This window comes from Biomphalaria glabrata, chromosome 16 (assembly GCF_947242115.1).
Source record: "Biomphalaria glabrata chromosome 16, xgBioGlab47.1, whole genome shotgun sequence".
NCBI classification, from domain to species: domain Eukaryota; kingdom Metazoa; phylum Mollusca; class Gastropoda; family Planorbidae; genus Biomphalaria; species Biomphalaria glabrata.
Window position 1 is genome coordinate 26,377,120 of NC_074726.1, and position 121,896 is coordinate 26,499,015.

Genomic DNA, 121,896 nt, shown 5'->3' on the forward strand with positions numbered 1-121,896 from the left:
TTAAGTCAATATCGACTTCCAGATAATCGAGTATCGTGCGCTGACGTTTCCGGACTCGTTTGCCGTATCGGTAGATAGAAAAGATAAGAATCGCCATTGTCAGTAGAAAAAACAGGACGGCGAGGTATGGGACCCAGAGGGCACCTTGAGGTCTCGAGGTCACGGACGATGCTGTGGTAGTCTCATTTTCGTAGGATTCCGTGACATTGTTGGCAGTCGTCAGTATCTGCTGCATGAGTATGAGGGAGCAGACGATGAGGTTCTCCGATACGATATATATATGTATTCGATTACCGGTCTCAATTTCATGCTTGAATCTTCCATGCAACCTTGAAAAGAAATTATTGACAAAAGTTAACTTTGAGTAATTGTAAGTAATTATAAGTATCGTATTGTCACACTTGACTGCAGATTCAGTCAAGCACAAAAAAAAAAAAGATTATTCGAACGGCGACAGATGTATGCTACTATAACTACACCAATATTACTAACAATAATTTCCCTAATTCATAATAATAATAATAATGATACAAATAGAAACGACACATAATCTGCCGGTCCCAAGCCCGGGTGATAAAGGAGGAGGGTTTGGCGTGGGGCTAGCGACCACCCTCCCCCCTCCCCCCGTAAAACCTAATATGCTACAGAAACGAGAAATTTGAAACATAAAGAAACCCAGTAACAGATCTTTGTGGAGCCAGCTTGCCGCCCAATGCGCCGAACGGCGCGGGAGGATCTAAGTCTAAGTTATAGTAAGTAATTAGAATAATAATTAGATTTGCATATTATATACACATAATATTTCAAAGTGTCTGATTTGCGCCATGCAAATAATGAGCACTAGAGCAGTCTAAAATCTTTTTCACAAAAAATTCAGGAATAAAATCTAGATCGAACAGTTCAAAGAGATATTGAAACCTCAGCCATATTTCTTGAAGCTTAAGCTGGAAATCATACAAACCAAAAATAGAATGGTGGTAAAGCTACTTTTATGTACAGGGTACAAAGGAAAATAGGTGGAATTTTAGTATTTATCACAAACACAAATAAAACAAAAGATTAAAAGGCGATCTTCTTTGGCGAGCCTTAAGGAGGAAGTCGTAACAGAGGCGCCCCCAGTAAGCGCTATAAAGATCAACTCAGGCTCCGCTTAGCCCTCGCGGGCATAGAAGGAAGAGACAGTGGGATAGCTCTCACAGAAAAAAAATAATAATAAAAACACGGGACACACATTTGAGGCCCTAAGAAAAGTTCTTGTTGAAGACAGGCGCAGAAGATGAAAACTTAAATAGAGTGTCGATGGACAATGCTTTGTATGTTTCATTTGCCGGAAAATATGTAGGTCGCAACTGGGTTTGCGAAGTCATGTGAAACACTGCACTCATCCTTAATCTTTGGAATCGAAGACATTGCCATTATTAATTTATTTTTCCACTTTTTTTAGCGCTGCAATTTACTGAGCTCTTCTATTTCTATTGTATACAAATGTCACTATACAGGAAACAGTAGACTGACTGTGACGGTTTAACTGAATGAAAACTTATTTAAAAACAAATGGGGAAGTAACTCGAAGTACGGGCCTAATTAAGAAGATCAGTTGCCTCGCTTTGAGATTATGTTAACATTGTAGCTCAGTTCTTTTCATTTATTTGTGAGAAACAAAAAAAGTTTTATTTAATGTTCTTGAAATTGTTTCGCTTATCGTGAAAAACTGCAACAAGCAGATTTGTCACCAAAAAATAAAGTTGTCCGAATCTATTACAAAGCCCATATAATCTTTCTCAATCTTTGATGGAGCATATTTTATTCTCTTTATAGCAGTCAAACTCAATAAGGTGTATGGGCCGCATAAAAACTTAGTATGACCTGAAGGGCCGCAGCCAAAAATCAGTTGCAAAACAGCCTACCAGTTTTATGTAAATTAGAAACAATACAACAGAATACAATAATTAATGGCATATCTGTCCCTTAGTTAGCTAAATTTTTGGTACATTTTGATAATTAAAAATGACTATGTTTATGCGTTATTTTCGTTGTCCTGATGCTTGACATCTTTTCTGGAATACAAGTTATTAATGTCAGGTTGAAGTTTGTTTGCCACTCACACTCTCATCAATGATGACAAATTTTGATGAGATATTCTCGAACGGTGTGATGTTTCTGTAGGTTTCATTAGGGAAAATAACAGCTTACAGAAATCAGTGCTGGAAAACATAGAATTCTGGCTGCAAATTTCCGCAATTCAACGTATCGTTCAGGTAAAAAACTGTAAAATTTTGGCACAGCCACTTCTATATACTTCGATTTTAACGTAGAATCTGACTCAATTCTATAATCTTTAGTTGCACATTACCAGCAGCATTTTCAGAAGCAAATGAAAAGGAGATACAAAAAACGAAAATTCTTGCTCGTTTGAAACGAAGTCACGAAAACGGTCATTGAAAGCATCTACTAACGTTTTCAGGTGTAGGAAATATTTACCAAATGTTGCAGCCGTATTTAATCTTTTTAGTTCCTGACACGTTGAAAAGTGAAGATTTTCTCTTCATATTTGGTTTATACACATTCGTAATTTTGCTTGAAAGCACTTCACATTATCACACGCAGTTGGGACAACTTTGTCTTTACTTTGAAGTTTCAAATTCAAGTCTTGCAGGTGACCAGTGAGACAACTGCAAATGCCGAATCCTGAACCCATTCGTCAATTTGGAAATGTTCAACAGATTCACTTTTCATATTCAGAAACAATACAATTTCTTCACGATGTGCAAAAAATCTCTTCAATACTTTATGAAAGGAGAGCCAGCGGAGTTCTGTGTAGTAGGGAACACAATCAAATTTGTGTCCAAAGTCATCCAGAAACATTGAAAATTGTCGAGGATTTAAAACACGGGGACGAATAAAATTGTGAACGACTGAAACCGGTCTTGCTTTGCGCAGAATGTTTCTTGGTGAATGATGCACTGAAAAATGAGCAAATTTAAAATTAGCATCAGTCGCTCTTATTCATGCAAGTAGCTTTGCATCAAAACATTTCATTTCATGGTTGGTGCGCGATCCGTTGTTAGACTAGCTAGCTTTACCAAAGATAAATTGTACTGCAATATCACCTCCTGTAATATCTCAAAAACATCCTCGCTTGTTGTGGTGTTATGCATAGAACAAGTAGCTAATCATGTATCTCAAAATTCCTGTCACAAGCCCTTATGAATATAGCCAACTGTGATACACCCGTCACATCAGTTGACTCATCGAGAGCCAATGAAAAGAATTCAAAATCAACTGTTTGGTTCTTTAATTGTTCACGCGAGCTGACTGACATTTCATTTATTCTGTCTACCACAGTGTTCATAGTTAACGCTATTTCTTTGAATGCTTTCACCTTTTATGGACAAAATTACTTCGGCAGCTTTAACGACACACTCCTTCATAAAATCACACTCACTACTTGATTTGCTGCGGCTTCCAATTAAGTTTGACAGAATGTAGCTTGCTTTCACTGCAGGCTCAATCTCGTTGTTCAGTTTAACAAATACTATTTTTCAATTCAAGTAGATTGTCATCTCTTTTTTCCAGCGTAATAGTTCAACATTATTTTGATAATTTTTGAGGTGGCCAAGCGGGCCGCATGCAAAGTGGTCGCGGGTCGCACGCGGCCCCCGAACGCCGTGTTTGACATGCCTGCTTTATAGTTACCATTGTTTTTTATAAAATGTAAAGTTCCAATTTCACCATGTTATAACGGATATGATGACTTTTAAATATATCCGGTGTTTGTATTATCCGAAATACAAAGAAGAAGCTACACTACTGACTTGACAGCTTTGTGAGTTGCAATTATCAGAACTTAGTAGGCATATAACTTTTTAAAAAACCTTAATTAACGTAACAAAGTTTGATATATATATATATATATATAATATGCAGTATATGAATACCAATTCAATGTCTGGAAACTAGTGCTATACTTTGCCAGAAATTTTCAACAAGATATATCACGGATCTAATAACTACTAAACGCCAAATTGAGGCTTAATGCTAAAAAAACGCAATTCTGAATATTCATCATAGGATATGCTTAGATTTAAGCTCTAGTTACTCTATCACTTGGTTATACGTCTTAACGCCCTAGCTAAACTGTAAGACCAATTCCACAGTGTCGCTGCACATTTCTATAATTCTCATTGAAAAACTTTTAAGGTAATGAATCTATATCTTAGAAACTATTTTAGAAACAAAAGCCAAAAACAAAATAATCCACAACCAATAGAAGATAAACATTCCATCAGATAATGTATACAAACTTAGCGATATACATGGCTTATTTCCTCGTCAGCACACGGCAACATCGCGCTGGCTTTCTCCACAGGGCAAGATGATACTATTAAAACGATGCGGTCAATAAATATCCCCACTCATTACCTGTCATCGCCAACCCCCCCCCCCCCACCCCATCTCTTCTTAACAAACTCACCTGTCTCTACGTCTGTCTTTGACTGGCATCATTTCCACTTTACCGGACGGACGCTTCCTGACAAGACATGTCGCTGCTGTATCTCTCTTCTACAAGAATATGCGGTGCTTAATGTCCGGTCCGGGAGCTCACTCCGGCCTTCTCAGATAATTGTCACGAATCTCTTCAAATAGAAATTCTATTAAAAATTTTAATTGAGTCGCAGGTATTAAGTGTCTGGTCGTGTATGAAGGAAACAGGAGTCTTGAGAGGGAAGCAAATTAAATAGTGAATAGATAGTGAATAGATAGATAGTAAATAGATCGAATTGATTTTTAACAAACAAATTAAAACATACTTTTTATAAATTGAATATATAGAGCTAAAAATAAAACCCGGAACGGACTACTACGTTTGTATCGCTGTTAGAAATACTTTTTAAATATGAGCTAACATTGAAACTCCTTTTTTTTCTCTATTGAGACTCTAAGATGTTTTTTAACGGTCCCCGTAAGAAAAAAAAATTGTTCTTATGCATTCCACTTGTATCTACATTCGTCTATCACGTTAAGATCCGAAAACTATCCGATTTTATCAAAAATCCGATTTTACCATTTATCGTTCTAAAAATAGGTCCAAAAGCTATTTTTAATCATCTCAAATAAAACCATTTTGTAATTATATTTGATATTTTGGGTTTTAGGCACATCGGTAGAATTTAGGCCATGTCGTGCCCATATGTAATTATATACAATTAAAATTTTGATTTAAAAGTCATAGAGATATAGAATTGTTTAGATGCCCCAGGCTCTTTAAAGAGAGAAGGAAAGAGATAACCAACTTGTATTGTAGACAAGTATAGGTCCTCTTTCAGAGGGCTGATGATGTAAGGGTCAACTGTTTCTATGACCTACGGTTAACGAAGGTGTCATGTGGCCAGCACAACGACCTATCACCTTTACTTTTCACCAACCAATGCCATTAGAGCTGGGTGGACTCAGAGGCACCCGAAGATCCCGAAATTTTAAATCCCAGTCTTCACCAGGATTCGAACCACGGACCCCATGTTCCGTCAGAGCTGAAAATAATCTACTTCCTAGTCCAAAGCTCCCTCAGGACGAGGGGGAAATAAGAGCGGGCAGGGTTTGAAAAAGTCTACTGAAAAAGTCGATTGGCCAACTCTAGTGATGTCTAAAGCGGCACTCAATATAACATCTACCATAGTTTGAGACCAGGGGTGGACTGGGTGTCAAAATCGGCCCGGGCAATTCAATAAAACTCGGCCCACAAATTCTCTATCATGTGATGGGCATCCATGTCTAGGTGTATCGGTCCTTAAAAATCATTGTTAAGTTTGATAATGTATCGATATGCATGCATACAGTGAACTCTATATCTTAATAAGCAATATAGTGTCTTTTTAAATCAGCAATTATGTAGGCCCTAAAAAGATGAAGCCTACTAGTAGCACTGTCTACATTCTACATTTTATTTTCGGAAAATGTGTTCGATTAAAAGAGTATTACACTGCAATGTCTGTGAAAGATTTTTTTTTAAAAACACGACGCTCAGAGGGCCTTTTATAAAAATAATAATAATAATATAATAAGAATATTATAAAACCCTTAACAACTTGATATGTGCCATAGTGACTTCTTCGATCAGGCCATTTCGGTGGCCCTACCGGCCCATTTGGGTACCGGCCCACCGGGCATTTGCACAAATGCCCATATAGCCAGTCCGCCCCTGTTTGAGACAACATTACCATAAACTTATTTAAAACTCCTGTAATGACCCTCTATCCTAATGACCCAACTCATGATAATTGAAGACGAGTTTAAGTTTATCGATTATCGACGCCTTACTACTCAAGCCAGGATGTCAGAGAATTTCAAACAACATGAATCTGTTTGTATAGGTCAGTATTTTGAACCTGGTCTATTTGTTTAGCCTTTATTATCAGATTGACACAAATCAAGATCTAGATGGCCGTTAGGCAAGCTGAAATGGTGTGTATTGATTGGCCACCTTGCGTCACGTGACCTCCATTCACTAATTAGGTAGTTGGACATGTTGGCATCGATCTCTCAGAGTTTCCTGAAGCTCAAGAAAGTATTAATCTTAAAGTTGAATGATTTCACAAGAAAAAAAAATGTGTCTGTGTTCTGGTACTTATAATTGTTAGAGATATTGAATTAACATTAGGGTGGGCAAATGATGCACTTGGGCAGCTTTCGATCTGTCTAGGCGTCTTATGCAGCCCACTAAGGTATTGGGCTTATAAGTTAATAAATAGGTTTGTAAAATGTTTGACATGTTCCTCCAGAGTTGAAGATATTTTACTTCCTAGTCCAAATCTCCCGCAGGACGACGGGGGATGGAAGCAGGCAGGGTTTGAACTAGAGACGGGAAACGAACCAAACCCGAACCGAACTCAAATCTCACTTACAACCAAACCCGAACTTTAAAACTGATCAGATTCAGTACGAACCGAACCGAACGGACCGTCCTTACCTTAACCGAACTGAATCAACATTTTGCAATAATCTAGTTAGAAAAAAATAATAGTTTTCAGCGACATAATTTGACAGTTATTTTAATGCTTGGAGTACGGTGGATTTAACATTAGTGCGTTAATGAAATGGGAGATACGAAAAAACGAAAATAACTCCGAATGTAAATTTACCAGATCTGAACCATTTTGTGGAGCATGAAAATAAGCCAACAATACAGAGCTGTTTGAAGCTTTTTCTGTAGAACGTAACGTTAAACAGATTTATGAAATCAAAAACATAAACACATATGAAAGCATTCGTAGTACGAGCCGCGAAGATAACATCTTTAAGTTAGAGATTAGAGGATTGACGAGAATATTTATCACGAAGGGACAAAATATAGGGCCTACAATTGAAGATGACACCTTTTTTTTTCCAATGACAATTAGAACTCTTAATTTAAAACCAAGGAACAGGACCTATTGCTGCCGACATACCAGATACCGCTGATAACTATTTGTGGTACGTAAAGAAATTCTAAAATTACAGAAAAGATAGCGTGAATGGAACCACCACTGGCAGAGACCCGTTTGAAAACGTTTCAGACGTCCTGGAGGATGTTTCTCTTCTTTGGGAGAAAATAGTTGGCGCGACTACTTATACCTCCAGAAGTATGACTGGACGTCATAGAGAACTGGCATCAAAAGTTATTAGAAAAAAAAAATGTGAAGTCAAACGGATCCTCTGTTGCAAGGTGTTGAAGTTTATAACATTTCAAGCGTTGAACTACACATTTTCTAATTTTCTGACAGAAATAGAGTTGGAATATGAAGACGTTTTATTTTAGAGTCCAGTGTGGGGCTGGTTGAGCGGAGGAAAGGTTCTAAAACCTTTTTTTTTATATGAGACATGAAACTGAAACGTTTATAACGGAGAAATGTAAACAAGCGCCTCTCGTGGTTGTGGGATTTGGCCTTTTCAAAGTGACATTACACCATATCTAAACGATATAAAAAAAAAAAAAACTAACTCCAAGAAGAACAAGTTGATGTATACTGCTGCCTCATTGATTTTGCATGCCGGATACACCAAAAAGGCTAGCTATTTAAAGTTTTTTTTTTCCACCATAAATGTAAATATAACATAGAATATAGATGAACTAACTATAACCATTGATGAGTAGGTCGTCTTTAGTATAAATGGATGCACAGGCTTCACCGTTCAGATGTAGTTAAATATATTATAAAGTACAATGTTAAATACATAGATTTTCATACGATTTAGGTTAATCTACAAATAACAAGCTTTCAGGTATAGCCGATGTACTGAATACGAAAAATTGATAAATAAAATAAATTTTCAAAACCATTTATAGATCTAAAATAGTTTAGTGTACTTTTTTACCACTGGAGAATCTAATTTGAAACACAGAGCATGCAAACAATGTGTAGATAATTGTAAATAAACTTTAGAATGAAAACATACAACAACATTATAACAAGTAAAATAATATCACAGCTAAACACATGTCAGAATTTTTTTTTTTTCAAAATTATGAAATAGTAACTCCGTAATTACAGTATTAAAATAAACATATTCAATGAATGGATGGAGTCAGAAATGTTCTAGTCAGAGATGTTGGAGTCAGAGATTTTGGAGTCAGAGATGCTGGAGTCAGGAATGTTGGAGACAGATTAGCTGGAGTTAGAAATGTCAAAGATGCTGCAGTCGGAGATGTTACTACATGTGTGATGCTCTGATGTGTTTATATCTGACAAGACTTCCTTAATAAAAGAAACTGTAGACTCGGGCCTGGAGTGAAAAGAAATGAAGAATGAAGCCTGATGAGTGAAAATAAATGAAGAATGAAGCCTGATGAGTGAAAATAAATGAAGAATGAAGCCTGATGAGTGAAAAGAAATGAAGAATGAAGCCTGATGAGTGAAAAGAAATGAAGAATGAAGCCTGATGAGTGAAAAGAAATGAAGAATGAAGCCTGATGAGTGAAAAGAAATGAAGAATGAAGCCTGAGAGTGAAAAGAAATGAAGAATGAAGCCTGATGAGTGAAAAGAAATGAAGAATGAAGCCTGATGAGTGAAAAGAAATGAAGAATGAAGCCTGATGAGTGATGTTATGACATGATTAGGAAGTAGTTAGGAATTAGTTATTTGTTTCGGGAATAGGGTAAAGTTTTAATTAGCGACAAGTGACGTGACAGATCTTTAAAAAATAAGAACGCTCTAAACGACGCTAGAAGGAGGACGCTTATTGTAAAGTAGTAGACTTGAGTACGACATTATTGACATCGGACGATTCCCTTTTAAGTATTAAACATATTGTTAGAACAACATATCAGCGTCGACTACATATTTGATTGTTTCGGCCTTTCGCCGGTGTTACTGAAGTGTTGAATTCAGCGTTACCTACAGTTAGATCTACACTAGACAGATTGTCAAGAATCAACACCGCGCAGAGGTCTTAACAACGTGGCGACCCCTGACTCGGAGCTCACTGGCATCAACGTTCAGAAGGATAGAAGCCCTCTGTTAGGAGGAGGCAGAAGTTAACGTCATCGGCCTAGTCTGCAGCTAGACCCTGATTATACAGCCACGTCGGCGAAGGAAAGCCAGTGAGATCCTGGACTCGTAGACCTAGAGGTAACGAAATATAGGTCTAGATCTACATTTGTAATTTGTAAACGCCCATACTTTGGGGCAGCGTACTGAAGCCTGTAGTTCGGTATTGAGAGGGCTACAGTTTGTCGAAGGGAAGAAAACCGTCCTGTCGAAGCCGTACTGAAGAGATATCGCCTGCCCGGCATCTTGAGAACGAACGTGAAGGTCACCTCTGCAAGGCCAAGATCGACCGTTGAGGTCACGCCAAAGAACTTGTGACGTAGGAACCATCTTACTGCCTACGGCACTTAAGTACAGTAGTGCTAATTTGATCTACGTCTCGGCTGAATCTGTGCTACACGTTAGATAGCCAGATAGCCGGTATTTTAGCACTGGACTTTGACTTTGTCGCTGTGTCAACTGTTGGACCGTTCCAGTTTCACTTGGGACAGACGACCACCAGAAACCACCGTACCTGCCTTGGAACCAGCAACCGGAACCAGACTCTACGTCACCGACGAACCGGAGCCAGACGACAGATCACCGTGAACCAGAACCAGACGCCGTACCACCGAAGAACCGGAGCCGTTGCAGACCAGTACCAAAGGACCTTGGAGAGCCGAAACGTTCGCTGTCTTTATCTCACCGCTAGGGAAGACATCGCCGTGAGCCTTGCCGCCGGGACAGACATTAGCGTTGGAAGAGTGGACCCGAGACTGACTGTGGAGTTATCGCCGCTTCTTAGACAGATAAGTCAAGTGTTATTTAACTACTTTCTCCGTAGAATAATTAGAGTCTGTAGGGAAGTGACCACTCGCTAGATTATCACTACCAGGTTAAATCGTGGGGGATTGGGGATATCCTTAAAATGAGGTGTAATCTAGCAAGAGGTCCAGATATACGTTTAGCTGTTAATTCGTCCTGTATGTGAATGTGAATCATTTAGTTAATCATTTTTAGTAACGTCATGTATTAATTGTTTGCAATACTCCCGTCTTAAGTCTTACTGTCAGACGAAAGTCTCATTCATTAGAACTAGATCTATAGTTTGGTGTTTAACGTATTTAGGCTTAATTTCATAGTTTATTTGTATGAGTAAGTTATATACACTCCTGGCTGTGAAAGCAGGTAAGAAGTAACTAAGATCTAGCGTAATCTAGACTAGATCTGGGGAACAATCGAGGTGAAGCCTGATTGCCCATTTGTAATTTTAGTAGTTGTAAATAGACAGGTTGGTCTATTTACCGGCGACTCGTGTGAGTAACACGTAGTCGGTTGGGTGTGCGTGTGTCGCACAGCGTATTCAGTCGGGTCAAAGGGTAGCCTACACACTGGTACCAAGGATACTAAGTGTATCTTGGAAAGTACAGAAGTTATCATAAGTCGGAGGTGGTAGTTTAGACGCCAAGGGTAGAGTGACGAATTTAATTTATTTGAATCAAGAGGTATTAGGTAGCCGCGGAGCGAGGTTACGCTCAAAAGGTAATTTGATTTATAGAACATAGGTAATAGACGCTATTAGGCCTGTGTGTAAGATAATTTAAATAAAAAGCGAGGTAAAGTAACATAAAGGTAATATGGCAGCTACTTCAGGTTACGACCTGGAAGAATTTAGGAAAAAGCTAATTCATGAAGCTAAGACAGAACTAGAACTGCGCGGCAAAGAACTAACTGCTTATGTACAGCAGATGGTGGCGGCAGAAGCAGAGCGCTTGGAGAAGGAAAGAAGTAGAGAAGCAGAACGCGTGGAGAGAGAGAAAGCTAGAGGCAGAGAAAAAGAAAAAGAAGAAGCAGATCGCATAGAGCGGGAAAAGGTTAGAGAGGCAGAAAAATTGGAAAGGGAAAAGGTTAGAGAGGCGGAACGGGTAGAGAGGGAGAAAAAAGAAGAGGCGGAACGCATCGAGAGGGAGAAAAAAGAAGAGGCGGACAGAAAAGTGAGAATTCAAGTAGAACAGATGAGGATAGAGGCTGGTGTAAGTGTGCCCACCGAAGGAAACAGCAACAATAGTGCCAACATAGAAAGCCATAGTAGCGCCGCATGGATGAAGAAGAAAATCCAACCTTTTGCGGAAGACAAGGACGACATCGGCGACTATCTGAAACGCTTTGAAATTAAACTTGCAAAGTTTAATGTCCAGGAGAAGGAGTGGTCCGAAATCTTGTTGGACTTCGTACATGGGAAAGCCCTCACGATTTGCCAAAACCATGACCACTCCATGCAAAACAGCTATCAGGTGCTAAAGAAGGAACTGCTAAACGCATACGGGCACAACGCGGAAACATTCCGAAAGAAGTATTATGAAAACACTCCATCCAGCCAAGTTGATCCGCAGACAACCATCAACTCGGAGAAGGACTTCTTCACTAAATGGCTCGCATTCGAGAATGTGGAGAACACTTACGAGGGGTTGAAGAACTTCATTCTGATTGACAACTTTATCAATAAGTGCGACCCTCAGCTACAGTCCTTTGTAAAGGAAAGAAACCCTAAGGTAATTGAAGACTTGGTAGAAATTATTAGGATCTTTAAGAATGCTTACCCAAACAATCCACTTTCAGTTAGCGACCACAAAAAAGTTATTGACCTGGTAAATTATGTAAAGAGAAATGATGGTAATGATAGGGATTATGGTAGGAGAAACGATAGGTCCAGGGAACGTGGGAACAATGGTTGGGATAGTTATGATGGCATAAAGGATAGATCCTGGGAAAATGAAAACAATGGCAGGGAAAGTTATGATAGGAGAATAGATAGACCTAAAGCGGGTGATAGAAACCTTAGGGATGTTACATGTTTTAACTGTCAGGAAAAGGGACACATGGCATACCAGTGTAGGAAACATAGAGGGAATGGAGCTGGCAATGGGAATACACAGGGTAATAGTTGCACTAGGGATAGGAGAGGTAATCAAGGAAACCGTAGACAAGAGAGGGATAATCGGCCACCAGATAGGGTTAATTTTGTAAGGAGCATCCAAGACAGGGATCGGGATAGCGGACATAGTGAACCAGATGAAGAAATTAATTACGTTGATTGTGGGGAAGATAGATTTAAACTATATCCAGGCATGATAAATAATAAACAGGTAAATGTGATCCGGGACACAGCTAGCAGTACACTCGCAGTTCGAGGGGGATTAGTGAAATCTAAGGATTATTTAGGCTATACCAAAGCAGTCAGGTTGGCAGACGGCGCAGTTAAGAGATTCGAAGCATGCAAAGTGTTCCTTCGATCTCCATTATACACAGGGTATTGCGAAGGTGTAGCCATGCCGAGGTTATCTAGAGATGTTTTACTTGGAAATGTAGCAGGTGTCAGAGCCGCTTCCGACAAACAGGTTAGAAGTTAGAAAAGCAGGTATAACAACAAGAAGCGAAACAAACCTAGAAAGGACATAATTTGTTTTAACTGCCATAAACATGGGCACATCGCTAAAGACTGTTGGAGTAGGGCAGAACAGTCTGAGCAGAAGATTGCGAGTTCGGATAGGAGGCGCAGGTCTATATCCGATAGAGATGATAGAAGAGATGACTATGGTAGCGGTAATCGCAAGTCATACCGAGGTAGAAGGCCACAAGCGGGCTATAGTGGCGTAAGAAGAGATGTTAACTCCAGTTGGAGAGAACAAATGTATGAGTCGTGTAGATAGCCTGTGAAACATAGCACTATGAGACTGTAGTGTGTAAATAAGTTGGATTTTATTTAAATTGTTTATTCTTAATTAATTGACCTAACTAGTAGTCATAACTAGACGGGTATTAGGTTGTTTAATGTATCTTTGAATAGTATAGTTATGTTATAATATACATGGAATTTGGTTATCATTAGATTGACTCATGTTAATTATGTAATTTCGGGTAGTATGTATGCATTGCATGTATGTGTGTATGAATAGAAAGGGCATTTATAAGGCGACGATGTAGTGATATCAAGGAAAAGTAAGTGTTATAATTTATTCTTTGTATTTGATCATGATCATACATCAGTCAAGAGTTAAGTCGTGTGGGGACAAGTAAGTGGAGAGAGAAAATAAAATACACTTGTAGATGCCTGAAAGTACGTTAGGTGTATAGTGGGAGAACGAGTGTTGATAAATGTCAATTTGTCATATTAGGTAAATTGTCTGTCCTGACGTGTGAGGGAAAGCGGTGTAACCTCTGGAACGTGATGTGATGATGTATAGATAGACACACCTATAGTGTCAGCGCAAACGAACTATGTCGGCGGTCACCTATGGCACATCACATTGGACAGTATCAGTTAGTGACACTTGAGGGAAATAGGTGTTCAGAGAAACTTGATTGTGGACACAGAAAGAGAAGTTGAAATCGCAATCAAGACTCAAGTTGTGTTGTCTTTTATGTTTCCCTACATTTTGGCCCTTGCACATTGTAAGACTAAGACAGTAGATTAAAAAAAATTGACAGGCAATTTTTTTTAGCGGGAGGGGGAGGAGTTGTTATGACATGATTAGGAAGTAGTTAGGAATTAGTTATTTGTTTCGGGAATAGGGTAAAGTTTTAATTAGCGACAAGTGACGTGACAGATCTTTAAAAAATAAGAACGCTCTAAACGACGCTAGAAGGAGGACGCTTATTGTAAAGTAGTAGACTTGAGTACGACATTATTGACATCGGACGATTCCCTTTTAAGTATTAAACATATTGTTAGAACAACATATCAGCGTCGACTACATATTTGATTGTTTCGGCCTTTCGCCGGTGTTACTGAAGTGTTGAATTCAGCGTTACCTACAGTCAGATCTACACTAGACAGATTGTCAAGAATCAACACCGCGCAGAGGTCTTAACAGTGAAAAGAAATGAAGAATGAAGCCTGATGAGTGAAAAGAAATGAAGAATGAAGCCTGATGAGTGAAAAGAAATGAAGAATGAAGCCTGATGAGTGAAAAGAAATGAAGAATGAAGCCTGATGAGTGAAAAGAAATGAAGAATGAAGCCTGATGAGTGAAAAGAAATGAAGAATGAAGCCTGAGAGTGAAAAGAAATGAAGAATGAAGCCTGATGAATGAAAAGAAATGAAGAATGAAGCCTGATGAATGAAAAGAAATGAAGAATGAAGCCTGATGAGTGAAAAGAAATGAAGAATGAAGCCTGAGAGTGAAAAGAAATGAAGAATGAAGCCTGATGAATGAAAATAAATGAAGAATGAAGCCTGATGAATGAAAAGAAATGAAGAATGAAGCCTGATGAATGAAAAGAAATGAAGAATGAAGCCTGATGAGTGAAAAGAAATGAAGAATGAAGCCTGATGAATGAAAAGAAATGAAGGATGAAGCCTGATGAGTGAAAAGAAATGAAGAATGAAGCCTGATGAGTGAAAAGAAATGAAGAATGAAGCCTGAGAGTGAAAAGAAATGAAGAATGAAGCCTGAGAGTGAAAAGAAATGAAGAATGAAGCCTGATGAGTGAAAAGAAATGAAGAATGAAGCCTGATGAGTGAAAAGAAATGAAGAATGAAGCCTGAGAGTGAAAAGAAATGAAGAATGAAGCCTGATGAGTGAAAAGAAATGAAGAATGAAGCCTGATGAATGAAAAGAAATGAAGAATGAAGCCTGAGAGTGAAAAGAAATGAAGAATGAAGCCTGATGAATGAAAAGAAATGAAGGATGAAGCCTGATGAGTGAAAAGAAATGAAGAATGAAGCCTGATGAATGAAAAGAAATGAAGAATGAAGCCTGATGAGTGAAAAGAAATGAAGAATGAAGCCTGATGAATGAAAAGAAATGAAGAATGAAGCCTGATGAGTGAAAAGAAATGAAGAATGAAGCCTGATGAATGAAAAGAAATGAAGAATGAAGCCTCATGAGTGAAAAGAAATGAAGGATGAAGCCTGATGAGTGAAAAGAAATGAAGAATGAAGCCTGAGAGTGAAAAGAAATGAAGAATGAAGCCTGATGAGTGAAAAGAAATGAAGAATGAAGCCTGATGAGTGAAAAGAAATGAAGAATGAAGCCTGATGAGTGAAAAGAAATGAAGGATGAAGCCTGATGAGTGAAAAGAAATGAAGGATGAAGCCTGATGAGTGAAAAGAAATGAAGGATGAAGCCTGATGAGTGAAAAGAAATGAAGGATGAAGCCTGATGAGTGAGACGAGACTGAAGAATTTAATCTATGAAGATGAGATGACTTGGGTGTAGACTGGCAGAGGAACGTCCGTTTTAGACCAAGATTTACAGATGCTAACCCTAAGAGCATTTGACGACATTGCAAGACAGGCTTTAGACTAGAACCCACAAGGGAAGAAAAAGGCCTATAGACCAAAGCAAACAGGGAGGAGATCCGTAGACCAAGAGGCAAAGATGGCAGGATGGACATGGACCCGAGGGGAGTTGACCAGAGTCAGATGGCGAAGTACTGCTGCGGCCCTATGCTCCACAGGGAGTCGGAAGGAGTAAGTCATGTAAGTCAACCATGAAGGCGTTCAGGTGGACTAAAATACATAAGTGTAGCCGTGTCGTCAGTGGCGGATTTTAGTTAGTAAGGGATTACTCTCTTCAGACTTCAATATAAGTGCATGTAATAAAATTTTAAAAAATTTGGTACCAAAAAAATACAGAACTTGTGAATTTAATTTTATTTCTCTTATTTTCTTATATATATAATGCACATTTTGTTGTAAATATTATATTTTTGAACTATGAAGACCCCAATTAAAAATAAGGCCCTGGGCAATTGCTTAGTTTTTTACAGTCGTAAATCTGGCTTTGTCACACTTTGCAAAGAAAAAAAAGAAAAAGCTAAATGCTAATTAAGTTGTAGGTCGACTATTTCAATTCAGCAAACATTTTGTCACAATATGTTTAACTTTCAAATACATTATTAGAATTGTACACCAAATATCTAAGAAAGCAAATAAAGTATTTCAAACAACACATGTTTATTTTATACAATATATCGTCTGCAATCACCGTCGCTCTGATTGGCTGAGATGTTTACGTTACCTAGCAACCGTTAGAATATCTTCCTCTTTTTATCGGCCTACTCTCCAACGCTAAGGTTTAATTTCTTTACGTTTTGTTTCTTCTAAAAAAAATGTCTGCTCTTTCATTACTGTTTCTAGCGGGAAAAGAAAATCGATAATTCAAAATGCATTCAATTTTTTTGAGAACAATGGCAAGTTTTGTTTCGTGGTTTTGTTTCGTTTGCAGACGTAATGAGAGTTTTTGTTTTTCCACTCTCTTTTTTTTTTCTTTACTTTCTTCGCCTTGTTTCGATGAAATGGTTCGCCATAAAATGTGTGTGTTTTCCATGCTATAAACTATTTACCAAACACACCGGTCTAGAGTGAAACTTGTATGTGCTTATAGCCCGGGCATGCTACCCTGCCTCATGGTGGCGCCCGGATGGAAACGATCGTAGGAGGAAACGATTAGGCTAAAGGGTAGCAAAACAAGACTCCCTTGGGGGTGCCTAAGGGGGTGCGAGAGCATCCTGATAGCACTGCGCGGAGTTGTAAAAAAGCTCCCACAACCTTGTCACAATCCAGGCGCTGTTCCTCAAGGGGCCGTTACATAATAAATGACGTATCCCGCACGGTTAGCCTGGTAGGGGCGATCGCCCCCCCCCCCCACTCGGCCGACCCCCCCCCCTGGGGGGGGGCGGACGAACTTTAGTATAGGATTCACACAATTTGTATACGAATTTATTACTTATGTTAAAAATATAGACTAATTATTTATATTTCAATCTATTTTTAGATTATTTCGCCCCCCCCCTCTAGTATGTTGGCCGATTTGTTGGGGTCGGGAGGGGGCGATGGTATCAATCCCGCCCCCCCCCCTTATACTTTCGAGTGGGGGGGGCGGTCCAATTTGTTTGTAGAAATCACAGCTTGCTAACAAAATCAATTAAATATCTCTATCTTTAAAATTTGTTATTGATGTTTTAACGGATCTTTATATTATGTCGTTCCCTGTTGGCCGATCGGTGGGGGGGGGGGGGGGGGCGAATACCTTTACTGCCTTTCCCACCTAAACCCTTTGAGTGGGGGGGGGGCGGTCCATTTTTATGGAGAAATCATAGTTTGTGAACAAAATTAGTTGAATTAATATATAAATTATATATTATGTCGCTCCCTTTCTGGTATCTTGGCCGATTCGGTGGGGTGGGGCGGGGGCGATTGCATGTACTGCCCTCCCCACTCTAGCCCTCTGAGTAGTGGGGGGGGGCGGTCCTATTTTTGTGGAGAATCATAGTTTGTGAACAAAATTAGTTGAATATCTATATAATATAAACTACGTATTGATATGTGAACCCATTGTATAGTATGTCGTACCATACTCTAATCTCAAATTGTATCATTAGTAAATTTAAATGAAAAAGGGTTGTACCAGGTGGGAGGGGCGAGACATGCAATCGCATTTCCCCCATCGGACAAATCAATACTTTTTCTTTTTGTAGTATAGTTAAGAAATTACAAAATTTAAAAAAAAAATTCTAATATCGAGTCGTCCCACCCCTATTCTTTAATGCCAAATGCAATCTTTAGCAGAAATTATTAAAGGAACGAGGATTAATCGTTTTCACTCTACCGCCCCTCCCATTTCCAGACAGAGTTTATGTAATTTCACTTGAATTTATCATAATTATTTTAAGAAAGACTGTGCATTGGAAAAATTAGAATTCAAACGAAATTTTTCAGAATAAAAGTCATGATTGAGATGAGTTCTAAACTCAAATAATGATTTCATAGACGCCTTTTCCCAACCTTTACTCAATCTGATATTTCTCTAGTTAAATAAATTTGGGACTATAACTCACAATTTATACTTCAATTTTCTTAAATACTATTTATCGAATAATTTTTTATTCGGCGGCGATCCTCAAAGTAAAAATCTAAATATGTGGGGTATCCTATCTTTTCAAGGAACAAATCAGTTTTATTTGCAATGTATTATGGGCCTATAAATTTATATTAGAATATTTTTTTTAAGTAAAACATTATTCGAAAGGTCCTTTTTAATAGTACGAATAATGAGCTTTAGGTCAGGAGAATGCGTTTCAACAGTGAAGAATGAAAGAAAACGCTTTTGGCGTCGGGGCTTCCCCCCGAACTCCATTGATGAATAATGAGCTGTAGATGTCAGGAGAATGTGTTTCTGCTATGAAGAATGCAGGAAAATGCTTTTGGCGTCGGGGCTTCGCCCCGAACTCCATTGATGAATAATGAGCTGTACTTGTTAGGAGAATGCGTTTCTGCAATGAAGAATGCAAGAAAATGCTTTTGGCGTCGGGGCTTCGCCGAACATTGATGAATAATGAGCTGCAGATGTCAGGAGAAGACGTTTCTACAGTCGAACCCGAACCCCACAAGAGAACCTTATAGCGCTGCCCCAGTTGTTTTGTTTTTCGCCGAAGGTTGAGAAATGATATATATAGCCTATATATATATATATATATATATATATATATATATATATATATATATATATATATTTGTGTGTGTGTGTGCGCGCGCGCGCGCTGTACACACGTTTATGCATAGGGTTAGGGTTTACTAGGCGTTAGGGTTAGGGTTTGGAAAAAAATCGCCCCCCCCACTCCAAAGTTCTGGATCCGCCAGTGATCTATACGAGGCCTCTTGCCGCGAGTCTGACCTACCCGCCAGACAGAACATCAGTGTACACTGTTCTCATTCAGGCCGGTGAGAGGGAGCTCTTGTTCACTTTTGCTGACCTAGAGTTCCAAGAGCCGAAGGCTCAACTCTACCTGACAGTTTAAGAAGAAGAAGAAATGTGCTTTTAGCAGGTGTTTTTCTGGAAGAAACCTTGAAAATGAGAAGAAAAAAAATAGAGAAATAATTAACCCCTAAAACACGGATCTCAAAAACCTCTCTAACGATTTCCCTAGAAATTTAACAGTTGAAATGTATTGCTAAGAAAAGAATTACTAGCTCGTTGGCCACACTGGGAATTTCCGAATGAAAAGCATTGTTTAATAATTTGACGCACCGTCAGCTAATGAACATCACGTTTTGATGACGTAATAAGCATCCTTTTTAATTTTAACGCCTCGTCTTGTCAGGCTAGATAAAAAAAAGCATGTCGTTGGAATATTATAAAATGTAGTAGATCTATACATTTGCTAAATCAGGATTAAGGGGGGTGGGAGGATGGGAGGGGGTTAAAACGTTAAATTGTTTTTTAATCTAACATTCAATTTTTGGTTCACTAACGTGTCTAGAATCATTTCAAGAGTCTTTAGTTTTCTGTATATATTGTAATAAAATTAGATTATCTTAGTCATAGCACATTCCCGACCGAGCCATTCTTGAAATGCCCATTCATTACCCATGGGAGGCTAAGTACGCTTGAACTTGGTTTGGCTTGGTTACCTATGAAGGGGGCTCGAGGTTTGACACCCGACTCGGTTTACTGAGCAAACACAACTCTGCGCGCTGCGGGATTTGAACTCAAGCCCTATTGTTAGGTGGCCAAGCCGTATCCTAGCGGCTCTGGCCTCTCTAACTCACATCCCATATGTTGGCTGTCACATAGATCTTGTTTCTTATAAATGCTAATATTGTAATCTACATTATCGCTCATTCAATGGCTGTGCGGAATATGGGAGAAAGATAGTGCGTTGATATGTTAAATAACTGTTTCTCAAAGACAGGAGCTAACTTGATAACATCTTGAGATAAAGAGTTTAATACCTCTCACAGTGCTCTTCCCATCAGGCCCAGCACACACTAGAGATACGTCAGCAATGGTATTGCGTTGTGTGTGTGTGTGTGTGTGTGTCAGCCAGCGCTTCCGGTTGGATAAAGAAAAAATATCTAGAATCTAGTTGTCTGGGTTATTTTTTCCTATTTAAAAAGTAACTGGACATATGTTTATTGACAGATGGTTTTATGACGAAGCTATTCCACTATATTTGGGTGGAATCTTGTACACGTTATTTCTCCCACTTCCCATTCTCGGATCAAGTTGAAACTTCTCACCATTATTTATTTTCTATGACAACAAATGATTCAATCAAAAAATTAACCAATTATTTTTTATTAATTTTATCAATTGAGCCCTCGAATTCAAAATCAGAGTTGAATTATTTAAAAAAAAAACTTTTGAAAACACAGCACAGAAATCTTCTCCCAGATAAAGCCCCCTTCTTCCACCCCCCACCCCCCCCCCCACACCAACTGGTCGATACAAGTGATTGGACCATACCACATTGAGCATGCTAGAACCCTTAAAAATTGCGCTAAACAAAAATAATTGTTAACAATATTTCCAATAGCATAAATTTATTGTTGTTAGTCTAGATCTGCTCAAAATTACTTACATGGTTAATTCAAAATAATTGTATATAAGATTTATTGGATTTTGTAAAAAAAAAAAAAAAAAAAAAAAAGGTGTCATTTTATTTTAATGAACATTTTTTTTTTATATTTTTTAAACATCAATTTGTTAATACCAGAGATAAAAAAAAGCAACCAGTAGTTTCAGATTAAAAACCAAATGGTGGAAACCCAGTAGCTCCAGTATCATGCAGCACAATAGCCATACTTGGGGGACTTAATGACATGATAAGACAATCAAGTTTGTCATCCCCCCACCCCCCACATACGCACACTCCTTACGTCCATTGTTATCACAAACTAACACACATTGTTTAACAGGGGCGTAGCAAGAGATGTAAGGTTGGAGTCAGTCTCAACACACAATTTTTTTTAGTTCTAAAGCTTATATTAACTCACTCCGTCCGCCTGTGTGGAAGTTTTAAACTGTTTTAGTTCTAAAGCTTATATTAACTCACTCCGTCCGCCTGTGTGGAAGTTTTAAACTGTTTTAGTTCTAAAGCTTATATTAACTCACTCCGTCCGCCTGTGTGGAAGTTTTAAACTGTTTTAGTTCTAAAGCTTATATTAACTCACTCCGTCCGCCTGTGTGGAAGTTTTAAACTGTTTTAGTTCTAAAGCTTATATTAACTCACTCCGTCCGCCTGTGTGGAAGTTTTAAACTGTTTTAGTTCTAAAGCTTATATTAACTCACTCCGTCCGCCTGTGTGGAAGTTTTAAACTGTTTTAGTTCTAAAGCTTATATTAACTCACTCCGTCCGCCTGTGTGGAAGTTTTAAACTGTTTTAGTTCTAAAGCTTATATTAACTCACTCCGTCCGCCTGTGTGGAAGTTTTAAACTGTTTTAGTTCTAAAGCTTATATTAACTGAATCCGTCTCCTTGTGTGGATTAGATTTTTTCCCGTTTCTTGGATCAAGTTGAGATTTCGCACAATTATTCTTCGTCGATGACAATACATGAATCAATCGAAAAATTAAATAATTAGTTGCAATTAATTAATTTTGTGTTATATTACAATATTAAGAGATATGGCAGCAATTAAGCGGTGCTCACCCTTCACGCAATAAAAGTTGTTGTTTTTTAAAAGTATTTTGTATGTTTTTATTTTACCTAGACACTTTTATAGAGAGCGAATGTTAAAAAAAAATTCATCTACCTGGGGAGTACAATTTCAGTAAATACTAACCTGGATGATGAGGTAGACCTCCGTGTAGCACTATCCTGTGCCACTTTCGGCAGACGGCATGAACAAGTTTGGTCACGAGAGGGCTCATCCCAGACCAATCGTCATAGAAGGCCTGAGCGCTGACCTGCAACGTCACAACCTATGGGCGGTGGAGACCAATAGCTACTGGCCACGTCACAGATCGTACGACGTGGCAACGGGCTATTTGTCTCTACTGCACACAAGGTTGCGACGTCGCAGGTCATTGTAGTTCCCTTGGCTGAGAATCACTTTCTCAAGGGACATCTTTTTTGGGAGCTATGCGCCATCAAGAGAGCAAAAGCAGGCAGCGCTGCAGCAGACCACACCTACCTGTACCTTTTGTGCTGTCTTCATTTCAAAGCTAAGATTGGAACGCATGGTCATCTTCAAGCTCAGAAGAAATGAAATTGTGGTCATTAATTGGGTAACTGTCACCCTCGATAACTTTTGGACATCGAAATAGGTCAGCCTCAAAGATCGTAATATTTTAAAGGAATCTACTACTTATAGTTCTATAAACACCCCTTTCCAGCCCAACTCTCCCAATTCTTGAACAAAAACAAAAACTCCTCTGTGGAATAAGCTATATGTCATCAGCAAAGCGTTTGCACACAAACACACGGACGTACACACACCTGTAACAGAAGAACACATTACAATCATGTTTATAGACAAACAAACGAATTAACGGTCCTATAGCCTTGCTACGAGTTACCATACTAGCTATCACGTGGTCCACTACGATGAAGAGCTTCCACTTGCCAACTTTAAGTTATCTGACATAAATAATATCAAAAAGACATATTGGAAGGAAGACATGGATGAGTAAGTGGTTTCTTTATGTCCGATATTTTCTCTTATTTTCTGCATTTAATAATATATGTGGACATAATCCGTTTTAAAACCTTGTCAGGTTATGTTTTGTATTTTTGTTTTTGTTGTGGTAGTTACAAATTAACATTTATTCTTATCTTATGTCAAATATTACAGCCGTTACTTCGAAAAAGAATACAATTACTTCGTACGCATTTCATGTGTCGATCTAGTCATGCTTGTTCATTTCTAGCTTAAAACTCTGCCAAATCGTTGGTTTTCCTGGCTGATTCAGGCAACCCATTGACTCAATATGTAGAGCTTTTTCATTCTCTATAAGGTTTTATGCACATTGCTCTTTTGATAGACAGTCTTCACGGTATCGTTCTTAGACATAAAAAAAAAATACAAATATTGTGAAATAAAATGTTTTCAAAGGAAATATTGTCAAGTTGATAAACATTTACGAGTCTAGGATTGAAACGAGATGCATGATTTGTATGGAGTGTCTCTCGTGTGCTGGTTCTTTCAATTCCATGCGAGACATCAGTAGTGAATTCATCAATCAATCCATCTTTTTTTTTTTTTTTAAATGTGGTTATAGCTATTGGCAAGGAAACATTATTTATTTATGTCTGTATTAACTGTGTATATTACATTACTGATTAGGATAGGAGGGTGATCAATAGATGAGATTATTAGTCTGTCAAATCTTGGCTCAGCGGTTCTCAAACTCTTCATAACACAGCTACGTTTTTGTATTCAACTCCTTTTGTGGGTGAATTGGGGGGGAGGGGTTAGACTACGTGTTGTCTTAAGGCGTACAGCAAACGTCACTCAGCAAGAGAAGGGAATCTCATCGATGTAATGCCTTAAGGGGTCGGGAACCTCATTGATGTAATGCCTTAAGGGGTCGGGAACCTCATTGATGTAATGCCTTAAGGAGTCGGGAACCTCATTGGTGTAATGCCTTAAGGGGTCGGGAACCTCATCGATGTAATGCCTTAAGGGGTCGGGAACCTCATCGATGTAATGCTTTAAGGGGTCGGGAACCTCGTCGATGTAATGTCTTAAGGGGTCGGGAACCTAATCGATGTAATGCCTTAAGGGGTCGGGAACCTCGTCGATGTAATGCCTTAAGGGGTCGGGAACCTAATCGATGTAATGCCTTTAGGGGTTGGGAACCTCATCGATGTAATGCCTTAAGGGGTCGGGAACCTCGTCGATGTAATGTCTTAAGGGGTCGGGAACCTCATCGATGTAATGCCTTAAGGGGTCGGGAATCTCGTCGATGTAATGCCTTAAGGTGTCGGGAACCTCGTCGATGTAATGCTTTAAGGGGTCGGAAACCTCGTCGATGTAATGCCTTAAGGATAAGGGAACGTCATCGATGTAATGTCTTAAGGGGTCGGGAACCTCGTCGATGTAATGCCTTAAGGGGTCGGGAACCTCATCGATGTAATGCCTTAAGGGGTCGGGAACCTCGTCGATGTAATGTCTTAGACACGTGCACTATCATTGTCACCCGCGTCTTCCGCACCCTGCCCCTTTCTTTAGATGATTAAATTTAATCCACAACAATCCAGATGGTTTAACACGGTCAGTTTAAGAATTAGGTGACATAGAGATGATCCATGGATAAACACAGCAATTTGACCCCACGATGACCTGCTAACCACTGCTAAAAAGACGTAAACTCAAAACTCTATGGCCACATTACAAGGTCCTCAGGGCTCGCAAAGACCTTCCTTCGGGGAACAGCAACAGAGAAAGCGATGGGAAGACAACATGAAAGAATGGGCAGGCCTGTCAGTGAATGAAATTCTATCCAAGGCGAAGGAAGAGCGGAATGGAGAAAGACGGTTGACAGATCTCGTGTGGTGCCCTCACGGTCCTACAGACTAAGGGATATGTGTAGGTGAAACATTGAGATAGTTCTTTCTATTTTTATGGCTTATAGTGTGAGAGGCAGCCGCAAAGGATAAGAACTGACCATAGAATGAGGTTAATACGAGGTTTTTATGTTGCATACGTCCCACGGGCTGACCGTTTGAAGAAAACTTTACACAAAGGAGTGTCAGTGATTAACCGATTCTAAGCGGTATGCATAGCCCAAATCATGAACAAATATAAGCACATATTTCTTAAAAAATAATTCAGATTTTATGCAGATTTATTAATACTCATTTTGGTGCATTTATTTTTGTTACATTAAAAAATGTTTAATTGTTTGGTTTGTTACAGGTCCCGCTCGGTAAATCTCATAAAAAGACTATTCTGATTATAGTCACAGTCATGTACACTTTGATTTATTAATTTATTACAGGCGATAGTGACAAAGCTAATATTAATTCATTCAATGTGGTAAAAAGTTTGGACATGTTTGTCCCCCTTTTTCCATTCTCGGATCAAGTTGAAACTTAACACAATTAATCACCGTACCTGACAAGACATGAATCCATTTTAAAAAATTAGCCAATTAATTAATTAAGTATTAGTGATTAATTATTTTGTTTGATATCTAAATAATGGGAATAAATGCTACCCGATGAGAGATGTATGTGTGGATTTAATCCCTTTATTATGCTTTGACACGCTGTCACCTACAATCCTACACCTCCCATTCTCGGATCAAGTTTAAATTTAAACAATTATTTATAGTCGATGACAGTGGCGTAGCTAGTGTATATGATACCTGGTGCGGTACCTCATCTTGATGCCCCCCCCCCCAAAAAAAAACTAACTAATTAATAACGTTGCAAAACCTTACTTTTTTGTTCAAAATAATATGTATTCATTAATCAAATATTGTTAATTCTTTCATGACCTTAATGACCTTTCATGACCGCAGCATTATCATAGCCTTGACCCCTGCAGTCCATTATGTCTAAGCCATCCGAACGCAATTTCTCTAGAATCATCTCAGTGATTCCAGCAGCATGCTTGTCCTTTGTGTCGATGAAGTCACCAAAAGACTCACGAACCTGCACCCCGTCATTATCCATGACAACATACCGTAAAATTTGGGAAATTGAGATGTCAGGTGTACTGTCAAAAATAATAGAGAAATATTTGGCTTGTTTTACTTGCTGTATGATTTGTTTTTTAGCTTGATCCCCCAATATTGTAATAAATTCATTTTGTATTTGTGGAGACATGTATGTATTCGATATGGAACAAAGCTTAGTGCGAAGCACATGCTCCCTCAAAAGTGGATCGTACTTTGATAGTAATTTTACTAACTCTCCAGGTTTTCGTCTCTTGTATAATCAAATCTTGGATCTTGTTGTCAATATTGTTCCCTACTCTCAGGCAAACTTCAAGTTCCCTCCAAGCAAGCGATGACTGAATGTGAGCTCTGCTGGTCTCATGTTTTTCTATTTTCGGGGATAACCTCCACCACTCATTGAATCCATCTTTGGATTTAAATGAAGATTTGGTACTTGATCTTGTTGAGAAGAGTATGCAGGGGAAGCAAAATAAGGATTCTTTTTTTTTTTTTTTTGGCGAATAACACATCCACTTTCTAAGAACTTTCTCGCCGTTTGACATTTGCCGGAAAAACCAAGCCTTTGAAAGCTTTCTATCCTTTCCTTTTGCTGATTCTTGATGTCTATACGCCTCTCTGAATTGACTGTCCATACGCTGAACTGTTTCAGATCCTTGAGTGAGAAGGTGTATGCGAATATTATCTGTGACATCAGGTCAAGCTCCATTGTCGTTCAGTCTAGAGTTTATTATCCTGCTTTCTGTATTATTTACACTGTCTGATGGTTCAGCTTCTTCAGTATGAATTTTTGAGGAGTGTACTAAAGACATGCTTGTGTGCTGTCCTTGAGTCTCTAGAACCTGCGGTATTGAAGTATTTTCTTCTTTTCAGGATGTCGCCTCATCATTTTTTTCTGGATTCAATGATAACCGTCTCATCTTGCTTTGTTGCTTTTAATTGTTCAGTTAATTCATACACAATAACAGCTCGCCTATAGTCGGTGGACTCTGGCAATGGTGTGACTTCAAATTGTCTCGATGCTTCTTTAGACTTAAGAAATTTAAGAAACGCACCTCACTGCGGTCAAAGAAACTGCTTTATGCGGATGACATTGTCCTCTGGTCAACCGGCAAGAAATTCGACCAAATACAGGCGGCATTACAAGCAAAACTCCAAACCATCTTCTCGTATTGCGACAAATGACAGAGTCAGATAAACGTTGCCAAAATGACCTGGTCCCTGTTCAGCCTAGGGATCGACATTCTTAAGGCTCCATTCGAGCTTCAACTCGGTGGGCTGCGACGCCAACGTGAAAACACGTCAAAATATCTAGGGGTAACACTGGATAGAAAACTGTCAATGCTCCAGCACGTCCAGGACGTTGAAAGAAAAGCCTCGGAGAAGTTAGCGTTACTCAGAAAGCTGGCTAGCACAAAGTGGGGTGCCAAAGCTGACATGCTACGCACATTGTACTTAGGGGCAGTCAGATCACAAATTGAGTACAGCTCAAGTATATGCTAGTAAAACTGCCCTCGAATCACTCGACCGAGTACAATCACAGGCACTAAGGTTCATTTGTGGCACCTTTCGGACAAGCCCAACAAACGCTTCTGAAATCTTAACAAACGTGGGCCCTTTATATTTAAGGAGGGAGAGGGCGGTACTTACAGCCTATGAGCGCTATAAAAGGGGCGACTCTAGGCTACCCACCTCAATATTAGTGCGACAGTGGAGAGAGAGGAACCGCATAAAAATGCGATCGTTCATCCTCATTGCGGCCAATTAGTCAAAATCAGCTGGACTCTCCACTGACAGAATCCCAATTAGAAGAATTAGTACTTGCCCTCCGTGGAGGAGAAAGCCGGCCCCAGAAATAAGCATGTCCCTTGTAGGGCAAGAGGGAGCCACCAAGAGGCGATTAACACCTGCCATACTCCAAAACTTGGCATCAGCTACACTAAAGTCCTACTCATCAGATGCCATTTTCTGTTATACTGATGGGTCGGTAATGAGGGACCCCGATAGATATGGGTATGGGGCCCTTATAGTCTACCCAGACCGGACACCGGACAGAACCAGAGATGCCGATTTCTCCGTCTGAGCTTAAAAGGGTTTTGAGGCGCCAGCCAGACTAGTCAGTCTTGAGCACTGTTCATCATTTTCTTTACGTTACAGTATTACAATTAACTAGTTAGTTAAAAAAAACTCGTAGAAAACAAAGGTTAGCTTATTTTAAAATATTACAATAGAATTATTTCAAAAATTAAACTATAAAGAATCATAAAGAAATTAATAAACTAAGACAATTGTTTAGAGCTAGAGTTTAGAAATATATTTGTAAACTCAATATCTAGATTAAACCAATGGACTAAACAATAAAGTAAAAAAAAAAAGGTTGGCCTATCTTCTTCTTCTTTATATTACAGAGCATTGATCAGTGTAGTAACAACATGTACCGTGTGTCCGAAATAAATCTAGTAAATTAGATTCAAACTGTTCTATAGCTTACATTGTATGGAAGAAATAGTCAAGGAGATGAAACAAAATAGCGACATGACTGGTTTATAAATCGTTAGTTCATGTTTAAAATACAGTAGTTTATGTTTGTTCGTATCCATACAATTAGTCGTTTTAACTGAAAAGCTCAGGGAAATAGGAAATTAATACACAGTGGGGCAATTTTGGTGCCCCTCTCCACTTGGTGCCCTGTGCGGCCCGCACCACCCGCACATTGGTAGCTACGCCACTGGTCGATGACAATACGAAAATTAATCTTAACTTATCTTATATAATACAGACGTTACTTCAAAAAAGAAGATGATTAGCCTACGTCCTACGCGTCATGCATTTAGTCATGAATATTAACCAATGACTTAAATTCTGCCAAGTCACTGGTTTTCCTGGCTAGCTCAGGCAATCCATTCCATGCTCTAATAGCACTAGGGAAGAAGGAGTATTTGTACAAATTTGTCCTAGCATATGGGACGAGGAATGTGCCTTTATCTTTGTGTCTTTCAGAGTATTTTATTAAATTTTGTTTTTGTATTTGAAGATTATGGTTCAGTGTTTTATGTATAATTGCTACTTTGTTTTTGAGTCATCTATCCTGAAGGCTTTCTAAATTTACTGATTTTACTAAAGGTTTTACTCTAGTCAAATGTGAATATTCGTTTGTTATGAATCTCACTGCTCTATTTTGTGTCTGTTCAAGTCTCTTAATGTTATCTTGAGTTGAGGGGTCCCAAACGGAGGATGCATATTCTATTATTGGCCTAACCAAGTTTAAATAACATTTTAGTTTTATGTTCTTATTTGATTTATAGAAATTTCTTTTAATAAATCCTAATGCTTTGATTTGTTGATAGTTTCATCAATATGTGGATTCCATGACTGTTTTTCATTTATTGTAACACCTAGGTATTTTGCGTTTTTAGTCTGTGTTACTGGTTTGCCATGAATAAGATAAGTGGAATTATTTTGTTTTAGTGTTTTTGTTACTCTTAACAACTGACATTTTTCTGGGTGGAAAGACATGCTCCAATTTGATTCCCATTTCTGTAATTCATCTAATTCTCTTTGTAAAATATCTGTGTCTTGTGTTGTTTCTATTGTTCTGTATATTATGCAATCGTCTGCAAATAATCTGACTTTTGTTCCTGAAGTAATGCAATTTGGTAAATCATTTATGTAAATTAAAAATATTAGTGGACCCAAGACTGTTCCTTGAGGTACACCTGAGTTTACTGTTATCGGTGTTGATTTAGAGCCATTTATTATTACAGTTTGTTCTCTCCCTATCAGAAAATCTTTAATCCACTGATGCAGTGGACCATTAATGCCGAAATATTTTAATTTTTTAAGCAAACTATGCTGGTGAACTTTGTCAAAAGCCTTAGAAAAATCTAGTAAGATAGCATCTATTTGTTTACTATTATCTAAACCTTTTGAAAAATCATCAATTAGTCCTATTAGTTGTGTTTCACATGATCTATATTTCCTAAAGCCATGTTGGTATGATGGGACATTATGATTGTCTAAGTGCTACATATAATGTGTTCTAGGATTTTACATGTAATGCTGGTAAGTGATACTGGTCTGTAGTTTCCTGGGTCAGATTTTTCTCCTTTTGTAAATAGGGGTTGACATTAGCTTCTTTCCAGTCCTTTGGTACTGTGCCCTGGTTAAACGATGCCTGAAAGAGTATTTTGAACACTGGGGCTAGCTCAATTAGCTAATCAATCAGTACTAATTAATTAATTTTGTTTTATATAACAGAAAGGGAGCTAAACCCTGCCATTTTTTACATAAATGGCAGTAGTTGGAGGTTCCTTCCTTTAGATAGATTTTTAAAAAAATATTTGTTTTTTCTTTTGTTTGTTCAAGATCCTGTTAAAGATTTGAAGCAATAAAATAGACGCTAAAGAATATATAGATATATATACACACACACAGTGCTTTTTTTTGTAAAAACAAAAAATAGATGCCGGTACTCATTGATGGATTGCCTAACTTTTAACAATAATAAACTAATAACAAACGTTAAAATACAAGAAAATTAGTTTTTTTTCCACATTGAAAAAGTTGCCGGTACGCCGTACCGGTGCCTACCGTCACTTCTTCTTCTAGTCAGCTTTTTGCTGCTGAGCTGTCAGCTCTTTTGCAGACTGTCCCAAGGAATAATAGTGCGCTGTTTTCTTCAGTTGTTCAGCACTGCCGTACAGGGTGTTGGTTATGTTGGGCTGTAGTGGAAGTAGGGTCTGCCAAAGGTGGACGAGTAAGGAGCATTCAAAAAGGATATGATTTACGGTTTCATAAGGGTGGGTGTAGTGTCTACAAAAGGGGGAGTTGTGTGGAGTTTATTTTATTGAGATGGTAATTTAACAGAGGTGTGTGTCCTGTCCTTAGTTGGAAGATTGTAGATTGCTCTTTGCGGGGGATGAAGTTAATACTGTTAAGTTTGTTAGGCATGTTCATTTCTTTGTTTCCTGTTGCTCATTGATAGAGCCAATCCTCTTTGTGGAATAACATTGACCTTAGGGTGAGGTAGTTAACAGGTCTATCTGGTTGTTCCATAGATGATCCTGCCTTTGAAAGCTGATCTGCCCTTTCATTTCCCATGACGCCAATGTCTCCAGGGATGCACTGTAATGTGATGCTGATGTTTAATTTTGTCATCATCACTATTAGTGTTGTCTACTCTCTTGGGCTTTCTGAAGTGCTGCTGTTAAGTGCTTGAAGAGTGGATTGGGAGTCTGTAAAGACAACAATATCTGATGGTGATTGTATCCCTTTATATAATTTGTTTTCGACTGTCTGCAAAGCTATGGTAATTGCCTCAATTTACGCTTGGAAGTTTGAGCAGTAGTCGCCACAGGGTGCACTTATTTCAAAGTGTTTATTTTTGGGGAAGACCAGGAAGGCACCAAGATCAGCATTGATGGTGGCTTTGAAGGCTGATCCGTCGGTGTATATATGGATGGCTGTTTTTGGTTAGTTTTCATTTGTTTTGAGCTAGCCTACTTTGAGCTCCAGTGGATTTGATTCTTTTGTTAGAGTGTTATTTATTAAATGTGTTTTAATGGTTGGTTGTTTGTAGTTAAGTCCAGGAGTTATGTTTGAGAATCTGGTAATTTTTTCTCTGTTATTGGGTAGGTGGTGTTTTAGGGCTAGTTGGTCAGTAAGTTGGATCAGAGTCCTTTGCTTTTTTTTGGTTGTTTTTCCTATTTCTCTGTGTTAGTAATTTATTTGGATGATCGTCCTCCAACCTTCTGTATCTCTCCATAGCTTCTAATGCTGCTCTGTTGCGCCTTAACTTAAGCGGTTCAATATTGGAGTCTATTTCACAGGCTGCTGTGGGAGTAGTTCTCATACCTCCACTCATTAGCCGCAAGGTTTGGTTTTGGATTGTATCTAATGATGATTGATAGGTTTTGTTGGCAGCTACTTGTATGGAGAGACAGTTATCCATTACAGATCTGACGTATCCAGTGTATAACTGTCTTAAGGTTTTCTGTTCAGCTCCCCAGGATGTTCCTGCTAGGTGTTTTATTATGCTTAATCTTTGTGATGCCTTTTCTTTTAAATCTGCCATAAAGTGCTTTAGAGACAGTCTTTTGTCTAATTTTACACCAAGATATGTTGGATTTTCTTCCTTCTTTATTGGCTGTGATGTCTATTTTTAGGATGTAGTTTCTTTTTGCTGTTTTGTTGCTGTGGCTAAAGATTGAATAAACTGACCTTTCTTTGTTTATTTCCATTTTCCATAATTTTGAAAACGTGGAGATAGTTGTGAGGGCTCTGCTTAATTTGGATCTAGTCAGCACTGGATATTTCTCTGTATTCCAAATTAAGATGTCATCTGCGTAAACAAATGATACCGTACACACACAAAAATAAAGTGTCTAGTGGTAGAATACTCGCCTGCCTTATTGCCAAATAAATAGATAACATAATAGGATACAGATTGGGCTGTCACTATCAATGCTCAATTACTAGTTGGAAAAAAATGATTGCGATTCGGTGATGTTGTCGAAGAAATTCCTTCTTGAAATCAAATCATGTCAATAAGTCAGCAGCACCAATGACTTGGTGGAGATAAAGTTCCTTCTTAGCATTCCCGACAAGGATAATACGCATTCACATTAGATGTGACTATCTCATTATAAGATAAGATGATTGATCACGTGACTATCTCATTATTAAATAAGATGATAGATCACGTGACTATCTCATTATAAGAAAAGATGATTGATCACATGACGATCTCATTATAAGATAAGATGATTGATCACACGACTATCTCATTATAAGAAAAGATGATTGATCACATGACGATCTCATTATAAGATAAGATGATTGATCACATGATTATCTCATTATAAGATAAGATGATTGATCATTTGTTATTTCGTTTGTAAATGACGAAAAACAAAATCGCAGCTGTCACCTTTAATTGATTAATTTTCTAGATTCATTTTTAACTTGGCTGTGTGGTCATGTGGTGTGCGCTCTGGACCATCGTTCGATGGTCACGATGGTCGAATGTTCAAATCCTTCCTCTGTCACCCTTCGCCGTCCTGCAAAAAGCTGAGGCTCAGATGTAATCATCTCAAACCCTGGGGAAGAGCATCTAAAAAATCTTTAAACAACCAACACCTAAAAACAGAAAGTTTATAATGTTTTCTTCTCATCCACAGACTTGGCATAGGTCACGTGATCTCAGCCTTCTCCGCCGTGGTCTTCGAGCATGGGGTCACGGACGACGATCTGGCGGACCGGCTCAACTACTGGATCATGTACGGGATTCTCCTGTTCTTCGGCATCAGCGTCGGAGCCAAGCAGTACGTGGGGGAGCCCATCTTCTGCTGGCCCCCGCCTGAGTACACGGACAAGCGCTACAAGCGCTACATCAACCACTACTGCTGGGTGCACACGATGTACGAGGTGCCCTGGGACCAGGTCATACCATCACCCGAAAATGAAAGGTCAGTAGAACAAAGACAGTGGAGAGTTTGGTGAATTAATTACACAATTTTTTTTATCTCTAAGTAATTTTAATGTTTGTATGCGCCAAGACATCTCGCGGGAAAGTGGTGGCTGAGTGATATAGCGCTAACTTCCGAACCTGTTGAAGTCTGTGAATTTGAATTTCGAGATTTTTAGGACGTCCTTGAGTCCACCCAACTCCCATGGGTACATGACCTTTGATGGTGAAAGTAATGACTGTTGGTCGTTGTGCTGGCAACATTACACCCTCGTTAACCTTCTGACATAGCCTTCACATGATCTGCCCTATAGATTGCATGGTCTGAAAGTGGCACTCTACTTTTTATTAGCTGCTTCCGAAAGAGACATAGCCGCTATTAGTTTTGTGTGGTCCGTCCGTTCGTCCCGTTTAGATCTCATAAACTAGAAAAGATATTGAAAATTTGATATCATGATATTTTAGATCTTTCAAAGTGCTGATGCAATGGCTAATTTTATTCCGAAAGCGAAAAAAAATCAAAAAAAAATTCAGGTATGCATATAGTTGTTTTTTTTCATAAAAGTGCCCCATTTTTACAACTATTCACTATTGATAGTAGAAAGACTATTTAGTAAGGAAAATAACAATTTGACATATTTTCAAAAAATGTATGCCATCAGTTTAAATTTTTTTGGTCAAAAAGATGTTTAAAAAAAAATATTGTATTACTAGATAAAATATTATCTGCCATTATAATTATAGTAGGCTATATATAGTATGCAAATAATTTGAATGTAATTTAAAACAACAAATTGAGCACGCAGTGAAATAAAGAGAAAAAGGTTTCCTTGATGACGCTCTGCATAAGACAGTTTGCCCCTTATAAAACAATTAAATCAATAACATCAGCTAGGCAGGTTCACATTTTAATAATATCTTCATAACTAGCAATTCATTGAATTTATATGAATATTAACAATGTAATAATAACAACATTAATTAATAAATCTTGGTATCTTGTGGTAGCAAGTTGTTAGTCGAACTAACAATACAATAGATACGGCAACACTTTCGACACGAGCATTTCTCTGCTTTTTGTATCGACGGAGATTGGGTTGTAGTTGTTGATAGGGTTGTAGTTGTTGATAGGGTTGTTGATAGGGTTGTAGTTGTTGATAGGGTTGTAGTTGTTGATAGTTTGTAGTTCATAGTTTCTGATATTTTTTCTGAAAATATTGAAATAACTTTTTACCTGCCTGAGCGGACCACTTCGGGGGCCGATTTTGAGTTTGTGTTTCCACACAATCTTTGTAACCTTGTTCTACTTTCTCAATTTCTTTAAGCTTTATGCCTACTAGATCTAGATCCTAGAGAACTAAATGTCTACATTTTGTTTAGTTTTGTTTAGTTTTGTAAAAATAAAAAAAATATTTTTGAATTAGTTTAGCTGATTTGTAAATTCTTGATAGTTCATTATTCGAAACTTAAAATACAAATTTAAAATAAAGTTTGGCTTTTTCGCTTTGTCTGATCTGGAATACAGACATATATATTTGTGATGTAGACACATATATATATATATATATTTATTTATTTTAATTTCTCTGCTTTTCAAGCTAATCACTTTTCAGGGCCGAATTATAAGGTCTGGAGGCCCTGGAACAACGAATGTGCGGAGACCTCTATGTTCCAATTCCGAAGAAAAGAAAAAAAAATCTGTCAAGCCTTCTAAAAATTAATTTCCAACAAATAAAATTATTTCAACAAAGAATGTAGTAAGTTGTTCAAGTCAAATACAATTTATTGAAAATCTAAATTAACTCGTGAACGAATGAAACTTTGCGAGATTTTTTAAAAATGAAAATGAACTAAAGCACAAACCTCGTAGAATTCTTCAAACATGACAAAGTAGTTATGCAAATGAGAAGAAAATTAGGAGCAAATGAATAAAAAAAGGAACGAAGTAGCCCTAATCGTTTCCTATATTAAGTCATTGCGGAAAAAGCTGAGCAAACAAAAAAAAACAACAACATACGATTGTGGAGGCTTTAGAAATATGTGATTTGGCCAGACAGATAAGTCTGCATCGGCGGTCCGTATCTTGGGCTTGTAAAGGGGTCCTTGGACTGAAAAAATTTGAGAACCTCTGGTCTAGAGTATCTCAACCAAACTCTATATACTCGTTTTTGTTTCTTGCTGATTTTTTCCCTCAGGTACATCAACGATGTGGGGTTCTATCGCTGGTCTACGGTGTTCTTCATCTTCCTTGCCTTCATGTACCGCATCCCGAAATTTGTTTGGAAAGAAATGAAGCTTTTCTCTGGGATTAATGTGGAGAAAATTGTTGGTGAGATAGTCTTTGTGTCTTATTATATTATCTTTGCATCATCTTTTGTCTCTTTATTCTCTTTATTCATCTTTATTCATCTTGTTATATAATTATTTCATCTTATCTTGGGATCTTATCATCTTATCTTGGGATCTTATCATCTTATCATCTTATCTTATGATCTTATCGTCATATCTTGTGACCTTATTGTCATATCTTGTGATCTTGTCGTCATATTTTGTTACCTTATAATCTGATCTTATCATCATATCTTGTGATCATATCATCAAATAATGTCATCTCTTTTATCATTTAACATCTTATCTTGTGATCTTGTCATCATATCTTGTCATCTTATCATATTATCTTGTCATTTGAACATCTCATTTTGTGATCCCATAATCTTATAACCTTCTCTTATGATCTTACATCGCTGACGTTTGAGCGCCTGCCACCATCCTGTGGGGGAAGGGAGGTTATGGGGGAGGTAAAATTAAACAAAAATTTTTGTGTTTTTGGTCAGTTATATTGACTTTTAAAAAATTTCTGCTAGTGTTAAATAGCTCCCACTTTTTTATGTAATAAATAACTCTCTTTTCATTGTATGTAAAACTGAGACAGATAAAATAGTTTTTGTGGTGAAATACAGAGAGTGAAAGTGTAGTTAGTGAACCGGAAGTACGGGCGTTTGAGAGATCGAGAGTCAGTCAGTCAGTGGGAAGTCATGTAACAAGTTTAGTTATTGAAAGTAGTTGGTGAAATTCAGTTGGACAAATTTAGTTGTTGAAAGTCAGTTGGTAAAAGTCAGTCTATGTAGTCCGTCAGGCAACGTGACACCATGGCGGAATCCTAGATATTGTTTCTATGAAAAAGATATTTACGCACGCAATTAAAAAAGCACATCCGTTTATTATTAGTAATAGGCTACAACATCAATTTATAGTCCGCGTTAGATAAGGTTAAAGTTTCGTTATGGAACTACTCGTGAATATGAACTTTAAGAGAATATATATAAGGACGATTGCGTAATTCAATGGATACCAGAACTAACACACTTATAAACTCTGCACTCTATCCAGAAGAATTGAAGAAATTAATCGTAAATAAAATAAATGAGAAATGGACGAGCTCTCATCCAAATCACAAGAAAGATGACGCTTACTATAAGCTATCCCGACAAGACCAACGTCTAATCTTTCGACTCAGGACCGGACACAACAGAATGCGACAACACATGTACCGGAAGCTCAAAATTGGAACCAGTGAAATCTGCCCATGTGGAGTATCACCAGAGAATGCAGACCACGTCCTCCAAAACTGCTCTCTATACCAAGAGGCCCGTATAAGACATTGGCCCCAAATCACCCCAATAGAAAGGAAACTATATGGAGAGCTCCCTGATTTGGAAACCACTGCGCAGTTCATCTCATGTATTGGTCTACTCATCTGAACACTCCAACATAAAAATGAGAACGAAGAAGAAGAAGAAGATTGGTTTTACTTGAATAGTTCAAGAAGGAATTGAGAAACCACAAAGTGCAGAGTAAGATCTACTATCGCAATCAATGGATACAAACAAAGTGAAAGTCATTTTGATATCAAACATCCAACAACAAACAGCATTTGAAATGTACTAAATTTGACTTATTTCAAGTGTTATTATTTAAGATATATTACGCCTACAACGGTTTGGTTTAATGGTATGGTACTCCAAGTCAAAGACCGTCAACAGCTCTGCTATTTCAGACTTGAGGGATGTCGAGTTCTAAAATTCGTTTTATATTCCCGATGAATTACAACAGATTTCAATTGGCAAACAAAACCCACAGCTGGAAGCATTTTATTACGCTGAAAGTGAACTACAGAAACATTTCTTGTTTGACATTTTTTGTTATTTTTTTTAAAGAGTTCACTTTCCAACAACACATCTTTGCGAAACAGGATTTTCTAACTTATTAAATACAGAAGCAGACTTGATGCAGACGACATTCGTTCTGCTCTTGTCAAGATTGCCATAACATTTTTGATCTGGTGAAACAGAAACAAGCTCAACCTTCCCAATCACGATAATATGTTTCAAACAAACAGCGCAACAATGTTTTTAGCAATGTTGAATACAGTTACCATGGCTTTTTACTTTGCTTCGTAATTATTTCCACTTGCTTATATGGTATAAAAGATGAATATGGTGATCACGTGATATAAAAGTACATAAATGTAGGTAACAAAAGTAAAACTTCATTTATTTGTAATTAACTTATAGACATATCGTTAGCAGACACATGTTTTATTAAGGTTGGGGGTCGCGGAACTGAAAAGGTTGAGAACCTCTGAATCCACTAAAAATGAGGAGAAACAGCTATTCTCAGGTTATCTGCACCACAATGAACTTTTGTCATAGCTCTACAAAGACCTTTGTTGGTTTTCACAGATTTTTTTACTTCAACTTTGTCTCAACATCAATAGATCTAGTATCAATAAATCGAACTCATTGGGCGGAAAAAGTAAGTCACGGATTCGATTGTTGTTCTCCAGTGACATCGATTTTGTTCACTTACAATTGAAGATAGATCTTTGCTGTTGATTTGATTGGAGTTAAACAACACAGGACTTTACAAGACACATGAAGTTAAAGAACATATATTGTTAAAACGCCAATTGATTTAAATTACAAATGAAGTTTTAAAAAAAGAACATATTGAGGCGAAGAACTCATGGGGCAAAGGAATATGAATAAAAAAATCAATAAGTAAAAAAAAAACATGAACTATGAGCTCATGGGGCTAAGCTTAATTACTTAAATAACTCATTGAGTTAAAGAACATAAATAAAGAAATTGTGGAGTTTAAGAACCTAATGAGCTAAAGAGCTCATGAAGTTTAATGGCATGGTTAAAGAATTTATGGAGCTAAAGAGACGAATGAGTTAAAGAGACTCATAAAGTTAAAGAAATTTAAAGTTAAATGGAAAGTGTAAAGTTAAAGAACCTAATGAGTTAAACAACTCAGGGAGTTAAAGAGCATGGATAAAGAGCTCATTGATTTGAAGAACCTAATGAGCTCATGGATTATAGTAGGTTATACTCGGAGTTAAATAACTCATTGAGTTCAATTACACATGGAAATATAGATAACAAAATACATTTGAAGGACATTTTAGAAGAAATTTTGAAAACAAAAAAAGGATTGTTGACCTAATAAAAGTTTTTATTTTGGTTAATTAATAGAGAATTATAATTATAATAAGCAACTGAAACATTGTAGACAGTTCTGCTTTCTGATCCTCCACCTACCTTGGTTTGATGAGAATCATCTCCGCCACCTACCTTTGTTTGATGAGAATCATCTCCCCCACCTACCTTGGCTTGATGAGAATCATCTCCCCCACCTACCTTGGCTTGATGAGAATCATCTAGATCTAATGATGGAGATTCATATGGACAACGGGCCGAGTAAAAAATGTAGAACAAACTATATTTATCCTAGACGATTGGTTATTACAGAAATAATATAATAATTATAACATTCAAATAGCATTCGCCGAACAAGACATTCCAAGATTTCTGCTTTATGCATCGCTTTGTGTTTCTGATGATTTCGTCACTTCCGGCTGAAACCAAATGAGTTCTCTTTCATTGCAGGCATGACGCTAGAGACGGCCAACATGGAACAAGAGAAGCGAGAAAAGCAATTAGGTCACGTGGCAGTCTTCCTTCACCGTTGGATTAGCACCTACTCTGACATACCTACCAGGTGAGAGTTTTAGCCTACAGCAGCTGCCCTCATCCTTTGCTGACCACGGCGATGGTATTTCATATCCTCGTTGGTGAACTTCGTTCCAATTGTAAAATTGACTTAAGATGAAGCATTCACTAAAACGAATTTATAATTGCTAATTTTGTTATTGTTTTTTTTTTTTTACATGTTTCCGAATACTCGTTTGAATTCCTCATCATGCATATTTTAGATACCAATAGAGTAACTAATATTACAAATATTAAAATGTTGTAGACACCGTTTGTTTTTTCCACTCCTTTAATGCATCTAACATAAAGCCCAAAAAAGAGGCAAAGAAAAGAGGCCCAAGGATTCCTATGAGGATAAAGCTAAAACTGAATAGCGCAAATTCTGAGGTTTCCTTTAAAAAAAAAAAAAAAAATAAGTTTCATCTTCAACTATCCCATAATCTGTTGAACGTCTTTCTCCATTCCCCTCAGTCTTTTGCCTTGAACAGGATGTCTTTCAATGACAGGCCGTTTTATGTTGTCTTCCTATCGCTTTCTCTGGTACTGATCCATGAAGAAAGGTCTTTGCTAGTCCTGGGGTGTACGCGCGTCTGTTATGGCTAGATAGACGTCATATCATCTTCGTGAAGCGGACTGTCTTGGTCCATCAAAGACGTCTATTGAACAATTGCACGACGCCCTGAAGAAATTCGACCTTTCTAACATTAAAAAAAATAGAATTGCGACAGTGTAGACGTATAGAAATGTCCTCTATAAAAGACCGCTTTGAGTCGATTTGTTGCAGACGTTTCACGTAAAAAATGACGTCAAAGAACCTATAGCGAAAGTGAAGAGGCCCCATCTCGGTATGATTTATCTAAACTTTGCAAAACACTTTTTAATTGATCAATTTGTTAATAAGGGTTGAGGGTCTAGATCACGTCAATACAGATTTTTTTTTTAATTTGAAAGACCGCCTTCGCATCCCCATGTTAGCACGTCACCCAAGCACATAGGGGAGAGGAAGGGTTCATAGGTTGAAAAATAATTAACCTTTTGATTACCAAAAGCTAAAGGAGACAACCACTATATTTCTTATAAAAAGTATTTTGCAGAGTTTTGTCCCTTTTAATTTATAGCGCTACGCCCAATTTTGTGATATTTGAAATCTGAGCAAGTGGTTTATTAATTTAGATGTTTTTTTTTTCTTTATGAAATAGCATGAGTACGAAATTAATTTACTTCGTAAATTTACAGAAAGTTTGAAATCACTGACCTAAATATGCGTCTGTGATTGAAACATTTAAAAACTATATTCGTCCATTCATTGAACATTAAAAATTTGGGTTATAAGCATAGACATAAATAAATATAGACTGGAAAAAGGAAGTAACTTCATGTAACTTGAAAACATGTATATCTATTGTATTCGGATTTCCGAATTATGAAAAATTTCATGATCTTCACGCTGAGAGATTTAAAAAAAAACACTAGTGAAAATATTGTAATACTTATATAGGTTATGGCTGAAATAGATATGAATACATTAACTTTTATACTGCTCATAAATGCTGTATAATAAAGTACACAAAATTGCAAGTCACAAATTTTCGTTTCATAAAACTCTTTAATCGGCCAGTCTATATTTATTTATGTCTATGGTTATAAGTAAATGATTGCATTCAATAAGTAATACTATTACAATATTTGAGTTGTATCTCTTTGTTTTATGTCACTATTGCAGCAATACAAGGTTAAAGAAACTGCGCAGAGCCATGGAGAACTTCTTCATATGTTACGGGAAAAGGCGCAGCCATTACCTGGTCATCATCTACCTCTTCGTGAAGTTCCTCTACCTGGCCAACGTCGTCGTCCAGTTCTTCATCATCTCGGCTTTTCTCAACCTCAACTTCTGGTCCTTCGGCACCGACGTCATCGCCTCCTTCGCGGCCATCGGCGAGTGGGTGGACGACGTGAACTTCCCGCGGGTGGCGCTCTGCGACTTTCAGATTCGTCAGCTGTCCAACGTGCAGACGTACACCAGCCAGTGCGTCCTGACGCTCAACATCTTCCTGGAGAAAATGTTCTTGGTGCTTTGGTTCCTCCTGGCGTTCATGCTGGCGGCCAACCTCTTCAGTTTCACCAAGTGGTGTTATCAGCTGCTCAGCCAGAGAAAGAGGACAGAGTTTATAACCAAATACACGGGGATGATCCCGTCTGGCAGCATGGAACACCTGGTCACGGAGAAATCCCTCAAACACCTGGTCAGAAGGTATCTCAAGGCCGATGGCGTATTCGTCCTAAAGATGGTCGAATCGAACACTACCGATTTATTAACGGTGGATCTGATTCGTCAAGTCTGGCTTCAGTACACAGAATTTTGTAAAGACCATTTACCGGAAAATACCGAGTTCTCAAGAATGGAAAATGGAATAATTAAACGCACTTTAGAAACGGATATTTAAAAAAATTAGTTTAAAATCATGACAAGTGAATGCAACGGACACTGAATTCAAGGAACATTACAATGCTGTTACCGTCTACAATGTTCAAGATTTACCGTTATCAGCATTAAAATCTACGGCTTTGTAACTACAAATACGAATCTACGACTTTCTAGCTAAATCTAGGGATTTGTAACTTGATCTAAGGTTTTTTCCTAGCCAGTTCCTCAACAATGTTCTCAGCGTGTCAAGAAGGCTTTGTCTTCTAATTATAGTGAATTATAGTGTTTCACGTTAGTAAGCAGACCCAGCTTTGACCTACATAGTGCTCCACACTCTTATTACAAGGCTTATAATAGCTCGGTCTGTCTGGTACAAATTGTGAGTAGCCCTATGTTTGTTCTCCAAATTCCTTTTCTCGGATCAAGTTTAAACTTTGCACTTTGTTACTGTGATAGGCCTTGACCTTGTAGTTGTTGATGGCTGTCTGACTCGACAGATTACTCTGGAGATGTCTGGGTATCTTGTACGGGTGTACTAGAAGCGATTAAACAACTAAGTAACAAGACCTACACATTAACAACTAGAAAGAGTAAGTCCAGACCGTTTTATACTTGAATGGAATTTAATACTGAAAAGGCCACAGTCCAGTCTCTGTCCGTAATACGAAGTCATTCTCTTGAAGTCCTAACACCAAGTGACTAATAATAATATCAGTAGACTATAACCCACTAAGCAGTGACGTCATTAAATGTCGCATTTTAAGTCTGTCAACTATGGTGCGTCTCTATACTAACTAATAATACTAACTAAATGTCTAACAGATTCCTCTCCCCTTTGAAAAACAAATTCTCAATATTTTTCTATTACTGTCCTGACTGAACTAAGCTACTGCAGCAAGTCTTTACAAAGGCAAAAGGCATTTCATTCATTGGGGAAGGACAATACCAACATAAAATAGCCACATTGGCTGCCTGGTCATGCGGTTTGCGCGCTGGACTGTCGTTTGGATTTATCGATGGTCGAGGGTTCAAATCCTGCCCGCTCCCATCCCCCATCGTCCTGCAGGAGGTTTGGATTAGGAAGTAATAGTGTAGAATATGTACACAGTACACTGGCAGTATTCTTAACAAACACCATTTTAAAAATTATTACAAACTTGTTTCAACTTTAAATAACATATTTAGGCACCTTTTTTTATGCGATTTTGGCTACATTTCTTTATCATTAACCATTTTCCATAGATCTATCTTCTACGAATGATAAATGATATGATACACAATAAAAAGATAAATATTCTTACTTTCTGATGCATATTTATAATGATTTTTATTTTTGATTATTACCTCCCTTTCCCCACTAAAATTCATTTTGTAGCATCCTTAATGTTTAACATATTATAATGCAATACAAAAACAGAAATGTACCTCTATGTACATAATATTTACATATATCAGTTACTCATATAAGCATTTTATCATTATTTATCAATATACATGTGTCAATCTAGCACTTGTATATACTCCCAATATTAATTTTGTAACTTTATAAGTTTAGACATATCACTATTCTATGGAATATATATATATATATATCATATAATTGACTCATTATGGTAATATGTTCTTTAGCCAATATCATATTTCAATTAAAGATAATCTGTGTTTATCTTTATGAGAGAATGAATTAGATGGGTATACATTCTTATAAATTCTCATTATATCTGTTACTCCATCTATATTTTTAGGATTTCTTTCTGTAATAAATGACTGCAATTGGGGGGATCACACTTGCTAATAAAATTATCCACTAAAATAAAATTCTTTAATGCCTCAAAGGAGTTTGCCACTTTTTCTAAGTTTATCAACTTTCTGGGTTTCTTGTATGAGTGTAATTTGTATTAGACGCGTTTAAACTACGAAGTAACAAGACCTACACATTAAGAACTAAAAAGACTAAGTTCAGACCGTTTATATACTTTAATAAAGTTTAATACTGAAAAGGCTGCAGTCAAGTCTCTGTCCGTAATTAGAAGTTGTCCTCTTGAAGTCGTAACACCAACTGACTAATAATAATATAAATAAACTATAACCCACTAAGCAAGGACAGCGGTTCATTTTCCATACGGTACTTTGTATGCTGTTAAGTGTTGTCGTAAATCGAGAATATGGTTATTCAGACCGCTGAACGGTAAGGTAATGAAGAATGATGTGTAGATGATCACACCAAACACAGAACAGTGACAGTCAGCCTTAGGTTCCACCACATACACATTGTCACAGACACAGAACAGTGACAGTCAGCCTTAGGTTCCACCACATACACATTGTCAGCTCTAGCAGCCCTTTCTGCCAGTCCACGCCTCAAGCAGCCCCACCACACACTCCCCAGTTTATTCCTGTTGACAGCCTTCCAGGTTAACAGGACAAGGACACCTCTTTCTTGTTGTTCCAGAATGCCAGACTGTAATTTCCTTCATGTCACTTGGGCAGAGGGAAGCCTGACCTCTCTCTTTCTAAACAGTCAGTTCAAGTCCCCTGTTTAAGTGTTCTGGTGTGCACCATAAACTCCGGTGCAGGAGTAGTAACAGATTGCAAAGTATGAAAAGATCCCCCCAAGGTAATTAACTCTGTTTAAAATTTTTCTTTGAGTATAGGTCCAAAGTTGTCCATATCAATATTGCAGACAATTCATTGTGCGTATTCTAAAAGTATTTGTATTAGTACTGGAGTAATGTATAAAAACAGGGCCAGATTTAAGCAGGATTTTTGAGCCCTACACTCTTTCAAAAACTTTTATAAAGATCCACTACCTATATCTATATTTTAGTTTTATAAGTGTATATTGTTTAGTTTGTGAAGGGTAAGCCCCTTGGCAGATGCACTGTTGTAAATCTGGAGATGCATTTACTTATTTTAAACATGCTACAAGAATTAATACACTTCTTAACTTAATCAAAATTTTTTTGCCATCTATAAAAATGAGGGGGAAAAAAAGTTAGAAAAGAAAAAAATTAAAAGTTTCTGACCCACAAAATTTTTTTATTTATTTTTATCTCTTTTCTTGGAAGCCATGAGCTATAGCCCAGCCTGCCCTCTCCTAAATCCAGCCCTATATAAAAATATACTCTCAATTTCAAAGATAATTATTTCCACAAGAACTGATAACTTTACAGATTTTGGTTTGTGATTTAATTGTTGGATAAGAAACAAAGATACTTGAGAATATTATTTGCCAAGAAGGATATATCCCTCTTTATTTTCTAAAATATTAGTTTTCTTAATGCTACTGTTTAGTTTGTTATAATAGAAATCACAAATCAGTATAGATTATTTCCACTAGAAAGAAAAAGTTAAACAAGAGTAGGCTGTTCCATAGACAAACTCAAAATTTATAGGATCTCAAAGCAGACAATAAGAAAAACTATTTAGGAAGCTAAATCAATCTTTAATTTCACTTAAACCATAGTTTTCACAGAAAAGTCAATACTTAATATTACAAATATTCTTGTTTATGACTACATTCATTAACTTTGATATAAAATAAGACAAAACTAACAATGTAAAACACTGCTTAGTTGCAGTAAAATAAAAAAGTTGTTTCTAAGAGAAACCCAAACTAAAATGGATTGACTCTATTCTATGACCACAAGCACACCCAAATAGTGATTCAACAATGAACAATGATGCAAAATAAAAGCATTTTGATTGTTCTTGCTGGGTAACAAAGATGTCTTGTGGCATAACCACATCTAATATCCCTAAAAAAAAATTACCTACCAGTGAATTAAAATAGTCTTTAAATTCTGCACTATTATAAAAAAAAAAAAACACAAAAAAAACAACATACAAATGGAATTTAAGAAAACTTATAGAAGAAATACACAATGAACTTTTGGTGAACCTTATTACAAACAAACTCTTCAATTTGCTAAATTCTGGCTGGCATGTTCTTATTTCCTGATCTCAAGAGACTTACAAATACATTTTTTTTATCCATGCCTGTCTTAAGTTTCATTTCTATTGGTTCATTTGCCAAATGTATGTCATAATAATCATAATAATAAGCATCCACATTGCACAGGGACCAAATATTTCTTTGCTTTTATGACTTCCCTCCAAGGCTTGGACCTTTATTTTACAATGGGGTTGATTCATCTCAGTGTTACAGCTTGACAGTTCACAAAGAGGAAGAGAAAAGTCTTGGCTTTCTGTAATTATAAATAATTTGAAAAATAAGTTAAAAAAATTATTCAAACAAGCAAAATCTAAAAAAAATCCTCTTTAAAAAAAATATAAAGGAAAAAACTCCATCCTTATAGCTATACCCCATACAAACCCATAAGTTATTTCCCGAACCCATAAGTTATTTCCCTTATTTGATAATTAATTAACTAATTGAATATTTTTGTTTTTTTATTTATGTTTTGTTAGGTACAATAAATAATTGTTTAAAATATCAACTTGATTGGAAAAATGTGTAAGGGAGAAATAACATGTACATACTTTTTTACCAGACAGACAAACGGACAGGGTGAATTGATATAAGATTTGTAAAAATAGTTTATAATGGGTTTATGAATTTTTTACAAATGATTGGGTTACCAAATATCAAATTAAACTTAAGCAATGTTATTTAGGTTTTCCTCAATCTTATCGTTTAAGATTTTCTTCATTTAATTAGAAGAATAAATTGCTGTAAATAAATGGATAGCACAAGGAAGAGCTGGCCAACTCGTGTAACGAGAAAACCAATAAGCTGACCAACCAAACACAATCTCTACATACATAGACACACACATACACATATTAATTCTCCAAACTCGCATTGATATAAGGAACACAGACACATTGTAAGAACTATTGCCAATCTTCTCATTTCAATTTAATACAACTAAACTCAATGTAACTAGACTCAATACAAGAGTACAACTAAATTCAATACAAGATTACAACTAGACTCAATACAAGAATACAACTAACTAGACAGAGAGGCACCCCAAATTGGCCTCCGCATAAACTTGGATAAGACTAAAATTATGCGAGTGGGATATAAGGCAAAGGGTGCCCCCGTCAGACTTGGCGAGTCAAAGCTTGAAGAGCTGGACAAGTTCACGTACCTTGGCAGCATCATAACAAATGATGGAGATGCTTACCACGATGTAGCGTGCCGAATAGGAAAGGCAGGGAGCATTTTCCAAAGGCTGAAGCCTATTTGGACTAGCCAAGCCATTGGACTCGAGACAAAAATACACCTTCTCAACACAATCGTCATTCCAACTGCTATATATGCATGTGAGACATGGAAGACATCTGTCAAAATTGAGAAAAGACTAAATGTGGCTCAACAAAAATGGCTGAGACAGATTCTGGGAGTCAGTTACACAGATCGAGTCTCAAACAAGGAAATCCTATGCCGAACTGGGAGTCGAACACTTTGTGAGGTTGTGACAGAGCGTCGCATGAAGTTTGTGGGACATGTTCTACGTCTAAATGAACTACGCACACCAAGAGTTGCGATAACATGGAAGCCAATACGAGGAAAGCGCAAACAGGGACGTCCTCGTATTACTTGGCGACACACCTTCATGGAGGACCTCAGAACAGTGGACACCAGGTGGGAGGAGGCTTCAGACATTGCCAAAGACATATCTTTATGGAGACAGCTTGCCGCCCAATGCGCAGAACGGCCCGGGAGGACCTAAGTCTTAGTATATAATATTACAAAAAACAAAACAAATAAAGTTTGGTTCCAGCTAAATTCCAAAGCTAAACACTTTTTACTGCTTAATATCTTAACATCTTCAAACTTAAACTACTTCACATTTCTGTTTATTCTTCATTGGAGCTCTAATTAATTTCCATTTTGAAAGTTAAATTTTTATTTTTTTAAAAACCACATCAAAAGAAATCACTTTAAACTCTTAAAAAATGTCCATCAAAAATATTTGCCAAAATCAATTTCTTAATTATGTTCAGATATGTAAAAGGCCTAATTTATTATATACTAAAATTACACACCAACTAATCCCATTGATTATTTCCCAGGCTTTGAATTAATAATTATGTAATGAAATGGCAATAGATCTAGATTTGTCTTTTTAATGCTATTAGGATTTTTTCTTTTTTTTTTTTACAGTGTTACAAAGTACCATTACTTGCTCTCTCTCTTTTTCACTCTCTGGAAAAAAAGATAATAAATCTATATTATTAATGCTATTAGAATTGTTTTTTTTAGACTGCATCTTCAAGAAGTGGAAATGATGTAAGACATATTAAAACTAAGTAGACTTAGAGAGCGTGTCTGGGTGCATTATGAGGCGGGTCTTTCCAAATCAAGTCCAAAGTCTAAGTGGGAGAAATTACGATGCGCAGGTAAAAAAAATTGGGGGTTCCAGGGAGCGAAAGAGAGAAGGAAAGAGAGAGCATTGTAACAGATACACTAATAGCTGGCTAAAAAAGTATGTTAAGTGGAATGTTAAAATGTGGCCCATTTTTTTAAATTGAAAAAAAAAAGAAGGCGGCCGTTCCAGCCTTAATAAACAGTATAATGCTTATGAACAAAACAACTTTCATAGCCGGTGTTTACTACTAGTGTTGCTAGATCATACTCATAAGTTGCTGGATCATACTCATAAGTTGCTGGATCATACTCATAAGTTGCTAGATCATACTCATAAGTTGCTGGATCATACTCATAAGTTGCTGGATCATACTCATAAGTTGCTGGATCATACTCATAAGTTGCTGGATCATACTCATAAGTTGCTAGATCATACTCATAAGTTGCTGGATCATACTCATAAGTTGCTGGATCATACTCATAAGTTGCTGGATCATACTCATAAGTTGCTGGATCATACTCATAAGTTGCTGGATCATACTCATAAGTTGCTGGATCATACTCAATTAAAAGTAGAATCATTATTTACACAATAGATATTTTGCTTACCTGATAAAAGCCATAAAGCACAAACTGAACATGTTTGCTTGCACTGTGCTTAAAGACCCTGGCAAGATGAAAGTCTACCTAGTCTCTCCAAAATTATACCATTTGTATCAATCCACAACGAAGTCTGTTTGATGTGTAGATCAATGCTTTGATGTTGTTGTTTTTTTTTTTTTTTCACTGCCATAGCCATTCCTTATAAAAGTGATGAATCCTAATTTGAAATTAAAAGTAAACTAATTAAATCAAAAAAGATAAGAGAGGTTCCTAGCTATTGTTAGACAGTAGATAAGTAGAAAACAAAAGAAAAAGTTAAAATACATTTTTCAAAAGTTAATACCTTATTTATGCAGCCTATAAAGTGACTGTTTTTCTCTTAAAAATTAATAAATGTTAGATTAAAAAACAAAGGGACATTTTCTTACCCCGCCAGGCCCGCCCTCTCCCCCTCCTCCCTGAGAAATAATCCTGGATAAATGAATGTATAGATCTAGTGCACTTTATAATAATCCAATGATAAGCATCTAGATCTTCTAGAGTAGTCTAGACAGTGCGCACAATTTTTATCAACATTAATTTATTAAACTATTGAAACAATAAAGCCTTACATTCCAATAGGAAATTCCTGAAAGCGTTAGCTCTTTCGAGAATGTGATAGTCTTTTCAAAACTGATGTTGGACCTAGAATCCTATATCTAGAACTCTAGCACAATTAAATTTTATTTCGTTTTTTACTTCAAAAATAATAATAGTCAAACTAGAGTTTTTCCTGTGTGGCCAACAAGCTAGTATTTCTTTTCTCAACAATATACATGAACTTTTATGTTTCTAGAAAAATCATTAGAGGCATTTTTGAGATCAGCATCTAGGTTTCTGAAGGTTCAATGAAGTTCTGACTTGAATAGAGGTATTGTACAAAAAAAAAAGGATTGGAAGGGTGTTAGGGCAAAAAGAAAACAATACATACCCAGGGAAAAAATCAATGGGCAGAGCTAGTGTTAAATGCTAGTCTCTCTCCTCTCTCTCTCCCCCTATATATTTATACAGGGTGCGTCAAAAAAATGTATACACACTTTGAACTGACATAGACAATTTATTTCCCGTTCTACAATGCTAAATTTCAGCACATGGAAAGCTTAATGACTAATTGGAAAAATAAATGTGAAGGTGGTTCTGTACCACACACAGTACCGGAGTGGCAAGGAAGTAACTGCAACATGGCGGACGTGAGTTTGAGTTTTGAAGAGCGGAAGCAGATAATTAACTGGTATTGGAAGTTTGAGAATGTAGCTGCGGTTCGAAGACAGTGGAGACATGAGTATGGTACAGAACAACCTTCAAGGTTAACAATTATACGTCTATGAGACAAATTTGAAATTCACGGAACAGTGTGTGATGTGCATAAAGGTCGATCAGGGCGACCTCGTACAGCTACAAGTGATGAGCCCACAACTGCGGTCTTGGAACTGTTTCAGCATTCACCTCAAAAATCGTCAAGGCAATCGGCACGTGAGAGTGATGTAAGTGCTAGTAGTGTGCTACACATTCTGAGGAAAGGCAAGTTTCGTGTGTACATTCCAAGGCTGGTGCAACAGCTAAATCTCAGTGGACACTTTGGTACGATGTACGGAATCAATGTTGGCTCGTACTCAGCAATGTATTGATGCTGAAGGCCACCAGTTTGACAGTTCAAAGTGTGTATACATTTTTTTGACGCACCCTGTATATAAATTGAATTAAAGATTACATTAAACCTCTTTTAAAAAAAATAACTATAAACAAAGTGGTTCAAGACTGTTTGATTGTTAAGGCTCAGTTTACCCAACAAAAGTGAAAGTGAAAGCTTATTTTATTCTTGATTTAGGGTGTGACTGAGTCTTAGTCTATTAACTTGTGATCCATATAGGAGATGAAGTAAGGAAAGTAAAGCCTCATTTGTCCTTGCGCAGGCAAAAAAAACACAAAAACAACAACACTGATTACATAACAAATTAGCTTTAGAAACATCTGCTAGGTTTCAAAGGAAAACTTTAAAAACTTAAACAATGTATTGACTAGGAATACTGTTTTATGGTAATTACCTTTACTTAGTACAAATTAGTGAAAAGATAGTTCACTTTGTGCTGAAGAATACCAAAAGAACTTGTTTCTGCATCTTGTAATGACAAATCTGTTGATGGATCAAGACGAGGATCACAGTCATAGAGAATCCAAAGGGTTTGTCATCTGATTGTTTAATGTTTCCTGTTCATGTAAACCTAAAAAAAATAAATTAAAAATAATAAAATATGTAGATTTCACTACCTTAATGTATTTCCAATTTTTTTAAAAAAGAAGACTACAACTCTAAAATAAAACATTTACTGGAGTCTGCTTTATTCCAAGTGGTAAGGAAAGGAAAGTGTCTTCCATTAAAAAGAATTTGATTAGCTCTTGAACAATGTAAATGAAACTGAATAGTATGAGAATCATATTAAGTTACTTCCTTTGTTACTTAAGTCAGTTGGGGTATTTCATTTTTATGTTTGCTCATGGATGTTAGTTTAATATGGCATTTATACATATTCTTGAGCAGCTGTATTTGTTTTTGATGTTGTTTTACCGATGCCCTGCAGTAATCTGTGAAGCCTGGCTTATTATGGGAGGGTGAAAAGGTTTACAGTGTATAAAAATTATTGATGTTTTTTTTTTTTAAATTAACAAAAACCCAACATAACTGGCCTCAAATTAAAAAAAAAAAACTGTTTTTATTCAAGAAAGACAAAGAAGACATTGAAACTCTGAAGAGAATTTGAAGTAAGCCAGGTTTGATTTACTATGTTCATATTTTCTGGATTCTACTGTACGGTTAAAAAAAAAACAAGAAGAAACAAAAGTAAGCGATACATTTAGATAACATTATTTTGTCACATGACAAATCTGTGTATGCATTAATGATATAATAAAATGGACAATAATTATCTTTCTTTTTTAATATAATTTCCCTTATATTTAATTAAAAAAAAAAAAGCTGTGTATTTTAATAAAATTGCTTGCATAATTAATTTTAAAAATAAAAATGTTCAAAAAGTAACAATTGACCTAAACTTTGGAAGCCACAAAAAGAATAGCGCAATCAGATTTACAATAATTCCTCTAGGTTTAAAACATGAGATGGCTTTTCCTCTTTTAGGGGCTGCTAAAAAAAACAACAACACATTTTCATGCAGAAACTAAAAGGTTATTCCTGAGGCTCTTACTGCTGAGAGGGACACAAATGCTGTCCTTTTTTTCATAGTGTCACAAATTTTACATATTGTTACTGGTACTAGGCACATTCCTCGTCCCATATGCTAGGACAAATTTGTACAAATACTCCTTCTTCCCTAGTGCTATTAAAGCATGGAATGGGTTGCCTGAGCTAGCCAGGAAAACCAGTGACTTGGCGGAGTTTAGGTTATTGGTTAATATGCATGACTAAATGCATGACACATAGGACGTAATCATCTTCTTTTTTGAAGTAACGTCTATATTATATAAGATAAGATAAGTGAGCTTGCATTGCAATATTAAGTTATCATTCACTTGTATTACTAATTTTGCTAGGAAACATGGTCCTTTGCAACAGGGGTTCAGATGAGTGTTTGAATACCTAAATTCCTCAGCATGCTCCTTTTTAGTTATAGATAAGAGTTAACTTTCATGTTGTAAACCTGACTATGTTGGAAAAATGACCCTGTTTTACTGTCTGCTTTAATTTTCACAGTTTGTTTTTTTAAACTTAAAGATATATGTGCACAACAAATATTGTTGGATAAAATGCATATAATTATACAATTTAATCTACATTTTTCTTCCAGCATTTTTAGACACTTTATTTTTCACATTTTTGAAGATGCACTAAATATTACTTATACAGAACTAATTTCTCTATTATCAAAAATATTTTCAGCATTCACCACTCTTTCGAAAAATCTGGGACAACAATGGCGTTGGCAAAAGAAGAACAATTCATGTAATACTGACAGCTGGAAGAATATGACTGTATATCTCCCCCTCTCATGTGATGATTGATTGATAGGAGTCTGTATTTCTTTAGGACTAATTTTATGAAATAAATACATTTGTATGTAAATAATGACAGAACATTTACAGATAATTATTTTGACAACTTGGTTGTCAGTTTTCACTAGTCTCCATTTCTCACAAAACGACCAGGCGTAAACTTCTTAACTTTAGTTAAAAGAGAGTGCCTAATCATAAAAAATCACGCCACTTCTTAGGACAGCAGTCATTACAGTGACACACTGGTAAGTAGCCGTAATCCTTTTGTATCTGTCTGCATGTTTCATGCATGTTGAAATCTAATAGTGACACTTAATCATTGCATTTAGAAATAGAGCTACTACTGCTACTACATTTACATGCCACTAGGACTGTTAACGTAAGTAGTGTAACTGTAAGGGGTCTGACATTGACCCAATTAAAAATAGACATTGGTGAACAGTGTAACACTACGTTCTAACGGTTTGACGCACACTTTATTGGTATCGAATTGCTTAGTTTTAGTTTGTGTAAAAAAAAGAAAGCGAGAGGCTATGAGGGAGATATGGGCTTCAATAGCTAGCTTATGACATTATGTGAAATGACAAAAACCCCAAATCACAGGCAACATCTTTTTTATAAATATATAGATATATATATCCCACACGCACGTAGGGGAAAGGGGGGAATAGATGACTAGTTTTTAAATGTTAGTTAAAAAAAAAAAAAAGTTAAAGCAAAACCACAGTCACATGATTCCATGAACATAGCCAATAGGGGTTTTGAGATTTAGCCTACTAGACCCCTTCTTTTTTTTTTTTTCAAACCTCACCCCCCCCCCCTTTTCCCTCATACCACTAACTCAAGAAAGAAACTAATCTTGGATTAATTCTAGATCTAGTTCTAACTAATGTTTGGTTGAAAGTTTACAATAAAGCATCTATAGTCTATTGAAGTGCTGTTTCTATGAAATGCGGCTTCTTAATTGCATGTGAGTTCTGTGCCAGTAGAATACGACAGAAAAGTGGTCTGATAAAACTACCTCCCCCCCCCTCACACCTCTCTCTCTCCACACACCCCTCGACATAAGTAATGAGTCAACACTAGACATCCAGACAGTGGCAGAAGCTCACAACCGCATCACGGGTTTCAGACGAAACAAAAAGCTTATTTTAATTAAAAGCCTATTTCTTGGAAATGTTCCCTCGAAAGGGCCTCGGTAAAACGGGTCAGAGGAAACTGATCACAGTAGGAAAGATTTAATTATTACACAACACAATTTTATTTCATTGTGTTCAAGGTCATACTTCCAACAAAATCTCCTCAAAGGACGCAGTGATCCAGGTATTATAGCCCGCCTCATATATCCATGGGCATCACTTTGAATGGAAGAAAGCCGAGGGCACTTTCACAAATATTGACCGATGAAACAGAGGCGGCATTAATTAAGGAGTAGCGACTAGGCACGCGACAGAGGAGGGGGGGGGCTCCCGATAACAGAGGTTATTATTATCTAGTTTGTTGATCTTTCATGCTAAATGTTTCTGAATCATTAGTTACGTTTATTAAAGGTCACTAAATCAATATTAGAGGACTGGGGACAAAATAGTGCATGCAGAACAACCACAATACATGATATATTGTAGTCAAACGGCCAATAGTACACTACGTACGTAATGCTTTTTGTTTTGTATCAATAATAAGGCCTCCAGATTTTATGGCGGACGAGCCCGTTAGCGTGATGTAATACGGTATACATATTCCACGCTTACGGTTCACGGGCATGCGTATGGCAGTCGCCTCGGGCCTCACGTTCAGCTATTAAGGCAGCATCTGCATGAGGAATGGGCAAGTGCCCTTCTTTTGTCTTATTATCAGTTCGACTCATCCAATTCTGTATAAGCAAAGTACCCATTCGATGCATACAGGGAAAGACAGTGTTGGAAGTGAGTTGATCTAAGCTTTGTAAACATTTGATCTACCGGTATTATTTTTTTTATTTTAAACTTGGAACTTGACAGAGGAGCAGTTGTTCCTCCTTCCCTCTCCTATTCCCCCCCCCCAATTATCTAGTTATTTCCTCTCACTTCTCTCCAATCTAAGCACTCACGCAGAACAATACTGTAACAGGTTTTAAGAAGTCATGGAATCTTTTGTATATCAATATGTTAGGGGATTGTGGTACTGGTTATCCCCTTTTTTTTCACCCCCCCCCTGTCCCCCCATTACGCGAACCAAGAAGGGAGGGCTAATATTGTGAATGTGTTAAGGCGATCATATCCCTGCACTCCTCCGGTGTGTCAACCAAAAAAAGGGAGGGCTAATAAGACACACGCGTAGAGAAGGCGACCCTATTCCCCCTTCACACAGACACACACTCTTCTGGATTACGTAGGTAACGTTTTTTATTTCACAGTTTTAAAATGTTTGGTATCTGTTTTGTGTAGAGCATAATGTAATAATAATAACGACAATAACAAGAACAAAAATTACTCTTAAAAAACAAACAAACCCACTAACATAACAAATAATGTGCATGTTTATTTTGCACTTAACAAACCAGTATGAATGCAACGATAGGAAACTAAATCAAGGCCTACACTTCCATACCAATTACACTCGATCATCACACGAAAAGGTTGTATTTTATTTAATGATTAGATTGCTAGAGTTTCCTGTGTCTGTCTGTTTTTATGATAGGTGTCTTGTATCTGTTAAAAGTAACATATTAAAATGAGTTGTTTTTGTTTTTACAAAGCTTATTTCAACACATTTCGTCTGTCTTATACATATTTTGAACATGCTATTTCTCTCCACTTCCCATTCTCGGATCAAGTTGAAACTTTACACAATTATTCAATGGCATAGACAAGACATGAATCAATAACAAAAAAATAACCAATCAGTCAATTAATTACTGGTAATTAATTATTTTGTTTGATAGTCCTTCAGTATATATATATATATATATATATATATATATATATATATATATATATGTGTGTGTCTGTGTGTGGAGAGAGAGGAGAGGAAGAAGATAGTGAGGAGATGAGGGAGAGAAGAAATAACTCCTACATCTAAAATTAGCGACTCAGTCGTGGTTAAAACACTGTGAGGGTTCGATTTAGCAGTAACTGGATTGAACTAGATGTATCATTGTCAATTCAATTCCACAAATCTAGTGACACACACACCCCTCCTCCCTATATCTTACACAGCTCTTATGCCTGCGCCGTTTTAAAACTGGGTCTAAGTCTACATGCAGACCAAAGCAGCTTTTCTCAGCCTGTTGGGTGTGTTCAGTTCATTTATCAAGAGACAAATAAAAATAAAATTGTTCTTGCATTTTAGTGGTAAATACAAATTGGAATATTAATCAAGTAAAAATGATACATCCTAACCAATGTTTAAACATGAAAATAATCTTATTAAGGAAAACCGTTACTTCTTGTAACGTGAACAATAGAGGTTCTACCAATTTGTGACCAGATCGACTTAAAGCTTATAGTGACTTAAAGAAGGTCACGTTTTCTTATTCATCTTTGTTGCTCTTTTTACAAAGCTTATGACAAACTCACTCTGTCTGGTGTAAAAAAACAACAACAACAACGTAATATTATTTTTGTAATTATATCTTTTAAGTCTCATCTTATTCATTAAAATTTTACCCCCCCCCCTCCCCAATAGCGGAAAAAAAAGGTAGTTACTTGCAAATGTTTGAGAACTACTGGCAGAGAGTAAAAGATAATACTTTACAGAAAAAAATGTGAGTGCGGAGCGAGTGTACATGTTATTGACAAGAATTAGATTACGTAAAGCTTTTTATAATCCTTCCAATGTACATTTGATCTATTACAGTCATTCTTTAACTATATTGCAGGCTCGGGCTGACGATTAAACTACAAAATGGCTCGAACAGAAGGATCAAGTGCTAGTGGATCTGGTGGAGGTGGTGACAAGAGGCTAAGCTCTCGTGATTTGAAAGCCTTAAATATCAAAGTAAAGAAAAAGGAGCAGCAGTTAGTCAGTCTCCTGGCGTACTTTATTGTTATCATACATTGTGCACTAGTAGTCAGCCTAACTACTATAACCAGACTATCACTCTGGATATTGGAAGTGCATGCTGAGAACACAAGGCGCACAGAAGGAAGAACTGAAGATGGCCACATTAGATTGAGTTCAGATCAAGAGGACCCCGAGGCGATCATCGTGTCAGAGGAAGAACGCAACAGTGATAACCAGATGGTGGTGAGCGAGATGGGAGTGATGTCCCCAGAGACATCAGATTCAACCCCACTAGTGGAAACTGCACGACCAAATAACGGGCCCATTGAAGATACTGACACATCATCTGTTGAAATGTCAGCAAAAGATCTCTGCTTGGGGGCTATAGTACACCCAGAAAGAGTGCCCATTGAAGATACTGACACATCATCTAATGAAATGTCAAGTACAGCAGAAGATCTCTGCTTGGGGGCTACAGTACAACCCAAAAGAGTGCCTATTGAACATACTGACACACCATCTAATGAAATGTCAAGTACAGCAGAAGATCTCTGCTTGGGGGCTACAGTACAACCTGAAAGAGTGCCCATTGAAGATACTGAAACAACATCTGATAAAATGGAATGTAAAGCAAAACATCTTTGTATGGGGGTACTCGTAAATCCAGATAATGTCCCTGTTGAAGATACTGACACATCATCTAATGAAATGCCTTGTACAGCAAAAGATATCAGTTTAGGGGCTACCATACATCCATATAAGATTCCAATAAAAGATACTGAAACAACGTCTACTGAAATGGGGGCAATCGCAAAGCCAATTAATGTCCCTGTTGAAGATACTGAAACTTCATCGAATGATATGGCTTGTACAAAAGCAAAGGCTTTAACTGAAGGAAAGAGAAGCTCTAATGCTCCTTGGTCAGGCAAAATGATTGGCAGTGCAACACCTCTGAGAAAAAGGCCACCAGATAAAGTGAAAGAGGAATGTTCACCAAGTCCAACGTTTACTTATGGATTAAACAAGGTAAGTTTGAAATTCATCATTAGTAAGTAACACTTCACAAAAATGTTTGTTTTACATAATTCGGATGTTCCTTCAGAGTTGAAGATAGTTTACTTCCTAGTCTAAACCTCCCGCAGGACGACGGGGGATGGGAGCGGGCAGGGTTTGAACCCTCGACCGTCGATAAATCCGAACTACAGTCCAGCGCGCAAACCGCACGACCAGGCAACCATCATGTTTTCTAAATGCTGATGCATGTAAATTGCAAATATAAACAAATACCTCCACATAATGTGGACTTGAGGATTTGCTTACTTCAAAAACAAAGCAGTAAAGCAAAATTCTATAAGGATTGATGATTTCTTAACATTTATACAATTATTTTATGCTTTGAATAATTTTATACTGGTTGAGCTAATATAAGAAAATAAGATTTGCTTACTTCAAAAACAAAGCAGTAAAGCAAAATTCTATAAGGATTGATAATTTTTAAACATTTATAATTATTTTATGCTTTGAATAATTTTATATTGATTGAGCTAATATATAAGACTAATATATAAGAAGCATGTATTATGACAAATGAATATAAAAAAAACTTTAGAAATTAATTTACTGTCAGTATTTGGTGTATGTTACGGTCGTAGCGCAGCACGGTGTGCATGAATAATGGTGCGAATTTGTGTAATGAATGGAAGCGAGGTTGAAAAGGGGAAGCCGGGAGAAATTGACAGGAAGAGAAATGAAATGTTCGTATTTACATAACTTGTTGTAATATTAAAGTATTTATAGAGTAATAACCTGAGAGTCTATTATTATTTCAAAGAGTCTTGTGTCGTAACAAGTGGCGCCCAACGGAAAAGGCAAGACCTGCGTTATAACGGTATCTAATTCCTGTCTACTGAGGTATTACTAGTACTACAAAGTGTGACAAAATCTCTAGATCTCTAGATCTATTAAGATTGAGAAAGTTAGCGTCATCTAAATCTCTAAAGCTATGTACTAGACTCACTGGTAAACATAAACCTTTAGTTGAAACTTAACTAAAAACATTATTGCTGAATTAATCAATTGGATTAACATTTAAATCTAGATTTATATCATTATAATTATTATGACGGCCCATTCTCTACATTCACCAATGTGAAAACGTACATCTTCATTGGTCTGGCGGGTCATAGTTCTCAACAATAACCTTTAACATTCAATATTAATGGAAATTTGTACGATTATTAGCACTGCCGTGGGCAACACTAGTGAATTTTGACTACGGTGGAGAACGGTGCCCATTTAGGACCAACGGATATACACTGACCACGGCATATAAACAAACAACGAAAGATTCATATCACCGGCGGAGAATATAGGCCTACATTAGCATTGGAAGTTATACCAGCAGGAAGAAGAGTATTCCGGGAAGTAGATACATATTTGTATTCGAATAACATTAAACGTTTGGTTCATTACATTACATTTAGATATGAACATTGTTGGGTCCAGGCATTAAGTATATGAGAATCAAATATATTTAATGGATATGGTCAGATAACTCGATAAAGAAAAATTAAAAATGGCGGATAAAGCTGAAATAGTTGCTTTGAAAGAAGAAGGGAGACTATTGGAATTAGAAGGAGCAGAGCTGAGAAAATATGTACAAGAAAGATTAATAGAAAGAGAGAAACTAGTCAAGGAAAAGGAAATAGAGAAAGAGAAGTTAGCCATGGAAAAGGAAATAGTGAAAGAGAAGTTAGTCATGGAAAAGGAAATAGAGAAAGAGAAGTTAGCCATGGAAAAGGAAATAGAGAAAGAGAAGTTAGTCATGGAAAAGGAAATAGAGAAAGAGAAGTTAGTCATGGAAAAGGAAATAGAGAAAGAGAAGTTAGTCATGGAAAAGGAAATAGAGAAAGAGAAGTTAGTCATGGAAAAGGAAAGAGAGAAAGAGAAGTTAGTCATGGAAAAGGAAATAGTGAAAGAGAAGTTAGTCATGGAAAAGGAAATAGAGAAAGAGAAGTTAGCCATTGAAAAAGAAAGAGAGAAAGAGAAGTTAGCCATGGAAAAGGAAATAGAGAAAGAGAAGTTAGTCATGGAAAAGGAAATAGTGAAAGAGAAGTTAGTCATGGAAAAGGAAATAGAGAAAGAGAAGTTAGCCATGGAAAAGGAAAGAGAGAAAGAGAAGTTAGCCATGGAAAAAGAAAGAGAGAAAGAGAAGTTAGCCATGGAAAAGGAAAGAGAGAAAGAGAAGTTAGCCATGGAAAAGGAAATAGAGAAAGAGAAGTTAGCCATGGAAAAGGAAAGAGAGAAAGAGAAGTTAGCCATGGAAAAGGAAATAGAGAAAGAGAAGTTAGTCATGGAAAAGGAAATAGTGAAAGAGAAGTTAGCCATGGAAAAAGAAAGAGAGAAAGAGAAGTTAGTCTGGAAAAGGAAATAGTGAAAGAGAAGTTAGTCATGGAAAAAGAAAGAGAGAAAGAGAAGTTAGTCATGGAAAAGGAAATAGAGAAAGAGAAGTTAGCCATGGAAAAAGAAAGAGAGAAAGAGAAGTTGGCTATCAGTAAAGAGAAATTAGTTACGGATAAAGAAATTGAGAAAGAGAAGCTAGCTATGGAGAAAGAAAGGTTAGCCATAGAGAAAGAAAAGTTGGAAATAAAAAAAGGAAAAGCTAAAGATGAAGGTACTGGAAAGAAAAATGACGTGTCTGGAAATAAATTGGCAAAATATAAAGGTACAATGTTTGATGAGAATAAAATAGACATAGATATTTTCTTAAAGAAGTTTGAAATTGAAATGAAAGAATTGGCTTTTCCTGAAGATAAATGGACATTTTTGTTATCAAAGTCATTTGCAGCGGAGGTACCGTCAAAGATCTGCATGAATCAGAATAATTACCAAATAGTAAAGGAGCAATTACTACGAACATTTGGAAAAACTGAGGCGTTTTATCGTCAACAATATGTTAATTGCACCATTGAAACCAACGAGGATCCCCAAACATTTTTAGACAAGATGAATAGCTACTTTGACAATTGGACAGAGTCATCAAAAATAGAGAAGACGTTTGATGGACTAAAGGTATTTCTTATGCTGGATAAAGTCATTTATGAGAGTCAGGACGAACTAAAAATATTCCTGCTGGAGAGAAAGCCAAAATTTGTAGATGAGATTGTAAAATTAATAAGGGCTTACAAAGTGGCACATCCTGAAAAAAAGTTAAACAGAGGTAGCGATATTGAAGAAATAGTAGCATTTAATAGAGCTAGAGAAACACAAGACAGTTATAGCAACAATAGAAGATTTAGATATGAAGGACAGAATAGGTTTAGAGGACAAGGAAGGAGCCAAATAGATAGTAGACAAGGCCAGTATAATAGCTACAGATATCAAGGAAGATATCAAGGAAACAGACAGGGAAGATATGACGGCAGAAGAAATGGAAGAGATCAAAGTTTGTTGTTATTGTCGAGTTCGGGAAGTCTAGATTGTTTTCAAACATTTGTAGGAAATAAGGCTGCAAGAACGATAAGGGACACTGGGAGCACTATTGTTGGAATAAACCGAAAATTGGTTGAAGATCATGAATATACTGGAAAAAACAAAGCATGTATTATGTTTGATGGTAAAACAGTTCGATTACCCGTGGCCCGAGTGAACATTAAAACACCGTATTATACCGGGATCGTAGAGGCATGTGTTATAGACCATGATCAAATTGATTTGATTATTGGCAATATACCAAACATAAAGAAATGCACGGAAAATGAGATAGCAGTTTAGAAAAATTGTTGTGGAATGGCCACTACTCGATCCTGTAGTAAAGATTTTAAGATGTAGATGAAGGAGATTTGGCAAAGTTGTTCGAGTTATCAGCTAAGGAAAAAGAGCAAGATGAAGAACAACATGAAAATACAGAAACAATTGAAATCAAAGACATAGGATTTAACAAAGAAAAATTTATCACAAAACAAAAAAAATGATCCAGAGTTACGCCAACTAGCAAAGAAAGGAGGTAGAGGAGGAAAATTCTATGTAGAAAGAGGAACTCTTGTTAGAGAGATTGAATGGCATGGAAAAAAAGTAATCCAGTTTGTGGTACCCAGAGAATTCAGGCAACTTGTAATGGAAAATGGACACGATATAGCACACACAGGACATCTGGGACTACACAAAACGAAACAAAGAATATTTCAGAATTTTTATTGGCCATCAATTAATAAGGACATAAAAAGTTATGTGACTTCATGCCAACTATGTTCTAAAAAAGGAGCAAGAAACATAAAAGTACCATTACAAAGGATGGATTTACCCGATGGACCATTTAGTAAAATAGCGATTGATTTAATCGGTCCAATGCCAGTGGTATCAAATAGGGGTCACCGTTATATCCTAACTGTGATAGACGTGTGCTCCAGATGGCCGGAAGCTATCCCACTCAAACGAATTGAAGCCAGAGATATAGTACAAGCATTATATACGTTGTTTACAAGATTTGGATTTCCTAGAGCAATATTGTCAGATAGGGGCACTCAATTCAACTGTCATTTGGCTACAACATTCTTGAACATGTTTGGGATCCAGCAAAGGTTTACAACCTCGTATTATCCACAGAGCACTTGTGAACGTTTTAATGTCAATCTAAAGAAATCATTATATAAAGTAATGGATGATAAACCCAAAGAGTGGGATATGGCAATACCGTCAATACTATTTGCATACAGGGAGAGTCGTAGTGAAATAACAGGGTTTTCACCATTTCAAATGATTTATGGAGGAAATCCACGAGGTCCAATGACAATATTGAAAGATTTGATAATCACACATGATCATGTAGTAACTAATGACAGTTATGATATTGTGACAGAAACTAGAAATCAGATTATAAAGGCATGTGAAGAAGCGGATAGACAGATGCTAGAGAGAAATGAATTAACACATTCCAGAGTGAATGAACATAGAAAAATGACGGAATTAGAGGTAGGACAAGATGTTTTGGTCTTACATAAGGATAACAATAATGCTTCGGGCACAAATTGGCTGGGACCATACAAAGTAGCAAGGAAAATTAGCGATATGGATTATGAAATAGACATTGATTCGATGTTAAAAATATTTCATGTGGATTTGTTAAAAGAATTTACACCAAGACAAAGAAGTGAAGAAAGGAGTAAGGATGAGTCAATGACAATGGGTGCCTGTGTGACGGAAGAAATGGAGACAGAGGAAAGGTTTAGACCAATAGAGACAGTGGCAACAGAAAGTAGGCAAACATGGAAGGATGTCATGGTGGATGGAGTTTCTCTTGATAGAGCTAAAGAAATCAAGGCACTAATTGAGGATTATAAGAATATATTTACGGATTTACCTGGAAAAACAAGTATTATAGAACATGATATCAAGTTAACTGGCAAAGTACCGAATAAACTGCCACAATATACGATCCCATTACACCATAGAGAAACATTACAGAAGGAAATTGATGAGCTACTAACACTTGGAGTGATAGAACCATCTAGTTCACCATGGGCTGCACCAGTCGTGCTTGTTAAAAAAAAAGTGTGGCAACTTAATTAAGATTGTGTGTGGATTATCGACAGTTGAATAAAGTCACAGAATTTGACCCATTTCCAATGCCACAAGCAGAAGAAATGTTTACTGTCAAGAGGATACTGGCAAGTACCTCTAAAACAAGAAGCTAAACCATTATCGGCATTTAAGACACCTTCGGGCATATATCAATGGAATGTGATGAGCTTTGGCTTGGTAAATGCTCCAGCCACGTTTAACAGAATGATGGCCAAATTATTCAGCCATAGAAGAGACACAATTTGTTATTTAGATGATATATGCATTTTTAGTGAGCAATGGGATGAGCATATACAAAGCCTTGGAGAGGTTTTTAAAATTATCAAAGAAAACAATTTAACATTGAAACCAACAAAAATAAAAATTGGCCTAAGTGAAATTTCATTTTTGGGGTATAAGATTAAAAATGAGTACATTACACCACTGGAAGAAACAGTATCAAAAATATTGGACATTAAGGTACCAAAGACAAAGAAGCAAATTAGAAGCCTTTTGGGTCTATGCAACTTTTATAGAAAATTTATCGCAAATTTTTCTGAAATAATTGAACCACTAACAAATCTAACAAAGAAAGGAAAACCTAACAATATAGTGTGGACGGAGGAATGTCAAGAAGCACTGGACATAATTAAAACTTTCTTTTCTGGGGCACCGATTTTGAAATTACCTGACAATACTAAGGAATTTATTTTGGCTACAGATGCATCAGCCATTGCAATAGGAGGCTGTCTAATGCAAAAATGGAATGGTGTCCCACATCCTGTTTTATATGTGAGTAGAAAACTGACAGCATCTGAGTTGAAATATGCCACTATTGAAAAGGAAGGACTAGCCATTGTATGGTGTATAACAAAATTAGGGTTCTATCTAATGGGAGCTAAATTTGAACTATGGACGGATCACGCTCCCTTGGCCTTCATTAATACAAATAAACTAGGGAACAACAGAATAGCCAGGTGGGCATTGCAACTTATGGATTATAACTTTGAGGTCAGGACAATACCAGGGAAAGACAATGTGATAGCTGACACATTATCACGGTGTACCTAAGGAGGAAAAGAAATGGAAGTAAGGAAAGGAGCTAGGCCACGTCAATTTTGTTTCTATTGGTTGGTTAAAAGAATAATGTCAGTAAAATCATTTTGGTGAGAACACAATGAATAGCAGTGTAATGAATAGACATCTTTAACAGATTGGAACATTTTGTAAATATACACATATTACATGTATATGTAATCGAAGACTGTATGGACTGACGAAGCTTTGTTACATGTGTGAGGTGTCGAGATATTAATATATGGTGTTATATTGAGAATTTGATGAAACCATTGTTAGAAATGTAAAATATAGTATTACAGTTACATAGTTACTTATAGTTTATAATTGTGAATTATGAGATTTACTCTGATTGGTTCGTTGGGGAAGTCTGGACATTATACATTGGGGTGGATGTAAGTAATTTTGAACCTAAAATAATAATGTAAAGAATGATGATATTCAATTTTGCTGTTGGAGAGTTTTGTTGTTGTCGTTGGTTTTTACCTGGTTTAAAAGAATGATAATTAATGAAGATAATATAATTATATTGAACAGTGATTTATAATTTTATTTGATATTTAAAAGACGTTCGATGTACATCGAACTTGGCAAACAAGGGGGGTGTTACGGTCGTAGCGCAGCACGGTGTGCATGAATAATGGTGCGAATTTGTGTAATGAATGGAAGCGAGGTTGAAAAGGGGAAGCCGGGAGAAATTGACAGGAAGAGAAATGAAATGTTCGTATTTACATAACTTGTTGTAATATTAAAGTATTTATAGAGTAATAACCTGAGAGTCTATTATTATTTCAAAGAGTCTTGTGTCGTAACAGTGTATTTCAGAAATGTTGGAGTTCATATTTCATATACATAAAAAAAATGGTGTTTCATATTTACAAGACTAATATTCAGGGTCCCTTGTATAGCTATTTAGGTGTATGATGAATTTCAATCTTGTTACCAGAAATTCTGTTAGCCTCTAACAAAGAATAACTAGGGCTGAGCATTGGTTGTCATAAATTATGTGTAATCAAAAGTTACGTTATATGCAATAAGATCCTTGAGCTTTCTGGAAAAATTTTGAGACTTAACAAAAAAATAATTTCAGTACCTCTTGCCATTACAGAGCCAAGAAGTGAAGAGTTATTGTGAACTAGAAGAGGGGACAACCCATGAAAGAACCCGTGAGTATATAGAAATAATTTCTTAATATCATTAGTAAATAAAATTTGTTCTTGTTAAGTCTGAACCTAAACAGTATAATGTTCTATATGGACCTAAATTTTCTCTTTTAATATAGTTCCTACTAAAGTCTGTTCACTTCTGTTCATTTGTGTGTATAATATTTAGCAGATTATTTTGTTAACTTTTATATTTCTTTAAATTTAAAAAAAAAAAGTTGATTGTGTTGTTCTTTTTTCACAGACATTTTAAGGTTTTAATCTGAATCCCAGGCCAACAAGATCATAATTAACAAGGGCTCTAACTCTCCTCCAGCATACCCATTTCCTTAGCACAAGCTAATAATATGTTTCATGTGCAAGTTCCTGCAGCAGTTAGATTCTGTTTAATGTCCCTGACATTGCTAGTCCAGTGTATCACTTGGAAATATGTGAAAGTAAATGAATGGGTTGAATGCTACTCAAGAGAGATATTATGGCATAAGTAAAAATGTAAATTGAGCTATAATTATTACATTTCAGTCTTCATACTGTCCTAACAAATAAATTGAAATGTGAATTAACTAAATTAGTTTGCCTTGATAGATCTGGAGATAATTTAACATTTGACACCATGAAATGATAAATTGTATGAACTGGAAAAACAAACATTTGCTTTTCTTCCCTTATATGGGTCTATATATTTTATATATTTATGTGAACAATATTTTTCAAACATAAATGTCAAGAGTAAATTAAGAAAGTGGCTTTTCAATGAGAACTTCGAATCTTGCCGTAAAATTAAAAACAAACAAAAAACAAAAACAACTGACTTGCAAGCCCATCGGTCACATTAAAGAGTATTTGTATTTTTTTTTTTTTTTTGAGGATACCTTTTATATTATTTAAACATGTTTTACTTTTACAATAAATATCTTTATAAATATTATCTTTATATAAGTATGAAATAAATGCCTCTGTAAAACAGGATAGTCTGCTAAGTAACTTATATGTGCTGAATGTCTTGATCGATAAGTGTAGGGGTGTCAAGATAATAGTCCTATCTATGAGCTTTTTAAAAATACAAGTGGACTGTCGTAATTGTAATTATATTTTACTTTCAAGGAATGTATTCAAGTATTAAAGTGCTTAAACAGTATTCTTTTCCTTTTTTTACCATTGGAGGTAAGAGATCAGACTTGAATGATAATCCCATGGAAGTAGGATCTTTACCCTGAGCTTCCTTTTTTCCTCTTTGCCCCTCCGCTTTTTTTTCTTCTATTTTCTATTGGTAGGGTGGCTCTAAAGTGGTCCTTAAAAGTGAGTGAAGTGACTTTAGAGTAGTTTCACACAAAAAAATGTATTGTAACTCTAAAATACACAATCTAACCTGGATGATCAGAAGAAACCAAGTGCTATGCCACATATTGTGGGCTAAGGTTGTAGATAATTCAATGAACATTATATGGAACAAGACGCTTTATATCTCTACATGAGTATTTGTTTGTATGTAAATGTAAAGTATAAGAAGATATCCATACTGTCCCAAAAACTAGTTCTATTAAATTGAACGAATCTGTTTTAAATTATATGACATTTATATTTTTCTAGACATTCAAGCACAAGCCAGAGGAGAACATGAAAGAATTGCCCCTGACATAGGTACAGCAGTAAACTGTACAACAGTAGAAACTGATGACTCCAAAGAGAAAGAGGTCACCAGTGAACAGACTAATAACAATCCAAATCGCACGTCTAACGCAGAGATGACCACAAGTGACCAAAAGCAGGAGAGTGCTAGTTCACAAGATGTAGATTTGGTAAATTATCTATTTAAAAGCAATAGAACCTATGACTAAGACCAAGGACTTACACAACTATTAATTTTAATTAAGGCAGAGATACACGAACCACAGCCTGCGGAGCACTTCCGGCCTGTGAAGAAGTGCAATCCAAACCACTAAAACTTATGCGCACAATCAACAATTGGTTCATTGGACGGGACCTTTTTTTTTCCCAGTGCTTAGGCCCATGACGTGTCAAAAATGTATAGACATCACTGATATTAAGTTTGACAATTGTATTTGTGACATGGCCTTCCTATATTCTCCCCCTTATAAACCATCTTCCTAAGGAAGAAAAAAAACAATATTCATATGGTGCTATTATGAATGTAATAAAACATCAGTTTGACGATTAAGTGCTTAACCACAAACAAGTGTTTTAACGTATTACACATGGGTGGAAATACACTTTAAAATGATTTTGATATTAATTAAGGAACTTGTTGGTGGGAGTTTCAAATAGCCACTAAAAGTCTCATGTTTTTTTTTCAAACTAGTTTTAAAAACCTATTTAAGTGTGAGGTGAGTTTCTTATTAATCTGATCACCTAACTCCTTAGCATATCCCCATGTAATATTTCTTATAGCCATCTACAAATGTAATTCAGAATGTAAACTTATTTACTTAGACTTACCTTCATTTTTTTTATTTTTTTTATAATGAAGAGAACAAGAACAAATGAAGGGAAGGGCCAGAAGAAGTTTTATAATTTTTTTCTTAGCAGAAATGAAGAATAGCATAAGTTTATTTATTTACAAAAAGTTAATTTATTCTTTCCATTGGTTTGTTTTGAATGTAGGGAAATTGTAAAAACATGAAGAAAAGTGGAAGGAGTATAGTTTTATGTTTAAATTGTAACCTGACTTAATGGGATGACAATGTACTTCTTCCTGTAAACACTCATTTAACAATAAGACAATATGCCTATAATGATAATAATAAGGTGTCCATATACATGTATCAAGGTAAAATGAAATTTCATTAGATGACTTAAAAACATTGCAGTAAAATTCATACTTTGGGGAAAAGTCTTACACATTATAGGGTAGAATCATGTTCTCTTTTTAACCTCTACCCTTCTTAGGCTGTACTTTATCTCTCCCTGCACACTGTACATTTAAGGGAACATGCAGCATGTCTAAGCAGCTATTTTGATACATCTGCAGCAGACAAAGCTTTTGTCCCTCTGAAGGACATAATAATAATCTCACAAAAATTTGTTAACTGATGGTTCTCAGAATTGTAATGGTAATGATCTACAAAACAATCATTAACTGATGGCTCCTCACTGTTTTAATTTATGTTGCAGATACTTAGATGTTAAAATCAACCTTCCCTTTTTTTTTTAATTTCAGAAGAATATCACTAAAAGAGCAGCTAATAATGAAAAAAGAGAGGGTTAAAAGGCTGAATCTGATGTTCAAAACAGTCGTCAACATTCGGTAAATATTGTTTTATCATTTTACTAAAAATTTTAGCATAAAAAAGAATGGACATGATGGCAAAGAAAATCTCCAAATTTATTACAAAGCGAATGTTTGGGGGCAGGAGGATCTCAACATTGACATCAGGAGAGTTGATCATAGTGATTGGACATTAGACGTAGGCAATATTAGAGAATAATGGGGAGACGAAAGAAAATCTGCTTCCTTTCATGCTAGGCTTGAGCAATGAAGTTTAGAAACAAAGAAGATTGAACGAAGAAGGGAACTATTTTGAAATGTTATGTAACATAAGACTGGTATGAAAGAAAATGTCCACACAGACATATGTTCACACTTTAAGAAATCAATTTTCAGTCCTGAGCGTTGCTGATCTAAATGGTGGTGCTCATTGTCTGTCCATAACTGTACTCGTCTGCCATCATTTTGTATTTTTATTAAGTAGTTCTTTTTTTTTTATATGTATTCCAGAAACTTGTCAGTAAATGTTGTGCAGATGAAGTTACAAGCAAGTAGATGTTTCCAGACATTTCGTTTTAGTATACCTTTCAATTTATTTTGTAAACAGCTAAAGGTGGAAGGGTGGTCTATAAAAAAAAGGATTTAAAATATAATGGAAATAATTAAGAATTCAATATTTGCCCTAAATATTTTTTAGCTTGAATAAAGTGTTAATTACAGTCTAATACATGAAATTTATAATACAAATAACTTCTAGGCAGCTTTTAGAACATGGTTTTGTATGGCCCGTAATAATATACAAGTGTTATAAAGTAATATATCTCAAATTCCTTTACTTTAAAAAACAGTTGAAACTTAATTTAATAATTAACTTATTTATAAGAGACAAAAAAAAAAGAAATAAAAAAAAAACAAGGTTACAAAGTTAATTTGTGTGGAAAAACAAACTCAAAATCAGCCCCCAGAGTGATAAGTCCTTTAGTTAAGAGTTCAAGAGTATGTGTAGGACTATGCAGTTAACACAATATTATGAAAAACTACTTATTAATTGTTGTTTTAAATTATGTTCCACTTACATGCATACTAAATAGATTTTTTTCTTAAAAAAAAAAAAAAAAAAAAAAAAAAAAAAAAAAAAGTAACAAATTTTTTTTTTTTGTAAATGTAATAGTTACTATGACAGAACTTACATAACTTAGCAATACGATTGTAGTTAAAAAAAAATTTTGAAAAATAAATCTAAAACCGTTTGCAAAAATGTGTTAAAAATATGGTAAATAGTCATCTCCCTTACTAAATTAAAATAGCCTCTTGTATTTGTTACTATTAATAGTGAATAGTTGAAAAAGTGGTGTATATTTATGAAAAAAAACTGCTTGCATACTTGATTTTATAAATCTCGCTTTCAGAAAAGAAAAAAAAAGTAGCTGTTGCATCAGAACTTTGAATGGTCTAAAATATTATGATGTCGGATTTTCACTATCTTTTCTAGTTTACGAGATCTAAATGGCACGGACGGGCGGACAGACAGGCCATGCAAAACTAATAGTTAAAAAAAACATTACAAAAAGGGGCAAAACTAATTGAACACTTCATCCATGCCATCTTTTATCTCATTCATTTTCCTCAATATTGTATTAATATCTGTAGTAATCAACTAAGGTCAAAGGCTAAATGTCTCAGCAGCTAAAGTTCAGACTGATATTACAAGTCACATACAGAGATCATGTCACCAACAGAGAATTCCTTTGCTTAACAGGCACTCTTCCACTTAATAAAGTTATAACCAAACAACACATGACATTTGCGGGATGAAATATTACAAAGATTTGCGGGATGAAATGTTTCCAAAGACAGCAATAAACATGAAGCCTGAAACGAGAATGTAAACAGGACCATCTTTGTACAACCTAGCATCCTAGTTTCATGGAGAACAAAAAAAAAAAGTAGTGGACACCAGTTGGGAAGAGGTTCTAAACATTGTTGGTGAAGAGCGTCAGAGGCTCTAAGTAAGTCTAATCTCTAAGAAAAAAAAAAGAGTGGCTTCTAATAATGTTGCTCTATTTTCAAAATTGATAGTTCAAAAAACTAATTTTAAAAATTTTACAGCTTAAACTACTTTATAGACTGGGGCTGCTGGCGACATTCCAAATGTTATCTGAATGAAATACATTCAAATTTAACGAACAAAATGCATATGCTGTGGTTTCACACAAAACATTGGAAAGATTTTTATCTATGTGTTCATGGGGTAAATGTTATCAAGTATATAATTTTGAAAAATAAAATTTTAAGGTCCATGGAATCAAAAAGGTTTTCAATAGAAATTGCATAGATAACCAGACAAACATTTATATTGCTTGCAACATTCTCTTAACATTGTTGTGGTTGATTCCTGCTTGCAATCCATTTTGTGCAACGAATGTGAGCCAGCAGCAAACTAATCAAGAAGTGATTCGAAATAAATTAAGATATGCATTTGGCCAAGTTTGTCAGAAGATTGTCTCCACAGATATTGGTTCAAATTTGTCAGATAATTGCACAAATATATCAAAACAGCCTACTTTGTTATACTTTCCATTTCTACAACACATTTGTTACAACAAAAAATTGTTGACACCAAAACAGTTATTAGAAATCAACTGGTGACTAATAGGTTAGGCACTTCAAGAAACCAAAATCAAAAACATTTAAATGAATTATAAAATAAAAAAAGACCTATCGTTATTTATCATTTAAAAAAAAAAAACACCAATAAAAAATATATGTTTGTTTTTTTGTATGAATTATCCACCTAAAAATAATGCTAAAGACAATAACATTGTCAAAAATTTAATGGTAATATGTGTTTTATTGCAGAAAAAAAAGGGAAACACTGGAATATGAGTTTTGAATTTAGCTTTTAAACATATATCTTGAAATAGCTGCTGCTTTGTTAACATCAGTAATTAAAATGATTTAGTTTTTAATTCCGGATTAGAAATGTGTAGTCACTGGTTAAAGAGTTTCTTTAAAAATGTTAGAAAAATTTATTTCAAGGTATCACTCCTCCACCTTCAAGCTGTAAGATTTTTATTCTGTATCTATTTTATCTGTATCTATTTTATCTGTATCTATTTTATTGTAGTGCTTATTTTAAAGTGTGTTTTTCTTTTGTTTTTTATAATAGAAGTGTACGTTCTTCCATTATCTGTTCATCTTAAAGGTTATTTTGTATTTAGCTCTTAAAGTGCTGAACTTTTTACAATGAATACATACGAAATAGAATTACAATTCTAGTGTTTAGAGGCTAAACTACCATACCACAAGTGTCTTAAGGACACTGTTGCACAGAAATGTACTAAAGTAATGCTGGATACTTGAAATTAATACAATTAAGTAACTTGCTAACTGTTGGTCACAGAATAAGTAAGTTTTATTACAAAGCTTATATCGAATCACTAAGTCTGTCTGTCTGTCTGTCTGGTAAGAAGTTTGTTCATGTTGTTTCTTACACACCCAATGTTGGAACAAGTTTAAATTTTGCGCACAATTATTTCTTGTACTGGACTAAACAAGAATTAAAAATAACAACAATTAATTGACTATTGGTAATTAATTATTTTGTTTGGTATCGAACAAGGGAAAGAAATCATACTTGACAGATGTGGTGGTATAAGTTAACTTAGTCCCCTTGAGGAGGCTTGGGCCTTTTATTTTTTAAGCATTTAAAAAGTGATCACGTTCACTCCTTCCCCAACTGGTCCAGACAACTGATAGGATCATAAAGCACTGAGAAAGCTAAAAGCATGAGATTGCACTAAACAAAAAATATTTGTAATCACACATATTTATTATTGTTAGTCTAAAGCTATTACCAACTTTTTAATACAATTACACTTAATATAAGCTATGTTTTTTTTTTAAAGTATTTTTTATGTTCTTCTTGTTTCATAGATAAACTTCATTTTGATTTTTTTCTAACTTACTAATTACATTTTATTAAATTCATCGTCTCCTTTAAAAAATGCTTGTTTTTTTTTTTTTATTTGCACATAAAATCTTAAGGATAATTTGTAGTTATTTTAAAGCCCATTTAACAAAATAATGCATGTCATTCCATTTTGTTTCAGTTGTGTTTTAAAACTACAGGCTTGTTACTGAATAAAAAACCAGATGATCCACTTTTATTGTTAAAACAGAAGTTTGCTTTTATTGTTCAATCAAATGGTCAACTTTTATTGTTTTAGTAAAATTTTTCAATATTTACTAGTTTTGAAAAAATGCATCATTCTTATTTTCATTTTTAAAGCCAAACACTGGTAGATTGAGGTCAACAACTGAATCTTAAACTTGTTGCCTTTTTTTTTTTATTTCTCATTTTTTTTTTTATTTGTAACGTATTAACATTTTTTTTAATTATGAACTTTTTACTAATTAATTTTAATATTATCTCTGTATCTGAGCTTATAATTTTCACTTTTGTATTACTATCTGACATATTCTCATTTGTATTAAATTTTGATCTATGTGTGTAAGTTTCTCTTCAATATATATTATTTCATATGTACTTACAAGCTATTTTTTTTTTATAGATGATAATTTTTCTTCTTAAGCCAAATTACAGAAATATGTTATTTTTTTAAAATGTTTTGAATTAATTTATCCCTTTCCTCTGTAACAAATAACAATTAATTCACAAGTAAAACTTCACCAAAAGTTGTTTTTTTAGAGAACATTCAACACTATTTTGAATAAATGTTTCTATTTCCTTTAAAATATTTTTTTCTCTTAATTTTTTTTTTTTTTTTTTTTGAGGTGATGGCATGGACTGAACGCTCCAATAATTGTGCCGAGGAGCTGTTTTGTTGTTGTTGTTTTTTTTATTCAAATGATAAAGTGTCCATAATTTGCCAAATGGTGCCAATCATTTTTTGGGGAAGTAAGTATGTTTTTTTTTTACAAGATTCTGATGTTACTTCAGAAATGCTGATTATTATGGCTGAGCTAAAATTGCCTGCAGGAAAGCAGAAGATGCCAAGGGCAAGGTTCAGACTCAAGATCATAGTGACAAAAAGTCTGAAGAGCATACCACACCAAGAAGCAGTCAAACTGGTCCATGCCAGCAGAAGCGTAGTGAGGGGGTTATGATGCCCTGGGTGCCACACGCAGAGAGGTGCCAAAAAATAAAAATTATTGTAGATATTTTTGTTAGGTATTACATTCTAATGTTATTTCTATTATATTATTATTAAATACTTTTTATTTATAAGCCTATATTTCTATGTCATGTTCATGGAAAATGAAGGGGGGGGGGGTGCGCCAATAAATGTTCTTTCCCCCGGGTGCATGTTTTGCTCACTACACCTCTGCATGCCAGTGACAATAAGTAAACAAATAAGTAATATATTTTTAAAAAAAAATTCAATTCCTACTTTTTTATTAAATAAAATCAGATCTGATTTTATTAAATTGAATATAATAGGATCTGATTAGATTAATTGAATCGGGTCGGATCTGAGACTGGATCATCATTGGAAAAAAAGATTTCAAGAATAAAGATGCCATCTAAGGAGAAAGTCTAAATTAATGGTAGAAAAAAAAAAGGAAAATTTGTATGCAGCTGAGTAAAAGTGTTCAAGATAAGTTTAACAGTTAATGCAGCAAATCTTTTTACAAAGGTAGAGTGCAGCTGTCAATACTATGAATATAACATTGTTTTAAAGGTACAAACCAATTGGGAATCCTAGTTTTTTCTATGAACTTTAGTTACCAAATGAAAGTCGCATGATGCCCCACATTTAAACAGATAAGTGACGTGTGTTTCAACTATATAAACCAGATTAAGAAAGGTAAAGGGATTTTATTCATCTCTGAAAAGGTGTCCTCTTAAATAGAAACTTTAAAAGAATATTTTAAAAATGAGGTCGAGCAAGATATCTTCTTTTTTTTTTTGCTACATATAGAAACCTACTGAAAAGATGCCTGTCCACCAATGTAATAGGTCTCTAATTTAAACATATGTAGCCATCTTTAAACAACAAGGGAAAACATTAACACCAGAGGCAGGAAGCTAAAGATGTTTACATCAACTGACAATCTTCTGGTCAAACACCTATCTCAAATAAAGAGCTATTAAAATTCTAATTGATTTACCAAATTGCATTACTTCAGGAACAAAAGTCAGATTATTTGCAGACGATTGCATAATATATAGAACAATAAAAACAACACAAGACACAGATATTTTACAAAGAGAATTAGATGAATTACAGAAATGGGAATCAAATTGGAGCATGTCTTTCCACCCAGAAAAATGTCAGTTGTTAAGAGTAACAAAAAAACTAAAACAAATTAATTCCACTTTTATCTTATTCATGGCAAACCAGTAACACAGACTAAAAACGCAAAATACCTAGGTGTTATAATAAATGAAAAACTGTCATGGAATCCACATATTGATGAAACTACAAAAAAATCAAACAAAGCATTAGGATTTATTAAAAGAAATTTCTATAAATCAAATAAGAAAATAAAACTAAAATGTTATTTAACCTTGGTTAGGCCAATAATAGAATATGCATCCTCTGTTTGGGACCCCTCAACTCAAGAAAACATTAAGAAACTAGAACAGACACAAAATAGAGCAGTGCGATTCATAACAAACGAATATTCACATTTGACTAGAGTAACACCTTTAGTAAAATCACTAAATTTAGAAAGCCTTCAGGACAGAAGGCTCAAAAGTAAAGTAGCAATAATACATAAAACACTGAACCATAATCTTCAAATACAAAAACAAAATTTAATAAAATACTCTGAAAGACACAAAGATAAAGGCACATTCCTCGTCCCATATGCTAGGACAAATTTGTACAAATACTCCTTCTTCCCTAGTGCTATTAGAGCATGGAATGGTTTGCCTGAGCTAGCCAGGAAAACCAGTGACTTGGCAGAATTTAAGTCATTGGTTAATATGCATGACTAAATGCATGATGCGTAGGACGTAATCATCTTCTTTTTTGAAGTAACGTCTGTATTATATAAGATAAGATAAGATAATTCTAGACGTCAATTAAGTAATAACTCAGTATATTGGAACCAGACCAAAAGGATATGCAGAAAGATCAACTTTGAGCTAAAGGAAAACCATTACATAATAAATGACTCAAAAACATAGTGGGCAATGTAAAACAAGGTTCTGTGAATCCCATCACTTCTGATTTACCATTAAATGTGTAGGCCTATACAATTATGTTCAAGATTTAATGATTTTTTTTTCACATGAAATAAAAGTGTTATTTCAGTAGGATAGATATACAGTTTATACGTTTCTGACATTTCTCCCAGCCTCCCGATAGATTAGATAGAGAGACAGAAAGATAGGTAGATAGTAAAATAGATACATATATAGATAGTAAAATAGAGACAGATAGATAGTAAGAGAGACAGACAGAGAATGAACAGATGGATGGATTGACGGTTGAAAGGATGGGTGGATGAGTTGATAGAATGATAGTCTTAGAAATGTGGCGATCTAAAAAATGACTAAACCAAGTCACTAGTTTATGTGCAAGTCAATGAAAAGTCTCAGTTCATCATTTGTTGACCTCCACCCCCTCCCCTACTATATTGTAAACCACAAGGTTATTCTATCTTATTAGTAGCCTACATAGTGCAAATTCAACACAATGACAAAGGTCTCCGCATACGAGATTATTCTCAACTTATCTAACACGAAGATGATCTTACAACAATCACGCTTATTGCAGATGTTGAGCTATGTGTACCTCAATTGTAGCTCGCATTCTAGCGTTGGCCTTTTAACCTCCTTTTTTATTAGACTTAATTTGATCTACGACTTTTTAAACTAGAATGATAAGTGCACTCTGATTTCATGAAAACACTTGCAGTATTAAAAATAATAAAATGAATCGTTACAAAGTTAATTTTTACGACCTATAAATTTTGTTACGTAACTATTGTGCACTTAAACAAATTACATGTCTTTCGCAAAAACAGAAATCAATGATAGTGACAAATGAAAGTGCTTTTAATTTGCATAAATTGAAAATAAATAAAACCTATAGTTTTTGTTCATTAACCTATGCATTTTTTTTTACATCATTACCTTTGGTCTATATTGCAGTCTGCTGTGGTCCATATTAACAAACTTGGTTTCCAATATGGACCACTTTGAAAATTTTCAATTGTATTTTTTATTTTATTATTAAACATATTTATATCATGGCGAGTCTGTATTATGATAAGAATGGTAGCCTGTACATACAAAGGAAAATTCCAGTTAGTAGAATCAAAAACTTTTTTTTTTAAATGAAGGGTCAATAAAAAGTGGTTCATATTGCAAGCCTCTCCCCTACTCTTAGTGAAGAGACCAGAAACACTGGTAGACAGAGTTAGGCAACAAAGCATTAGAAATGGTAATAGCTTATGTCATAGTTTTCAAAACAGTTCTTTGACCATTGATATAACAGAGGCAACTTAATGTACAGCAACACATTTTTTTCCATCTTGTTACAGTGGTATTTATTATGGTGCTTGAGAATGAGAATGTCAACATTTGTAATATATTTTGTTAAAGTTTTTGTGAATCCTAAAAAAAATATTTTTTTTCCCTTCTTAAAGTAGCCAAATTAGTCTCATTAGTGCAAAGCTTTGTTTATTAATTTTAAAATTATTCTCGCATCTGTAAAAAAATAAAAGATATTTTTTTCTAAAAAAAAAAGATGTAAAAACTAGTCAGTTATACAAATATAAACAATCCAATGTTAAGACTGCAGAAGAAAATACTTGATAAAACTCATTTTTTTTTTTTGGGTCAAGATCATTTAAAAGTGACACATGTGAAGGTATTGTAATATAGTGTTGGCGTTGTATTGATGAGTACTGACTGGCCAGAAACATTAACATCTCCCAGCGAATACCATTTCAGCTATCTCTTGATTTGTGTGTGTGTGTGTGTGTGGCTTTACTCAATATATATTATGATTTTATAGGCAGCCAAATGGCATAGGGGTCCAAAAGACAATATAAGCCACTTGTTTCAACACTGGCTTAACCAGAGCAAGAAAGTTAACAACACACTGCTTAAGACTAAAAATCTATTACTTGACAGCTATTCAGATTTTTCATTTTCAATAATTACAAATAGGCCAGCATTTTCCTTTTTTAAAAATAAATCTAGTCACTTACCAAATATTTTTATATCCATAGAATGAAAGTTCCAGCGAAAACAGTACAAGTAGTGAGACCAGTACTAAGGCAAGCCAGCCACTGTAAGAACAATAAAAAAAAATGGATGTATTCAATGGCAAAAAAAACCAAACAAACAAATCTGATGTGCAACTTTCAATGTGTATAGTCTCAAATGAATTAACTGCACATATTGCAAAAGTAGCTTTCATTTCTATAAATTCTTATCTTGTAGGATACAGATGTTAATTCAATGAAGCAGATGATTACATGTGTCATGCATGTTAACCAATGACTTAAATTCTGCCAAGTCACTGGTTTTCCTGGCTGGCTCAGGTAACCCATTCCATGCTCTAATAGCACTAGGGAAGAAGGAGCATTTGTACAAATTTGTCCTAGCATATGATGGAACGAGGAATGTGCCTTTATCTTTGTGTCTTTCAGAGTATTTTATTAAATTTTGTTTTTGTATTTGAAGATTATGGTTCAGTGTTTTATGTATAATTGCTACTTTACTTTTAAGTCTTCTATCCTGAAGGCTTTCTAAATTTAGTGATTTTACTAAAGGTGTTACTCTAGTCAAATGTGAATATTCGTTATGAATCTCACTACTCTATTTTGTGTCTGTTCCAGTTTCTTAATGTTTTCATGAGTTGAGGGGTCCCAAACAGAGGATGCATATTCTATTACTGGCCTAACCAAGGTTAAATAACATTTTAATTTTATGTTCTTATTTGCTTTGTAGAAATTTTTTTTAATAAACCCTTTGTTTGATTTTTTTATAGTTTCATCAATATGTGGATTCCATGACAGTTTTTTATTTATTATAACACCTAAGTATTTTGCATTTTTAGTCTGTGTCGCTGGTTTACCATGAATAAGATATTTCCTTTAGTTTTTAGTTACTTTTAATAACTGACATTTTTCTGGGTGGAAAGACTTGCTCCAATTTGATTCTTATTTCTGTAATTAATCCAGTTCTCATTGTAAGATTTCCGTATCTTGTGTTATTTTTATTGTTCTATATATTATATCTATATTTCCTAAAGCCTTGTTGGTATGGAGTAAGGGGATTATGTTTTTTTTAAGTTTGATGTTCACTAATAGTTTCTTGTACTTCTATATCTTCTATGTTGTCTACTTGGTTCATATAAAGTAATATGTCTTTGTCTTCTGGGGCTGAGAATGCTGATGCAAAGAATTTATTTAGGATGTTAGCTTTAGTTTCATTATCATAAAGTGTTAAGTTATCTTCCCCTTTTAATGGTGCTACTCCAGTTGTTTCCATTTACTTAGATTTAATAGGTTTTTGTTGTTATCCTTGGACATTGCATTGTTTATGTATCCCCTCTGCAGCTGTCTGCTTACTTTTTGTGAATGAATATGTGTCATCAACATCTTGATACAAGATGACCTATTTGTAGGCATAGCACTTGTGCACAGTATTACAGTCCAAAGACTGGACAACAGCAATCACAGGAACTACTTGCTTTTGTGACATGATAATTTAAGTTTACCCTTTATAATACAAAGTTTATATTAAGATAATTCCAATTACCATGAACATGATACGTTCAATATCCAAACTGTCTTGAAATATGCTGATAATTTTAACTTCAATATATATTCATATATATATATACTTTGAGCATGACTCTTTAAATCTATTACTACTTTGTTACTTCACTTTCTAATTTCACTAGTTACAAGGCCACATCAACTAATTCTCTGACTAACAACATTCACTGATTTCATCAACTTTAACCAACTGACTAAACTCTTGCTTTCCCAAACGTCCATACTTTCGGTTATACATAACTCATTTACAATTCACACTCTGCATTCACCTAAATATAACAAAGCACAATGTTACCTGTCACAGAATATCTTTAGTCTTCTTTCACTTTTACTAAGCAAGCACCTGCTCAGACAGAGCATAAAATTCACTTGCCATAGACAAGCATTTTCCTGAATGATGGTTGCCTGGTCATGTTCTGTGCTCCTCAGACTGTCCCAACCTTTGAACCTTCCTTGCTTCCATTTTCAGTCTATCTGCAGGAGGTTTTGTGAAAGGCCATTGTCATCTCTTGTCATCTCTATTTCTAAAGGTATGTCTGAAAATGATAAAATAAACAATCCTGAGCCTCGGAATTTAATTTTTCTTGGGTCTGCCCTGCACATTGTTTGCTAGAAAGAAGATCCCAGCTCAATTAAGTTAAGAAGGGGTGGGATGGACCAATACCGTACTGAAGTGTGAGAAACATTTGAGGCTATAGAGCATTTATGTTTTGAATGGGATTCATTGTCATAGAAACATCATAATGCTCATCAAGAAATCACATCAACAGAATGAGATATTCAAAAGATATTGAATGTTAACTAATCTAATGTATAATGAATCATGTAAAATCTCTCTTTCATTTTGAATCTATCTTGGAGCAGACAGTTGTCATGAAATAAAAGTCTTTTGTACAAGATTAAATAATGGCACTTGATTTAATTTGTTAAAATTTGTAACAATTTCATTTTTTAAAATGATTATAGAATGCAAATTAGTACTACAATGAAAAAAAAAAAAACAACTTTAGTTCATTTTAACTGTTTTAGATGTTTCAAATTTGAAGGATGATAGGGATGGCAGCATGGCAAGCATTGTTCAACTTGAGACCATTGAATGACAGTCTAGAGGTATACAACATGACTAGGCAGAAAATTTAATTGTAAAAATTATTTATCAGTTTTGTTGTATTTGACATTGAACTAGTTGTGATCACATCATATATGAAATACAGAAAGGGAGCATTACATTCCCCCCCCCCCCTAAAAAGGTTTAAGCATTAGTTTTCTATTAATTAAACAACAACTATTTCTGTTGATGTGACTATTTGAAAGATAGAAAAACCAGGGGTCTTCGATGTAAAGTTTTATTGATAAATCTACTAAACTAAATTCCCATGCTAAGTATTTTTTTTTAATAATCAAGGTTTTAAAACTACAAATGTGTCACTTTTCTGTTTTTTTTTCTTCATTAGAGCTGTGATAGGGGTTGCAGTGGCTGAGACGTTAAGCCCAGAGCCTAAGGTTCCTGGGTTCAAATCTCTATGAAGACTGGGCTTTTGAATTTCAGGATTTTTAGGGCACTCTCTAACTCTAATGGGTACCTGACTTTAGTTGGGAAAGTATAGGCAGTTGGTTGTTGTGCTGGCCACATGACACCCTGCTAGTTGACCATGTGTTACAGAAACAGATGACCTTAAAATCCTCTACCCTATAGATTGCAAAGTGTGAAAGGGTAATGTTAATTTTGTTTTACTTTAGATCTCTAATCAATTCCTCTAGTGAAGTAAAGTTTTTAAATAAAGTAAATCAGTTTCATCTAAATACATAATCAATCAGTAAGCCAGTCAGTTTTCAAACCTGAGCAATTGTTAGAAATGTTTATATTTGACCACATCATAAGAAATAGCTTTTTACCTTAAACACTTTAAGAAAATCAAAAAGAAAACTTTGTGGAAATCAAGGCCTAAAACATAAGCACATATTTTAAAATGTTCAAACCTTTATGAGACCTGATGTCTTTATAATTTTCATTTAATGTCACAGGATCATAAAGAATTTTAATGTAAGCAAAAGAACCATTTACATCTACTGAACATTCAAAAATCTTTAAGTAATATTTTTTTGTTTTTGTTTGGTAGAATAGTAATTAACATATTTGATATTTTGCACACCTGGTAAAAGCCATAAAGCATAAGCTGAAAATGTTTGCTTGCAATGTGCTTAGACACCCTGGCAAGATGAACGTTTATATAGTCTCTCCAAAATCATATTTGAATCAATCCACTGAGAAGAAGAATATTTGTGTGTGTAGATCTGTGTTTTTGCACTGCTTTATCCATCTTATAAAACTTTTGAATCCTAATTTGAATAAAAAATTTACTAATTAAACAGTTAGATAAAATAAATAAATAAATAAATAAATATATATATATATATATATATATATATATATATATATATATATATACTGAAGTTAAGATTAACTGTAACCTTATTAAAAAGGTTCAATAGCTATGAAATGAAAGTGTCATATTGTGAATTTGTTCCCCTGGCAATCAAATCATTAAATAAGAACAATCTGGTATAAACTTTGTCACATGTAAATTATGAGTGAGTCTGGTGAGAATGAACACTTTGGTTTCTTATAGTTATAATGTTTTTTTGTTTGGTGTAATGCACAAATTGTACGACAAATTTCCTTACGGATAATAAAGATTATTATTATTATTATTATTTAGGGTGTTACTAAGTCTATTAACATGTGATCTAAACATGACAAAATGTAAGTAAAGTAATAGGTTGATGATCTTTGTGCAGGCAACAAAATATCTCCTTATTAAACACTAATTGCATTTACATTTATTAACTTTACATCATCTGCCTTACAAAGTAAAAAAACTTTAAAATTAAAACAATAAAATGATTGGTACATTTTTAACATTGTTACCTTTTAGTACCAAGATTTTTACACTGCATTTCAGTTTTATGCTTAAAAAGGCAATCTCTAGTAATGATAGAACTGTCCTTACATCAAGAGAAGAATCACAGTCTAAAGGGTGCACCATATGATTGACGTTTATATTTCCCAAACCTGTACAGAATAAAACAAAAATGTATAATAAATAAATTAACATAAATTTTAACTCCTTAAAGGATAGTCTAGCAGCACTAAGGTACAAATGTTATGAAAAAATGAATGTGAAGAAGATATGGTGAAATATAGACAAGCCCCAAGGATGACTCAACCCTCAAAGCAGCAGGTACTAGTCTAACATTTAACTTGACTATCCAGGTCCCAGAAAAAGAACCTTTGACCTCAGAAGTATTATATGACCTGCATCACCATCCAGGATCACATCCACATCACTTCTAGAATCATCTCCACAAACCATTTGTATATTTAAGGTCAACATATTGCAGTCAACACTAAAAGCTTCAAACTTTTTGACGTATACAAGGATACAAATTACATTTTTTTTTAAATTTATGTAAAATAATACAAGGGAAATATCTTTATTTGAAGTGGTGGGGAACAGGGAAGTGACTTCAGGTTTGAATAACACTTCAATAATAGAACTGAAAAATATACACTGAACATACACCCCAATACAAAATAACTTCCCTTGTTAGAAAAATCCTGAAATGTGAGGCTATTTCTTATTTTTGGCACGAGGGGCACAGAGGCTCTCATCTTTTTTTAAAATGTATCAAATCTCATATCAGCACTAGTGAATTGAGCTTGCATTGTAATATTTAAATTTTTGCTAAATCAAAGCATTATTTCTATTACTAAATTTTCTTCAAAAAAAAACAAAAAACAACAAGATTACAAAGACTGTGGAAACACAAACTCAAAATCGAATCCCGAAATGGCCCACTCAGGCAAGTAAAAAGGCGGGTTTCAATATTTTCACCATGACTATCATAAAACTTTGAACTACAAACTATCAACAACTACAACCCTATCTTCGCCAATACAAAAAGAAGAGACGTGCACATGTCAAAGTGTTGCCAACACGTTAATTATTAGTCTAACTGACGACATGATACCACAGGACAGGAAGATTTATTAATAGTATTAATATTACATTTCTCATATTCATTTATATTCAATGTGCAGATAGTTATGAAAGATATGGTTCAATGTGAACTTGGCCTAACTGAAACTATTGATATTGTTGATTTGAATTCTATTCAACTTATATACTTAATAAATAAATTTATTTTGTTGAAAATAGAAGTAGCTTTTATGACAGAAAATAATTAATTTAGTATACTGACAACACATCAACTTTGCTTATATAGTCCCCAGTATTTGTTATCATGAAAAATTGTAATAATGGTGTATTTTATGAAAAAAAAAATATTTTTGCTTTCTGAAAAGAAAAAAGTAGCCGTTGCATAAGAACTTTGAAGGACCTAAAATTTATAATATCAGATTTTCATTTTATTTTCAAGTTTTTGAGATCTAAATAGTGCAGATGTAGGGACAGACAGGTCACACAAAACTAATAGCTGCTCCTCCCCTTACATGGGGGCTACTAAAAATTTGGTTCAATCCACTAGTCCAGATAGTGTTCAAATGTATCATCTTGCCCAGTACTAGCTAACTTTTATGTTGCTATCATGTTTGGAACATCCCCACAGTTTTAATGGGGACATTGGTCTTAAAATTGATTTCCATATTATATACATTATAATCAAAATCATTAACTGAAATCATTGCTTTCTTCATTATAACAGATATCGCGCAAGGAAAAGAACTCGCGTAATACTGATTGGCGATGGAAATTAAGTGTGTTATTTCCCTCTTCCTTCACTTTTACTTATATACTTATATGCTGATTTAGATTAGTTTTTGAAATAAAGAGATGCTTTAAAAAATGGCCCACATGTAGGCTTGTATTAAAATTATTTCAAATTTTAATATGTCAATTCTAAATATTTTAACTGTAAAGAGTATATTTTTATAAAATTAGTTTTTTTTTAATTTTCAACAATTGTTCTCAACGTAATCCAATCAAACGGAGTTATCCTTTTTTGCCAGGGCACACGCCATTGAAGCGGACTGCAAACCTGTCAGGTAAGTTTTTGTACTACCAGAGCTACTACCTTTTTAAAATTTGCCTTTACCGTTCAATTAATGGCAAGATGTGAGTGAAAGAGTTAGCACCTTCTCAGTATGTCTAGCTGTATTTCTACAGTGTGCGTAGAATGGTTACGATTCACTGATATGACTGATAAGTTAGTAAAGATCTGTTTAACAAGTGTCTAGTGGACTAGATACAGATCTACTCGCCAGTCGTGGCCATGGGAGCTCACTCTGTCCCAATCGAAATTCAATTGATGTGAATACCGGTATCTTAAACCATATAGATCTAGATCTACGTCAAACATACTTACATTCAATGATATTGTTTGGGTTTGTTAAAAAAGAAAACGGTGGGGTAGGGGAGGGAAGAGAGTGAGCAACGGCTTAGAAACTTGTGAAACGGCGAATGAATTGTAGGTCTGGTCACAAAACAGCCATTTTCTCTATATATATTATACCACTACTTATATGGCGGAATGGCATTATATCAAATAAAATGGTGAAAAATATTGAAACCTGCCTTTTTACATGCATGAGTGAGCCACTTCGGGAGCCGATTTTGAGTTTATGTTTCCACGGTCACTGTAATCTTTTCTTTTTTTTTAAATGGAAATTTAGTAATAGAAATGATGCTTTCGTTTAACTAAAACATAGCAAATACGAAGCTAGAAAGCAATACAAAGGTGGTTCATTTTGGAGGCTGCTCTGCATTCACATAAGCATGGGCTGCCTGGTCGTGCGGTTTGCACGCTGGACTGTCGTTCAGATTTATCGGGTTCAAACCCTGTTCTTGTTTTGATTGACAGCAGTCGCCCACTTTGTATGTTACTTCTTTAAAGAGTGTGTCTACCCCCACCCCTTACTATCTAATCTTGTAAAACGTTCAGATTGTAAAGCAGGTCAACCACAGCTAACGAAATCTTGGCAGTCATTTATATATTTACTATTTTTTAAATTTGCATTTATTCCCCCCCCCCCCCAATAATTGTTTTTAAAAAATTCCTTCTTACATGTGAATCAGGAAGAGAGAGCGCTATTTGTAGGCCCTATTTATGTATAGAGAAACTGGTGTGATGTACAAAATGTATCTTAGTTTAAGAAGAAAAAAAAGTTAGACTAACGACACATGTTAATACACAGTAAGTCTTATTGTATGAATGAGTCATATATTTTTTTTTTTGGGGGGGGGGGGGGGGGGGCAAGCATAATGTTAATTCTAACTAACGTTGGGCCACTGTATAGCCGAGGCATGTCTAGTGAAACAAGGCTTCACCTTTCCTTGCGGTGCTCTGTCTCATCCAGCCTCCCCTGCGTGGCTATCCGTACAAAAAGATGATCAGCTTAATTAAGTTTATTATATTATAGACCAACTGATAAGAAACAAGTCATATGCCTACACTAGAGAAGGGGGGAGGGAGGAGGAGAGGGAGAGCGTGTACTATATGTGTGTGTGGAGGGAGGGGGGGAGAGACGTGTACCACAACATTTTATAGAACATGATGTCTGTGTGTTGTGTCAGTTTCTTTCATTGTAAAAAGTCCATGTGCACACATGGATTAAGAGAGCAGCCAGTTGTGCACACACCACTAACACACACGTTGGATACACCGGGGGGGGGGGGGGTTGGGAGGGAGAGACTGACTAGATCTAGCAGAGAGAGTGGAGACGGTTCATTTGTTGTCGTCGGCACATTATACTGGTGACATTAGCCACTTAAGACTAACGTAAGATCGGATTGAACTATGGTACTCATTTGAAATCCACAAACCTCTTGATCATCGCCTTGCATTAATAAAACTGTCATACACAACAATTGTTTTCTCTGTATGACAATTGTTTTCTCCTTGTCGCGGTACATTTTATAATGGATGGGATTTTTCCTGAACCGAATCTAGCTATTCCATATTGTGTTCCATTTGTTTTGTAAGGTTGACTCGTTACAAATTACTGTTTTAAAATTGGTTGGTTATCTCGTGACGTTTTTTTTTGTGCGATACCTCCATTTAATCACGTAGACCACTGGATACAGGCCGCAGTAAGATCGTGGAGTTGAGTGATAAGACGATCAGATTAGCGTCACGGCATAATAAGAAAAAGCTCACCTTTCCCTTCCTCATAGTTTTAGTCGTACCAGGGCAGGCCTGATATGATTGAAGGCCCTAGGCGAAGTGAAGCCCCAAATGAAAAATAAAAAGTAAACAGCGAAAAAATAAAAGTACGCAAATTTATTTGAAACCTAGTGTACCCCAACGACAACACCGGGCACAAGTTTCGCTATTTCTTCTCTCAATAATTTGTTCCGAGTCCTTTGTGAGGCCTCCCACCAATCGGAAGACCTAGGCGGCTGCCTACTTTGCCTATTCCTAAGGCCGCAAGGTTTGTTGCAGTACGCCGCCCTTATGCCAAAAAAAAACAACATATTGCCGGGAAATAAAAAAAAAATAGGCCTTCATAACAGACAAAACCACGTGCATGCGGTGTGACGGTGTTGTTTATAAATAAGTAATTAGTAAAGTTCCCTTTTCAGACCTTGTGGTCTATAGGGCAGATGATGTAAAGGTCATCTGTTTCTTTGGCCAATGGTTAACGAGGGTGTTCAAGTGGCCAGCACAACGACCAACCGCCTTTTCCCCACTAATGCCAGGTACCCATTAGAGCTGGATGGATCCCGAAACCAAAAATCCCAGTCTTCGCCAGGATGCGAACCCCGAACCCCGGTTAGGAAGCTACCGCGTCTCCTACGATTTAATTAGTGCAAAATAGGTTGTTGTTTTTTTTTTGGGGGGGGTTAACCCTGTTATATTTTTTTTATTATTTTTTACCGGCATTCGTAGTTGTAATTTTCTTGTGCATTTGATCTCTTGCAGCAAACTATCGTCATATTGTAGGCTCAGACCTACGATTCAAGACTATGGCGCGAACAGACGATAATTTCAACGGATCTGATGCCAGTGGATCCGGTGGCGGTGATGAGAACAACAACAATGGCAACTCTTGCGATTTGAAAGTCTTGAATGTGAAAGCGAGAAATAGAGACCAACAGTTAATCAGTCTTCTGGCGTACTTGGTTCTTACTGTCCATTGTGCACTCAGACTATCACTCTTGGTATACAGGTGTACAGCAAGCGGATGTCACGATAGCCAGAGTCCCGATCGGGAGGAGTCTGATTCGATCGTCATGCCCCTAGAGGGAGAGAGCAACAATGATAACCAGATGTTGGCGGGCACGTTTGAGGAAATGTCCCTTGAGTCATCAGATTCAGCTCCACTAGAGAACTTACAAACTCCTCAAGGGGCAACCGCTTATCCAGACAGGGTGCCTTTAGAAGATGATGAAGATGAAATGGTTAATAAAGCAAAGGCTCCGTGTGAACGAAAGAGGAACTTCGATTCTCCTTTGTTAGGCAGAAATGTTAGCAATACACCATCTCGAAGAAAAAGGCCACCAGATAAACAAAAAGAGAAAGAGGTAGAGTCAAGTAAACCAAAGTTTGCCAATGGAATATACAGGGTAAGTCATATGGGTAAGGTACATTAGACCAGAAAAAAATATGTTCTTTAAAAATGTGGCCAGATGCATGTAGACTGTAGGGGTCTAATGAAACAATATGGAGGGCTGCCTGGTCGTGCGGTTTGCGCGCTGGACTGTCGTTCAGATTTATCGATGGTCCCGGCTTCAAACCCTGCCCGCGCCCATCCCCCGTCGTCATGCGGGAGGTTTGGACTAGGAAGTAATTACCTTCAAATCTGAAGGAACATCCGAAACATGTAAAACATTTTACAAACAAACAATACAAAGTATAAACACATAGATCTACATAATATTGTCTTTACTTTTAGACTTGCTTGTTACAAAGACAAAGTAACTTTGATAACTTCTATTAAAACTGAAATACGACTTAGCTTAGCATAACATTCATTTCAAAGTTTTTATAATAACTTGATGTTGGTAAAAATGTTAAAATTCTTCAAGAAAGCTGTACATACAATATTATCAATATAACCCCATAACTAACAGATTGTTTTTAGGAAACCTAATTTACAGTGGAGTAGCTAGGGTGGAGGGGGGAGGAGGGGAGGGAGAATTTCAAAAATGCCCCTGGCCCCCACTCAAGAGAGGCCCCCAAATAAGTGTTTTTTACATTAAAATGAAATATTACACAAAATGCAGGGGCCCCCAAAGAGGTCAAGCCCCCCCCCCCCCCCCCCGGACCCCAAATGATGGGAAATTCCTATCTACGCCCCTGTTACTTTATGATCAACCAAGTTCTGAAAATGATTTCTTGTCAGTAATTTCTTTAATCCAAAAATGTTAAGGTTTATATTGTTTAACTTTTACAATTTACAAACTTATAACATATTTTTAGCTTTTCAAGATTAATTCATATTAAACTATAAAAAAAAATCTTGGTCTGGACAATTTATAAATCTAAATTCTATGATTTTATAAATCTAAATCCTAATTACAAATTGTAAGACTCTTAACAAAAAAAAAAAAAAAACATTTCCCACACTTTTGCCATTACAGAGCTAAGAAGTGAACAGACATTGTGGCCTACTTGTTGAGGAGACAACTCATGAAATTACTTGTGAGTTGAAATGTCTAAATATGAAATATATATGAAATTTGATATTGTTAGGTCTCTACTCATTCTGTGATTGCCTTCTATTCTAAGTTTTAGGGTCCTACATTTTTTCATTTTTCTGTACCAGAGGTAAGTGATGAATAGGGGGGATTGCCCAAGACCCTGCATCTTAGGGGGGGGGGGGGGGGGCTGCCACAGGAGGATCCTTTGTCAACACCTGCCCATCATTCAGGGCTCTGTCACACGTTCTATTGTAATGTACCAATCAAACTCAACTACAGTGATGTAGATTTCTTCAGAATTGTTCTAATAAACCAAATTTAAATGCATTTCCTCTGCATCTTTACCAATTGCCAAAAGCTCACAAGACATTTTGTGCTAGAATTAAGCCCTTGATATGACGCTCACCCAGACCCTGTGTACTACAAAGGCTGCTTCTGTTCCTTTTATTCCTATGTGACTAATAGTATGATAGGTTAGCTTGTACAATTCTTTCAATTTGGACTTTAAATTAGCACATTTGTATCTCATGTCAGGCAGCAAATTTATTGTGTGATTCTATTTAGTTGTATTTTTTACAAATTTTAAAAATTTAGTAAGTATTAATCCCAGACCAGCACAATCAGAATTGGCCCTAAACTAAAGTTTCAGTGTAGGCATGTGCAGCAGTTAAGACCTGGGAAATGTCCCTGAAAAAGAGCTATTCCTGAGCTACTTTGAAACTAGAAAGTACAAGGAAGTAATGAATGGGTTCAATGTGATCATCACACTTGGTAAAGGTGTCCATTTAATACACTTAGGGGACATTCCGGCATTAGAAAACAATTAAAATGGGGTACCCATTGGTTTACTTCATTCTCCTCATTCACTGTTTACCTTGACAGGATCACAGCGGCTTCTGAACTGGGTTCCGGGGTTAAAACGTGGTGAAGACTTGGATTTTTTATTTCGGGATCTTCGGACGCCTCAGAATCCACCCAGCTCTAAATGGGTACCTGACATTAGTTGTGGAAAAGTAAAAGCGGTTGGTGGTTGCGCGGGCCGCATGACACCCTTGTTAACTGCAGGCCACAGAAATAGATCACCCTTTACATCAACTGCCCTTTAGACCACACAAGGTCTGAAAGGGGAACATTTACCTTGACACTAACAGTGCAAACATAATTTAACATGGATATACACATTTTTATTACCCTTTTCTAGCTGACATCTCTTTAGCAGAAGTGCAAGAGAGTGGTGGTTCAGAACTCTCTGCAAACCAAGCATCTGAAGGTAATGGACATTTATATAGAAACTATATTGATTCAATTATTACTGATTTTTATTTGTAACATTGACCAGTTCTTTCATCAAGGAATTGCCATGAAACTGGATTATACAGATACCCTTATCACCAAAAAATATCACAAAAACCAATACTAAAAAAGTGCTATAAAAAATAAAGCTAATATTGGGTTGATGGAGACTGCAACTAGCTCCAGCACTTATCTAAAAAAAATAAAATCTCAAGCCTGGTAAAAAATTTTCTATACCCGTATATTCTATATAAAAAAAAAAAATTAAGTAATTACAACTTGCCAAAAAAATAAATAATTTTTCTATTGATTCGAATTTTTGAGGGGCAATGAATAATTGTGCAAAGTTTCATCTTAATCTGTGATTGGGAAATGGGAGAAATAACTATATAAAATTTGGCACAAACAGAAATATATATATATATATATATATATATATATATATATATATATATATATATATATATATATACAGAGAGAGAAAGAGGAAGGGATAGATCTTTCCCTTCTTTCCTTCCACTAAGAAGTGTCACAGACAAGCTAGTAGACTTATTAATACTTTCTCTTTGTTCAGTATGTGATATAGTGTCTCAAGAGAAAGCTTTATAACCTCTTCTTATAGGTTTGTTCATTGCAGTTGGATGTAAAACAAACATAATAAATAAATAAACATGAATTCTCATGTGTACCCATGGGACTCATCAATGGCTGTTTTTTTGTAGAGCAAAAACTACCAGTTTCTTTCCCCAATAATTTTGGGGGCTTTTTGAAAGCTTATATCAACTTAGTGGTTGAGCGGTTAAGTGCTTGGCTTCCAAGGGTCCAGGATTGGAATCCTGGTGAAGACTGGGATTTTTAATTTCAGGATCTTTGGGCGCCTCTGAGTCCACCCACCTCTAATGGGTATGTGACATTAGTTAGGGAAAAGTAAAGGAGTTGGTCGTCATGCTGGCCACATGACACCCTCATTAACCATAGGCCACAGAAACAGATGACATTTACATAGTCTGCCCTATAGACCACAAGGTCTGAAAGGGGAACTTTACATATAAAAAAAAACTCTTAGTTCTCCCACATCCAATTTGGGAACTTTGAAATTTTACACAATTATTTCTCGAGCCTGAAAAAACAAGAATTTAAAAAAAACAAGGTTTTAAGGACAATATGTGTGGAAACACAAACTCAGAATTGGCCCCCGAAGTGGTCCTCTCAGGCAGGTAAAAATGCAGGCATCAATATTTTCAGAAAGAACATCAGAATTAAATTTTATCAAAAACAAATGACAGAGAAGAATGATGAAAGAAGGTTGACAGATCTTGTGTGGTGCCCCAGCGGTCCAGCAGACCAAAGGATAGGTGAAAGTGAATGTGAATGAACCTGGCCAAATTAATGTCTTATAATGAATATCTAATTGATCTAATTGTTTTGTAAAGGGTTAATCTCTTATTCAAATCCTCGAAAAAAAAAATTTCCTTTAGTTATGTGTTCTATGGCCATAATGCAGCGCTGCAGTTCACGCGATAATATGAAAAACTACTTATCAATTGTTGTTTTAAATTATGTCCAACTTATATGCATACTAAATAGATTTTTTCTCTTTAAAAAAAGTAAACATATTTGGGTAAATGTAGTAGTAACGTAGCAATACAAATGTAAAAAAAAAAAAAAATTTTGACAAAAATATTTAAAATCATCAGTATACATGTGCAAAGAGACTCACCTGTTTGTTACTATTAATAGTGAATAGTTGTAAAAGTGGTGTATTTTTTTGAAAAAACTGCTTGCATAAAAAATTAGAATTTTTGCTTTTAGAAAAGAAAAATGTAGCTGTTGCATCTGAACTTTGAATGGACTACAATATTATGATGTTGGATTTTCACTATTTTTTCTAGTTTACAAGACGGACAGACAGGCCACACAAAACTGATAGCGTCTTTTCCCTTTTCGGGGGCAGCTAAAAATTAACCAATTAAAAAAAGTTGAAAGACTTGAATTTGAACTTCAGGGCTCAAGCCAATGCACTAACCACTCTACCAGCAAAGTGCTTATGAAATAGGTTTTATAGTTATTTATTGACAACCTTATTCTTTACACTAAGTATAAAGGGGACTAATTCAATTCAACATCCGTCAAGTAAAATCTTTTTCCCTTGTTTGATACCAAACAAAATAATTAATTACCAATATGGGAAGGATAAAAAATTATGCTTAATATAAGGTTTCGTTTTTTTAATTATTTTATATATTTTTCTTGCATATTGTAAAGTGTGTATAAATAGATTTAGAGATAGACAAACACTATTTCATTGCAGCCTTAATTAAAAACAACCATTGAATTCCATCACTGAGCGTTGGGGGTGCCTACCTTATAGCCCAAGGAGATAATGAAAAATATTCCCAACAGTTGTTTGTTTTTTATTTCAAGTGCACAAGTTATGCTAAACATTATTACCGCACATTAAAACATCATTTCTATATTGAAGATGTGTCCCTAATGGAGCTGCAAGAAAGTGTATACGCTGACAGTTTTGCAAACCAATCTGGAGGTAAGAGCCCATACTTTAATGATATCCCTTAATTTTGAGAGATTTTTTTCCCCTGAATTTTCACCCCCCTTTGCCCCTTTTCACATAAAATATGGGCTAATCCTTAAAAACACAATCAATCTAACCTACGTGATCAAAACAGACTTAAGTGCTATGCCACTCACTCATTATGGGCTTAAGTTTTTACAATGATCATATCCAGTAAGAAGATTTCAGTCTCAATGTCTGCCTTCAACAAAAAAAAGTAAAATGTAGAAATGTCCATACTGTCTCACAAAAAAGGTAAAATTTAAAAATTTATCTAGATACTATCCCACACATTTCTATCACATTTGTGCATAGGTTTACAAAAACTATTTATGAATTATTTTTTTCTTCTTCTGGAATTTCAACGTCACGCAACTATTGATGAGCATCAGCATGCAAGTATCTCTCCTGGTGAAAGATCAATCCCAATCTGTAAAACAGAAATGGATAAATCCAAAGAGAAAAAGCTCAACCGTGGAGAAACTTCTAGCAAGCAAAACAGCTTGCCCACTGCAGATATCCCTACAAGTGGAAGAATGCAGCTAGCAGTTCAAGATGATTCTAGAAGCAAAAAAATGACTCAAACTGGGGAGCCAGTGAAGGCCACAGAAAATAGCTCAAGAGATGAGGATGGAGTCAGCCAAAATGATGAGCCAGATTTGCATTTGTCTAATGAGGATCCTCCTCCAGCTGCCATAGGCAATGTTTGTGTACGGTAACTTATTAATAACATTTTCTCACTATCTGTATCGTATAAGTCAGTGATGCCCAAAATACAGCCCGCGGGCAATATCCGGCCAGCAAAGTGGTTCCATCCGGCCCGCCGAAACGTTAGCACAAAGTCTAGAAGACCACCCTCGAAATAAAAAAGAATGAAAAATTTATCTTTACCTACGTTATTGCCCTCATTCTTTCTCTAATGGATAGGTACCATGAATTTGAACATTTGTGTGTTTATGAGTTGGGATAATCTACCAGGAAAAGTATGGATATTTACTTATTTGTGGAAGATGATAGTAGGTCAATATATTTGTTTCATTAGGAAAGTGTGTCTGTTTAAAAATACAACAACATATAAACTGCATTATGAAACAAATATGGCGACATTCTTTATTTGAACGGCGAATGAAAGATTGTTAAACTTCGGGTACTAGATCAACGGGTTTCTATTACTAATCAAATAGTTTCAGGCTAATTTCATTTCGTTTTTGTATCTTTTCGTGGCCCGCGACACGAGGGTTGGAAATGAAAATGGCCTGCATGATGAGTAAGGTTGGGCATCACTGATATAAGTGAAGCTAAGTGCTGTATCATTTAAGTCAGTGTTTCTCAAACTTTTACTAGGATCGCCCCCTTCCCCACAAACTAGGAACCTGCGGGGGCAACCACCCACAATTATTTTCCAGCATTGTGAGCTTAAGAAATTCATTCTCTCACATCTCTCAGTGTTTACAACAAATTGAAGTGTGTGAGTCAAGGCAGTAGAGCATGTACATTCGTAGTTAAAGGACTTAATCTTCCTGTTCAGAAAGACAGTGGTGTATTTTGCCATCCTTTGGGGGCCTAATTAAATATTCAGAAAAACACACAGATCAAGGCACATTTCTTATTCCATATGCTGGGGAAAATGTGTACAAGTGCTCCTTCGATATTACTAAAAGAGCATGGATCAAGTTGCCCAAATCAGCCAAGAAAATGAATTAACAGAGTTCAAGTCTCTAATTATTATTCATGACTGGATTAACACATGTTAATGCATAGAACATAATTAGCTTTGTTATGAAATATCTCTAATTAATAAGATAAGTATGAAACAATATATAGTAAAGTCTTACTCTGCAGGTGAAATGACATTACTTAGTTTGATAATTAAGTTTATTGAAATTTGATAATAGTGCTATTTTTACTTGATAAATACCTATTTTTGTAAACATAAACAAAAAATGAAGTTTGAAATAGTTATTGGAAGTGTTTGTGTTTTTCACAACAAAGGTAGCTACTAAAGTGTGACTTTAAATTTCCTTAATTAATATGACAGCCAACTTCTAAGCAGATGCCCTTGTTATATTTCATTTCTTTTAACAGCTTCAAACACATTTACTAAAGCTTGTATTACCTCCATTTGAATGGGTAAACATATATTTATATATTTCATGGTTTGATTGCAAAAATAGCATTTATATTTCAAATGTTTCTATTTAGAAAATTCATTCATTCCATTGTTCATAAAATTTTTTTTGCTTTGACGAAATAATATACAGATTCTTTAGATAAGTAGGAAATCATTGCAGCAATCCATTTGTTTTTGTCATAGCCCTCACATTATTTTCTGATTAAGTGGGGTAGGTTTAAGTTCTCTTTTCATCGCCTGTGCCTTTCTTGGGCTGCAGTTTAATAATTTTGCTCATCAATTATATAAGGATAGTAATTTACATAAGTTTTATTGTCAACATATCATAATCGCCATCCACTTTTTACAATAACCTAAACCTAAGTTCAATAAATTATCAAGCTCCAAATGGGTGACCCACACAAACTCCATGTCTACCTAAAGAGTGACTAACAAAAGTCCAATACCAAATAGGTAACACTTATAAAAAACTTTTTCTTTCTTGCAGTCCAAAGATTCAGGAAGAATGCAGCATTTCAGCTGACAATGCAGACCCAGTTGACCACTGCAAATTAAAACAATTGGTCAATATGCTGGTCACACCCATGTCGACCCTTGGTCATAGAAATAGACGAGCTTCACATTAAAAAGTCATAAAGCTTTAACTTTGCTATTTTGACATGCCTAAACAAAGCTGTTATCTGCAGGATCTCACAACTATGTTAATTGATGGTCCCTCATGGTTGTACATTGTTTGCATTATTATGGCCTTAACGAATATGGAGTTAATTTTTCAAAATCTTTAAATTTCCCTCCTCCTCCTTTTTTTTGTTCTTCATTTTAGACTTCCAACACAAGTATATCTGACAATAAAGGAAGAAAAGGTATGAAGGCTGAATCTAGTGATGCTCAAGACAGCCATCAAGTGTAGGTAAAAGACTATCACTTTATTTTCATTTTTTCTTTTAATTAATGAATAGAAAAAGAACTAAATCATGGGGAGGGTAAAAAAAAGTTGTATAAAAATTCTCCTAAATTATCTGTCAAACTGACATGGTCATTTGGATTTTTAGTGTTTTTTCTGGTCAAAGCAAATTAATTGGTGTAGAAAGATCTTAATATAGAAGTCATGCAGATCAAATTAATCATCTTCTATTTTGAAGTAACATCTGTATTATATAAGATAAGATAATTGGATATTAGACATATATAATGGGGACATAAAGAAATTTGTTGCTTATAACCTTCACTTATCCCTTAGTTTGTTGGACCATTGGGGCATCACACAAGATCTGTTGACCATTTTTTTCCATTCCTCTGTCTTTTGCCTTAGATAGAATCTCTTTCAATGACTCTTTCAATGACAGGTCTGTCCATTTTTTATGTTGTCTTGAGGAAGGTTTGTGCAAGATCTAAGGACATTGTGAAATGGCCATATGGTTTTATTTTGCATTTTTTGTCAGTAGTTAGCAGGTCATCCTAGGGTTTGATCACTGTCTCTAATTTCTTTGTTTGTGATGCAACCTTTGTATGTGATACCTTCAATCTTTCTGTAGCAGAAGATTGAAAACATTTTTAAATGTTTTAGTAAATGAGACTGAAATGGTTGGAAACAGAAATATCTCTTAAGCATTCACTAATACTGCTTTGCTCAAGGATAACAAAAGATTGCCCTTGGCTTCTGAACCATGGGGTCTCGGGTTCAAACCTTGCTGAAGACTTATCTTATATAATACAGACATTACTTCAAAAAAGAAGATGATTGGGTCCTACGCATCATGAATTCAGTCATGCATATTAACCAATGCCTTAAATTCTGCCAAGTCACTGGTTTTCCTGGCTAGCTCAGACAACCCATTCCATGCTCTAATAGCACTAGGGAAGAAGGAGTAATCGTACTAATTTGTCCTAGCATATGGAATGAGGAATGTGCTTTTATCTTTGTGTCTTTTTGAGTATTTTATTAAATTTTGTTTTTGTATTTGAAGATTATGGTTCAGTGTTTTATGTATAATTGCTACTTTACTTTTGAGTCTTCTGTCCTGAAAGTTTTCTAAATTTAGTGATTTTACCAAAGGTGTTACTCTAGTCAAATGTGAATATTCAGATGCCCCTGAGTGCACCCAACTATAATGAGTGCATGATATTAGTTGGGGAAAGCAAAGGGTGATGGTTGTTATGGCAGCCACATGAATCCCCTGTTAACCAATGGCCACAGAAACAGATGACCTTTCCATCATCCGCCCTATAGATTGCAAGGTTTGAGGTAATAATTATTTATATTAATCCTTTATATATATTTCAGCTAATTCTACAATGAAGGCTATCAACAAGTGCAGAAGAAGATTCAAGCAGATATTTCCAGATTGGTTTAAAGATCAACCAGAGATGTATAGGAAATAAGATTTTTTATATGATTTTACATTTTAAATATATTTTCAATTTATATAGCAATTTAGTAGCTAAGTATATACAAAAAATTTAATAAATTGGTGGGAAAGGAGAAAAAAAAAGGGGGGGGGAGAGGGGCTTGACTTTTAAAAAGTGGAAGAATAGCCTTTTTTGTAACTGTAGTAGTTAGTATGACAAAACTTACTTAACTTAGCAATACATTTGTAAAAAAAAATTATTTTTTTTGACAAAAAAATCTAAAACCATTTGCATAAATGTGTTATAAATATGGTAAATAGAGATTTCCCCTACTAAAGAACCTTCAGTGTTTGTTACTATTAATAGTGAATAGAATACGTACAAAATTACTTTACAAGCCTTGCTTGTAGCAAAGTCATACAGTATATCATAAAAATTCTGTAAGATTTTAATAATTTGGAGATTTCCGGGACTTTTCGTACATTTATAAATCAATTTCTGGAGATTTACAAGAGCTCCTTGGGAAATTCGTTATAAATTATAAAATGGTTTAATTTCGTAATTTACACCAAGAATTAGCGCAGGTCCTATGAAAGTGCGGGACCCACTGCAGTGACAGTGGCCTAAGGCCAGCCCTGCAAAATAGCGGCATAGGCTACGCCGTGGGTAGACTAGTTTAATAATATTAGAAAAAAAGTTAAAAAACCAACAATTTCATTTTTAACTTATAGTTATTGCCCCTTACTAATTTATTCTGCTATTGCAGTCTCTAAATAGATGAAACTTCACAAAAAGGGAAAAATTAATAATAAGTAGTAACTAATAAATACTACTTCCTTTAATACATTTTTTTTTCTAAAAATAATCACTTTAAACAAATCTTTTAATTTAAAGAATAAACCATTATATATATATATATATATATATATATATATATTATATATATATATAAACAGTTTTCCAATAAATAAATGGCCTGTATTCTGCAAAGAATTGGAGAAAGTAATGAGAGTCTAATACATTAAGGCTGAATTGCTACTATTATTAGATTGGTCCTACTTATGTGTTTTTCGGTAACAAAAAATAGTTTGAACATTTATTTGCTAATCACATCTATTGCCTGTCAGGTAAGCTCCAAAATTTAACAAAATGCAAAGTACAGGCTGTAGTTTTTTTGTAAAAAAGAGTTTGAGCATTAATCTAAAAATAGCTTCTGTATTGTTACCATAAGTATCAAACTGTTAAGTTTTACATTCCAATAAAAGCTGGTTACTAATGTATGAATTTTGTTACATAAAGAATTTCTTTCCAAGTGGTACAAAATCAGGTTTCCGGTATCACTCCTGTACTTTCAAGCAGCAAGATGCATTCTTTACATATTATTCTTTATATATTCAGTTCAGTTAGTGTGGCATGGTGTTCCAATTATATTATGTTTATATTGCTAGAAATGTCCATTTCATGTTAAAGAATACTTTGTACTTAATGACAATGTCACACACTCAATGTCAATTACAAAACAAGATTGGGTCCTCATCACATACTTGTTCATTGTTGGTGACAAGAAGATGCACTTAATTTACAACTGTTGTCTCATTTGACACTGTCTTTAAAGCAAAATTAATATTTTAAATTTTTCTTTAATTAATATCTGGAGCAGTGTTTCCCAAATTGTGTTGCGTGGAACCCTTGTGTCCCACGAGGTCTGGATTAAATGTTCCACAAACTGCTGGAATAATAAATTAGTAGGCCACCACTTGAATTAAGCTCTCTAAAAAGTAAGCAAAGTATTCTGCAAAATACTCAGAAATGTGCGAAGAGTTCAGTTTAGGAATAAAGTTTGGGGAAACGCTGATCTAGAATATTTGTTAGCTTTCCAATAATGTAAACCTAGCTACAAATGTCATTATAGGGCATATTGTTTGTAAATTACAGATTTATCAATAAAAATAAAAAAAAGGTAAACTTTTATTCTTATCAGATTCTCAATATTTGGAAGTATAATAGAAATGTTCTCCTTTTTTTTTTTTTTTTTGTACACATGTTTCATATATACATGTTTGAGTACATTCTTAATTCTACATGACAAAATATTCATAAAATGCAAAGGAGAACAGCATAAATATTGAATCAATCCACAATCCTGAAGTAGACTTTACTTACTATGGTCTACAATTACAAGTTTCTTTTTTTTTATTTTCATTTTTTTAAACTGCTTCTATCATTTTCACTTTTTTATCTTAGTAACTGCACAAGACATGCAATAGCAAACATTAAAAAAAGATTTTTAAGTTTGAAATCAGATAAGTAAAAATATAAAGCTTAGATGTTTGAATAAATAGTAAAAATTCCCAGGTCAATCTACGTTTGCAGATAAACTTTGTGATCTAAAAATAAATAGGGCAACTGAAGATAAGTCCAACAGTTTAAGCAGTGTTTTTCAAACTAGTTGCATCCACCTTCTCCAATCCAAAAAAAAATAAAAAATTGTGCCCCCATTCCCCAACTGTAAGCTAGGGAGTCTGCAGTGTTTATGTGCTATAAGCTCCCCCAATGAGGTTCAGGGACGAGCCCCTAGACAAAACATTTTCCAGCATTCTGAGCCCCATAGTTTGAGAAACACTGAGCTAATGCCACATACAAAGGTATAGAGAACTGAACAGGAAGAGCATAACTTATAACTTTTTTAAAAGGCAAAACCTTAATTGTAAACCAAATTTTCACATCAAACCCTAATTACTAAATGTTATCTGCATATAACCCAACAGACATATCCACAGACAAATAATGCCCCTACATTTAAGCATAACTAATCAAGCAACTAGAATAGGTGAAAAAGAATCAATAGACTTGTCTAGAGAATTAAAAAAAACAAAGGAATAAATTAAAGTAACCAATTCCTTTGTTAACTTCAACATATAAATAAGCCTGGTCATCAAATGTTAAACTGGAAAAGTGTAGCAGCTTTAGCTAGCTTCCCCTTTTGACTCAGAATGATGGAAAACCATCAAGCCAAAAAGACAGCATCTTGATTCTTCAAATATTCACTTCCAATATTGATTATGTTCTGACCCAAAATAATCTCAGATTCTAAGCTAATGAAGAATCCTAATTCTATTAGCTAACCAAGTAATCAAGAACAGACGATTGAAATAATTGAACCACATTATAAGAATTATAACAATAATAATTTAATTTATATAGCGCTGTAAACATAATGCACTTCTGTAGGCTCAAGGCTATGTGGTAACATAACAGGCTTAAACACGAGAATGCACTGAGGTGCTTTGATGGAGACTACTTTGAAATGGACACCAAGGGATAAGGAAAGAAACGAAGTCAAAGGAAACACCAAGAAGATCAACTTAGAATGAGCTGAAAGAAGGGAGTTGAAGCACAAGGCAGACGATGGGGCTCATACTTGAGGTCAAAGGTTGCAATTTAAGTACCGAGGTTACAAGTCCAGCACAAGAACAATGACTACCCAAAGTACGGCCATAACTGGTCCGAGATGCGGCGCTATTTGGTCCCTCAGAACTTCTGCCCATTATGCACTTTGAAACCGCAGAAGCTTACTTCTAATGGATTTGTCGAGTAGGAAAACCATGTCCACCAAGTCATACAAGGACGGGTATCACTAGTACGTTTAAAATACTATCGCAGCTAAAAGCACGTAACAAAAATATATAGATCTAAATCAATAATCTCTCTCTCTCTATTTTGTTCACAAAACAGTCATTAAAAAAAAAAAACAGAAACAATAGTAACTGTACATAGAGAAAGAGTCAACTCTTTTTTTTTTTCAAGCCTGAAACTGCAAAGCTGTAATTGGTTAGCGTACGTATTGCCGGCGTCTGACTGCTAATTTATAATGTACGGTACGGTCTACAGTAATTCTTCACTTTCAATATCAGTTTCAACGTGTGTCAAATGTTTGTAAAATGATGAACGTTTTCGGATGTTCCTACAAAGTTGAAGATAATTTAATTTAGTTCCTAGTCCAAACCTCCCGCAGGACGACCGGGGGTGGGGGGGGGGGGGGGCAGCGGGAAAGGCCATCGACAAGTCCTAAAGACAGTCCAGCGCGCATACCGCACGATTAGGTTCAGACATTTGTGTTGCCAGTACATAGAGCAGTAGGACGTTTAGAGGTATAAAGAAAAAAAAAAACAAAGTTAAGTAGACAACGGCTAATAGGGAAACAACAATTTTCAGGTACCAAGCAGAGCTGGGTTGACTCAGAGGCGCCCTAAAGATTCCGAAAATAAAAATCCCAGTCTTCGAACCCCTCGGTTTAGAAGCCAAACGCTTTACCCCCTCAGCCACAACGCCCCCAGGAAGCGCGGTGGCTGAGCTGTAAAGCACTTGGCTTTTGAACCGATGTCCCGGGTTCGAATCATGATGAAGACTGGAATTTTTTTTTTATTCTGGGATCTTTGGGCGCCTCTGAGTCCACCCACATCTATTGGATACCTAACATTAGCTGGGAAAAGTAAAGGCTGTTGGTCATTGTGCTGGCCACAGGACACACTCGTTAACCGTGGGCTTGAGAAACAAATAACCGTTACATCACCTGCCCCATAGATTGCAAGGTCTGAAAGGGGAACTACCACTCCTCAATCATGAAAACTAATTAATCCTGAATTACCAATGCAAAGTTCATGTCGGTTTTGCGATAAATTATCTTATTCCACGTGCTAATTCGTACAAATTCATTAGCAGTAAGCAATTTATGTGTATCAGAAGCTATTACCTACAGACTTCCAACCATAATCCTACATCCTTTATATACAAAGAAGAACTCATTCCCTTATCTCAGTGGCTAAGGTCAAGGCGACATTAATATGTAAGCAGTGCACCGTCCCACTAATAAATAAAACAAACATCTCCCTATTAAATTTCGATTTTGAAAATTAGTAAAGAACATAGAATGAACATTGTTAGTGTTTCTTATTTTTCAAACAAAAATATACGTTTTCTGTTAACTGATAGTATCTCATATACCAGAAAGTAGCCATACATTTTCATTATAAAACTAAGCTTTATGTTTAAAAGTTATGCAGTTACAGAAATTTAAAAAAAAAAAAAAAGAAAGAAAGAAATATAATTCATATAGCTTACATTCTTATAAAAGCTTTCTTACATCTAAAGATTACATTGTTTTAAAAGTGGTGTAGGGGCCTATGTATTTGAAAAAAAAAAAAAGGCTTGAAAGATTAATTCTAAAGATTAAACGGTGCGCTTTCAGAAGACAAAAAGTAGCCAATACACTTAGCAAGCCACAAGGGATCAATATGGGGAAAATAAGATTTTAAATACTTTTTTTTTTGAGACGTAAACGTGTCAGATTAGGGCTACATAAAACGAATAGCGGCTTTTTCGCTTAGGGGAGCACCTAAATAGGTTCACTATTCAATAATATTAAATAACTGCAATAAGAATGCGAAAGAAATTGAAGCAAAAAAAAAAACCAAGAAAAAAAAAACAGTAACAAGGAAGGAGATCTGTTTCATTAATATTATGTAGATTTAGATTATTCTCTAGATTAAGATCTAGTCATTCTAGTCTGAATAATATATAGATTTAGATCTAAGTAAATGCAGTATAATACATTGATTAATGATTCCTTTTAATGTGGATCGAAGGTTTACATATAATAAGCTGAACTGAAAAGTCTAGATTGACTAGATCAGTGTAGTGTTTATTGTTTGTTTTCCAAACTTTTCCCCATAACGGAACTTAACTTTTAGAGATATTATCCCACTTGGTGGTCTACTAGTTAATTATCCCAGTAGTTCGTGGAACACCTATATTCAAGCCTCGCGGAACACTAGGGTTCCGTGTTTAGGAACACTGCTCTAGATCTCTATACAGTATACTTATACATTCTCCTTCGCCTTTGTAATTCTCAGTGTTTAAGTAGCCTACTAGATCTAGAACTAAAATATTGACTATGACTACTGAAAGAGGAGATCAATATGATGACCATGAGATCAATCAACATTTACTTGACGGAAATCTGAACGGGTTTAATGTCAATTTAAGACAGCATCCTAATGCCTTAGCAGAAGGTAATGTGCTGCCAAGAGAGATCCGCCAAGAGGAGCCTATAGGAGATATTAACATAGAAGAAGAGGCCGTGGGCCCTCAAGAAGAAAATGCAGGCAGTGCTGAAGAGAGTTTAGGGCTCAATGAGCCTGCGAGCCCACAGGAGAACAGCGCTAACAGGGAAATGTCTCAAGCTTTAGAACTGCCTATAAGCTCTCCACAACAGCAGCCCACAGGCTTACATGGAGAACGTGATTATCAGCTAAACAATGAATTTACCAGCCACCAAAACCAGAGCAACGAAGTCAACACAACGCCTAGTACTAGCCAAAACGAACAGGTCAGAGACATTGCAGAGAATGAAAGCATGTCTGCTTCAAATGCTAACAACCTGACCAGCACAGCCAGTGAGTCACAAGACCAAGATGCGTCCACCAATGATGTCACTCACTGCCAAGAGACCACCAGTAGTACAAGAGGAGACAAGAGAAGTTTTATATTAGAAATGGTAATACATTATGTGATAGTTTGTGAATTTGTCATTAACCTTTGAGATGCCAGAAGAAACTGAGCACTGTATTTTTTTAATAAGTGATTTGTATGCAATGATATATATACCAATTTTTTAATTAGAATTGTTGAGTATAATGTGTAAGAAATAGAAAATACATAGACTACTGTAATAGTCTATTGAACATTTGTTAAAGCAGTATAAAATGCACAGACTTGTAGGGTAAGTGTTTGTATAAAATGCACAGACTTGTAGGGTAAGTGTTTGTATAAAATGCACAGACTTGTAGGGTGTTTTAAAAAATATAAAATACATCTATATATATACTTTGGAGCATGGTGGCTGAGTGGCTAAGCGCTTGGCTTCCGAATCTGGGGTCCTAGGTTCAAATCACAGTGAAGACTGGGATTTTGAATTTCAGGATTTTAAGGGCCCCACCCAACTCTAATGGGTACCTGACTTAGGTTGGGGAAAATAAAGGCGGTTGGTCGTTATTTTGGCCACATGACACTTTTGTAAAACATTTAGCAAAAAAAAAACAGATGACTTTTACATCATCTGACCTATAGATCACAAGGTCTGAAAGGGAAACTTTACTTTTTACTTTACTATTGTCTACATTGATAAATTGTTAGTGTTTTTTCTTAGCAAGAAATTATATTTAACTCTTTCTCTCCGTAATTATTTACCACATTCTGATGGAATCAACGTTTGTATCGTCGGTTAGGAGAGAAAGAGTTAAAATAGAGTTGAAAGATCAGGATTATTTTGGTTGATGGATACTGACAAGCCTGTTTGAAAGATCAGGATTATTTTGGTTGATGGATACTGACAAGCCTGTTTGTTATCTCCCTTTTCATAATTTGCTGTATGGACTCATAGTTCAACATAAGAAGTTAAAGTTCAATTTAATGAAAACAAACACAGATATATAATCTATCATTATTTTTTTTTTAAATTCTTCATTCTAGTCAAGAGACAAAGATCATAAGTGGAGCTGGTAACCTATGGTTTAAACAGGAGACATTTTTCATTTGTCAATGTATATATTGTACAACTTAAAGATATATCATGCATTAGTCATTCAGGTATTAACCAAGCCAGAGCAATAAGAGCAACTGCCAACCAGATATTTTTTTTTTTATTAAAATCAATGTTAATACATGAAAACAATTGTTATAATAAGAAATCTAGTTGGCAGATACTACTAAATGTTTTCTTAGAAGATATTTACATAATGCACCAGCTTCTTTTTATCTAGACACTTACCAAATGTTTATTTTTATATCCATAGAATAAAAGTTCCAACAAAAACAGTCAAAGTGGCGACACCAGAAATCAAGCCAGGCATCAACTGTAAGAATAAAAATAAAATTCATAAATATTGTTTTTTTTATAGCAAAAATAAGAAAAATTCTAAAAAAAAATAAATTTCCCCATCTTTATTCAATGCATAAGAACCCAAATGAACCACAAACATTCAAGTGCAAACACTGGGAACTATATTACTGTTTAATCCATTACCTAATCCAAATAATTTGACTATGTTGTTGAGGTTACATGAACACTAAATAATCAAGGTTGGTTTTGGGATGCAAGAAAAGTTGGTAAATAAGAAAGTGGGCATGGGGAGATTCAATCCCACCATTCAGTCATGTTAAACTCTCACGGCTTCACTTGGGCTGGTTGTTAAATGAAATTAAAGCGATAATAATAAAGGCAACGTCTTCAATTCCAAAGCTTAAGGATGAGTGCAGTGTTTCACATGACTTAACAAACCAAGTTAAGAACTGCATATTTTCCGACAACGGATGCAGACAAAGCAGTTGTTTGCTGGGCGTCTATGTAAGTTTTCTTTACGTCTTCCACCCCTCGTCTTCTTCAGGGGCTTTTCTTTGCAACACAAATGTGTGTTCCGCAGCCTTTGTTAGAGCTCTCAGTCTCTATCTAGGAGCATCTTCTGATGCTACTATCCTCTATGCAAGTGAGGGCAAATTGACTTTTATAGCACTTAAGGGGGGCACCTCTGTCGTCATTTAAGCTCGCCCAAAAAGTTGTCGTTAGCATATGATTGCACCCATGCAGGATAAGTGGAAAATAAATATATATATATATATATATATATATATATATATATATATATATATATATATATGTATATATATATGTATATATATATATATGTATGTATATATATATATGTATGTATATATATGTATGTATATATATATGTATGTATATATATATATGTATGTATGTGTATATATATATATATATATATATATATATATATATATATATATATATATATATATATATATATATATATATATATATATATATATTTATATGTATGTATATAGATATGTATATATATGTAATATGTATATGTAGTATGTATGTATGTATATATATATATATATGGATTTTTTTAATGAAAATGTTTCCAAAATATGTAAATTTTTTAAAATATTTGACAAATGTTAATGAAATGATATAAATAATAAAATTGATATAAATTACAGTAATAAGTGCATATGTACAGTACTATGTTTGTTTACTGTATAGTGTTACTATTAAATGTGTTATTGTGATTTACTATCTACTGAGGTGATATGTATATTGCAGTAACAAGATTCATGTAATGCAAAAACAATGGGGAGAATTTTCTGCTTCACAGATTCTCAGTTATCAAGGATGGGTTTATAAAACGCATGTCCCGTTATAAATGAGGGATCACTGTACCATTATTTATGCGATTAGAAAACACTTAAATTTTACTAATTTTATTTCTTCAAAGAGCTCTCATTTATTTATTTATGGGTTTTATTTATTCTCCAATCTAAGCTCATCAGACTTGAACCAAACCAGTGAACAAGGAAGTGAACCAGATTCACATGAACACTTCTAATAAAGTTCTACTGTTGGAATTAAAGAAAGAAAAAAAAGGTACTGTAAATCAAAGGTATTCACATAGACTTAAAACAATAGTCTTGTATTCTCTATAAATAATTGGGTTTTTTTTTTATTAAAAAAAAATTATTTAGTTCATGAAGGTGTTTGGAGATTTCCAAACTAACATTTAATCACAACACATTGTGCTGTCTGTTTACACTTTGATTTTTAAAAAAATCCCATTCACTTTCTTTAAGTCAGTGATGCTCAACCTAATTCGACCTGCGTGCCATTTTAATTTCTGACACTTGTGTCGCGGGCCACATGAACGAAAATGTACACACACACACAAAAAACGAAATGAAATTTTACCTGAATTTGAAACTATTAGATTAGAAACCAGTGGAGCTAGTACTTACATTAAGGAATTGAATATCTGAAGTGATTTTTTTCCCACGCGTCAGAAAATGGCTTAATTACTGTACTTAAAAAAAGAACAACATTGTAGCTAGCTTTGACGTAGACTCATTTTCTTGTCGCTTTTTGATAAATATTTCCATCAATCCTCCTATCTCTAGGCGGAGTCTAACAATCTTTTTATTTGCAGGGCCAAACCAAGAATGACGCCATATTTGTTTCATAATGACGTTTATATGTTGTTCTTTTTGGAAACAGCCACACTTTTTATGCATCAAATATGTTGGCTTATTATCATGATCAATTAAAGAAAAATTAAGGGTCCTAATGTAGGTAATGATACATAAGTCAGCTTTTTTTTTTCAATGGGATTGTCTACACTTTGTGACAACATTTTGGCGGGCCGGATGGAACCACGTCGCGGGCCGTATTTTGGGCATCACTGCTTTAAGTAACACAATTCTGTATCAGAGAAAAAGAAGAGAAAGCGCTATCAAGAAATGCAGAGGCGCAATAAGGAGCCTAAAGTAAAATGCAAGAAATTGAAGAGTAGGATTTGTTGTTTTGTCTGTAGCACATATTAATTCTTATTGTTTAGTTGGCATCAGTGATATTTCAACCTGACGTCCTTGGTAGGTTCTGGCCAAATATTATGTGAACATTATAATTTTGCAAGTTGTAAAAGGATAACAAAAGTGGAGGGGGGCGGTCCAAAAAGTATATTAGAGCCTATCAAATATTTCGATAAGGAAGTGAAAAGCAGAAGAATAGTCCAAGAGTGTAAATGAGACTTGATGTTAAGGTGGATAGTTTAGGGAGGGGGGGGGGGGAGAGAGAAAGTGGTAATCAAACTTATGTCCCAGTCCAATTCAAGGTAATAGATAGCAGAATAGGCTGGCCAAGAAAATAATGGTGCAGCATTTACTTGTGGACCTTTCTGTTACTTTGGAATTTTTCATCTATACTGTTATTGTACAGTAGTTACGCTGAGGTTGTCAATTGTAGTCAAACTGACATTTGATTGGATCAATAAAAAATTATCTTATCTTACCTTAAATAAGAAGAAAAGGAAGGGGGGTTCCATGACAAAATAAACAATATTCAGTATAGGCTGGGAACAAATCAACAAAAGCATAGCCAGTAGGTAAAGCTTGTGCTATTTATAATATGTTATTGCAGAGTGCATTGACCCACTACATTCAGTTTGTTAACAGCGCTTTGTAAATAAAATTATTATTATTGTTTTATGGCTTATTAGAATACTTAAAGAGTATCAATGCTTCTGTAATCTGTACATTGGAAACACCAAAAATATAAGTTATGTATGGGTTGGCTTCCGTGTATGAAAAATCTCCAATACCTATGGTCAAGTCCCAATTAATGTAACAAATTAAAAGTGATGAGTGCAGCATATCAAGAAACTAAATCTCTACACAACAATGAAACATTCTTTGACAAGAATTAAAGAAAAATAAATGTGCATCTAGATTTAAAAAAAAACACTTTGTTTTACTCTTCAAAAAAAAAGGAGGGTGGGGGAGAGGGGTTGATATTTTGGCACATCGGTACAATTTAGGCCATGTTGTGCCCGTAATCCCTCAAGAGTTATTCCCCCTTAATAGCTCAAGAGCTAAATTTTATACAGTTAAAGTCATTAAAAACAAGGTCCATTTATTGGGAAGGGGGGGCAGAGGGGGGAGGGGAATGACTAAAATAAAATATGTGATAAGATCAAATAGCAGAGTTCAGCATAACAGTATACATCTTGTGAACAATTGACTGTAGTTAACATCTAACGAGGTGACTTCTAAATTCCATTTTGAAAAAAAAAATATTGAAAATGTAATTTCCTGTTAAAATGCACACTATTTAAGATCCTAATCATTTTCAATTTTATAACAGAATTTAAAAAAAAAAATGCTTTGTTTTTTTTTTTCTTCCTATTTTTTTTTTAGCTGCAACAATCAACAAATCTTAGGAAGATGGAAAGAATGGCATAGATAAGAAGGGCATTAATCTTGATACTACCTCAGCAATCAGAAGCCTCAAAGAATGAAAGAATGTTTTTGTTTAAGGAATCATTCCACCTTCTTCCAGTGCTTTAATTAGTGCTTCCATTCCATTAGCAGCGGGATGCCTTCCACAAATAAATGGTATGGAGTAAGAATGTGAATACTAATTGCATTCTTTTGTTCAAATCTTAATATCTCTGAATTCCTTTTGTTCAAATCTTACTATCTCTACATTCTTTTATTCAAATCTTACTATCTAAGATATGCTTTTTTTTTTATTTTTAAACTTTTTTTTTTTTGGGGGGGGGGGGGGAGTGGAGGGAAGCTATAAATTTTTTTTTTTTTTTTTTAGTCTCACAAATGTTTTTAAAAAGTGCAATGTGTATACTTTAAACAAGAAAAACCTAGTCAAATTATTTTCATAAATTTTGTTTTTCTGTACAAAACAAAAAAAAACAACTAGTTAATGAAAAAAAAAGTTTTTCTATACAAAATTGACACTGTCATCTGCAACAAACAGTTCACACTTTTATAGTATTTGGCATTTTTGAAAAACCATATTATGTTTATAAGCTAAATTCAATGTGTATGAATACGAGTCTATACAGAGGTGGCCGTAGCAGTGTGCAGAGCACTGGTCCAGTGTCGTATGTGGGGCCTGGAGCTGTAGACTATATATACCTTACCACTTAACTCTTTCTCTCCTAATTAACATTGTTGATTTGAACTCATTTAATTAAATTAACGTTTGATTGTATAAACTTTACTTTTGTATGTTTCTTTAAAAAGAGCATGCATGCTTAATTCTATACCAAATAAAACATTTTCTGATAACAAACGAGAAAGTTATTCAAGCTTAATCATAACAGGGTAAAAAAAAAATATACTAATGAGAAAATGTGGAAAATAATTGCGGAGAGAAAGAGTTAATTGATAATAATTTCTGATTGAATCAGAAAGTAACTGTTAATGACAGAAGAACCAGAACTCTTGCAATAAAACTGACACTTTAAAAATAGTTGCTTTGATGGTCAGAGGCGAATTTTGTCATGGAGTTCAGCTTTTCTGGCTTTTTGCTGTGCAAATAGGTTAACAAGATCCTCTTAGTCCCATGTTGAAAGTTCCTTTTCGTTTGACAAAATTGCTTAACTGTATAGTCTGGTTTGCAGCCTTGATTGTGGATCATTTTTGATACGTTTCCACTTTCAAAATCTTCTTTCCAAGTTTGCAATGATCACAAAATTATCAGCAAAATTCAGTATGCAACAGTAATGTTGGGAAAAGAATCTTGAAATGTACAGAAAGCACGTTTGAGCTGTATTGATATTATCTTGAATCATTTCTCAAAAAAATCGTCAATTCTGCATGAAAGTCAATGCCGTCAAAACTATATGAATCTTCTGAACTTAAAATTATGTCCAAATCAATGGACCACTTAATCAAATTATCATTGTTCAATGCCAGTTAACTCTTAAAGTTGAACAGAAATCCACCAAACATTGACTATTCTCTTCCAGCTGTTTAAATCTTTTTTTCTATTGAGGTAAGTGCTTGATCTACTTATTGATAAGAAATAACCTGTTCTGAAGGCCTCCAGCAACGATGATTCATCATTGCTCTCATAATCAAATTTTTTTCTCATGTACCTGACTCTTCGCTCCTTGAATATCTGATCTATGTTCATTTCATATGCAATTTCCTTTGCTTCTATTTTAGCATCAGAGAATCAGGCTTCTCAGTACTTTCTCAATAATGTAACAAGGCCTTGGATTTGCTGTATTCCTTTGATTAGCTGTATTCCTTTGATTTGCTGTATTCCTTTGATTAGCTGTATTCATTTGATTTGCTGTATTGCCATATCGAGTGTATGTCAGCAGATTGCAAAGTTTTGCTGACAGTTATTGCAACAAATAAAATGTCATACCATTGAGACTGAGAATAAACTTGAAGCTTCACTTTTCACATGTGAATCATTTGCCTTGTCAGCAACAGTCAACAAAATTTTCCACCTTTCAGCAGACACAGATAAACATTTATAGATTTTTCTTTGTGATACCAAAAAAAAATATTAGAGGTTGAGAGTTCCATAGTTGGTTTGAATTTGGTCAGCATTTCAACCAAGCCTAAAACACTATTGTTGTTCGGCGCATTAAGTTTTTCTTATCTTCATCATCATCCATCCATCCCAGTGGCGCTACAGCCCATGGAGGGCTCTGGCCTGCTTCAACACATCCTTCCATTCAGATTTTTCCAGGGCCTTTCGACTCTCCACGCCCTAACCACAAGCTGTTGCAGATCTGCTTCAACATCATCAATCCATCAAGGTGACCTACCCAACGTAGTCTGTTCTTTTTTATTTCAGTCAATATTGGTGGATCTTCATACAATTGATAAATCTCGTGGTTAGTGCATGTCCTCCACCCTGTTTCATCCTGTATGGCACCATAGATTTTCCTAAGAATTTTTCGTTCCCAAGTATGTATTAAGTAAATTTCCTGATGTCATAATCAGTGTCCAGGTCTCACTTGCATACATTGCTGCTGGTCTTATTTTTCTTTTCTACAACAAAATGAAAATGACAAAGGAATATCCAATCGCAGGGTCCACCCTCGGCTTTGGCTATGCCTACTATCAGTGTTTATCCAGAAACTTTGGTTTGCAAAGTAATATTTTTTTTTAGATTGTTGTCCTTTCCAGTATGTATTTAGGCTTGTCATTTGTTTTCTGGCATATTTGTATCAATAATCACTTTCTAGCTGCTGGTATTGCATGACCATGGGTGGGGATAGATGCTTCAGTGAAGGATGCACATTTAGATTCTGTTGTTCTCACTCTGCAAAGTATTGCATTGGTTACAGAATTGAATACCAGATTCAGATCAATGAATATAGATTCTTCATGTCTCTATTTTGGGGGGGGGGGCCATATTTTCTCCCCTCTTCTGAAAAATCTGTTTTAATGATGAAGCATTTTATCTAGAATTGTTTTCAGAGCTTTATTCTATTCATACAATAACTAAAGTACAAGAATTGTTTGTACTGATTTTGTATATCTTTTCTGTGACCTGCCAAGGTCTAAGCATTTATTGTGGTGTTTTGATAGTAAATAAGTGAAATAAGGCACTGAAGTATGTCCAACTGTAACATAGCTGTATGTGCTTTATTAGCCCTTGTACCACATTGTATTTTTAATGATCTAACTGATCCCAATGTGGATAATGTGTGGTATTATTCTTGTTTGTGTTATTTAAAAAAAAAATCTAAGCCAATCTTAACCACATGGGAATTTTTAGAATAGTATTTTTGTTATATCACAATTCTTTGAGAATTAATACAGTTTTGTATTTATAGAATTCATCGGAAAAAAGAGATCCAAATAATTCTGTACCAGTAGCCCAAGTTAAGATCTTTGCATAGGTTATGAATATGTAAAATACCACAGGTTTATGATGGAAGCGTATGATACATATGTGAGACTGACACACACAGACTTTGGTATAGATGTAACTGTTTAATTAACTGATAGAACACACGAGATTAAACTGAAATTAAGATTAAAGAACAAGAAAGAGATTAAGATTTAAGAACTTGAATGAGATTATTTATGATGGAAGACCTTCAATCAGATTTTTATGATTAAAGAGCTTGAATGAGATTATGATTTAAAGAGCTTGAATGAGATTATGATTAAAGAGCTTGAATGAGATTAAGATTAAAGAGCTTGAATGAGATTAAGATTAAAGAGCTTGAATGAGATTAAGACTAGAACTAGAGTGAACTAAAAACTGGAAGAATGACAATCTTCTCAAATATGCAGTATTGATTTTCTAAACCCCTTTCCTGGTTATTCTTGAAGCTTAATTGGGTTAGTTGTAATTTTTTGACCAATCAGAATATTTCTTCTTTGATTTAGTAATTGACATGAAGTGCCTTGCATGAAAGACAGAATTTACATTTTATAGATTTAACATTTAGGATATTTTTTTTTAGAAATACTTACATATAATAGAAATTAACATACATTTAAGTGGGTCCTAGCCCCTAAAATAACATTATACATCAGCGTCTCTCAAAATTTGGCCAGTGGCACCTCTTAAGCAAAATGAACTTTTTAGTGCACCTTACGTTAACTGGCAGGGGACCTTGGGCATCCAGGAGAGCCTTCAGAATGAAATAAAAAAAATGTTTCTTAAATGTTTAGAGTTTAGTATAAAAGTTCTTTCTAGAGATAGTATTGGAGAGGCACATTCCTTGTCCCATATGCTAGGACAAATTTGTACAAATGCTCCTTCTTCCCTAGTGCTATTAGAGCATGAGCTAGCCAGGAAAACCAGTGACTTGGCAGAATTTAAGTCATTGGTTAATATGCATGACTAAATGCATGACGCGTAGGACGTAATCATCTTCTTTTTTTTAAAGTAACGTCTGTATTATATAAGATAAGATAAGAAGAGGCACTTCCATCAAACAAGAAGGTCTGGTAGAGCACTATAAGCTCCCTCAATGGGGACTAGGGCAGAATCCAGTCGCCAAGTGTTTTCCTGTGATCTGAGCTTTAGAGCTCACTTTTTCTCTGAGTAAAAAGAGAGTAAAAAGAGTAAGAAAGCCAAAAAAAAATATAAATAAATAAATGTCAAGGTAAAAAAAGATAGGACGGACAGCGCATTATCTAGCGTTTCATCGGTTTAAAAAAGTTGCAGTTACTTCTACCAAAAGGAGGGAGCACTGGCCAATATTAAATAGGAGCATTCAAGCACATACAGCAAGCATACAAAAGCATACATCTACTACAATGGGTGTAGTCATCGTAAGATCATCTTCGTGTTGTTAGACATATCTAGTGGCAGACCGTTTTATTTTTTGTCAAACAAAAAGTTGTCAACATAAACGATGTATAACAGTCTGAAGAATTTCAGTCATTGTAACATGGTAAAGTTGAGAACAAATATATTAGCTGAGATGTTTTGAAATGCTTTCTTTAAAATGTTTTGAGTTGATATTGTAACAGACACTTCTCACTAGAACTGTATATTCAAAGTTATTAAAAGATGAAATGATGTTTAAAATATTTTAATAAATAAAGTAATTTTACTTGAGTAAAAACTACAGACGGATTGAAAACTACAATGTTTTCTTTTCACCTCTTGAAAATGAAATTGACTGGCTCACCCCCCGCCCCCTCTTTTTTTTTTCTGGATGTCGTGTCCACTAGGGGCAGGCCCCATAGTTTGAGAAATGCTGTCAAAGGATAGTGTTCCACTTGAGATATCTCTATTTCCTCTTGATTTGGCCAGTAATCGTGTATGGAAATCTCTAGAAATGATGTTTATATTTAAGTATGTTACAAAAATAATTTTTGCCAAAATAATCTAAATCTTTTGTGCAGAATTGTACACAAATTTTCAGTCACTTATTGAATCAGATTTATCATGCTTCTTGAAAATGTTACAAAATCTATATAATATATATTTTTTTTAACATTATGGCATTTTATGTCTCAAGGAACATTCTTTTCCCTTTGCAACTTCTTGTGTGACTAAATAGGCCAATCCGTTATACACAGCTAGGGTCACAGGTTGGGTATCTGTAATCACCAGGTGCTGTTGCCCTTTCAACCTTCTTTCTACTTCTGCAATCTAGGACCCTTACTTTATGCTTTCTCTGCAAGTGGCTCTATCAAGTGCCTCTTTTTCCCAATTGTTAGTGTCTTCCTGTCGCGTTTGCATATATAAGTATACCTTAAAAATGGGTGACCAGTGTTTTCTTTTAGATCACTAAACAGAATGTTTGGCCTCAACATTTGATACCAAACAGAAATTAAATTGTGCAACATTTAGTCAGTACCTAATAAGTGTGTGAAATATTATATACATTTTATTTATTTCATTATTTTTTGTTTGTGAACATTTGTGAAGTAATTGCTTTTAATGACTGCATTATGTGAACATCTGTGAAATGCAGCCATGTTACATTTTTTTAAGTGGAAAAAATTTTTTTTGTCTCTAAATATATTGTATTTCAGTATTAAATCAATTACCTTTAGTATTGGCTGTTCTAATGAAAGGATAGTATTTACTTGCTAGACAATTTATTAGGAAACTGCTATTCTTAACTTTGATATATGTATTTATGTATATATAGATAGATAGATCAGTTAGTTAGTTATTTCCGTGAATTATTTATTTCATGTATAATAAACAAAATGTGGAGTTCCTAATAGATTAGTTCATAGAATTTTTAAAATATATTTTGATTTGCTTTTAGTCAATTGACATTAAAGAGATTTAAAGTTCAATAAAAAGAACACAAGTATGCATATCACTCTATTTTTTGTTTTTTGAAAATGTTATTATTTTTATATCTGATATTTGTTTTGGGTGAATGGGGAGACCTAGATTCCTTACAGCCATGCGCTGTTTTAAAAGTGAATAAAAAGAAAGGAGGTGCTGCATGCATTTTGTGTAAGAAAAACTTAACAATAATTTTGAGCATAATGAGGAATTTAGATAAAAAAAAATTTAAAAAATCAAACCCTTCATTTTGGAAATAACACATTACCATAAAAACCATTTCCTTTTTCAATCTGTTTGACGAATCGCCATTATGCATGGGCATTTTTTGTTTATCATACTTTTATGCATAAGTTATTGATTAGTTAAAGTGTGAAAAATAGAAAGAGAACATATGCAAAAGCCAGAATAGTCTTATAAAAAGAGTGTTGAAAATCACCTGTATTACCCAACTATGTTCTACCCTAATTAAATCTCAATGCAGATGTGCAAAATGGTACAAAACCTGTTTGGTCGTGTTAGACTGTATCAGCACTACTTGACTAGGGATCTGAATAGAGAAATAAGATAATTGACGTCTGTGTGTAGTCACTCAATGAACAGCTCTGTGTGTTGTGTACAGATTTATCTTTTGTGCAATGTTGTTATTGATGTTTTTAATAGAAGAAAAAAAAAAAGAGTCCATGTAATCACAACATACTTAACACATACTTAACGTTAGGATCAATAAGGGAGTCTTAAGTCTTAATAGATAATGCATCATGTCACATGGTGTAAGTGTCAAGGTCACAAGAGATGTGTAAACAAGAAGTTTATTCTTATATTGACTTCCCAAAGCTTCCAGTTTCTACAGAGAACATTAAAACATGTAAAGGGACACAATTGGTAAATGAAAACTTGTATATGATTTCATCTAAGACAAAATTTTGATTTGAGAAACTATATATACACAAGACATATGCAATGTTTCAAGCTAAATGTTAAATTAGTTCCTTTGGACTTAATGATAATGTGTAGTCATGGGAGGATGTTTGAATTTGATATGCCCCCATCCCCAGGCAGAAAATGGTTGGGCATCACTACGTTTAGCTATTAGTAGCTAGTACACCATAAAACACATACATTTTTAATGTGCAAACTTTTCAGTACTTCATTTTTACTAATAACACTTTATAGGTAGGCAAAGTGCTACTTAAAAAAATGTTACTATTTCCATTTGATATGTCAGGACCCTATTAATCATCATTAATAGTAAACACTACACACTACATACTGGAAACACTATGTATTATTAATACTAAACACTATATGTCTTTCAAGAACTGTTTTAAAAGTGGTGTAATTATACGAAAAAAAAAAATTATTTAATTTAAAAAAAAAAAGAAGTGATTCGTTTTCAGAAGATAAACCGTAGCCATTGTACATAAATTTAGCAAGCTATAAATATCATAAAATCTGAGTTTCAACATCAGTTCTAGTTTTTTTTTTAATATTAACACTAAGAACGGACAGAGTAGCCTAAAACTAGTAGTGACAGAGTAACCTTAAAACTATTAGAGATAGAGTGGCCTACATAAAAAAAAACATTAGCGTATTAGTTAGACGATATATGTAGATATTGAGTCCGGCGGAACTGTTCTAACAGGAGAAGGGGCAAAGGCGAGTAACTGGCGCCTTAACCAGTAATCTTCGGGCAGGAGGGGCTCGTTAGCCATGGTTGGCTACCCACCTTGGAGAAGGAAAACTCACTCAAACCACTGTTGCCTTGCAGCTATACACAATCATGGGAACGGCTTCGAGAGTCAACCCTGAGGAAAAAGCAGGAGCTGGCGATTCAAATGCAGTTTGCAGCACCCAGTGCTACACTCTGGCAGAACCTCCGACGCCGCTGACCCCAAACTGTATCGGCACTGCCGTTCCTTTGTATACATCAGCTGCGTGGAGGGGGGGGGGAGGAACTGATGTGTGGGCGACATCGTTCCGACCACAGCTAATGTCCAGGCATTTATCTCACCGAGATGATCCATAGTCGCTTCGCGACTGAAGGAGGCCATAGATATGTATGTGTCTGTGGAAGTGTCGGTGGGAGAGTCTGCTGAAGAAACAGGGAGCGGGCACCGTTTAGAGCGGGCACCGTTTAATTTGGGCTAAGTTAGGAGCATTCAGCGAGCTTGCACCTTAGAACCCCCCACCCCACCCCACAAACACACTCATCCACGCACATTCTGCTTCACACGAGAGAAGTTGTAAAAAACATCTAGATTGTCTAGGTCCTAGGTCAATACAAAAATATAAGCAGTAACGGAGGTGACTTACATGGCAAAGTTTAAACACAGTCCACCATACAGCGAAAATCTGGCACAAAAAAGAAAAGTTTCTCATCTTGTCTACCATCTCACCAAACCATACAAGCTTTAAAGCTAGAGCTACAAAGTTCTTGTGTTTTAACTTGAGGTCTAGATTTGCATCAACGAGATGACTCACGCACACGAATTCTTTATTCTATACAGGCCTAGGTCGCATCTTGTTTTAAATTTGATCAACTATTTTTAGGAAACACAATAAAATGAGATCATTTAAATAATCCCCGATGATGCTGCGTACATAAAATTAAGACGCATTTAGATCGAATGTATTTACGTACATAAAATTATATACACGCATATATTAGACATAAATGGATAGCATCACCAGGGACCAAGTTTTTAAGAGAGAAAGTAGTGAATTACAATGCTACGAAATTAAGGGAATGCGCCGACCGAGGCTCGATTCTGTGACTGTGCGCCGACCGAGGCTCGAACCTGTGACTCTGGATTCGACACCACCGCCTAGCGATAACGCACCAAGCGAACTTAATCTCTAGACTCTAGACTAGTCTAGACCATCGGAATGTCCAAAAAAACATTCTTCTGATCCAGAGTCATTTCGCCCGTATGCAAATTACCACCCCAGTGGTCAAAGGTCACAAGCCCTAGCTAGCCCCTCCCCCACCTCGCAGCATCCATTCACTAACAACTTCAATAGAGCCGACACAGACAGCCGTTAGATCTAATGTATTTACAAACAACAAAGGATACACACACAATTAGACGGGATGGATGTGGTGTGTAAATGAATGTAACATGTTACACGGGCTGGGTCATACAATATTATATTCAGTGCAGAATTGAAGTCATTGGCTAACATGCATGACTAGATGCATGACGCGTTGGACGTCATCGTCTTCTTTTTTTTTTTTTTTTTTGAAGTAACGTCTGTATTATAAAAGATAAGCGCATACTAAGACAATTACCCTTTAATTATTATTGTCGACAACTATCAATTGTTTAAACGAAAAAAAAAAGCCTCTAAAAAGGTAAAAGTACATAGATTTCGTATCGCTATAACAAAATTGTCTAAAATAATTTTGCACTGTTGGCTTTATTTAAATTTCTCATAAAGCTTGAATAAGAAGAAAGTTTGGGTATCCTGTGTATCGGCCACGTCTCTAGCCCGTGCGTCCTGACCACTGGACATAGTAGTGTAAAACATAGACGCTAACTTGGATCTCTTCCACGGAGAACACTTTGTTCAATCAGGCAGGTGAATGAAAGCTCTGTGTTCTTACTTTACTGCCATAGAGTTTCAGGAGTCTTCGGCTCAACTCTACCTAACAGTCTCTCCACGCAGCTGATGTACCCAAAGGAACGGCAGTGCCGATACAGTTTGGGGTCAGCGGCGTCGCATGTTCTGCCAAGGTGTAGGTACTATTTCGGAACAGCAGCGTCGAAGTTTCTGAAAGAATTTAGTACCATGTACTGCAAGCTGCCCAGGGGTCATTGACTCCTGATTTATTCTTCAGGATAGACTTCGATGAAGCTTTTCCCAGAGATTGCTTTAGTCGCAAGGAAACGGAGATTCATACTTGTCTATCTACTAGGTTGGTAGTCCGCCAAGGCTAACGAGTCCCTACTGTCTGAAACTTTCTGATTTAGCAGCGCGAGGTAATCCGTCCTCCTGTCAGTGATAGCAGTTAGGCTAAACTCTATACGTGAAGACCATGAGTTGGACTGTTGCCAGGCGCAAACCATCTTATAGGTAGCGGAATTCTTAGGCCTCGCTTCTAGCCCGAGCCATCGGTAATAAGGATGTAAAAACGTATAGCTGATAGATATTTCTAAGTTTGTTCAGGTAGGCGGATGAATGGAAAGCTTCTACGGGCCTAGAAGTTCAAGGGTCTCAGACTCAACTCTTAAGACAATTACGAAGAACAACAAATAAACACGAATAAGCACAAGTACTTCTGGCAAGGTTCTTATTTATACATTATACTATTTTAACATGTTTCCTTTTTCAATAAATAATATACAGTTCGTCCACCGTGGTTCGATGATGACCAAGATATTTATAAAGAGAGGCAGACTTCAATTCCTCGACGCCCTCAAATGCAATGTTAGTGTTGGCTGCCTAGCCCCTTTTAATACTTATGATGCCACACTTATCCAGGCCAAAAGACATACAGATATCGTCACTAAAGCGTTTTATCGTTTTGATTAAGGTGTGTAGCTTTCGCTCGGTCTCTGCATATAGCTTTAGATTATCCATGTATAATAAGTGGGACACACATTTTGTACATTTAGTGTCAACCCTAAAACCGTTTGTAGTGTCTTGGAGTAATGCAGATAGTGGATTAATTGCTAGGCAGAACCAGAGCGGAGATAGGCAGTCACCCTGATATATACCTCTTCTTATGTGCACAGAACCTAGTTTATCACGATTAAGTTGCAGATTTATCTTCCAATTATCCATACAGACTTTTAATAGTGTTTTTATTCTTGGATTGATTCTATGAATATCCAGGGTTTTTAATAGCCAATCATGGGGAACTGAATCGAAAGCTTTTTAGGAATCGAAGTAACACATGTGTAAATTTCTTTTTTTTTTTCTATTAGCTTGGTGCAATATCATTATTATTATTATTATTATTATTATTATGTTAGAAATGAACGAGTAGTCATTCTCTGGCGCTGCCAGGGTCGAGTTTCGCTAAAGAGAAACAAAATTCATCGTAGTCCCTTTAACAGTTTCCACTGAGGAATTTTCTGGTGATGTGGCAGGTCTGCAGCAGTACCGCCCTCTGACAGGCAACGAGGATGTTCCTAGGAATGTTAAGGGCCTTGAAGGGCCTTATTATTATTATTATTATTATTATTATTATTATTATTATTATATAAGAAAAGTATTACTAAACATTTAAAAATCGTTAAAATATTATGCTGAAGTTACTTACATAATAAAGGAGAAACTCAGAGGAACAAATGTGAATAATTAGCTGACTAGCAACGAGAGAATGTAGGAGATATTCATGGTTCCTGAGTCATCGCAGCGCATTAACTAATGAAAAAAAAAACTTTAAGAGGGAGGGGGGTTGGGCGGTGTAATAACTAATTACAAGTGCTTGGTACTATCATGCAGGCTAAGTGTGTATACAATATCTGATTCAGTAACTACCGTTACGGTATTACATTATGCAATAGTTTCAACACAATTGGCTACTGAGTAATCAATAAACACGGTAATCATCCTGCTAATGGAAGATTGTAAAGGTATCTATTGTTTTTCTATGGTCTCGACCTATTTTTCAGGCATAAATGGGACTAATCTAGCTTATACTACCACATCAGTCAATTACAATTTCTTTCCGTTGTTCGAGATAAAAAAAACACAAAATAATTGATTACCAATAGTTAATTAACTAATTGGTTAATTTTTTTTTATATTGATTCTTGCGTTGTGAGGTAAAAGAAATAATTGTGCAAAACTTCAGCTTAATCCGAGATTGGGTGTGGAAGAAATAATGTGTACAAACGTTTGACCAGACAGACAGAGTTGATATGAGCTTTACAAAAAGAAATAGACTAGAAACTTGTGCTCGTAGGAATTCCCGGTTGCTATTTACAAATATTGAGACGGACATCCAGGCCATTAATTAATTTATTTTTATTTCAATACACATTCATTCCACAAAATGTTGTTGTTTTTACATTTCTAATTGATATCCTATGTATTTTGTTACGTCTGTTACGAGACACTGAATCACACACCAAAC

The 121,896-nt window shown here is 35.3% G+C and overlaps 5 protein-coding genes and 1 long non-coding RNA gene across 11 annotated transcripts; 5 read left to right on the forward strand and 1 right to left on the reverse strand.

Annotated features, from left to right (window-relative positions):
• Positions 1-22,766: 22,766 nt before the first annotated feature.
• LOC106073661 (innexin unc-9-like) lies at positions 22,767-42,060 on the forward strand. The gene is made up of 5 exons (XM_056014447.1): positions 22,767-22,920; positions 33,094-33,381; positions 35,576-35,709; positions 39,332-39,443; positions 41,160-42,060. The coding sequence occupies exons 1-5, from the start codon at positions 22,913-22,915 to the stop codon at positions 41,878-41,880; spliced, it is 1,263 nt and encodes a 420-aa protein (XP_055870422.1). The 5' UTR covers positions 22,767-22,912; the 3' UTR covers positions 41,881-42,060.
• Positions 42,061-45,694: 3,634 nt separating this feature from the next.
• Positions 45,695-121,189, reverse strand: LOC106063445 (uncharacterized). Of its 5 annotated transcripts, XR_008775268.1 has the most exons (6): positions 118,125-118,392; positions 105,465-105,549; positions 55,441-55,541; positions 50,889-51,065; positions 48,811-49,021; positions 45,695-46,069 (listed from the first exon to the last, which is right to left on the reverse strand). It is a non-coding gene; the product is annotated as an uncharacterized LOC106063445 (long non-coding RNA). The 5 variants fall into 5 exon arrangements; XR_008775264.1 differs by lacking the exons at positions 55,441-55,541; positions 118,125-118,392 and adding an exon at positions 121,078-121,189; XR_008775266.1 differs by lacking the exon at positions 55,441-55,541 and having other exon boundaries at positions 118,125-118,367.
• Positions 56,622-69,858, forward strand: LOC106062339 (uncharacterized). The gene is made up of 5 exons (XM_013220607.2): positions 56,622-57,861; positions 65,579-65,636; positions 67,224-67,432; positions 68,812-68,898; positions 69,370-69,858. The coding sequence occupies exons 1-4, from the start codon at positions 56,737-56,739 to the stop codon at positions 68,857-68,859; spliced, it is 1,440 nt and encodes a 479-aa protein (XP_013076061.2). The 5' UTR covers positions 56,622-56,736; the 3' UTR covers positions 68,860-68,898; positions 69,370-69,858.
• LOC106074249 (uncharacterized) lies at positions 87,576-93,129 on the forward strand. Its single transcript, XM_056013665.1, has 4 exons — positions 87,576-88,214; positions 89,232-89,292; positions 90,493-90,561; positions 93,067-93,129. The coding sequence occupies exons 1-2, from the start codon at positions 87,615-87,617 to the stop codon at positions 89,235-89,237; spliced, it is 606 nt and encodes a 201-aa protein (XP_055869640.1). The 5' UTR covers positions 87,576-87,614; the 3' UTR covers positions 89,238-89,292; positions 90,493-90,561; positions 93,067-93,129.
• LOC129923326 (uncharacterized) lies at positions 93,519-97,764 on the forward strand. 2 transcript variants are annotated; one of them, XM_056013667.1, is made up of 3 exons: positions 93,519-93,866; positions 96,111-96,197; positions 97,572-97,764. In XM_056013667.1, the coding sequence occupies exons 1-2, from the start codon at positions 93,600-93,602 to the stop codon at positions 96,195-96,197; spliced, it is 354 nt and encodes a 117-aa protein (XP_055869642.1). In that variant the 5' UTR covers positions 93,519-93,599; the 3' UTR covers positions 97,572-97,764. The 2 variants fall into 2 exon arrangements, with proteins under 2 accessions (XP_055869642.1, XP_055869641.1); XM_056013666.1 differs by having other exon boundaries at positions 96,111-96,193.
• LOC106074247 (uncharacterized) lies at positions 103,387-109,782 on the forward strand. Its single transcript, XM_056013662.1, has 4 exons — positions 103,387-104,192; positions 105,490-105,551; positions 107,043-107,144; positions 109,463-109,782. The coding sequence occupies exons 1-3, from the start codon at positions 103,590-103,592 to the stop codon at positions 107,104-107,106; spliced, it is 729 nt and encodes a 242-aa protein (XP_055869637.1). The 5' UTR covers positions 103,387-103,589; the 3' UTR covers positions 107,107-107,144; positions 109,463-109,782.
• Positions 121,190-121,896: the final 707 nt, after the last annotated feature.

Excerpts from the sequence above, each read along its gene's own strand:
- LOC106073661 (XM_056014447.1), top strand. Across the intron at positions 33,382-35,575 it reads CCATCACCCGAAAATGAAAG|GTACATCAACGATGTGGGGT; the intron begins GTCAGTAGAACA and ends TTTTTCCCTCAG. Across the intron at positions 39,444-41,159 it reads TACTCTGACATACCTACCAG|CAATACAAGGTTAAAGAAAC; the intron begins GTGAGAGTTTTA and ends TCACTATTGCAG.
- LOC106062339 (XM_013220607.2), top strand. The coding sequence starts at position 56,737 with ATGGCTCGAACAGAAGGATCAAGTGCTAGTGGATCTGGTGGAGGTGGT. Across the intron at positions 65,637-67,223 it reads GACAACCCATGAAAGAACCC|ACATTCAAGCACAAGCCAGA; the intron begins GTGAGTATATAG and ends ATATTTTTCTAG. Across the intron at positions 67,433-68,811 it reads GTTCACAAGATGTAGATTTG|AAGAATATCACTAAAAGAGC; the intron begins GTAAATTATCTA and ends TTTTAATTTCAG.
- LOC106074249 (XM_056013665.1), top strand. The coding sequence starts at position 87,615 with ATGGCGCGAACAGACGATAATTTCAACGGATCTGATGCCAGTGGATCC.
- LOC129923326 (XM_056013667.1), top strand. The coding sequence starts at position 93,600 with ATGGATAAATCCAAAGAGAAAAAGCTCAACCGTGGAGAAACTTCTAGC. Across the intron at positions 93,867-96,110 it reads CTGCCATAGGCAATGTTTGT|ACTTCCAACACAAGTATATC; the intron begins GTACGGTAACTT and ends TCTTCATTTTAG.
- LOC106074247 (XM_056013662.1), top strand. The coding sequence starts at position 103,590 with ATGACTACTGAAAGAGGAGATCAATATGATGACCATGAGATCAATCAA. Across the intron at positions 104,193-105,489 it reads GAAGTTTTATATTAGAAATG|AATAAAAGTTCCAACAAAAA; the intron begins GTAATACATTAT and ends TTATATCCATAG. Across the intron at positions 105,552-107,042 it reads AATCAAGCCAGGCATCAACT|CTCATCAGACTTGAACCAAA; the intron begins GTAAGAATAAAA and ends CTCCAATCTAAG.